Below are 144179 nucleotides of genomic sequence, written 5' to 3' on the forward strand. Positions count from 1 at the left end.
AAGCCACTCGCCCAAGGTTCTTATTATTCTATATGGAAAGATTTTATCTAGTTAAAGGGAGTATTCCAGAGCATTCCTTTACTATTTGAATAATGTTCTTGTAAAATAAAAAATTAAGGCCATGATGATTAAATTTGGAGTCACAATGATGGCTCCATGCACTCTTAATACAAATACTTATCTTTTCTTTGATTGTCCTTACTATCTTAAATTTGTAAGTAGCTCCACCTAAAAATGGGTGCTCCTTTAAATTTGAGTGTTTCTTTATTTAAATCTGTTCATCTTTTTGTGGAAAATTTGGGATACTCTCTCTCTCTCTCTCTCTCTCTCTCTTCTTTTCTAAGCAAGCTTTGTTTTCTAGCTCTTGCACAGAATCTCTAGAGGAAATGAAACGACTGCATTTTTAAAAAAGAAATCCCTCGTTAAGCTACCCTCGACTGATTTTAGGGGAAACGAGGTCTAGTATAATTTTTGTTTTTGGGCCTTCCATTGCGCATGGCACGCTTGGGCTTATATAGGCTACTTGGGATCTTCCAACCTCTTATTACCCAATCTATAGAGTTATCATTCCCCGTATAAATAGAGTTAGCTTTAGGAGGGGTGTTTGGAATCTCTCTTGCCTCGAAATAAATCTCACAAAAATTAAGTTTTTTATGCTTCTATCCATCATTTAGAATAATTTGGGGTGTTATCTCTGATGTTGACATTCAAGGACCCGGAGACAAATGCTTACGCTTGTACTCTTTTGGTTTTATCAGGTCTTGCATCATCTCTATCTGAGATTTCTCATTTGAGATCTGTTGGTGCCGTTTTCCGGTGGACCCTCGGCGGTGCTCCTTCCTGAACCTACACAAGTGAAGATGAGAAACAAAGGAGGCCCTAGCTAATGCAAGGACTCTCCGATATCTAAGTCAGGATCGAGGTCTTATGAGTGAAAGATACCTCATTTCAACACTGAGGTCTTGGTATCGATCCCTAGTGGGGTGGCTAACAGTGAAGTGTGAACTGACAGTGTGTACTAACAAGCTAACAAAAAAATAAAATAAAAAAGGATTGAGGTCTTATGAGCAGGGTAGGATCTCCAGAAAAGAGATACCAATCGAGTATTAGGGTTTTTGTGAACATACCTTGAAGGCGGAAGGTACCTCTATATTTATAGGAGGGAGAGAGTAATACCGTGTAAGGATTCTGTCCTGTTATCCCAGAGATCTGGTATGATATGGGATTTTATAGGTTTCCGAGATCGTCGGGATTAGATATTATCTCCCGAAGATCTTAGAGAAGATCTTCGGGCCGTTGGAGGAAGATTCCGTATTTATAGCTCGGCTTTAGGTTGGATCTCAAGGCGAGTGTTGGATTGAGAACGTTAAGTCGGATCTCAAGGCGAGTGTTGGGTTGAGAACGAAGTATAGTGACCTGATCGATAGAACAGCATTCACCATATTCATCCAAGCGTGATAGGTTCTCAATCTTATTAGGAGCATCGTTGATCTATGATCATGCTATGGTTGAGCTATGGTCAACCTATGGCCGAACTATGGTCGACCTATGACCGATCTATGGTCGACCTATGATCGAGCTTTGGTTGATTTGTAACTGACCTGTGGATGATTTGTAGATGATCAGTAACTGATCTATGACCGACCTATAAGTTAGGTTGATGCCCAGACATATAAGTGTCCTTACAGTTGCATCGACCTCCTTGGAGGTTGCTCTGTTTCTGGACATCAAGGCCTTAGTAGGCTTGGGTGTCGATGGGTCCGTGCTGGGCTAGTAGAGTTGGTCCATTCCATAAGCTGATTTAAGGACTTGTAGATTTTTCCCCAACAGTGAGCTCCCCTTGCCTTTTGAACCAACCTGCGGAGATTTGGAGAGTAAGCTGGTCATGCTTAGGTCGGGTTATGTGGACTGGGTCAAGCCGAGCTGTCATAAATGCCAGGCATGGTGGCTAGCGTGGGAGTCGATGAGTGTCGGCTTGCGATCATGACGTGTTGGCCTATGGCCCGAGTTCACATGGGGTAAGAGACCAATAATTGATATGGAGGTAGAATGGCGTATGGGATCGCACCACGTGTCGAGTTGGGGGAGTTGAAGGGGCGTCGTTTGGTGTCACATTGATGGAGCCTTTAATAGCTAGTACGTGGCTCGACTATATAAGGAAAACCTAACCCTCAGGTCTTTTTCTCCCGCAATCCCCCTTTTCGTCTGCTTGTGCGATTTTCGACACTTGTGCTTGCTGTAATCTGGCCGAATTTCTACCGTTTGTTGCTCTGGTGAGCCTCCTCTCCCCCTCCTCTTTTTGTTTTTTCCTTTAAAATCGCCATGTCTAGCTCCATGAGCTCGTGGGAGGGGGTTTCCAGCTGCAACAGTGGGGTGAGCAGTCGCCTCAGGGTGATGTCGAACCCACCTTCGCCATTGGTGATGCTGGCAGACGCCGCTTTCCGATCATCATCATCAAGGAGAACAATAGAGCGGTTTGTAGCAGAGAGGCCGGCGCCCGCTACTAGGGCATTGGATTTGTCCCTTGAACGCGGGTTGGTTGAGATTAGACCTGGGAGAACAGTTGTGTCTTCGACAAGGGGAGCAGGTTCCTGAGGTGCGCGATCCTCCTGACGAAGTCGACCCTAAGGCGCTTGAAGGTGAGGAGGGGCAGAGGGGACTAGTGCCTTCGACTTTGTCCGAGGAGGAGTTGGCTCGGATCAGGCTCGGATATCATGTTCCTGAGTCTGTGGTTCTCTGACTTCCTTCGGCGGATGAACTGCCAAACCGACCTCTAGAAGGAGCTGTGGCAATCTTTCATGTCACGCTTCAGTGCGGCTTGCGACTCCCCCTACAGGGGATAGCCAGGCGTCTGTTAGTTCGCCTTGGCTTAGCCCTTGGGCAAATGACCCCAAATGGGTGGAGGGATCTGTTCGGTTGTGCAGTCTTATGGGCCGAACTAGACCAACCTGAACTATCAGTGGATGAGTTTCTCCACTTATACAAGGTAAATCCGAACACCCTTCAGCCTAGCTGGTATTACTTTTCTGCATGGAGGTATACCGGTGGGGCTTTAATAACTGATCCTCCCCTCCCCCATCATCCAATAAAAATTGGAGGGATAAGTGGTTCTGGGCCTCTGGGTGCTGGGAGACAACCGAGTAAGGGTCGACTCAGCCACTTGTTCCCTAAGCTTTCTCCGAGCCAGGTTATTGTTGTGAAGGTCCTTTATCTTTAGTTGGTCGGCTTCCACTCTCATCAAATCTCGTTTACTTGTCTTCTTTTACAACTATTTCCAAGCATCTGCCGTTACTCAATAGCAGATCGATGGCTCAGATCAGGGATCTGCGGGCCCTTAATGACGGGAGAAGATCTTGGAGAGTACTTCTTCAACCTGAGTGATTCCTCTAGTCAGGCTTAGATAGAGCTCTGACAGGTACAACCTTGGGTAAGATCTTCAGTTGATCTTTTAAACTTTGAGGTTTTCTAGGAAATTCTTCTGACATATTGTTCTCATATATTGATGGAGAGATGCCTGAAGCTCAGCCCCTCATCCACAATCCTTCCAAGGTTCGCACCCCCCTTTGAGATGATTCGACGATGCCGAAGAAGAAGAAACAGAAGACCCTCTTGAAGACAAAAGGGAGGACCGCCCCTTCTTTTCCGATCATCATAGAGGTTGAGGGAGAAGGGATGGAGGTGGAGACCTCCTCTAGAGTGGCGGGAACGGTCATTTTGGAGAGCGTCGCCCCTGTTAAGGTCCGAGAGACTTCTAAGCTTCCCACCGAGGCTCAACCTTCGGGGAGGGGGAGATTGAGGAGAGGCAAAGGAGAAGTCTTCGTTGGACTATGGAGGAGATCCTCCCTTAGGTTGATTGTCACATGTCCGAGGTAGAATATGTCACTTTGTTTGACTCCCCCACGGAGACGACCCTCGCGCATTTGACGAACAGCCTTCTTGGGGTAGGTACCTCATCCAAAATTGGCTTGTTCTTTATTTTCTATTACTCGTCTTCACCCTTTTTTCCTTTTTCCTGTAGTTCGCCCCATGCGTGCTGAAGGCGCGTGCCGAATTTGCTCGGATGCGCGATTGGGCAGAGGAGGTCGAGCATGAAGCGACCCAATTGAGGGACCAGGTTACAGCTGCTGAGGCTGAGTTAGGTGTTGTGAAGAAGGTTCTTGAAGTATCTTCTGCTGAAAAAGGTGAGGTAGTCGCGCAGCTGGTGGAGATAAAGGGTTTGCACAATGAGAGCCAGGCTCGGTTCGTTGAGTTCGATGTGAAGCTAGAGAAGCTCAAGAAGGAGACCAAAGCTATGATTGCTCTAGCTCGGAAGGAGGCTGTCCATGAATTCGTGTCGTCTTAGGCATTTATGGACAAGAGAGATGACCTTTATTGCCAGGGTTACGTCGAGTGTGTGAAGGCGATGAAAGTGACCTTCCCAGAGCTTGACCTCTCTGCCTTTGATCGGGATTCGAGCTCCGATGGGCTAGGCAACGAAGCGATTCCCGAGGCCACTCCCTAGCAACCTTCTGCGGCTTAAGGCTCGGCTTCATTTTACGGAGCAGTGTTTCCTTCATCCTGCCCTTCCATTCCCTTTTTTAAGCTTCAAACACTTCAAGCACGGCTTGCCTTGGTTCTTCTTGTTCACGAATACTTAATCGTTAATAGATCAACGTGCATGTATTTTTTTATCATACTTTTGATGTAATCATGCCCTTTGGGCCTTATTAATGTAGAACAATTTTTTTTGAACTCTATATGTTTGATTGAAGAATCAGAATTCTTCTCTTAGTCTTTGCAAGAGTATGTCGGATTAAGCCCAAACCTTGGCTCGGGCATCAATCTGTTGTTGACCAGGATTTTGTCCAATTTGCCGTAGATGATAGATCGGAACTTGTTCAGATTTGGTCAGATATAGATCGGATCTCATTCAGATCTTGGTCAGATATAGATCAGATCTTGTTCAGACCTTGGCCAGATATAAACCGGAGAATAAACCATAGTTTTATTAATTTTGATGCATATCTGACTGATACAAAGTGAATGTCGTACCAACCGACCTATAAGTAATATATTTTTAAATGCTCTACATTCCATGGGTGCAGAAGTAGTTGGCCGGCGAGGTTTTCTAGTTGGTACGAGCTAGGACGGCTTGTTCATGATACTACGTAGGGTCCTTCCCAGTTCGGACCTAAAGTTCCCAACCCTGCTTCCTTTGTATTCTGGAACGTCTTTTGAAGAACTAAATCTCTAATTCAAAATCTTCTGACCTTAACTCGAGCATTATAGAAGCGGGATATCTACTGCTGGCGAACTGCGGTTCAGATCTGAGCTTGTTCCCTACATTCCTCGAGGAGGTCCAGATTGAGGGCCATTAGTTAGGTGTTGGTTTATCCATCGAACGAGTCTGTCTGGGCTGTAGGTAGTCTGATCTCTATGGGAGTGACCGCCTCTGCTCCATAAGCTAGAGAGAAAGGGGTCTCCTCGGTAGCTATTCGAGCCGTAGTTTGATATGCCCAAAGGACTTTGGGGAGTTCTTCGGCCCACACTCCTTTTGCACTCTCAATCTTAGTTCGAAGATGTTGTTTAATGATCTTGTTGACTGCCTCGACCTGCCCATTTTCTTGTGGATGTCGTGGTGACGAGTAAATGTTGCGAATTTTGAGGTTCTTGCATGTAAGACCCGTATCCTAGTCCGTACTGTTCCGTCGACTCCCGCGATCCTTCTCGGTGAATTCCGACAACCTGCGACGTATAATCAATGTTTACACATGACCCTAAGTCGTATCCTGTAGAATTAAGTCAGCTTAATTCAAGACTTGTATCATTGCGACCGCACTATCGCCGCGGTTCCAACGCTGCGACTCATGCGCCGATCCGATACCCTGATAGGAAGATGTGCGCTAGCGTTTATTTCGAAGAAACGCCGCGCGGTTGCAATCCCAAGAGAATATCTACATCATGTCTCATCAATCAATCACTCAAATTAATCAATCAATCAACCCATTCTTTCTTTTTCCATAAGTTAAGCAACCACCAAGTCAACTCTCACTCACCCTCTCTCTTACACACTCATACATGTCAAGTACAACATCACCTCACCCATCACTCACATCCATCACTCTCTCTCCTTACATCCCATCTCTCTCTCTCTTTTCTCAACACAACTCCCAAGCTAGCAAAAAAATGCACGTCCATGCATTCCAAGAGAGAAAAATGACTTTGTGCGGCCCACTTTTCCCATCTCCAAAAAAAAACCTTCATCCTAGCCATTCAACTCTCATCATCCACCATCAAAGTGGAGCACAAGGAGATCGGCTTTCCAAAGGACCAAGAAGATCGAACGGTGGGTGCTTCTATAGGCTAGTTTCATGTTTTTATGATGGGCCAAGTGAGGCCTACCGATTGATGGTATGGATCTCACTTTGGACCCTTGATGTGGCTGATGGCCCACCTTGATTCTTATTATCATTCCATGATGGGGCCATTCTCCATGGACCCCATCATGATGTTTATTTTCTAGTTTGAAAGGGGTTATTTAGACCTTCCATTTTGATGGAGAAGGGATCTCCACCATTGATTTTTGTTTTGGTGGGCCCACATGTAATGGGATCCACTTGATGTATGATTGAATGCATGAAAAGGGAGGGCTTATAGTGGCGGAACCCTCCATCATCACGTGTCTCTCTCACTCTCTCTCTCTCTCTCTCTCTTCCTCTCCTTCCTTTATTTTGTGGCCCACTTAATGAATAGATGTGATGTCCAGACCGTTCATCAAATGGACCCCACGGCCGTCCTCTACCCAAAAGTGGTGGGAAAACACAAATCTCAGATTGATCCAAACTGAGTGGACCACGTCCATGTGGGACCCACCTTGAAAACATGTTCACAGTGGACCCGTCAAGCGTGAATAGACAGTGGAATGCACTCCAGTGTCAGCGTCTGGACGTGCCTTGCAATATATATATATATATATATATATATATATATATATATATATATATATATATTATTAGCTTGGTTTGTGTTTGAGAGAGCCACTTGTGTAAGCCCCACCTTGATTTATGAACCCAATCCACACCGTCCATCCCTTTCCCCAGACCATTTGAGATGAAAAATGGGGCCAATCCAATTTTCTGGTGGGCCATACCTTAGCAAACAGTGATTTTCACCGTTTAAATTTACTTAAATTTTTCTACACACCGAAATATGCCCAATATTGGGCTTGATGGATTTGTTATGTACTGTAGAAATCAGTGGGCGGGGTGAATTCTTCCGATGCGGGCCCCACGCATGAAAAACCTAAGAAAAACCCAAAATTTTCAATATATATATATAAGAGGCAGCACCTGCTGCCGCTGACATTAGCAGCAGGCGCTGCTACGTTGTGGACGGGCGGGCAAGGACCACGGGTCCCAGCTGGGGCCCCACCATGATGTGTGGTAGCATCCATACCGTGCATTTGTTGGGTCCCCTTTGGGACAGTGGCCCCCCCCAAAACTCAGCCCTATCTGAAACTAAGGTGGCCCACATCACAGGAAAAAGTGGGGTTGAACCATCTGCCATTGAAACCCTTTTGGGTCAATGAAGTTTTGGATTAATATGAAATTTGTTTTTCCCTTTCATCCCGGTCCGTGTGACCCTATCAACGGTTGGATGTCAAACAAACGTTATGGTGGGCCCCACGTGGGACCCACTATGGTGTATGTGTTTTAACCACACCGTCCACACAAGTGGACGGTGGGACCTATTATGAGGCATGTGTTTTATGTATGCCGTCCAGCCATCTTGGCTGGGCTGCTGGACGGCAGGGGACCCCAATGATGTATGTTTTGTATCCATAGTCCATCCAACTGACGTGGGACCCACCTTGAGTTATGTGTTGTCCACACCTGTGACACGTGTGACTGTGAGATGGCCCACCACATGGAAATCCACCCTGATATTTTTGTTTTACCTAAGCCATCCACCTGTTTTGCCTAATGGGACCTATGTGATATATGTTTTGATCCACACCATTCAGTCCAACGTGGACAGTGGGCCCCATCATGATACATGCATTGTATATTCACGCCGTCTGTCTAACTGGGGCCCTGGTGTATGTGTTCTAGCCCCGCCGTCCATCTGTATGTGGGACCGGCCATGATGTAAGTGTTTCATCCACGCCGTCCCGTCCATGTGTTGAACGTGGACCCTATGCACGTGGTCCACCCTGACGTATGATTTAATCTACACCGTCCTTTAGGTTGGGACTGTGAGGACTCCACCATGATGCATGTTTTGCATTCAAACCATCCAACCACGTGGGAAGGCTCATTTAAGGCTTAAGTTCAAAAACAAGACAGATCTGTGATCACGTGGACCACACTATAGAAGCAGTGTTGGATTGAATGTCCACCATTAAAAACCTTTGAATTACAAGGTTGGACAAATATGATATTTGCTTTTTCTGTAAATCCAGGTCCTTGTGACCTTATGAATAGATTGGACAGGAAATAAATGCTATGGTGGGCCTTGGTAATTTTAATGGTGGGAGACATCATCACCATTTATATTTGGGTGTGGCCCATTTGATATGCATGGGGCCCAATTGGTGTGGCCCATTTGATATACATATGAGGCCCATTGTGATGTATTAGGGCCCGTGGGTTGAGGCCCATGGTGATATATTTGGGGCTCATGGGTTGAGACCCATTGTGATGTATTAAGGCCCATGGGTTGAGGCCCATTATGATGTATTAGGGCCCATGAGTTGAGGCCCATTTGATGTATTTGGGGCCCATGGGTTGAGGCCCATTGTGATGTATTTAAGGCTCGTGATTGAGGCCCATTATGATGTATTCAAGGCCCATGGGATATGACCCATTGCAATGTACATAAGGCCCATTGAATATGATTCCACCATGGTCTATGTAATGATATTTAGGGCGGGCCATGCCTTGGGAACAATGTTGGTTTGACGTCCACATTGTAAGAATAATGTTGGTTAAATGTCCGCATTATGACTCTCTCTAGGGCCCATTGATAGGCCCATACTTGTTATGTGTTGGCCGTCTAGGCCCATTTGCATTATAAGGATAGTTCATTACTTTACAACATGCTTAGTATAATTCCATGACTCATGCCATACGCACCATATGTATGCTTGATATGAGTAGTGACTGATCATTGCATACACCATTGGGCAAACTATTTACGGGACTCCTTATGAGACAAAGTGCCCACATTATCGCGCCGTACACGTAGGATTGCTGCATGACTGGATAGTATGACTCATGCATCTCGCATATATGTGACTTGATCATTGTACGCCCTAACATCATCAGGGTCGAGGCCTCCACAGATACATTGTGAATGGCTAAATGGGACACCAGAAATATTTGGTTCTAGCACTATGGGCACTTAGGATGTCCTTGGGTGAAAATTCTAAAACCTCCGAGGCTAGGAGTAGCCCCAATGTCTAGACCAAGGGGAACATGAGCGCCCGAGTACCGAATATCAGTAGGCCATGTCTCCCACTGTGTTGTGGTCGGTTGGGAGGGGGTGTGGCCTTATCCGCCCAAGTGAGGGTGCTATAAGCTAGGCTGAGTATGACCGGCTCGTAAATAGGTACCCTATCGACGAGCCGGGTAGGTATTGACAGACTACTAGTCAGGCGGATAGTGAGGTCTATTCCGCTCTCTGGGCTGTGCAGCTAGGGAAGAAGCAGTCGATGTCGAGTGTAATAGACCCCGATGATTTCTCCAGAGAGCAACCGCACTGATATATGGACTTATTGAGCAGGAATTGCATATTCATTCATTCACTTTCCAATCGGGCTGGTGGTGCGTAACTATTTGTCACGTGTACCTTCGCATAGCCAGGATTTCAGTTGGGCGCGGGTTAACCTAAGATCAGGAGTTCACCACATTGAGTCGGACTATCCAAATTTAGGTATGGGACTGGTTTGGATAGAAGTCCCTTGTGGTTGACCCCGTAGCCGGTGATACTACATACTATCATCCCGACTTCACATTCCAGCATGGTCATTTCATTCGCACCGTATATTACATTACATCTGCAGTACTTAGCATTTTTTGTTATTATGTTTTTACACTTATATAGCCTAGATAAGGTTGATAGTATTCATGGCTCGTCAGGATTTGCATATTGCATTGCATCCTCAGCATCTGTTATTGTCTTTTTATGTTTCACATCACATGGCCTTGGTATGGCCGATAGCATTCATGCCTTAAATCACATAGCTTTGGTACAGCTGATAGCATTCATGGACTTACCGCATATTTCCGTATTACTCTGATATTGTATGATTCATGATCTTGTCAGTATTTCCGCTTATTCCGATGGTTTATGACTTATGGGCTTTATTATATACTTGGCACTTATCTTACACACACTTTCACCACCCTCTAAGCTTTTTATAAGCTTATGCACGATAGATGCATGCAGGTGGCGTTAGGTTGCAGCAGCATTGAGCTTGGAGCGTGCAGCGGTCTTCTGGAGTTTTGATTTTTGACATATGTATTTCCCTTTCAGCATTGTATTCAAATATTTATATTAGTCGATATGTGATGATGATGTTGCCTTTGTGATTTAGGTAAACTTGTGGTTATGCTCTATACAAAAAAAATCATACTGAAAATTCTTCTTATAGGATCCCAGGATCGGAATCTGGCGTATGCACATTGGGAGCCAAGAATGGGATACTACGGAGGCTGTCAGCACCAGATTCTGCGATTGAAAATTTTATAAGCCCGATTTTCAAGTTTAGGGCGTGACATTGCACATCTCCTGGTATTACCTATTGTCGAATTATTTCCCATTGTCAGAGACGATAATCCTGGGTATCTCGAACTTGCATATGATATGCTTCCAAACAAAATCTGTAATCTTTTGCTCGGTTATCTTTGCCAATGGTTCTACCTCTACTTACTTGGTGAAGTAGTTTACGACTACTACGGCGAACTTGGTCTGACCTTTACCCAAAGGGAGCAGACCAATGATGTCGATCCCCCACTAAGTGAATGGCCAGGGGCCGGTAATAGGAGTGAGCTCTTTTGATGGTTGCCAGGGGACATTCGCAAATCTCTGACATTTATCACATCTCTGGACGAGATTCCATACGTTGTGCTCGATGGTTGGTCAGTAGTAACCTTGTCAGATGACTTTGTATGCCAGCAATCATCCCTTATAGTGATTTTTGCAAATTCCTTCGTGGATCTCTCTTAGGATGTATTTTGCTTCTTCTGGTCGACCTCAGGTTGGGAAGGTAGAATCCTTTCTTGTAGAGTATGCCATTGAGCATGGTATATCGGGCAGCTTTGATTTTCATACGTCGCACTTCCATTTAATCTTCAGGTAACTCGCCATTCTCGAGGTATTGAATGATCGGGTCCATTTAGGTCGGTTCTGAGCTAACCGGAACAATGGTCGCGAGGTTGGCTTCATTAATGCTTGGCTTAGCCAAGAATTCGATCGGGATGGATCTTGGGATTTCGTTCTCATCTGTTGTAGCGAGCTTCACTAACATGTCGGCTTTTGAATTTTCAGCTTGTGGAATTAGGGCTATGCTGCATTTCTGAAAACCGCCAATCAATTCTTTGGCCTTTTGGAGGTAAGTTTTCAGACGCTCTTTCTTGGTTTGATAGACATCGACTATTTGGTTGACGACCAATTGTGAGTTGTTGAAGACTTCGAGATGCCGAGCCCCCATATTTGTTGTCAGTTTAAGTTCGACGAGCAAAGCCTCGTATTCCACCATATTGTTGGAGGCTTAAAATCCAAATCTTAAGGCATACTGCATGCATGTGTAGTCAGGAGTCTCCAAGACTATCCCGGCCCCACTTGCCTTATAATTGGATGAGCCATCAACGTAAAGCATCCACTTGGGTGGGTCGAGAAGCACGTGATCGTCGGCCGAGGTATCGACGTGCTGGGCTGTGTAAGTGTCCAGGGTGGGTGCTAATACAGGTAAGTCGGGATTGAGTCAGAGATTGCTCGGATGTGAGCTCAACGATGAAATCAGCCACTGCCTGACCTTTGATTGTAGCTCGCGGATGGTATTTGATGTCGAACTCACTTAACTCGATCGCCCACTTAGTCAGTCGACCAAAGGCCTCGGGTTTTTGCAGGACTTGATATAGTGGTTGATTGGTTAGAACAGTGATTGAATGTGCTTGAAAATATAGCCGTAGGCGTCGGGAAGAAATGACTAGGGTTAGAGCTAATTTTTCCAAGGTCGGATATCTTGTTTCTGCAGGGATGAGGGCTTTACTGACATAGTAGACTGGAAATTGCTTTCCTTCATACACTCTAATAAGCGTCGAGCTAACTGTTGCCTGGGATACTGCCAGGTATATCAGCAGAGATTCTCCCAGTTCGGGTTTGGGGAGCAAGGGCGGTGATCCCGGGTATTACTTGAGCTATCAAAAAGCTATTTCATACTCTTCGGTCCAATCAACTATTTGTCTCCCTTTAACTGTTTGAAAAGGGGGACACATTTGTTCGTAGCCCGGGACATGAAGCGGTTAAGAGCAGCTATTCTTTCGGTGAGTCCTCTATATATCTTTGATCGTCTTTGGAGACTGCATGTCGAGGAGGGCCTTAATTTTCTCAGGATTTACCTCAATCTCTCGTTGACTAACCAGAAAATTGAGGAACTTTGCTGAGCTAACGCCAAAAGCGCATTTGCTCGGGTTTAGTTTCATTTGGTATTTACGAAGGACAAAGAACATCTCTTTAAGATTGGCCACATGGTCCGTGGCTTTGATGCTCTTGACGATCATGTCATCGATATAAACTTCTATTGTTTGCCCTATTTGGCCAGTGAACATTTTATTGGCTGACCTCTAATAGATTGCTCCCGCATTTTTCAAACCAATAGGCATCTCACGATAACAATAAAGACAATTGTCGGTGATAAATGTAGTTTTAGATTTATCTCCCGAGTGCATTACAATCTGATTATATCCCGAATTTACGTCCATAAAACTAAGAAGTTCGTGTCCCGCTATACTATCGACCAATTGATTGATCCTAGGAAGAGGGAAGCTATCTTTAGGGCAGGCTTTGTTCAGGTTTGTGTAGTCTATACAGACTCGCCACTTCCTATTAGCTTTCTTGACTAAGACGACGTTGGCCACCCAATCGGGGTAGTAAACTTCTTTGACGAACTTAGCATTGAGGAGCTTGCCGACCTCCTCTTCAATCATAACATATATTTTTGGTCTGAGGCCGTGTCACTTCTGCCGGACTGGCCGGTAAAACGGGTCGATGTTTAGTTGATGCGTAATGATGGCGGGGTCAATGCCCGGTATGTAACAACCTGAAAATCGGGGGTCAAACAAAGCTCAACTCCCAAGTTCCAACACATCACTTATACAACATAAATAATGATGATTAAATGTTGTCCGTATTAGTGCATTAAACATGAATGAGATTACACTAAAACAACATATCATACTCCAAAGATGATTAAATTTACCAAGTGGAAGACTGTGATAGATATATAAGGTATATGAGTGGTTACAAATATCCAGAGTATGATCATGTTACTAGGCTGAATATATACATGTTTGTTTCAAAATATACAAAATGACAAAGTGTAATGTCCCACTAATTCGTATCCCTGCAATCCCGTCGATCGGTACTGATCTACATAGACCCGCCTGATAGCTGCATATAGGAGAACTCCTCCTCATCGTCGTAGAAGTCAGGCTCCACTTTGTAAGCCTCGCCATCATCTTTAGCTAAAACAGAGTCTAGTTGATGTTTTAAAACACCGTCCCAGAGTGGGAGTGGGTGATCAACTCAGTGGTACTATATAAGGCAAAGGTTAACATGTTATCATTTCAGTTAAGCAGTAATGATAAAGTAATATAACAACCATGTTCTAAATACTCTTGTTAATGCAGGAATGATATGCTATAATGACGCATGCCCTCGCTTGCACTCCCTCAGCGACATCATCTCACGATCGCGCATGGTCAACTCCCTAAACGTGCGCTTCCTCGCCAAAGCACATGCAATGCAGTGCATGGTCGTATTAGCCAAGTAATTTATTTAGGCTTATTCATACAGCAGATTCAGGAAGCTAAAGTACCTCCATTGATATCATTTACCCAAACGATGATCCATCTAGGGTCGTCAATCCTAGTTAATCACATACGATAGGCAAGTTATAGGGCAACATCACCCCTGATTTAAAATCAGTGGATAGGTAAGTCCAGGTCGGTACGGGAGGCTCGTCACCTCGGTGTAGGCTTATTTTATACTCGAGGTCACTACGGAAAGGCTCATCACCTTAGTGTAGGCCGACAACTCGAATACAGTGTCTTATACCAACGTATTCAGCTCACGAGTTTGGGTTGCTCACTGGTCACTCTGGGGAGGCGTGTCATCCCAGCGTAGGCTGACAGCTCGACCACGGTGTCCCATACCACCATGCCCGGCTCATGAATCTTAGCAGATCGTGGTACCAAGGTTGAAACGGGTTTTACATTGATAAGTGGTACCTTAGATTCAAGTAGTAGAGTCCATACATGGTAAACACACAATAGGCCAATCGGGTTATTTGTCAAGTTCAGTTTGTACGAGTGCACGTTAAATTGATTGACATGAAGTGCATAAGCACTCCGCGTGGCCTAACCACTGTCGACAATCACCGTACGACTCGGATTCCTCGAACGTGTCTAACGTGGCAAAACTAGTTCGGCCACTCGATTAGGAGCCATTACTGATTGCCTGGATTAAGCGATAATCCCAAACATACTTAAATGCAATAGGGAATCACATATATTACTCATATCTGCATTTAAAAAATAATACAAACATGAATCTCATTTAAACATTTTATCAAACACATTTGACAAGTTAACATACACATGCATTTCATCCATAAATCATATTGTGACAATTTGCAACACATGAAGAAAAACGAATCATATGAGTAAGGAAACTAAGAATCCTGTCTCAATACATTTAATAAGTACAATCCATCAACGAAATGTCATTCAGACATTTTAACAAACACTTAGACTGCATAATACTACATACATGAACTAATCTAGTTATAACATATATTATGACAAATCCTTTCATAAAGGAGTTGTCACACATACGACGAACATGTATTCTAGGTTAATAGGCATGGCCAGCATAAATTATAATTTCACTTTCATTTAAACATTTCAACAAACACATAGAATGCATTTTTAAACTCACATATTTCACACATGTATAGTTTATCAAACAAAACGTCGAAGCTAATATCATATGACAACAATCAAGTCAAGCATAAATCATTGATGACATTGAAAGCCTTAAAAACCATAACCTAGTTAAACGTTTATAGTCTACACCTTTCGTCGGTACGCTCGTTACGAACTCGGTTCGCACACCACGTCTTTGTCTACAGCACAACGACTACCTAAATATTGAAATAGGTTAGCTATTTCATTGGTTTCTCTATTTGGATTTCTAAAATAAGATTAGGGTTAGAATTTCTTACCCAAATCGAAGCTAGAATCGACGATGTAACGACGGTGGGGTGGTGATTCAATACAAGGAGCAGTGAGAATGAATCCTAGTAACGATCTCCTGAACTCTCTCTCTTCTTCTCACTACTTTCTTCTCTTTTCTCTCTTCTCTCTCCTAGGGTTAGAAAAATTCATATGGAATGAGAGAGGGGTGGGTTAAGGTCCTTATATAGGCCCAAAAGTAATGTCAATGGCCCCAGGGCCATGATATACTTAGGGTATAGCCAAATGATAGCTTTTTCGGGCCAACGGAGCTCATCTAGAGGTCCATTGCTCGCATACGGTTTGGAGAAAGTTCTCTGACAATGGATCTATGCCAGGTTAAGATTTTGGTCCGATCGGATTAGTTGATCGATCATGGAGGACTCGTTTCAGTTTAACGGTCATCGTCACTCGATCAGGGCCACAAGTATACCAATGGGTGCAGAGAAATTTTTCTGATCCAAGGGTGTAGTTGGGTCAGAATCTGACGGTCTAAAAACTTAAATTTAGCCTGCAAGTGAACGGCCCAATTCACTTAAATTTGAGTTCATTTCCTGAAGATATTCGCGTTTCTCACACACTTTGCTCCAGGCTCAAGTTGTGCATTTCTTGATACTATTTGGACTTGATTCCAGTGATGGTTGTTAAGCCCAGTAAGGTGGTCATAACCTTATAGTTTCGTAGTTATCGAACTTTCGACGTGTGGTTCAGGCCCGATACGGAGTTTCAATGTGCTCCCGAGAGCAATTGGGTTTTGAGACTGATCCTTGGTTTCTGTGTAATGTTGGGTTAGTGATTTTAATGGTTATGGGTCTTGCAGTTCCTATAGAAAGTGGTTCGAATGAATTCTCCGATTTAGTTAGTTTAGTACTTAATAAATTTTCATCTAATTTCTAAAGGATTTGGTCCTTAGTGATTTCTGCTGAAGTGGTACTCGGGTCTTTGTATAAATTTTTTCGAGATGTTACAATCTACCCCCCTTAAAGAAATTTTTTCCCTCGAAATAGTACCTTTTTGTACTCCTTGAGAATATGAGGGTAGTTCTTATGGATCTCGGCTTTTGTTTCCCAAGTAGCCTCTTCCTCAGTGTGATGCGTCCACAGTACTTTCACAAGCGGGATAACTTTACTGCGCAACACCTGTTCCTTCCTGTTTAGGATACGTGTCGGTCGTAGTACATAAGTAGCATCACACTCAATTGTACCTGCTCCCATTTGATAATGTGGGAAGGATTAGGAACGTATTTCTTCAACATCGATACATAAAATACGTTGTGCACGCCTGCAAGTGGAGCGGGCAAAGCGAGGCGGTATGCTACCATACCCACTCTGTCTAGAATCTGGAACGGACTAATAAATCGTGGCGTGAGTTTCCTCTTCTTGCCAAATAGGACTCCCTTTGTTGGAAAAACCTTCAGGAATACATGGTCCCCAACCTCAAACTTTAGCTGTCGCCCCTCGCATCGGCGTAGCTCTTCTCTTTGCTCTGGGCTGTAAGAAGTTGATGCCTAATAATGTCGATCTTCTCTGAGGTCGCCTATACCATATCTAGGCCAACCAAACTCTTCTGCCCAGTAATGCGATGCTCGACATGGACGCCCATACAGTGCTTCGTAGGGAGCCATGCCAATGCTCGCTTGAAAGCTATTATTATGAGCGAACTCAGTATAGAGAAGACAGTCATCCCAACTGTCTTTGAAGTCAAGAACACATGCCCGCAACATGTCTTCTAATACCTGATTTACCTATTTCGTCTGCCCATCAGTTTGTGGGTGGAATGTGGTATTGAACTTCAATTTCACACCCATTGCTTCTTGGATACGAGTCCAGAAGATAAAAGTGAATCACGTGTCTCGATCCGACACGATCTCCATAGGAACTCCATGCAGACGTACTATCTCCTTGATGTACAGCTTAGCCAAATCATCTGCTGAGTGTGAGACTAATCGAGACGAAATGAGCCGATTTCGTCAATTGGTCCACAATCACCCAAATGGAGTCATGTCCCTTCCTCATCTTCGGCAACCCCAAAATGAAATCCATAGAGATGAAATCCCATTTCCATTCAGCTATGGGCATGAGCTAAAGTAAACCAGGGGGTCGGTGATACTAGGCCTTGACTTTAGAACACAAATCTGCTATGTGGGCTTTCATGTTGTCCCACCAGTACGAACGCTTCATGTCTCGGTACATCTTCGTATTGCCAGGATGCATTATCATTCTCGAATTGTGAACGATTTCTAGAACTTCCTTTCTGAAGTCATGAAGATTCAGGATGCAAAGGCAGCCACGATAACATAATCCCCCATCCGAACCAACTCTCCATTTGGACTCTTCGCTGTCGGTTGCTTGCTCTCTCATCTTCATCAGCCATTCATCTTCTCTCTGAGCTAAAATGATTTGGTTGTCAATAAGTGGCCACAAGCGAATGTGTGCGATGCTCTCAAACGACTCCTCTACTGTAACTTTCTGCTCAAAGTCTCACACAAATTTCATCATGTTCCATTCTTCCATCATTAGTGGAGCTGCAAATGCTATCATCTTCTTGCGGCTCAATGCGCCTGCCACAAGGTTGGCCTTGTCGGGATGTTAGGAGACCTCGAACTTGAAGTCCTTCAAGGTTTCCATCCATCTTCGTTGACTCATATTCAGGTCTCTCTGCGTGAATATATACCTGAGGCTCTTGTGGTCGCAAAAGAGCTCGAACTCCTCCCCGTAGAGGTAATGTCTCCAGAGCTTTAATGCAAAGATGACGGCCTCCAATTCCAGGTCATGCATAGGGTAGTTCTCCTTGTGTTTCCTCAACTGTCGCGAGTCATAAACAATCACTCTGTCCTTCTGCATAAGAACACAACCCAAACCAACACGAGAGGCGTCGGTGTATATGGTATATCTGACTCCCTTCTCTGGCAATACTAGTACGGGTGCGGATGTCAACTTGTCCTTCAGTTCCTAAAAGGCTGCTTCTACCTTCTCATTCCAAGCAAACTTGAGATCTTTCTAGGTGAGCTGAGACAACGGTCTGGCTATCTTGGAAAAGTCTCTAATGAATTGATGACAGTAACCTGTCAGGCCAAGGAAACTCCTCACTTCAGTAACCGAACCGGGCTGTTCTTAGTCCTGAACTGTAGTCACCTTAGCAAGGTCCACAGCTATTCCTTCCTTGGACACCACATGTCTCAGGAACTTGACTTCTTCTTTCCAGAAGTCGCATTTCTTGCACTGAGCAAACAATTGGTTCTCCCTGAGAGTATCAAAGACTACTCGCAGGTGCCCCTCGTGATCTTTCTGACTCTTGGATTATATCAGGATGTCATTTATAAATACGATGTTGAATTAGTACAGATACGGCCGAAACACTAGGTTCATAAGGTCCATGAACATGGTTGGCGCATTTGTGAGTCCAAATGACATCACAAGGAACTCGTAGTGCCCAAAGATGGTTCTGAACACTATTTTCTGCACGTCCTCATCCCTAACACGCAATTGGTGATACCTTGACTGTAAGTCAATCTTTGAAAAATACTATGCCCCTTTCAATTGGTCGAACAGACCATTTATACTGGGCAAAGGATACTTGTTCTTCACTATCACTTAGTTCAACTTGCGATAATCAATACACAATCATAGTGATCCATCTTTCTTCTTCACAAACAACATAGGTGCTCCCTAAGGGGATACACTCGGTCGTATGAAGCGTGATTTCAACAGACTGTCGATCTGTCTCCTCAATTCCTCCATTTCACATGGAGGCATCCGATACATTGGTAGTGAAATGGGTGTCGCACTAGGCACAAGGTCGATAGTAAAGTCGATCTCGCACCGAGGAGGTAGTCCAGGTATTATCCTGAACACGTCCGTGAAATCTCCGACTACAGGTGTGTTCCCAAGTGTCGGACCATCAACATTTTTAGTAAGGTAGCATAGCAACTGATACGGTAGTACCAACTAACCTGAACTGGAAAAGTAAAGGTCGTGCCCTCAGATCCATGGGCTGTCACCACTCTAGTATCGTAATCGATCTCTACCCTTATCTCGGTGAGCCAATCTATACCGAGGATGACATCGTAATGTTACAGCGGGGTGACAATCAGGTTAACGAGTACTGTTCTGCTCCCTAAGTCTATTAAGCAACCCTTACAAATCTTGGTAGTGTCTAAGAAGGTCCCTATGGTGGTAAGGAGTTTCACTCCAACCATAGGAGTAATTTTCATCACCAGTCGCTTGACTGATGCACATGATATTATTGAAATAGTGGACCCGGTGTCCACTAACAGAAATACGAGTGTACCTTGGATGTGGGCAGTGACTTAGAAGGCTAAAGGCATGGTAGCTACTGACTCAGACACTTCAGCTGCAGGTGTATGCACTTACACCTGTTGAGAACGGTTCGATTGCGAAGCCGCAGGTCGTTGAGGTGGCCTAAATCGAGGTGTAGGTAGCCGGTAAGATGGTTATGCAAGCGGTGCTGATCGTAGAGGTGGAGCTGAGATAGCTTGAGGTAACTGAGGGTTGATCTTCTGAGGAGGGGCGAAGACGTTGTCCCTCATCTTGGTAAAGCAGTAAGTGTCAGTATAGCCCGACCTCTTGCAGTAGGTGCACCACAGATCTGATCGCTTAGGTTGTGTCGGCGGAGCCATAAGCCTGGGAGGTGAATCTGCACGTGGCCTCTTACTGAGGAATGGTCTGCTCGGTAAATCAGGTCGAGGCCTAGGGCCCATGGGTACATGTGTACGGGACAGTCTGTCCCCATCCTGCTCAGCTCGCAGAGACATATTCACTAGCTTAGCATAGTTGGAAATGCTAGCGCAACACATCTTCGTGCGGATATCGGGTCTCAAACCATCTGAGAAAAACCGCATTCGCATCGACTCGTCTGCTAGTATCAAAAGAGCATATCTGGTTAGCTCTGTAAAGCGGTTCTCATACTCTGCTACGGTCATCCCTCCCTGTTGGAGGTGAAGAAATTTTCCTTCCTTCTATTACGGTACGTGAGGGGAAAGTACCTCTCATTGAAGCAGGCATCAAAAGCTTCCCACGTCCATATACCTAGCAGCCACTGTCTGTAAGATGCTGTCCCACTATAGACTAGCCTCCTTCTCGAACATATACGTAACCAACTCAACCTGCTCTGCCTCAATGCAGTGCAACGACTTCAGCATCTTAGAGATGCGGTTGAACCAGTACTCGGCCTCCCCGGGTCTATGAGTACTCGCAAAGGTGGGAGGTCGGAAGTGCTGGAATCGCTCAAATAAGACACTGGCATTCATGTTTCCATTAGGGTGCACAGGTGGCGTAGGCGAGGCCACCTTCATGTTCTGGGCAAGAGCCCCCGCAATTGTGATCCAAATCTGCTGCTGCAGCATAAGGCTCCAACCTATCAGGAGAAGGAGCCACCTGATGCATGTGTGGCATCGACGAGGACGCATGGTTCTGTTCTGAAACAAGTGGTCCCTAGGTGTTGGCCCATTTTTTAAGCTAGTGGCCGGTAGAGAATCCAGCATAATCTCATGATTCGGGCTCAAACTGGGGTCCGTGTGGCTATCATTTATGGGAGGTGCCCCGTCACTCGATTTGCCAAGTGTAAGACGTGTCGTATTCCGAGTGGCCTTAGGTGGCATTCCTTATATACAACATAGGATGCAACATGTGTAAGATTTAACATAACAACACTTAATTTCTCAAGCATTCTACACATTTCATAACAAAAGGAGCTTCATGCATTTCATTTAACCAAAATTGTCACAATACATGAGATGTAGTTTTACATGGATCATGATAGAAGATGCATGTGAGCCAATCTAACAAAGCTTTAAACACTAAAACACACCAACAACTCTACCCTACTACTAAGCCTATCTAGGCTATAACATGGAAAGCAAGAAAATAAGGAAAACCCAAAGACGACTACAACATAGGACTAGTCCGAATCTAGTGATGGTGGAGGAGCACCATTGTCCTGCATACAGCACAGGAGAGTCTTGAAGGTGCGAGACACCTTCTTAAACCTTTGTTCATGTAAGCTTAACTGTCGTCAAGCTTTCGCTTTACTTTAGCCCAGGTCTCTCTGATCTCCTGTCTCAGGGCGACTTGGCTCTCCTCAAACTGAGCCAAGCGGACTTCTAAAACAGCCCGATCATGGTGGTGATATTGCGTAGTAGGAGGAGAGCCCCCATCAGAGTCTTGGGCCTCCTCCTCTTCTTCTTCCTGCTCTTCCTCATCACCTCTCTCCTCATCACTTCCTTCCTCGCCTTCACTGCCTTCCTCCAATTCTTCGTCCTCCTCCTCTTCACTGCTTCCTTCCTCTTCCTTTATCTCGTCACCATACTCATCACGTCGGGCTTGATGCTGTCGCGGCCCAATGCCCATATTGTTGAGTGTGGTGTCATTGATGAAATGGATCGGTGCAAGCTCATCTGCGTTAAGTCTGTAGCCGAACTCATGAGTAATCTTGCATATAAGTTGGCCAAATAGGAGTGAAATATCTGTCCTAACAAATCATTGCGGTCTGGACTATCTGTAGCAGTACGTACATAGGTAGACACAACTTGTCTCCCTGCCCAGCTTTGTATAGAAAGTTCACCATCAAACGCGTGCATTCGCTGCGATTGCTCCACCTAGGATACACATTGTTTGTGAATATGTAGTGGAGTAGGTGGAAGTCAGGAGTCATCTCAAACACTTAGAGGCAATTGCCTCGCTTCCAATGGACCAGTCGACCGCAAAGAAACCTTGTACGGTGATCTCTTTCTTGTATACTCTTGAGATTCTTCTCGCTAGCATGTACTTCTCCACATGAAATCCCCATGATTCGGGATATCACACCAATATCGACAATGGCTTCCCGCCTTCCCACGGGGATAGTGAACTATAGAGGCTCCAGCAGTGGATCTCATATAAGGGCGTAGAAGCCTCGAACAGTGCTCACACACCCATGTGACTTGCCCTCAAATATGGGATCCCACCCGGCATCCAAGAGGAGGTCCATCACGAGATAAATCCTAAACAGTCTTTCGTCCATGTGTGCTTTAAAGATAACTCTACGGAGTTGAAACCTACCATGTGTGATGCTCACTGGCAGAGCTCTTTTGATAGGAAGTTGGGGATCGAGATCCCTCTTCGTCCTTCGCTCCCGCTCAACGCTAGTGCTAGCCTCGACGCCTTTCTACTTCCTTAGACGGGTAGGGCGGCTAGGCCTGGCTTCATCCGCGGGCGCCTTCTTCTTTCCCATGAGAGAAAGAAGCGTGGAGAGGGAGAAAATCGTGACAACTAGCTCGAAAAGAGACATGGAGTCTAGAGAGCTTGCAAGATGAGATGGGTTGGAGGAATTTGAGATTTTTGAGACACAAAAGTGGGCTTGTGTACTCAAATGAGAAGAAATAAAGGGGATAGGAGATGGGTTTTGATGAGGATGGTGGAGGTGGGTATGTAATGAAGAAGAAGAAGAAGATATGAGAATGGAGGGGGGATTTAAGGTCAAAAATTAGATTTTTTAGAGGGGTTGTAAGGGTTTAGAAGCTAGGTGGGGGTTGAAATGAAGCAAAAAGGGGCTTATAGAGGGTCCCACACAATTTTCGTGGGCCTACATGCTTGCAAAGGGTCGGCGGGCTACCTGACTCGCGAGCCTGACTCAGCCTGCTGGACCGGACCACGAGGCCTCGCGGTAGGCGCGATGCTATCGCGGTCCCCTAGACCTAGGGCGATGGCATTGCCCTAGGGGCGATGGCATCCCCCTCCCGAGGTGCCGAGAATGTACGAGGGACCCCTCGGGTCTCACCGTTTTGTGTCGTTTGCGCCCCCAAGTCCGTTTGAGGTGGTTTCGGTTTTCATCTCATGCATATTCACGCTTTCTATATTATTTGAGTGTGGAATACATTGAATTACTATCTAAACCCGTCGATTGATGGTTTAGAAGAGAACTAAGATCATCTCACATGATCACCGTTGCATACGGGTCATATTTCAATGGTCGGTTTCGCCCGTTGGGGAAACTTAGAATCCTATGATTATTTTTATGTTTTATCGCCCCCACCTAAGTCAAAGTACGTCAGTGTGCATCGTGTTACCATAAACCAGGTCCAGTTTAATCCAAATCATACTCTGATACCAACTTGTAATGCCCCAAAAATCGGGGGTCGAGCAAAGCTCAACTTTCAAGTTCCAACACATCACTTATGCAACATAAATAATGATGATTAAATGTTGTCCGTATTAGTGCATTAAACATGAATGAGATTACACTAAAACAACATATCATACTCCAGAGATGATTAAATTTAGCAAGCGAAAGACTGTGATAGATATATAAGGTATATGAGTGGTTACAAATCTCCAAAGTATAATCATGTCACCAAGCTGAATATATACATGTTTGTTCCAAAATATACAAAATGACAAAGTGTAATGTCCCACTAATTTGTATACTTGCAATCCTGTTGATCAGTACATGGTCTACATAGACCCGCTTGATAGCTACATATAGGAGAACTCATCATCGTCGTAGAAGTCAGGCTCTGCTTCGTAAGCCTCGTCATCATCTGCAGCTAAAACAGAGTCTGGTTAGTGTTTTAAAACACTATCCCAGAGTGGGAGTGAGTGATCAACTCATTGGTACTATAAGATAAAGGTTAACATGTTATCAATTTAGTCAAGCAGTAATGATAAAGGAGTACATCAATCATGTCCTAAGTACTCTTGTTAATGCAAGAATGATATGCTATAATGATGCATGCCCTCGCCTGCATTCCCTCAGCGACATCATTTCACAATCGCGTATGGCAAACTCCCTAAACGTGCGCTTCCTCGCCAAAGTACATGCAATGCGGTGCGTGGTCGTGTTAGCCAAGTAATTTATTTAGGCTTATTCATACAGCAGATTCGGGAAGCTAAGATACCTCCCTTTATATCATTTACCCAAACGATGATCCATCTAGGGTCGTCAATCCTAGTTAATCACATACGATAGGCAAGTTATAAGGTAACATCACTCATGATTTAAAAGTAGTGGATAGGCAAGTTCAGGTCACTACAGGAGGCTTATCACTTTGGCGTAGGCCTAATTTATACTCGAGGTCACTACGGGAAGGCTCGTCATCTTAGTGTAGGCCGACAGCTCGAATACAGTGTCTCATACCAACATATTCGGCTCACGAGTTTGGGTTGCTCAATGGTCACTACGGGGAGGCTTGTCACCCCAGCGTAGGCCGACAGCTCGACCACGGTGTTTCATACTACCATGCTAGGCTCGTGAGTCTTAGCGGATCGTGGTACTAAGGTTGAAACGGGCTTTACATTGGTAAGTGGTACCTTAGATTCAAGCAGCAGTGTCTATACATAGTAAAAACACAATAAGCTAATCGGGTTATTTATTAAGTTCGGTTTGTACGAGCGCATATTGAATTGATCGACATGAAGTGCGTAAGCACTCCGCGTGGCCTAACCATTGTCGACAATCACCATACGACTCGAATTCCTCAAACGTGTTTAACGTGATGAAACTAGTACGACCACTCGATTAGGAGCTATTACCTATTGCCTGGACTAAGTGGTAGTCCCAAACATACTTAAATGCAATAGGGAATCATATATGTTACTCATATCCGTATTTAACAAATAATACAAACATGAATCTCATTAGAGCATTTTATCAAACACATTTGACAAGTTAACATACACATGCATTTCATCCACAAATTATTTAGTGACAATTTGCAACACATGAAGAAAAACAAATCATATGATTAAAGAAACTAAGAATCCTGTCTCAATACATTTAATAAGTACAATCCATCAACAAAATGTCATTCACACATTTTAACAAACACTTATACTACATAATACTACATATATGAACTAATCTAGTTATAACATATATTATGACAAATCCTTTCATAAAGGAGTTGTCACACATACAACAAACATGTATTCTAGGTTAATAGGCATGGCCAGCATAAATTATAATTTCACTTTCATTCAAACATTTCAACAAACACAGAGAATGTATTTTTAAACTCACATATTTCACACATGTATAGTTTATCAAACAAAACGTCGTAGCTAATATCATATGGTAACAATTAAGTCAAGTATAAATCATTGCTGACATTGAAAGCGTTGAAAACCATAACTTAAACGTTTATAGTCTGCATCTTTCATCGGTACGCTCGTTACGAACTCGGTTCGTACACCATGTCTTTGTCTACGGCATAATGGCTACCTAAACATTCAAATAGGCTAGCTATTTCACTGGTTTCTCTATTTGGTTTTTTAAAACAAGATTAGGGTTAGAATTTCTTACCCAATCAAACTTAGAATTGACGGTGTAGCAACGGTGGGGTGGTGTTTTAATACGAGGAGCAGTGGGAATGAATCCTAGTAACAATCTACTAAACTCTCTCTCTCTTCTCCTCACTCCTTTCTTCTCTTTTCTCTCTTCTCTCTCCTAGGGTTAGGAAAATTCGTATGGAATGAGAGAGGGGTGGTTTAAGGTCCTTATATAGGCCCAGAAGTGATGTCAATGGTCCTAGGGCCATGGTATACTTAGGGTATAGCCAAAGGATGGCTATTTCGGGCCAACGGAGCTCATCTGGAGGTCATTGCTTGCATACGATCTGGAGAAAGTTCCTTGACAATGGATCTGCGTCAGGTTAAGATTTCGGTCCGATCAGATTAGTGGATCGATCGTGGAGGACCCGTTTCAGTTCAACGGTCATCGTTACTTAATCAGGGCCATAAGTATACTAATGGGTGTAGAAAATTTTTTCTCATCAAAGGGTGTAGTTGGGTCAGAATCTAACGGTCTGAAATATTAAATTTGGCCTGCAAGTGAACAACCCAATTCACTTAAGTTTAAGTTCATTTCTTGAAGATATTCGCGTTTCTCACACACTTCACTCCAGGCTCAAGTTGTGCATTTCTTGATACTATTTAGACTCGATTCCCGCGATGGTTGTTAAGCCCAATAAGGTGGTCATAACCTTATAGTTTTGTAGTCATCGGACTTTCAACACGCGGTTCAAGCCCGATACGGAGTTTCAATGTGCTACCGAGAGCAACTGGGTTTTGAGACTGATCATTGATTTCTGGTAATGTTGGGTTAGCGATTCTAATGGTTTTGGGTCTTACAGTTTGTATAGAAAGTGGTTCAAGTTAATTCTCTGATTTATTTAGTTTAGTACTTAATAATTTTTCATTTAATTTCTAAAGGATTCGACCCTTAGTGATTTCTGCCTGAGGTGGTACTCGGGTCTTTGTATGGATTTTTCTGAGACTTTACACGATATGTCCTTGTGAGACCATGTAAAAAAATCAGCAAAACGTCGAAGGATGGCTACTAACTTGTCCTATAATGGCGATGTTAAAGATGACCTGATCTGTACAGTCCTGGATGGATCAGACTCATCCAATGGGATCAGAACAAGGTCTTCCATGGGCCGTCCTTGTTCTTGGGATTCCTCACGAGGATCCAAAGATTCGATTGTCACCACTTTGTGCGGAGCTCTTAGCGCCATCGCGTAGCACTGTCAAACGTCGTGTTGGTTGCCCTTGATGATCCCACCCCATGCTCAGTTAGAAACTTCATGGTGAGATGGTAGGGTGACACTGCTGCTCGGAGGAGGCACAGTGAGGGTCGTCCAAGAATGGCATTGTGGACAGACGACTGGTCGACCACAAGGAAGTCGACCATCACCGTGCTCTGATTTTGCCCGTCTTTGGCCGAGAGAGGGAACTGAATAGCCCCTTCGAGCATAACCTTTCCTCTTGAAAACCCAATTAGGGGAGTTTTCACAGGCCAGAGTGAGGATCAACCAATACTCATCTTGTCAAAAACTTGAGCGAAAGGTACGTCTACTGACAATCCTGTGTCGACGAGAATTCAAAAAACCTTCTGATTGGCTATGGTCACAGAAATTACCAAGGAGTCGTCATGAAGATGGTGGACACCTTGGGCATCTTCTTTAGTGACGGTCACATTGTACTTTTCAGTTTTCTTTCTTACGTCAGTCGAGCGAGGACCATAATTTCTCCATCAGGACGACTAATGCTTCTTGCATGCATTTTTCAAGCATTGTTTGAATCACCTCCACCTTTGTGACCCCTAAGGATAATGTGGATTTCCCCAATTGGTTGGTTGTCAATCGGCTGTTCCTCGACAGCCATAATTCGATCTCATCCTTGATTCACATATTCTCCGAGATGGCCTTCTCGGATGAGCTTCTCGATTTCTTGCTTAAGGTTAAAGCGGTCGCTCGTATTATGCCCATGATCCCGATGAAAGTAGCAATACTTGTTCTTGCTCCTTTGATCGGGATTACTCCGCATCTTATTTGGCCAATGAACTAGACATTTGTCTTCTATCTCCAGCAGGACCTGCTCATGGGATTTATTGAGCGGGGTGTAAGTAGTGAACTTACTGTCAGGTCGTTTGCTCGACCTACGGTCATCCCAAGACCGATCATCCTTTCAATTTTTGTTCGCGTTGGTCGTATTGGGCTCTGGCTTCGTTTGTTCCTTGGCTGGAGGATTTTTGGTTTGGGCAATGTCCTGCAAGATTCGAGACTCCTCGGCATTAGTGTACTTCTATGATCGGTTCAGGAACTCGGCCATCGTCGAGGGAGGATTTTTAACCAGGGAGAAGAGGAACAGTTTGTCCCTTAACCCACTCAGGATAGAGTTCAGGGTGACCTTGTCTGAATGCTTCCAAACTTGCAGAGCTTCCAGATTGAAGCGCTTAATGTAATCTTTCAGGAGTTCGCCCTCTTTTTGGACTACGTTAAGAAGATGAGCAGGTGCCTTGAGTCTTTTCTTCCCTCTGATGAAGTTTGTGACGGAGGTCTCGCTGAGTTCAGAGAATGAATCGATGGATCTTGCCTTTAATTGTTTGAACTAGAGCCGAGTAATGTCGACTAAAGTCAGCGAGAAGGATCGACACATAACCGCGTCAGAGGCGTCATGGAGTTCCATGTAAGTTCGAAAAGACTCCATGTGCTCCGTCGGGTCAGTATTCCCTATGTAGGGCGTGATTTAGGGCAGCCGAAACCTACGGCAGCTGTGACTATATTATATTGACCGTAAACAGGGATTCAGTTTCTTTTACCATGGTCGTATTGGTTTGGTAGGTTTGCTTCACATCTGCGATTTGCTTTTACAGACTCTGGAGTTCAATCCTCCATGGTTCTTCCCTATCAGTGATGGCTTCGGCCGGGGGTCGGCTGCGGCTCCTCCGGTCTATTTCATGACATAGATCGGAAGTAGGCAATGGGACAACCCAAGAGACATGGGATGGAACTGGTTCGGCATGAGCGTGTTGTTGGCTCGTTTGCGGGGCGGCCTGTGCAGTGGAGGGCCAATGAGGGTTAGTGTATGGTCGGACATCACTCGACTGTCCTTCCCTCTAATTGGACCTTTGCACTCACTGAGGCTACATCTGCTCTAGTATCTATTTCATGTAGCCCTGGTCAGCCCTGATATCTCTGACCTCCCTTTCAAGGGCATTCCGTTGGCCATTCCTTCCATGATTTTACTGATTGTGCTTGCTTGAACCTGAAGTGGCCTGATGCTGAAAGGAGCCTTGACAGCTCTCCTATTGTTCGGATCGTTCCACGGATCGTAGGGCGTGCTCCGGCGCAGGCAGAGTTGTGATCGAAATCACCACTGAAGGGGATTGGCTTTCTTCTTTCCCTTGGCCATCACTGAACTTGAGATGTTCACTGGTAGAACTGGAACGGCTTAAAGTCGTCGTTCCCACAGACGGCGCCAAACTGTTGGTGTAGTTTTCCGGCAGACCCTCCGCGGTGCTCCTTCTTGAACCTACACAAGTGAAGATGAGAAACAAAGGAGGCCCTGACTAATGCAGGGGACTCTTCGATGCCTAAGTCAGGATCGAGGTCTTATGAGCAGGGTGGGATCTCCAGAAAAGAGATACCAGTCGAGTATTAGGGTTTTTATGAACATACCTTGAAGGCGGAAGGTACCTCTATATTTATAGGAGGGAGAGAGTAATACCGTATAAGGATTCTGTCCTGATATCCCGGAGATCTGTTGTGATATGGGATTTTATAGGTTTCCGAGATCGTTGGGATTAGATATTATATCCTGAAGATCTTGGAGGAGATCTTCGGGCCGTTGGAGGAAGATTCTGTATTTATAGCTCGGCTTTAGGTTGGATCTCAAGGCGAGTGTTGGGTTGAGAATGAAGCATAGTGACCTGATCTATAGATCAACATTCGCCATTTTGGATCAGGCGTGATAAGTTCTCGATCTTATTAGGAGCATCATTGATCTATGATCATGCTATGGTCGAGCTATGGCCGAACTATGGTCGACATATGACCAAGCTATGGTCGACCTATGATCGAGCTTTGGTCGATCCGTAACCGACCTATGCCTGATTTGTAGATGATCAGAAACCGATCTATGGCCGACTTATAAGTTTGGTTGATACCCAGCCATATAAGTGTCCTTACAGTTGCATCGACCTCCTTGGAGGTTGCTCTGTTTCTGGACGTTGAGGCCTTAACAGACTTGGGAGTCGATGGGTCCATGCTAGTTCAATAGAGTTGGTCCATTCCATAAGCCGATTTAAGGACTTGTAGATTTTTCCCCAACAAGATCCATAATAAGGAGTCGTTTATTTCAATATCTTACCTTGAGGAGTCATCCTAGCCTATGCGGCTTTATGCGTTGAGGCATCTTTCTTTGAACCGTTATGGTTACAAGATTTGCATCACCCTCAAGAGAAAGCATGCTCTTATCTCTAAGTTGTTTGGCATTTCTTCGAGTTGACATTCCTATATTGTTTAGGTTGGATTAGGGTTTTTTTTTTTGACTTGGTGCATGGTTTTTCTTTCTTGTCCCTTGTCCTGGGTGTTAGTTTTTATTTATTATTTATTATTTATTAATATTATTATTATTTACTTTCCTTATCCATGGTGTGGGCTTCCTCTCACTTCCCCCTTTAATTCTTAGGTTATTGGTCTTCTATAAATATTTAAATTTTACTTCATAAAAAAGTATACATAGATAATTTTGGTCCTATCATATTCATGTATATGCATGATTGTGTTAGATCCAACAACTTAAGATGATGTCATGTGACAGTAAGATCTTTGTAAGAGACAAATTAAACATTTCTTCGACTATTTTGATGGTTGAGAGAAATCAGAATTTAAAAAGTCATGAGTAGTCCTAAAAAGGTAAGCCCAGCTGGCTACAATGAGGATACATGTGTCGCGTATCTAGTACATGTGGAAATCAGTTATCCACTGTAAAGGTCTCACACCCAAGGTTGGGTTTTGACCAAAACACGGTCATAACCAGTGATATGTTCAGTCGATCCACCACAGTGGGTTGTGTGGTTTTTACAGCTGAAGATGTCTAGGGCACAAAATAGTGATTGCACTAACATGGCCTAATATTGCACTACATTATTCATGATCATGCAAAGAAGTAGATGCTTACTACCACATGTGGCAACTCCAGAGATACTCTTGTCCATGTAGTGCTGATACGACGTGCACATAACCGAGCTTTCCTCAGAACAATGTCCTAAATCAAATTAGAAAAAACAAGATATGTCTCGTGTGCCTTATTTGAATGTTGTTGACAGTTTAATGTATGTCATGGTCTATATCAAACTGGATATTTTATAAGTAGTTGGTGTTGTCACTACGTGAAAAAGGGGAAAATAAGATGAATTTTGAGATGGTTGTGGACCACCGTATGCAAAATCCCTTGGTTTAAAGACAACTATGAACCGTCTCTAAAATTTCAGATGGCTGTAAACCGTTTTTAATATGAAGCAAAATCTTCTTGTAAATGTTAAACATCCACAAATCATTTAAGACGGTCAAAATTCGTCGGTAACTACGGAGAAAAGACAGTTATCGACCGTCTGGAATAAAAGACAGTCCTTAGCTGTCTTATAGGCGCTCATCTAAGACAGTCAAAGACCGTCTGCATCAGAGATGGTCCTTAGCCGTCTTATAGTGGTAATCTGAGATGGTCAGAGACCGTTTGCATTAGAGACAGTCTTTAGCTATCTTATAGTGGTCATTTGAGACGGTCAGAGACCGTATGCATTAGAGACGGTCCTTGGCTGTCTTATAGGCCCAAAACTGCCTTACCCTTCCATTGCCATAACTCCCTCACACAAGGTGGATCATGCCTTGACGTGGGATTACTGTGGGGGCCACCTCGATGTATGTATTACGTATCTAGGTTGTCGATTAGTTTCTCACTCTACATCCTTCTTATTTTATTATAAATCGAGATTTTAGGAAATGGAGTTCAAAAAAGATTGAGATTAAAAAAAAAAATCGAGATTTTGATGTATAATTGACATTTTGAAAAAGAAAATTGAGAAGTTAAAAAAAATTATGAATTTGAAAAAAATTAGTAGAGAAGTTTAGAAAAACAATTAACAAAGTTTGAGAAAAATTGAGATTTTGAAAAAAAATTTGTGATTTAATAAAAATCTAGATTTTGAAAAAAAATTAAGAACGAATGAAGTTGATAATTTGTGTGTGTGTGTGTGTGTGTATCCAAAAAAAATGATATTTTGAAAAAGAAAATTGAAAAGATTAAAAAAATTGTGAAAATTTTGATAGCTTTGGAAAAAAAAAAATATTTTGAAAAAGAAATTGAGATTTTGTATTTTGAAAAATAAAATAAAATTTGAAGAGGTCGATAACAAAAAGTGAGATTTTGATGATGTGTTGTATATCCATGCCGTCCATATATTTCTCTGGTCCATTTTTGGGTGGGGTATAAAAAAAAGTGTAGATTTAAATCTTAAGTGGACCACACCACTGGAAAGGGTGGTAATATAGTGCCTCGCCATTAAAAATTATAAAGCGTCCGTCGTAAGGTTTTAATAGTGTTTATTTGCAATCCAACATGTTGATAATGTAAAGAAGATCTAGATGAAGGGAAACTACAAAGATCACATTGATCCAGAACTTTTGTGGCCTTCAAAAGGTTTTTAATGGTTATTTATCATTGTTTTGATTGGTATGGTCCACTTGAGATTACCAAGTTCTTATAATTTAGAATTACATCTTAAAATATGATGGAAAAATTTATAGACGGTATCGATAGGCACAAAATATATTAAGAGAGGCTTTATATGGTTAAGATAACACTCGCAAAGGAGTTACCTAAATAGTGAAATGGTATTATAAGGTCGACCTTATGGGAACTTCCCGTGAAGTCAATTTGTGTGGGTTGACCATGATGTGCGTGGAACATCAACACTGTACATTTGATGTGTCCCCTTTAGGTTATGGGATATCCCAAAATTTCGTCGTATACGAAACTTGGGTGGACCCACTACTAAAAAAATGAGCAAAGGCTACCGTCTCCTAAGACCCTCCATGGGGCCCACCAAAATGTATGTATTTTATCTAAGCCATCCATCCATTTTTATGACTAATTTCAGTGCATGCGCCCAAAAAATGAGGCAGATCGAAGGCTCAAGTGGACCACACCATAGGAAACAGTGGATATCAAGTCCGTATTGTTTATATTTGGTGTGGTCCACTTGATCCTTCAATCTTCCTCATTTTTTGAATCATTACTTATTATTGGAGTTTAAAATTAATGGACGGATTAGATAGACCACATACATCACGGTGGACCCCACGAGCTCATGACAGGACCGTCCGTACGGTTCCCCCGAATACGAGCGGAGGAACGTTTCAGTTTCATTGTCATTCTCCCTCCCCCTCCCCCTCCCCCTCCATGTCCCTCTCTCGCTCTCCAAGGTCGCTGCCCTCCATCGCCCTCTGTCTCCCTCGCCCTCCATCGCCCTCTCTCTCTCTCTCTCTCTCTCTCAACCTCGCTGCCACTCTCCGAAGGATTTCTTCCCCAAATCCGACGACGCATCTTTCCGGCGAGCATCATCTTTCCAGCGAGCATCTCCTAAGCCAACCTCTCGACATTGTTGGTATCTCTCTTTCAAACAATGAATGTCCGAGCCATAATATAAAGATTTCCATATTTGTTTTTTATATTTCCTCCTTTGTAGATCTGAATATGATTTTTTTTTTTCATATATTTTGGATTTTTACTGTTTGGGATTGGTTTATAGGTGAATGCCCTATATCTTTCAGGTGAATGGTATGATATGCCAAATCCATTTTTTAATCCTTGGTTTCTGTTGTTATATCTGTTTAAATGTTCTTTGTTTGATTGGTAAGGCAATGGAAAATACATTGTGGACATGCACACCGCCTGTTTGATAGTTGGTGTAGGAGAGAGAAATGTAAGGACTAAGAAGGAGAGAGGGAAATCACCCATCTAAGCGGGTCTATCTAAGGGTTTATGGGTGTAATTGTATAATCATACAGCCCCAAGGATGTATAAATGGTAAGTGATAAATGATCAAAATTCTAAAAGCAAAATCAGATAATTTATGTCGTCTAACCATATAAATTTTCAGTTATGCCCTCATGAAGAATGAGTCAGCAATTTGGATGATCTGGATTTTTGTGCCATGAGTACTGTTGAAGAGTCAACACTATTTTTTCAATGGTGGGAAACTATTATAAGTGTCTAAACCTTTGTCCGCATCTAAGATGGAGACCCTCTTAAGCCGATGTTACCCTTATTCAATGAACCACGCTAGCCTGTTACCCGACTTGTTCTGATACTCTGCCTTGCATTATACTCAAAACCCAAAAATCATTATTATAAAAAAACTCATATAAAAACACCACAAGAAATAGTTAAGGCTATTTGGTAGAAAGAAAAGTTGGAGGTTCGTCTATCTTATTCTGGCCTATAGCTATTAGGTGAGCAATCCATTGTTTGTTGAGAGATATTCCCAACATGAACCCAAAAAGATCAAGAAGATTGGACAGATCCCTCTTTCTAATAGTTATTTGGGTCCTCCTTGTCTAGGTTCTTCTCTCCTCCCTTTCCTCCCTCTACATGATGCATGACATGCAGCTCCTGAAATCAGACGTGCTGAATTAACAGAATGTTTGATTTGTGGACACTTGTTTGCTGAAATAGGACAATTAGATATCTTACTATTGATGTGTTTGGTTTATGATGCATCTAAACTCGGGCCTATAGTTTTCTAGTTCAAATTGAATTTACTCTCATTCCACATGTACAGTTTCTTGATGCCTGAGTCTTAGTGCTCTGCTAAAGCCTTTCTTCACTTTTTCCATTCTTTATATGTTTCCTTGACGTAGATGTGGGTGTAGGAGATGAATTGCTACAACACTTAAGGGCCCACCATGATAGCTACAAGCTGAAATCACTGAATGTTTTTTACATCCTTTATCTGAGTAGAAATATTTCCATTCCCGTTGTTCAATCATGTTTGAATAAGTGAAGACCTACTATTTTTTTGGTCTTTCTAGATATTCTATAAGCTTGAAGAGTAAATTTGGAGAGATGCACTCTTAGAGTTAGAAGGTGATATGATTTTGTTATCTGAACCTGAAAGCCATGCATTTTTATTTTTTTATTTTCATTTCAAATCTTTCTTTCATACATATATAAATATTTGTAACCTGCATATTCATACCTTCGAACATACTTTCACTACAACCTTCTTTGTAAAAAAATGTACATGGAATTCATCTGATGTTGTGATATTTGCAAGTGCGTATTGCTCGCATTTTCAATACATATGGGCCTTGTATGTGTATAGATGATGGGCGTGTTGTCAGTAACTTTGTTGCTCAGGTTTGCTTCCTCTTTAGTTAAATTTCACAACAATGGTTTGTGGCTTTCATAACGCAATCAAGTTGGAATGGACCAGAGTTACAAAAATGTCAGTGTTCTAATCATGCTGAGATATGTGTTACAGGCCCTTCGTAAACAGCTTTTGACAGTTTATGGTGATGGAAAACAAAGACAAAGCTTTCAATTTGTTTCTGATCTGGTACTTTACTCTTTCTTTTAAGACTTTATGATTGAAAATGTGTTGTGGGCTCACCGTCTTTCCAGAAAATGGCATACCCTTTTCAGTTCCATGCATATCATATCATGGATTGTGATTCATGCTCTTTGGTTCTTGAATTCTTATAAACCACATGGTCCGAATTATTTCAGCAATCATATGGAAATACCTATCCCAAAGATACCTTCAATTCGTCACCATTCAAACTTCAAAGACTACATCCCATGGCGGAAATGTCTTTCTATTAGGGAAATAACACCGTATTCTCAAGGTGCTTCCATTATCGTTAAACAACATTGAATGTGTGTCCTTGCAAGATTCCACCTCTGCCATTTGGTTACGTCAATTTCTATTAGGGACTATTTGTAAGCCTTCATTTCCTGGGCTGTGTGTTTGTTTTCTAATTTCTTTTCAACAGAATTTTGAAGTTAACCATAAAAAAAATGTAAACACTCCTAAATCATGATCATCGCCAAAAAAAAAAAAACAGACTGATAACATGTGTCGTAATTCTGTTTTCCTTGAAATTCCTGTGCAGCAGCAAAAAGAATTTACAGGTTATGTATCTTTAAAATAAGAAAAAGAAAAGAATTTACAGTTTATGTTGTTTCTTGTTTTTACCTTCCATCAGTGGTTTACCGAATTTGTTATGTTGAATTTCTGCAAGATTTAGATTACTTGACCTTGTTTGCAGGAGGTAGCAGCTTTGGCTGTCATGAAAACTCTAGTGCTATGGGGACCTTTTTTTTATTCAGTCCCTCGAAGTCTTACTGTTAGCAATCACAACATGTCAACGTAGACGGACACACTTCTTTTGGAGTTTCCTAATCAGCCACTTTGGACAAATGTTAATATAAAAAATCATGCTAAAGTTGTAGTCCCTTTGCTCGGGAGTCGTGTACAGGTCAGCAAAAAGCTAACCCTCTGGACTGATTAGAAACAGTTAGAATTCCATTTGTGGAGTGTTTAGGCAAAAGTGTTTCTTGATTTTGTGAGGAGCAAATCCCTGGGGTTGTAACACATGGCGGCCGTTTGCTGTTATTTAGTTGCATCTCAATCATTTCCTTTTTGTTTTTGCTCTCTCTCTCTCTCTCTCTCTCTCTCTCTCTCTCTCTCTCTTATTTTTTTTAATTCTTTCTTTCTTTCATTTCCAACTGCCTCAAATTTTCACAGGTATCACAAAGCATTGCTTGCTGAAGAGAAAGGAAAGGCGTTGGTCATGTGCATGAGGTGTATGTGTGAAGTGCAGTTTTTTGTGTAGGCAGTTTGTACTACAAAGCCTGTTCCTGAGGTTGCTTTTTTTATTATGATTTGAGCATGCTATGATTCATTTTTGAAACCATCTAACTTAATATGGTTGGATTAATTTAAACAAGTGTTGGGTGGTCTTGTTTTCCTTACATGAGCATTGCTTGGTCAGGGAACCCTAGGTTTTGGTTACCAAAGGCTGATTCCACTTAAAAATGAGTTCATCTCATTTCATTTTATAGAGATCTCATTTTATTTAATAGATATCATGATTGCTAGCTATTGAAATTATAGAAACATACATGATCTCTAATACATAGTTATGGTTAATAAAAATGAGATGAACTCATTTACAAGTGACACCCTAACAAGCCTTAAGATTTACCAACAGAACACACAATATGCCAACAAACCGGCACATTTCTTTCCGTTTCAGATACAGGATTCAAACAGAGAAGCAGGTTTTGTGGGAAAAATAAAAAATAAAACACAAGCCCATTCGATCCACTATGCACATGGTGGAAGCAGTTTTTTTGAATTCATCATCTTAATGCTTTGAAAAGTGGAAACAAATTAGACTTGATTCAATCTTCTTCCCACTCTAAACCATCCCACCATTGCAAAACTACTAGCAAATCCTTAATTCATCAAATGAATTTTTCTCATTAGGTGAAACATACTTTTCTAGTTCTCCATGAACACAATAATTTTTGCCTCAAGATGGCTGTACTTTTCGTTTGCTCATTGATGGTTCCATGTGGATTGATCTAGCAAGATAATGGTAGGTTTACAAAGGATTTTCGTTTTGTTGATGAGCACAAGTATGATATGCCTACACCTTTTGATTGGGGCCTCGGAAGCATAGAAAGAGCAGATGTTAGTCGAGCTGATATAGCTCTTCTTGTCCATAATTGGTCCCACCAAATGAACAATTGATCACTAAAAGGTGGGCTCTTTGCTTTGTTGCTTGGCTGGGCAAAATAATAAAGACGTTTGGTTCGGTTGGACATTGTATAATTACTCAGATTTGCATCGGTTATTTTGCAGACTACCTTGCTGTTTCTGCCTGTGAGTGAGTTGGATTCAATTTTGGACATTGATCTTTTATATGTTTCGTCTACCCAGATTGGAAGGAAGGCTGAGGGCATTATCAAACACAATGCAAATGAAAATCCTTATGAGCCACCTCCTGAGGCAAATCATTCCTGATCTTCTTTCATCAATGAATAGCATTAGTACCCAACTTTACTCATTTCACTATTAAATTAGCAATTTCTTATGTCATGTATGGGTAAAGTTGATTTCCTAGTAATTAGAGTATGACAGAAGCTATTGTCTTTGTTTCTACAAGAAACTTCTAATATCCAAATGACCTCTATATATGAGAATATGAGATTGTTCAACAAACTGTTGTGCATCTGCCTAGGACGTATATCATTTTCTTTTTGCAGCTCCCAGCAAAAAAAAAATAAAAAATCATAAATTCCATGGCAGTCAATGAAGATGGTGTGGTGGCATCGGGAGGTAAGCAGAGTCTCTTTTATGCTGTTGAGTTGGAATCAACAGAAGTGGTTTGATCAACTGGGTTATGATATCATGCCTCACTGAATCTTAAGTCTAATGACTGGATTATGCATTTGGAACTCAATTTCAGATCTAGAATACAAAGATTTTCATTTTACAGGTTCTTTCATGTACTTCTGGCTTTTCCTGTGTCAACTTGGATTCTTTGCAGGATGATATGAGACTTGAAAGGCCCTAACATTAGACAATTTTATTCTCTGAAATGACATGAAGAGAACCCAGCTTGACATGCATTTACATCCATTGAATCAAATGACACAGGTTCCTATGTATTTAAATTCTGCATGTGTTCAGGAAACAAGCAGATTTTATGAAGCAGCAAAAGTAAATGAATCTCAAGATGAGACCTATAACTGAAAGTAATGTAAATATTTCGCAAAAATAAATGAATCTCAAGATGAGATAAATTCAGAGATTATCACTTCCTCGTAGGGAAACATTTTATGATGTGTACATTGCTTATGAGCTCATGGACACTGATCTTCACCAAATTATTTTTTCCAATCAAGCTTTACTAGAGGAGCAATGTCAGGTTATATTTAAGATTTAATCAAGGAAGTATCCCCTTAACACATGCCCCTTTTTTACAGAGCTTTAATTTTTGTTATTGTTTCTAGTAACTTGAATTAGAATACCATTCTGTATTATTTCCCTGTCCACTTCTATTATTTCCTTGTCTACTTTAATGAAGTTTCTATTTAAACTTAACAATTCTTCTTAATTCTGAATTATAACCGTGTTTGGTTGGTTGAATATTTTTTTTATTAGATGAAAGAAACACAAAATTGTTGCTGCTTTTTTTTTTAAATTATTATTTTTAATGCAAGAAAATTTCCGACGGCTTTTGGTCGTCTATATAGTTTTTAAAATATTGAAATTATAGATGGTCAATAACCATCTCTAAATGTTTTGGTGAGGCATTAAATGCATACTAACGACAGTCACGGATAACTGTCTAAAATCAAAGACAGTCCATAACCGTCCTTTTTTGAAGACGGTCCATAACTGTCATTATTTAAAGACAGTCCATAACTGTCCATTAACTAATACGATGCAGCAAAATATGATGGCCCATGCTACGGTTCAAAACCTTCTTTAATTGAGATTTGAGACGGTTTTCAGCTGTCCTTTTTTCACTGTTTTGGTATAGTGTGACCGTCCTTGCCGCTCCGGAGGTTTCCACCTCCCTCCCTCCCTTGTCCTCGATGACAACCGGGCAAGAGGGACCGACCAATGTTGTTAAATAGCATATGCAATCCTGTGCGATTGCATATGCGTGTGCGCATATGCGATCGCACAATCGCACATGCGGTTGCATATTTTTTTTTTTCGCATTTTTGAAAAAAATTTTAAAAAAATAATCAGAAAAATCAGAAAAAATTAAAAAAAATTCAGAAAAATCAAAATAAATTATTATATGTCATTAGGACATGAAATACATTTAATTTAAGTAAAAAAATAAAGCCAACCAATTACATACATATGAATGTATGATAAATTGATAATGATACATCATATATTTACAATTTACAAATTACAATATAGTTAACTTCTTAAATCTTAACAATTAACATTTTAGTTACATTTAACAAATAACAATAACAAATATGAAATATCAAATATCAAATATCCATATTCAACATTCAACACTACATGTACATGATACAAATCCAAATCATACAATACATAATATATGAAGTTATTAATATCAAGTTATCAACAATCAACAACATCAACATCAACACACTTTGGACTTATGAGACAAGCATTAAACAAAATTAATAAGTTATGTATTTATTATTTATTTAATCAATAATCAATAATCATATACATTGATCTAGCATCCATTGTGGCACATCACCACCAGGTCCACTACCACCACCACCACCACCACCATCATTATCATTCAAGTTATCTCCTTCTTCCACATACACTTCTTCTTCTTCCGTTTTTTTGTCATCTGTACGTACTAATACTTCATCAACATCCAATGGTGGATGATCTTCAATTTGATCATCATTATCACCTTCTCCTTCTTCAATCTCCTCAATCTCATTAACGGGTTGACGACTACTAATTGCCCCTCGGCTCCCCCCGTCCTTCGCCTTTAAGTGGTACTACTACCTTCACCAGGTGTCGATCCATATGCGGCATTTTCAACTTATGCCCATGTCAGATTTTCTCCAGCAAATACTGGGTCCTCCATCTCTACGAGCCACTCGTTATCTGTATCCAACTCATCTAGGTAGATAGGGTCAAAGAAGCCGGGCTTTTCTTTCCTACTTTGGAATCGTCCTTGCAATTTTTGATTGTATTGAACGAAAACCAAGTCGTTAAGCTTTTTTTGCTCAAGGCGATTCCTTTTCTTGGTATGAATCTGGAAGAAAGAAAGCGAATTTGACATTAGCTATTTAGGTAATTAATTTAGCTTAGGCTACTAAAAAATTAAAGTTTACAAAAAAACAAAACAATTACTAAACAGTCTAAACCACCTCAAACGTGCTCCAATTGTGCTCGCAACCACTGGCAGAACACGTGAGTCCAAGAATCTTCATAGTCAACTTCTTTAGAGCTGAATTCTTACTGTTCGGGTCCACTCCATAGGCAACCCACCAGTCAGCTGAGAAAAACAATTTAAGTATAGGTTAGACCGTTAGAGTCTTAGTCTCTTAGAGACACTTTGTAGAAAAACTATTCGTAAGAGTTCAGTACATAGTTGATAGTACACTAACATTCATTTATAGAAGTACTTACTGGGTAATTTCATTGTCCGATGTCTTATTACGATATCCTTTAAGAATATCCCTTCACTTTTTATGTAGAAGTCCAGCAAAGTTGAGATTTTGTCCTGTTCTCCTCTATCTAGAATCATTCTTTTCAAGACATCAATAAATCCAACCATATGCATAGTTATTGCTTTTGCTGGATTAGCAGAAGAGAATAAATAGGCTGGGTTAAGGATGTAAGCAGCCGAATACAATGGGGATGACATTTGGCTGCCCTATCTTCTATCTATAATATCTAAAATTGGCATGTAATCATAGTCTCTATATTTAAAATGGTCCACGATCTTATTTTTCGCTCTCTCCATCACATCATATATGTAGTCCATTGCGGGCTTCTTGTCCCCATCTACCAATCGCAACATAGTGGTTAAGGGCTCGGATGATTTTAACGCCTTTACCACTTGAGTCCAAAAACTTTGAGAAAGAATTGTTTGTTGAACTCGTTTCCCTTCAGCCTTCTTTGACCAAGGCCCACTTGTAAAATCGGCCGACACTACAAAACTTTTAAGTTCTGATTTCTTTGCATGTAGCCTTTGTAGTGTTAAAAAGGCTGTACTGAAATGGGTGACTGCTGGACGTAGCAAGTTACCCCCAATGTGTTTTCTCATTCGATTGAGAAGAAGGACGTGTTTGTACATAAAGACCGTGATTCTTCTAGCCCTTGCAATCACATTTATAAATAATCTACCTATATCTTCTAACATAAGATCAATACGATGGGCCGTATAGGGGGTCCAAAATAAACGTCGCCTCTTCTCCATAAGAAGATGACCGACCATTATATAAGAGGCTGCGTTATCTGTAATTACTTGTACAACGTTTTCCTCACCTATTTCTTTAACTACACTATCTAGTTAGTTAAACAAATATTCTCCTGTGTGAATGGCCCGACGCATCCACTGACTTCAAGAACATTGTCCCAACTGGACAATTTACCAAAAAGTTAATGAGAGACCGACCGGATTTATCGGTCCATCCATCGGCCATTAGTGGTCAACTATATATTTTCTATGATTTCCTATATTCGGATATGAAATATTGTGTATATTCAACTTCAGTTTTTAGGCATGTCTCTCTCATTTCATGATATGAAGGAGGTTTAAGCCCAGGTCTAAATTGACCTATAGCCTTACTTTGAAGCTTTTCGATTTAACGGCATTAAAAGCAACGCCGGTTTGGTAAAACCACTTAGCAATATATTAAATTGTAGTTTTTCTATCTTTTTGTTTATACCGGTTTTCTAAAGTTGTTTGAGCCGGCCCTTTCCCTCTACCCCTTTGGTCGACCACATCTTTGGGGTGTGGTCTACACCATCTATCTATGGGCCCATGCCCTCGGGCTCTTTTCGATGGTTATACTTGTGGTCTAGACCGTCCTGTCGAAGTAAGGGGAGTGGGACTAGCTTCATCTACATTTACTACATTTATATCTTCATATGCATCTTGTTTCATATATTTCTTCTGACGTAGGGCATTATCGCATTTCTTTCTTGATTATTTTTCCATGTACTCCACGATCTCCCTTCAGATTTCTGTAGTAATTTTGTCACATGCTTTTGCATTTGACCCTGGTAAATGTGCAAGGTGTTGCTTGTGCCTTGCAATGCCACCGGAACTCACAAACTCACATAACTCATATACTATGTGAGTCTTTTCGGTAGCACTTGGTAGTGCCCATACTTCCAACTCGGGTCATTCGACTTGAGCTTCAAAAAGAAAGATTGAGAAGAAGACATTATGATGGTGGATGGTGGTGTGTGTATCAACACTAGTTAGTAACTAACTAGCTACTAACTAGAAACTAGAAAGTAAACTACAAATAAAAAGAAAACTAAAGTAAGAGACTAAGAAGTAAGAAAGAATAATATCTAAGAGAGTAAGTAAGAGTAAAGAGTAAAGAGCCTGAAGAGATGTGACTTGGGGGGGGGGGGGGGGGGGGGGAGAGAGAGAGAGAGAGAGAGTGTGTGTGTGTGTGTGTGTGTAAGGCCCGTATCCTAGACCGTACCGTTTCGTATACTCATACGGTTCTTCTAGTCAAATTTCGGCAACCCGCGACCTGTAACCAATGTTTGCGCGCGATCCCAAGCCGAGTCCTTCATATCTGAGTCGACTCGACCCGAGACTTGTACCAGTATGACCGCACCATCGCCGCGGTTTTGATGTCAAGTCTCATGCGCTGAGGTGATACCTTGGCCAGGAGATGTGGGCCTGCGTTCAGTTCGAGGAAAATGCCGCACGTTGCAAACCCCAAGAAAATATGTCCCATCAAATATCAAGTACACACCCCATCAGCCCCATCACTCACCCCCATCCCCAAGTACAACTACCCTCCCTAAAGTCAACTCTCCCCATCACCCATCACTCTCTTACCCATCCCTCTCTCTCTCTCTCTCTCTCTCTCTCTCTCTCTTTACATCACATCTCCCATCTCTCTCATCTCTCTTACCTCTCATTTCTCCCAAGCAACTCACGTCCTAACCTCCATGAGAGAGTTTGGTGTGGCCCACCTTCCTATCTCTCATCCCCACCATCCAAAGCCCATCTCAATCGTTAAAAACGCCCCCTTGGAAGCTCTAGAGGCTATAGGCGGAAGAAGGAAGAGGAGATCTTGAGGTGGCTGCTTCTCTCTCTCTTTCTCATTTTTGTGTGATGTGTGGCCCACTCGGATGGACCCCACCTTGATGTATGTCTTATCCAAACCATCCAAGTCATGTGGACCCTACCTTACGGTGGCGGAAAAATACAAGTATCTAATGGATTCAAATCAGGTGAGCCACGTTGATGTGGGACCTACCTTGATGAAATGTGGGCCACGTCCATGTGGCACCCACTATGATGTCCGTGTACATCCATGCCGTCCAGCGTCCCTGGACGCTGGACGTGCAGCAGGGAGCGGCTACCACGGAGTGCGTGTACTGATAGGGGTGGGTACTAATAGCTAATAAAAAAAAATCTTTTAAAGTTTGGGGTGGGCCACTCATGCAGGCTCCACCCTAATGTATGTAGACAATCCACGCCGTCCATTCCGTTTCTTAGCTCATTTTAGGCGTTGAGCCGAAAAATGAGCTCAATCCGATAATTAAGTGGGCCATACCAAAGGAAATATTGGTATTATTGTTAAAATCCACATTGATCCTTCTATTCGTCAAAAATACATCGCATATTGGTCTCATTTTGTTGATCAGGGGCTGTAGAATCAAATGGACGGGTCGGATTTCCTTGATACTGGCCCCACCTGTGAAAAACCACAGAAATATTGATTTAAAAAAAAAAAACTTGCATTAGGCAGCAGGCGCTGCCAGCCCTGACGTGAGGACACACGACGTCCTACTGCCGTGGACGGTGAAGGCAGGGACCCACGGTCCCAGCCGTGGGCCCCACTATGATGTGTGTTATATATCCACACCGTCCATTTTGTAGGCCCCCTCCGGTCAGTGGGCCACCCCAAGAATCATCCATATACAAAGCTCATGTGGCCCACATCATACGAAACATTAGATTGAACATCTGCCATTGAAACCCTTCTGGGTATCACAGAAGTTTTGGATCGTTAAGAAATTTGTTTTTTTCCTGTTCATCTAGGTCCGTGTGACCTTATTAAGGGGTTGGATTGCAGGTAAACAAAATGGTGGGCCCCATGTGGGACCCAATGATGCATGTATTTCATTCCCACCATCCACAGCAGTGGACGGTGGAACCCACCACCATGTATGTGTTCTCCCCGCACCGTCCACACCCCTGGACGGTGGGACCCACTGTTATGTACGTGTTCTATCCACTCCATCCAACCATTGATCAGGTGGCTACGTCACAGGAAACAGTGTTGATGACCCGTCCGGCTTGGGTCAATATGAAAATTTGTTTTTCCTTTCATCCAGTTTCATGTGACCTTATCAACAGGTTGGGCGGAAAATAAACATTTGGGTGGGCCCAGGTCCGTGTGACCTTATTAACAGTTTATATGTCAGATAAACATTCTGGTGGGCCCCATGTACCCACAATGGGATATGTGTTTTATTCACACCGTCCACAACAGTGGACGGTGGGGATCCAATAATGATGTATGTGTTTTTCGCACCATCCACAGTAGTGGACGGTGGAACCCACCATGATTTATGTGTTTTATCCACACCGTCCACACCTGGACGGTGGGACCCACCATGATGCATGTGTCGCATCCAAACCGTCCAACCATTTGGCCAGCTTGTCTTAGAGGCTTGAGTCAAAAAAATAAATAAATAAATAAAAATGAGGCAGATCTATCAGGATCAAGTGGACCATATAGCAAAAAAATAAAATAAAATAGTGGGGATTTAATGTCTGCCATTGAAACCATTTGTTTCACAGAAGCTTTAGATCATTAGAAAAATTTGTTTCCTCTTAATCCAGGTATGTGTGACCTTATGGCCAGAGTGGATAGAAAATAAATGATACAGTAGGCCTTGAGCATTTTAATGGTGGAAATCATTGTTACCACTATTATTTAAAGTGCGGTCCAGTTGATCTTTTGAGATGATTTATATATATATATATATATATATATATATATATATATATATATATATATATATATTATATTGATGTACTTGTGGCCCGTTGTTGAGGCCTACTTTGATTTATATGAGGCCCATTAGTGCGGCCCATTGATGTAACCCACTCGATGTGATCGAGGCCCAGGTACGTGGCCCATTTGATGTGTATGAGATCCATGTATAGGGCCCACATGTTGTGTATTTGAGGCCTATGTGTAGGGCCCACCTGTTATATATATGAGGCCCATGAGTGATGTCTATTATGATGTATTTGAGACCCAGGGGCAAGGCTTGACATGATGTGATTATGGCCCATATGATGTATATTCGTACCATCCATCCCAAATAAATGTGACCCACCATAGTGTATATATTCTATATCCACCGTTCGTCTAGTTTGTCGGACGGTGGACTCCACGTTGATGTATGTGTCTTATACTATCCATCCAACTACCCAAGAACGGTGGTAACCCACCTCATGTATAATCCTGCCGCCCATCTGTTTTTTGGGGTGGCATCCAACTTAATGTATGTATTGTATTCCAGCATCGTCTATCTGGACGTGCCGTGGGGCCAACTACGATGTATATGTTGACCTGCACCATCGAACTTGCTGGACGATAAGCCCACCTATTGCATATTCGCAGGGCCCATTATGTTGTATGCATTTCATCTATGCCATCCATTTATACGGCTCACCTCGATATGTGTATAGCAGGCACACTGTCCATCTGTTGGGACCCATTTGATATGTGTAAGGCCCACCATGACGTGTTGGATACAAGGCCCGTTGGCACGACCCACTTGGTAAGACCCAATGAGATGTATTTTCTGGCCTATGTATTGTGGCCTAACAGACATACAGTTGACACCACATATTGCGACCCATTGTGATGTATTTCCAACCCGTTTGGTAAGGCCCATTGTGATGTATCTAAGGCCCATGGTTGAGGCCCAATGCGATGTATGTATGGCCCGTTAAGTTGTGTATGAATCCCTTGTATGGGCTACTCCTTGGGAGCAATGTTGGTTAAATGTCCACGTTGATGGGCAATAATGGTTAAATATCCACATTGTGACCTTCCCTTAGGCCTTGTTAGGCCGATTATCATGATCAATTGCCGATTTCGGTTGTTGTGACTGATTTGCTGATTCTGATTATTAATCGATCTCGATTGTCATGACCGATTGCTGATTCCGATTTGTCGAGGCTGATTTTGATTGGCAAGACCGAGTATCGAGGCCGATTGTCGAGGCCCAATGTGATGTGTGTGAGGCCTATATGAAGAGGCCCATTGTGATGCATGTTAAGCCCATGAGAAAGGCCCATTATGATGTATGTTAGGCCCATGAGAAAGGCCCATTATGATGTATGTTAGGCCCATGAGAAAGGTCCATTGTGATGTATTCATGGCCCATGATGCATGACCCATTTGATGTATTCGAGCCCCATGTGTAGGGTCCACATGTCGTGTATTTGAAGCCCATGAGCAGGAACCGCCTGTTGTGTATATGTGGCCCTTGAATAAGGCCCACTGTGTTGTATATCAGGCCTTTGTGTGAGGCCGTGGGCCCATTATATGTTTGGCTCTATGTGGACTATTCCTTGGGGGCAATGTTGGTTAAATGTCCACATTGTCGAGGTTGATTGTCGATGCCAGTTGTTGATACCGATTATGAGTATGTGGCAGCATAGCATCATGATACATGCCCATACGCAACATCTACATGTTTGTTATGAGATGTGGTTGATCATTGCATATGTCATTGAGCATGTTGTTATGAGACTACCTGATAGGCGGAGGTTATCTCACATGAGCACGCGGTATGCGCAGAATTGATGCATGACTGGATTGTATGACTCATGCATCTCGCATTATGATTACTGTACGCCCTAGCGACATCAGGGCTGTAGCCTCTACAGGCATACCGTGGATGGCCAAATAGGACATCAAAAATATTTGGTTCTAGCATACGGGTGCCATAGATGTCCCTGGGTGAAATCCCTAAACTTCCGTGGCCAAGAGACGCCCCGACGTCGAGATCGAGTGGATACATGAGGGCCCGAGTGCCGAATACCAGGAGGCCGCATCTCCCACTGTGTCGTGGTCAGTTGGGAGGGGGTGTGGCCTTACCCGCTCGAGGGTAGGGGGCAATACTAGGCTAAGTTTGACCAGCTCGTGAATGGGTCCGCTATCGATGTGCCGGATAGGTATTGACAGACTATTGGCCAGGCGGATAGTGAGGTTTCTTACGCTCACTTGGACTGTGCGGCTGGGAGAGCGACAGTGCTATTTGGAGTGTACTAAATCCCGGTGATGATCCCAAAGATGAACTATACTGATATGTGGATTTAGTGAACAAGAGTTGCATACTCATTCATGCATTCATTCATTCACTATCCACTCGGGTTAGTGGTGCACAAGTAGTTGTTACGTGTGCCTTCGCAATGACCAGGATTTCAGTTGGGGCGCACGACTAACCTGAGATCAGGAGTTTACCACATTGAGTTGACTATCCAAATTTAAGTATGTGACTGGTTTGGATAGAAGTCCCTTGTGATGGACCCCATGGCCTGCGATACTATATAATATCATCCCGACTTCACACTCCAGTATGGTCATTCCATTCGCACCGCATATAGCATGAAATCCGCGGCATATGACATCTTGGGTTATTATGTCTCTGCATTTATTTGGTCTAGGTACGGTTGACGCTATTTGTGTTACTCATCAGGAATGTATATTCCATTGCATCCTCTGCATTTGATATATGGCTCTCTTGGACTCCTCATTTGCATAGTTGATTTGTATTTCGTATTCTAATGTTTGAATGACTCATGGACTTGTCAGTATTTCTGCTTACTCTGATAATTCATGATCTTGTCAGTATTTATGTTTACTCTGATAATTCATGATCTTGTTAGTATTTCTGTTTATTCCAGCATTGTACGATTAATGGATTACCAGTATTTCTGGTATTGTATGACCATGACATTGAATTGAGTACTTGGCACTTACTTTGTACACACACTTACACTATCCTCTAAGCTTTCTATAAGCTTATGCACGATAGATGCGTGCAGATGATGATAGGTTGCAGCAGTGTTGAGCTTGGAGCGTGCAGCGGCCTTCTGGAGCTTGATTTTCGATTTATGTATTTTCCTTTCACGCATTGTACTTAAAAGTTTTTGATCATAGTGGATTTTGTGATGGTGTTCTTGTGGTTATTGTTCGTGGGTTATGCTTGTGGTTATGCTCGTTATGAATTAAATTGATATTAGAAATCCTCCTTGTAGGATCCCAGGATCGGAACTTGGTAAATGGGTGCTGGGAGCCAAAAATGGGGTTCTACGGAGGCTGTCGGCGCTGGATTCGGCGATCGGGAATTTTGTGAGCCCGGTTTCTGAGTTCGGGGCGTGAGAGAGAGAGAGAGAGAGGGAGAGAGTTACACTTACACACTTACACACTTACACTTGTAGAAACTGGAAAGAGAGAAGAAGAGGGAGAAAGAGAGTTGAGTTACACACTTACACTTGTAGAAAGGGAGAAGAAGAGGGAAAAGAAAATGAGAAAAAGAGAGAGAGTTGAGTTACATACTTACACTTGTAGAAAGGGTCTAAAAGGAGAAGAAGAGGGAAAAGAAAATGAGAAAAAGAGAGATTGTTGAGTTACACACTTGTAGAGAGAGAGAGAAAGAGAGAGAGAGAGAGAGAGAGAGAGAGAGAGAGAGAGAGAGAGATTTACACAAATAAAAGTAAAATTACAATTTACAAATGTAACAAATCTAAAAGAGGTTCCCAACTTCCAACTTTCAACTTCCAAATTCGACTCTAAGTTGTCTATTTGTAACTTGTCTCCTCTTCACCTTTGCCCCTTCACTTGAGTATTGATCTTGAAATCTTGTTGTAACTTGTAAGATGTAACTTGTAAGTTGTAACTTGTCACTTGTAAGTTGTAAGTTGTAACTTCAAACTTGTAACTTGTATTGTAAGTTGTAACAACTAACAATTAACAAAGTAACAAACCAATTAACAAACAAAATATATAAAAAAAATGATAGAAAGAAGTTGTTAGAAACTTAGAATTAGAAACTTAGAACTTAGAAGTTAGAACTTAGAAAACTTAGTAGATGGAGATTGGAGAGGACTAGAGGAGTGAGGAGGAGTCTCTTGACTCTTGAATCTTGATTCTTGAATATGGATGGTAATGGTATGATGTATGATGTATGATGTATCTTGGATTCTTGATTCTTGATTCTTGTACGCTTTCTTGATTCTTGATTCTTGAAAGTTGAAGGAAAAGAAAAGAAATATGGATATGGAATGTGGATGGAGAGGAGTGGAATGTAGATTGTAGAATGTAGATTGTAAAGTGCTTAGAAGTTAGAATTAGAAATATGTAATGTAAGAAAGGATGTAGTAAGAGAGAGAGAGGGAGAGAGAGAGAGAGAGAGTTTTTTGCAAGTAGGAATACTTATAATGCATATTTATAGAGTAAAAATTCGGATTATAAAAAAAAGGTAAAGTGGAGGAACTCATCCACTGATAGCTCGGGTTGCTCTAGCTCAACTCATAAGATTGCATAGCCGAACAAGTCCCTCCACCCGTTCGGAGTCAGTTGTCCCGGGACCAAGCTGAGGTAGGACAGAAGACGCAGAACAATTCCCTGAAGTGGAAATCACAGGCTGCATTACAAGGTGACCTGAAAAATTGCTACTACCTCTTCAGGAGGTCGGTTCGGGAGTTCGTCCACCAAAGGGAGCCTAAGAATCACAGACTCGGGGATGTGATACCCGAGCTTGATCTAGACTAACTCTTCCTCAGATAAGGTCGAAGGCACTGGCCCCCTCGAATCCACCTCGCCCTCGGGTTCCCCTGCTCCATTCCCATTAGGTGAGTCACGCGCTTCAGCGACTTGCTTAGTTGCTGAGGGCGTGTTCACTTCCCGTGCTTTGGGCGACGTCTCACGCCTGAGAGATAGATTCAACGCCCTAGTAGCGGGCGTCGGTCTTTGCGCTGGGGATTGCTCCAGTGCTCTCCTCGATGATGAATACCGAAAAGCGGCATCCGTCATCACCACCAATGGCTAAGGTGGGTTCGACATTACCTTAAGGCGACTATTCGCCCCACTTTCGCCATCGGAAACCCCCTCCTGCGAGCTCATGGAACCAGACATGATGATCGAATAGAAACATGAAAGGAGGAGGGGGAAGGGAGGCTTACCAGAGTTGAGATTGATGGAATTTCAACTGGATTGTGACAAGGACAGTTGCTGGAATGCACATAAAAGAACAGGGAAGCAGAAAGAGGGAGAAGACGAGATGCGTGAGAAAGGAACCCTAAGTGTTAGGGCTTTCCTTAAATAGTCGGGCCACGTGACAGCCATTTAAGGTGCCCATCAATACCGCGCCGTACGACGCCCTATCAACTGCCCCTCCTCGACACGTGGCGTGACCCGACGCGCTACTCGATCCTAATATCGAGTACGATGCCACGTGTCGCGACCTCATTGGTTTATCATCGAAACGATGACTTGACGCCTCATGTGACCTCGAGCCACGAGACAACACGTCATGATTACAGATTGACAATGCTTCGACTACTGTGCTGTCCGCCATACCTGACATTAATGACAATGTGACTCGACCTAGTCCATGCATAACTCGACCTAGCTATGGTCGAGCTTACTTTCCGAACTTCATTCAAAAAGCAAGGGAGCTCACTATTGGGGAAAATCTACAAGTCCACAAGTCAGCTTATGGAATGGACCGACTCTATTGGACCAACATGGGCCCATGGAAACCCGAGCTTGATAAGGCCTCTATGTCCAGAAACAGAGCAATCTCCGAGGAGAGTGATGTAATTGTAAGGACACACAAAGAGCTTACAAGCTCACATACGTGGTTGAAATACCAACCTAATTTATACGTCGGCTAAAGGATGGTTATGGATTGCTTATAAATTAGCAACGTGTTGATTACAGATCGACCATAGCTCGGTCACGGATCAATCACAGATCGGTCACAGACCAGCCATAGCTTAGTCATAGATTGGTCATGGATCGATCACAGATCAACCACAGATCGGTCACAGACCGGCCATAGCTCGGTCATAGATTGGCCATAGATCGACAAAACCCCTGGCGAGGTCAAAAGCTCTCAACACCCAGATGAAGGGAACATCGTCTTACGGTCGAAAATGGTGAATGCCGATCTGTCGATCAAGACGGTATCATTCATTTCCAACTCAGCGCCCGCATTGGGATCTGACTTAAAGGTGAACTACAGATTCAAAGAATCCTCGTGAGACTCGAAGATCTCTCCCAAGATCTTCAGGAGATAAGAACAAATCCCGATAATCGCGGGAACCTTGTAACGCCCCAGTTTTCAGTACCCGAGTATACGACTCGTTTCTGAAAACCCGGGTGTTAACTGATAATAAAAAAGATAATCAAACCAAATCAAAGTGCGATTAATGAAACTAAGCATAGTATAAATGTAACCCAACTAAAAGCGATATGCTGGGCCACTCAGCTGGGGCCCATATATAAAACCTCAAATCTCAAAATGTATTGAAATGGATATAAGTAAATAGTCTATTGATTTAATCCAAAATAAGCAGCCGCCTCCTGTTGCGGCTCCTCATCATAGAGCTCTTCCTCAACTATAGCTGCCTTCGGGTCCTCTGCGTATCCATCGGCCCCTGTACCTGCATCCTTTGTACGATTGAACATTGATGAATGAGTGGCCAGCTCGGTGTGATTTTCTCTTAAGATTACACACCGCCGCCCTAGACATGAAATAACATAAAACATCCAGGCAACCCAAAACATAGTAAATACAGCCTTATTATATGCATGGATGCGTGAATGCAATCATCGTCATGAGGATGCTCATCCATGCGGAGATTGGGCTCGTCACCCATGCAATCATCGACTTGGGAATGCTCATCCAGTCGGACAGAGGCTGACAGTTAGTGAAGCACATCACATGTGTACATCACGTACCGCATAATGACTGTCAATTGTACATCACGTACGTTAGCGATAGATGCTGGTCTGTGTCATGTATGCATGATTAGCTAAACCATTATTAGTCCAGTTACAATCAGCCAGTTTAAATAAACTCAATGTCACTATGGGGGCTCGTCACTAGCGTAGGCTGACGGCTCGGGCATAGTGTCCCATGACCACCATCCTCGACCCATGAGTCTACCGCCTTAAGGTGTGTATAGAGCCCATCAACACGTGGCCAATCTATTCTCCATATGAGGGAACTACTACCGTATGTTGATTAGGAATGAAGTGTTGAAATCATTAAATGCAGCGACTAAAATGAGACGGTATGCATGGTCCAAATACGAGTAAACAGCAGTAGTGATAAAGGTTTGCAAGGTTCATTCCATAGTCAGGTAAGTGAAATCACTCTATAGATGGTAAGTCCCATGAATCAACTTGCCACTAATCATAACCTTCATGTCGAGGGTCTAATTTTTATCAAAATCAATCCCGTTACACCCTAAGTACAGACTCTCTTCAATGGAAGTTTCCTAAGAGAGATTTTGAGTCACATGTGTCTTAAAATCAATACAATACTCAGAGAAGAAGTTATGGAAATTTGGTAGCATGGTTAAGAAAATCTCATATATAATTGAAGAGGCCCTTAAGTTGTCAAGTCCTAGCTTTCATATAATCATAACTTATCAGTTCTAAGGCATGTGTCCAAGCAAGTCAATCAAGTGATTTAATCCCTTCTAAAACGTGTTCAAGTAATCTAGCATTTGGTTTAAAAAGTTCTAAGACATGTGATTAAGTAACTAATCGAGTGGTTTAACAAGTTATAAGACATGTGATTAAGTAGGCTACTTAAGTGATTTAGTAAATCTTTAAGACATGTTTTAGTAAACTAATCAAATGTCAAATGAACTTAATGGATTCTAAGGCATATGTATATACGTAAACTACTCAAGCACTCTACCCAATCTCAAGGCATTGTTTAAGTAGGCCAAGCAAGTTTTCAAACCAATTCTTAAGGCATTTGTCTAAGTAAACAATTCAAATATTCTTAGTCGATCTACTTAAGTAAACTACTCGAATGCTAACATCATTTATAAAGCATGTATTCAAATAACTACCCGAATGATTTGCCATTTCTGGGTCATCATTTGTAGTTATAGCAAAGACTACTCCTAGCCTAGTTTAGAAATGGAAAGCTCAAGGGGATGAAAATCATCACCTGAAGAGTTTTCTAACCGTCCTTGGTTTGCGTCCCCGTGTACACCTTGTGGCCTAAATCATGCAAGCGGTTTCTTAGAGGACCAATTTGCGTTAGATAAAAGTTCCTAATATTTTCATCTACTAGCATATTGAAGGTTTTGTGGAATTCAAAAGGGCTCATAAGTTAGGTTATTTGGGCCTGCCTTAAGGTGACTAGGCGTACAAACTTTATTCATAACACGTGGCCCAACTTTTGGGCCCAAGCATATTACTAAGGGCTGACTGGGCCTACTTTGGGGCCCAGGTGAGGCCCACAACACATTTATGGTGAGGCTCACTGTGCGGCCCACTGTGTTTTGAATATGGTGCGGCCCACCTGTTTTGAACATGGTGTAGCCCACTGTGTTTTGAACATGGTGTGGCCCACTGTTTTACAGGGTGCTCACCTCATGGCCCAGCGCGATGGCTGAGGCCCATCCAAGACTGGGGCTGATAACGGCCCAGTTTTGGGCTGGTCTCAGCCCAGTTTGGGTGGCTATTTTCAGCCCTGTCTTGGTAGCTACTTTCAGCCCAGATCTTGGCCCAGTCTATGGCCCGAACGGTGGCAGCTCCTTAGTCCAACCCATGCATCAAATCAGGGTTGCATCGGCCCGTGTTCAAGCCCTCTTCAATCCAACTGAAGGCCATCTTCAGGTTAGATGGAAGGCCCGTTTGAGGTCTGCTCTTAGCTAGATTTAAGGCCCAGCTGGGGCTTATCTTCAGTTCAAGTCAAGGCCGGATGGAGGCACCTTTAGCCTCCTTTGTTGGACTTATTCCAGCCCAGGACGTAGGTTGGTGTTAGCCCACAAACTAAGGATGGTGTGGCCCACTGAGTTCGAAACTCAGGTGCAGCCCGCCGTAATTCTGGTTTTGGACTGAGATCAAAGGCCTAATTGGAGCCTGTTTCCATTCCCCATTTGTGGCCCACTAAGGGCACGTTTTCAGTTAGAATTAGGACCCATCTGCTAGGACTTCTACACCCAAAATGGTCCTAATGAAAGCTTGTTTTTCGGCCCATTTAGGGGCCTGCTATGACCCAGATTGTGGCCAGACTGGAGGCCTTGTTTTGGCCCAAAACTCGTCCATTGCTTGGCCTATTAAGGCTTGATTTTTGGTCCGCTAACGTAGCCGGAAAGGCTGGTTTTTAGCCCGTATACACAACCATGGTGAAGGCTGGAACTGGGCCTTGATTGCTCTGACCACAACTCTAACAACTAGGTGCTGTTGGAAGGAAGAAATGAGATGAGGTTGTTAGAAATTATACAGATTAATGTATTTCTGTATAATGTGGAAACCAAAAATTACAAAATAATCAGAAATTAAGACAGGCTGAAGCACGTCTGAAACGCTGTCCTTAAAGCGTTATTTGCCCCTACTCAAGTGAATTGAGTATGCTGATAGGTTACAGGCAAACAACTTCTAGGATACGACGAGCCTGGTGTGGGTCTGCGTTCAGCAAATACGAAGGCCCACCAAATGGAACTCAATTACACACTTTCTGGCAGTATTATAGTATAAAAGAAAAAATCCCAAAAGAAGAAGAAAAGAAGAGAAAAAATAGTTTCGACTTTTACACAAATCAGTTCAAATCTTCAGCCACTGGTTCAGTTGAACCGTCCTAGACCACACCACTGGTCTGTTCTTCAAGCTAAGGTTTAAGCCTTGCTTCGTTACTAGAAACACTAGAATATATGAGTGGAGGGGGCTGGCTGTCTCAGTTCGTATGGGTTTGCTGGAGTGAGTTGAGATGGTTTGGAAACCCATCCAAGTCCTTTTATAAGCTATGGTGGCTAGGGGGTTATGGTCCAGAGACTTAAATTCCATTAAGCCATTTCTGGCTGTTGGAAAACTAGCCGTTTTATGGTCATTTTTTGACTGTTGTACATGGGCCATTAAACTTCTGCATGCTGACTGTTGTAAGATAACAGCTAGCCGTTTTCTAGCTGTTGGGCTAGCCATGTAGTAGTTACAGTTGGACCTTACACTAATGGCTCAGCTGTTACAGTTTCTGCTACAATAACTCTTTTCAGTCCCTCTATTTATACTGAGAGATTTCTCTCCCAGTCCTTTAGTCTCTCCGCTAACCAGCCACCCGCCGTAGCCACTTAGTCGCATCGCGACTCGCACACGTCTCGCTCCGGTTCACTCAAGGTTGCGAAGGAGTGACCCTTTGCGACACGATGTGAATGTGCAAAGTGCAAAGTGCACCACTAGTGCCTTTATAGCCACACTGCCTCACATGCCCATGCCCTCGCACTGAGCCCGAGCCCGAGACCGAAACCGAGTCCGAGTCCGAGTCCAGACCGAGACCGAGCCCGAAACCGTGCCCGAGCACGAGCACGAGCGCGAGTGTGCTATGCACTAGAACACGCAAGGTCCATAGTCCACGGACTAGGTAGGTAAATATTATAATACTCCACATCCTTCATATAAACCACAAATTTTTCTATTTCCTTTTCCATGTGGGACTATTCCCAAAAACCCATAGAAAAATATTTTTTCAAAACAACTTTAATATATTTTATATATTATTGAAATATATTTTATTAAAATCAATATATATATATATATATATATTTTTGCAACAATCCCCCACTTGATTTTATAAAATATTTTCTCAGTTAAACAATACTGCCAAAATAATCAGCTTATATGCATAAAGAAAAATATCTTTCGACTTTAATCTTTCCTTAGTGTAAGTATCTCAAAACTCTATCGAAATGACTGGTAGTCGCAGCTTTAAACCAGTTATTCCAAGATAATAGAATTGAAAATATCACATACATATTCGCTATGTGTTTGTTAGAGTTCCACAATCTTGCTTAGCACAATTAATGGCCATGTGCTTATCCTAATTCATGAACGATCCCGAGAGAAAATTCCTAACTCTCATGAGAGACGGCACGATTTCTACATTCATATAGGTGAAATCCTTCTAGTGTTTCCGTTACTATAAGATACTTGTCCTTATAGACTGGATTTCATTAAGAGTTCTAAGACTCAATCCTCTATCGTAACGCTCAACACATATCTTTTATGGATGAGATTTTATAATTTTGTGCTGAAGACTTTTCACATATCAGTGACTTGTTCTTATCCATTAAACTCAAAATTAGAGATTTTCTAACTTTAGGTTGGGTTACCATCACTGGTGGAACTTTGGTTGAAGAGTTTCAACCCCATCTCTCTAGATGTAGCCTTTACTACCTCTCTCGGTAGAGGTTTAGTGAAAAGATCTGCCAGGTTATTGCATGATTTCATATAAGAAATAGAAATGATTCCATCTCGAATCAATTGTCTGACATAATCATGTTGAAGACTAATATGTCTGGACTTACCATTATAAGTGCCGCTATAGGCTCTACCTAATGTGGCTTCACTATTACAATGTAGTGATACAGCCGATATAAGCTTTACATAGAAAGGAATTTCTAATAGAAGATCCCTTAGCTACTCAGCCTCTTTGCCTGTTGCAGCCAGGGCTATAAATTCAGACTCCATAGTCGAATGCGTTATGCAAGTTTGTTTCTTGGATCCCTAAGATACAGCTGCACCTCTTAGGGTGAATACCCACCCTGTAGTAGACTTGTTGTCCCTTGCACTCGATATCCAGCTCGCATCGGTATATCCTTCCAATACGGCAGGAAACTCTGAATAAAATAGTCCTAAGTCTTTGGTTTCTTTTAAGTAACCAAGGACTCTACTTATTACATTACAGTGTTCAGTACTGGGATTACTAGTAAACCTACTAAATTTACTCACAGCATACGCGATATCAGGTCTAGTGCATTGCATAGCATACATAAGACTCCCTATAGCACTCGTATATTCTAATTGTGTAATTATTCTTCTAGTATTTTCTTTTAGCTTGATACTTGGATCAAATGAGATTTTTGCTTCCTTTATATTTAGATGGTTAAACTTGTTCAGTATCTTCTCAATATAATGAGATTGACACAAAGCATAACCCTTACAATGTTTTTTTAACTTTGATACCAAGAATGGTATCAACTTGTTCAAGATCCTTCATTTTAAATACGGAAGATAGAAACCTCTTTGTTTCAGTCACACCTTCCATTTTATTACTTATTATTAATATGTCATCAACATACAAACAAATAATAACGATGTAACTACCATCTACTTTAGAATATATGCATTTGTCAGTTACATTATGCATGAAACTATGAGATAGTATTTTGGAATCAAACTTCTCATGCCACTGTTTTGGTGCTTGTTTTAATCCATACAAAGATTTGACTAATCTACATATATTTTTTTTCATTTTCTAGTAGAACGAAACCTTCAGGTTGTTCCATGTATACTTCCTTATTGAGGTCACCATTCAGGAATGCGGTCTTTACATCCATTTGGTGGATGTGAAGATGATGTATAGAAGCTAGCGCAAATAATATCTTAATGGATGTTATCCTAACTATAGGTGAGTATGTGTCAAAGTAATTTATCCATTCTTTTTGTCTAAAACCCTTAGTTACTTGTCGAGCTTTAAAGGTTTGGATAGTCCCATCAGTGTGATATTTCTTCCTAAATACCCACTTACAACCTATGGGTCTAGAACCTGGAGGTAAGTTTACTAGTTCCCATGTTTGGTTTGATAGTATGGATTCCATTTCATCATTTATAGCTTCTTTCCAGAAAGCTGAGTCTCTAGAGGATACAGCCTCTTTATATGTTTTAGGATCATCTTCTATAGTTTTCACTATAGGTATTTTTCTTATAACATTTTCTCTATCTCCTTCTACAAGATGGAAAATGACACGTTGTGAGTTTATGTAGTCATTTCCTAGACTATTCTCTATTTTTGTCCTTTGACTCCTACGAGGTTCAACAGGAGCTTCCACTATTTGTGGAGCTGTGCTATATGATTCTCTATTAGGAGTTTGGATTTCATTATTCTTTGATTCCAAGGATAGTGAGTTCTCAAAGAACTCAACATCTCTAGATTCTATTATTGTATTAGATTCTATGTCTAGAAGTTTATAAGCTTTACTATTTTATGCATACCCTACGAAGGCACACTTAATAGCTCTTGGTCCTAACTTAGTTCTTTTTGGATCAGGGGTTCTGCAATATGCAAAACATCCCCACACTTTTAGATATCCTAGGTTAGGTTTTCTACCTCTCCATGTTTTATATGGAGATATTTTATATTTTTTAGACGGAATTCTGTTTATTATATGGGATGTTGCAAGCAGTGCCTCTCCCCATAGACTTAGTGGCAACTTTGCTCTTATCAGCATTGAGTTGACCATTTCTACTAATGTTCTATTTTTTCTTTCAGCTATTCCGTTTTGTTGAGGTGTGTATGGCGCTGTACATTGATGTATCAGTCCATGTTCTTCACAGAAGTTATCGAATTCATTGGAGAAGTATTCTCCTCCTTTATCGCTACGGAGAATTTTTATCTTCTTATTTAGTTGATTCTCTACTTCTGCTTTATATATTTTAAACATGTTTAATGCGTCATCTTTGCTTTTTAATAGGTACACATATACATACCTAGAGCAATCATCTATAAAGGTTATGAAGTACTATTTACCTCCACGAGTAAGAATGCCGTTTAACTCACAGATATCACTATACACAAGATCCAATACTTGAGACGATCTTTCAACACTTGGAAAATGTTTCTTCGTCATTTTGGATCTTATGCACACTTCACATTTTCCGGTTTCATTATCTATGTATGAGATTAAACCATTCTTAGCCATGAACTTCAAGGTACTATACCCTATATGGGCTAGCCTATCATGCTACAGTCCAACAGATTCAACCATATACGCAGAAGTGCTACTTTCATTTAGAGAAAACTTAACCATTCCGTTAAAAGCATATCCCTTTCCGACAAAATTCTCATTTTTGGACAGAATCAGTTTACCTGGCTCATACACCACCCGTATGCCTGATTTTCCCAGAAGATCCCCAGAAACTAAGTTTCGCCTCATGTCTGGGACGTGTAGTACATTAGTTAGAATCACTTTCTTTCAAGAGGTGAATATTAGTTCGACAGTTCCTTTGCCAACGACCTTCAATCGGACTTCATTACCCATTTGGACTTCTTGACCATCGGTCAATTCCTCATAGGTTTTGAAGGCTGACTTCTCGTAGCACACATGTACTGTAGCGGCAGTATCATACCACCAACTTAGAACTTTGCCTTAGATGGTATTCACCTTAGTGATCATAGCCACGATATCGCCTTCTTCTACTGCACTTGCCTCTTTTTTAGATTTGCGATAGCGGCATACTCGAACATAGTGCCCTGTTTTTTCACAGACATGACATGGGCCCTTGAACTTTTCGTTCTTCTTTTGGGTGTTCTTCTTAAATTTCTCTTTATTAGGTTTCAGGGAATCGTCCTTCTCGGGATGTTTGTTATTAGTGTTTTCTACAACATGTACCTTGGACGAGGTATTCCCGTTAGCATTCTTTCTATCGTAGTTACGGGATTCTTCCTCAATCCTGAGGTGTTTCTGGATTTGTTCCAGTGTGTAGTCCTCGATTTTATACAGCAACTTCTTTCTATAGTCTTTCCACATCAGTGGCAATTTGGCGATTATAGCCCCGTCTTGGAATAATTCAGGAAGATCGATTTTTATCGCTTTGATTTTGTTTACTATTAGCTGCAGTTCTTGGATTTGGGGCAGTAACGGTTTATTATCTACCATGCTGAAGTCAAAATACCTGGCGATGAGAAACTTGTTGGTACCTTCTTCTTCAGTCTTTTATTTGAATTCCAGAGCGACCCAGATCTCCTTTGCTGATGACGTTTGTTGGTACAGATCGTATAGGCGGTCGGAGAGAGTGTTCAGAATGTGTCCTTGATACAAGAGTTTGTCTTCGGCTCTTTTGGTGCCGGCAGCTACTTGTTCAGGTGTGTCTTTGTCAGATGCTTTAGATAGTATTTGCAAATTTGGATATAATATGTAATAGATCTCCAGCGCCGTCAGGAGAAATTTTAGCTTGTCTTGCCATCTTGTAAAATTGGTTCCATCGAACCGATCAAGACGTATCAAGTCCTGATTCATCAATTTGATAGATGAAACACTGTCGGCTTCCATCAGAAAAATAACACTTTAAGATTGTTAGAAATTATACAAATTAATGTATTTCTGTATAATGTGGAAACCGAAAATTGCAAAATAATCAGAAATCAGGACAGGCTGAAGCACGTCTGAAACGCTGTCCTTAAAGCGTTATTTGCCCCTACTCAAGTGAATTGAGTATGTTGATAGGTTACAGGCAAACAACTTCTAGGATACGACGAGCCTGGTGTGGGTCTGCGTTCAACAAATACGAAGGCCCACCAAATGGAACTCAATTACACACTTTCTGGCAGTATTACAGTATAAAAGAAAAAATTTCAAAAGAAGAAGAAAAGAAGAGAAAAAATAGTTTTGACTTCTGCACAAATCAGTTCAAATCTTCAGCCACTGGTTCAGTTGAACCGTCCTAGACCACACTGCTGGTCTGTTCTTCAAGCTAAGGTTTAAGCCTTACTACGTTACTGGAAACACTAGAATATATGAGTGGAGAGGGGCTAGTTGTCTCAGTTCGTATGGATTTGCTGGAGTGAGTTAAGATGGTTTGAAAACCCATCCAGGTCCTCCTTTTATCGGCTATAGTAGCTAGGGGGTTACGGTCAAGAGACTTAAATTCCATTAAGCCATTTCTGGCTGTTGAAAAACTAGCCATTTTATGGTCGTTTTCTGACTATTGTGCATGGGCCATTAAGCTGCTGCATGCTGACTGTTGTGAGATAACAGCTAGCCGTTTTCTAGTTGTTGGGCTAGCCATGCAGTAGTTACAGGTGGACCTTGCACTAATGGCTCAGCTGTTACAGTTTCTACTGTAACAGCTCTTTTCAGTCCCTCTATTTATACTGAGAGATTTCTCTCCCAGTCTTTTAGTCTCTCTGCTAACCAGCCACCCGCTGTAGCCACTTAGTCGCACCGCGACTCGCACACGTCTCGCTTAAGGTCGCAAAGGAGTGCGAAGTGCAAAGTGCGCCACTAGCGACTCTATAGCCACACTGCCTCACATGCCCATGCCCTCGCACCGAGCCCGAGCCCGAGCCTGAGCCTGAGACCGAGTCCGAGACCAAGACCGAGACCGAGCCCGAGTGCCCTTGCCCAAGCACGAGCGCGCGGGCGGGTGTTCCAGTGCTACGCATTAGAACACGCAAGGTCCATAGTCCACGGACTAGGTAGGTAAATATTATAATACTCCACATCCTTCATATAAACCACAGATTTTTCTCTTCCCTTTTCCATGTGGGACTATTCCTAAAAACCCACAGAAAAGTATTTTTTCAAAACAACTTTATTATATATTATATATTATTGAAATATATTTTATTAAAATCAATATTTTTTTTTTTTTGCAACAGAGGTAAGCTATTACCTAGCTTGCTCTGATGCAGGTTGGGTCGACTCAACACACCCACAACTACAGTGATGGATGCCAGCAGAAAATCAACTCCTTTTAGCAAGATTTTGAGGCTATAAGGAACTAACTGAGGTGACCAGGGGCTTACCTGATGGGCTTCTGGTCTCGGACTCCGTGAGATAGCAACTCTACTTGACCGAGTCAAGCTAGAGATGGGCCAAGTTGAGCTAGGTAGCTCAGACTCGCACTCTCTCTCTCTCTCTCTCTCTCTCTCTCTCCCCTTTCCCTCTCTCTTTTCTCTTTTCTTCCTCTGGTGCGAATTTTGAGGGCAACAATGCCCTATTTATAGGCAAGGGAGAGAGACCGTCGACGGTTAGAAAAGATTTCCCCTACCAACGACTGTGATCGAAAAATGGCCATGCATGGGGCCCATCCATATCTGGGGATGGATTGTTGATGCCCTGACCCACCAAAAAAGTAAATTTTTAGGTCTGGTGGGGCCCATCTCGCGATCAAGTTTGGATGGGTTAACGGGGAAGATGACCTGACCATTAATGGCAGATCACTACCTCAAGCATTCTGACATGATCCGGTTCGTTTGAGCAGACTGGATGAGACCTTTGATCAATGTAGGGCCCACTTTTCAGGCCTCAAACGCCAGTTTCAGTTCATCTCACGAGATGAGATGTTTCTCTTCACCATCTCGTACTATCTCTCATGGGAGGGCTAGGATTTCCCCACGTGGCCCAGGGGATGGCCGGAGATGTGCCAGCAATCCATTTCCCAGAAAGGAAACTCCTCCTTTTGCTTTTCTTATGCGGGCCCTTGCTTGGCCGTTTCTGGAAATAGGAGAGTGTGACTCTGCTTGGACATTGGATGGCTGGGATGGCATGATCAGGCCAATCGTGGACCACCCATGTAGCTACAGATCTGTCCCATGCCTCAAATCCTAGCCGCGTGTGTGTCTTTGAATGGTTCTACCCCAAAATCTTCATTCCTTTGCATGGGCTTAAAAGCCTATACGGTTATGATTAGATAGGTCCCACGATCTAAATGAACGGTTTGGATCGTTCGGAAAGTGCCCAGGGTGGGCCACTTTGGAGGTCGAAGGTCATCAGATTCAAACCGCACGTTGGCGGGAAGAATCTGATTTTTTTTTTGTGTGTGTTTTGGCTCGGTCAATGGTCGTTAGATCGACTATCTTTGTCTAGTGCACGTTGTGCACGTGCTCACTGGGTGCACTCGCACCGTGTATGAGGTCCACAGTGATGTTCGTGATAAATCCACTCCGTCCATCCGCCTAGGGAATCCCATCTAGGGGGCCCCGCCCAGTTTGGGGCGGAGGCGAGGCCCAAGTGGGCCATATCACACATCCCAATCCTTCGTTGGTCAATGCACCCTGATCCAAGGGCTGGATTGACTTGAAATCGGGTTTCAACGGTTAGTTGGGGGTTTAGGTCACGATGAGGGTTCGGTTGGCCACTAACTAATCCTCAAGTGTCGACTATAAGTGCGTCGTACCAATACTTTTCGATCAGGTGATTTATAATAGCTTTAACTTGAAGTGTTCAGATAAGCTTTACCCTCCTGACTGATGTAGGGTTCATTTCAGCTCCTAAGGCCTCGGATAGACTGCTTCAATGATGATTGGGAGTCCTGTCCTGCATTTGTTCGAGTTTAAGCTCTCCGTTAGTCGAATTTCTGGAGATTCTATCATTACAGGTTTAAATGGTAACACCCGCGTATCAGAAGTGCGGGGTGTTACAAACTTACAATCTCGGGAAGATCCTGGATCATATCAGATCAGATCTCTAAGATATTAGGAAATGATTCCCATAGCGAGGACTACTCTCTCTCCTATAAATGTGTGAGCATCTCCCACCATTCGAGGTACATTCACAAAAACCCTAATACTCGACTGGTCTCTCTTCTGAAGACCCTACCCTACTTCAAAGACCTCAAGCCTGACTTAGGCATCGGAGAGTCCCCCTATACAAGTCAGGGCCTCCTTTGTCTTTCACCTTTGCCTGTGCAGGTCCAAGAAGGTTTCCTGTGGAGGGTCTGCCGGAAAACTGCATCAATATATGTGTTTTATCAACATCATCTTTCTATTTTTCCATATCATTTTACAGCTTGATCCCACAAATGAGGTAAATCTAAATCTCAAGTGGACTAGGAAACAGTAGTAATTGAACGTCCACTATTAAAAACCTCTTGGACTCCACTGTAATGTTTATTTGACATCCAACCTATTATTTAGGTCATAAAGATCCCGAGGAAGGGAAAATTCAAATATCACCTTGATCCAAAACTTTTGTGGTTCCCAAGAAATTTTCAATGGTGGGCGTTCAATCAACACCGTATCTTATGATATGGTCCACCTGATATTTAGATTTATCTCATTTTTGAGCTCATACTATAAAATGAATTGAAAAAATGGATGGACAACATAGATGAAACACATACATTATGGTGGGATTCACATAGCACCGACCACTAACCAATGGTAGGGTCACTAGCCAATCGGCATTTGCCCAAAGGTGATCAATTCTCCATAAATAATTGGGTTGGGACCACCTAATGAATGGTTGTACATGAGAGCAAATGTCTTAGTTGACGAAGAGATAACATCATCTCTAGGTGTCCCATGTTGGCACGTGTGGAGTGTGCGCAGGGTTAGCAAGCCTCTTATATTGTGGGACACTTATATTTAGTTTAACACGTGTGTACTCGTGGGCAAATAACATTTTTCTGTCCTAATTCCTGCCCATCTCAATTTATGATTTCAACGACCGAATGTGGATGTCAGATCAGATGGTTTGAAATTTCTTTTTGAGACATATTTGGTACTCAATCGACTACACTTTATACTCACTCACTTGAAAATGGTACACGTGTCATGTGTTAACCTCTGGTTTATGGACATGTGTCCTGAAATAAGGTATAATATTTTTCATTTTCATTGGTCTAATAATTATCCATTAATCTGATAGTTAGAAAATCAAATAAGAGTAATTTAAGTTCATAATATGATTAATCTAATATACATAATTTGGATAATTTAATTCGAATTATAATATGCTATGTATACAATATTCAAGTAATTTCTAAATGATTGAGTACCGTCCACTGTAATCTACCAAGAGCATCAATGTTGTTTTCTCCGGTCATTTCCTACTTAAAAATTTTAAAAGTATTATGACAATTTTGCCCTCCCTACGGACCCTGCCTAAACCACAGTTGTGAAGACTCACCGCGATTAATGATCTGCCATCAGGTGCAGATGGATCCAACTAGGTGGCAGTAGCCCTCACTGTGGGACTAATCGTGATGTATGTGTTGTATATCAGTTTTGCCCACTTATTTTAAGGCATGACCTAAAACTGAGGCAAATACGGGTCTTAGGTGGACCACACCGAATCTACCTTATGAGCTCATTGTGCCGGCAATGCATTATATGTTGCACGTTTTGGCTGCACTTGGACGTCAGCTCTTTTGTAACGAACACCGACACTTTTCCCACGGTGATTAAACAAATGCCTGGCCTAAGTGCTATTTGCAGCCGTACATCCCTATATGCCTCCATGATCCCACTAATGTCGATGTAACATACATGTGGAACATCTGAGACCTTCATATCTCAGGATCCTTCTTGATGAATATGGGTTCCACTCATCATGCCAAATGGACATATGAACTGAATGTTATGAACTCTTGTCTCATACATGTGTGGACCACTTGATAATTGAATGTGATTTTTATTTTTATTTTTTAAAAGAAACATTTGCAATGGGGGTTGTCTGATGAATGGCCTAGATATTATCCACGTGATATATCAGTACATGTGAGACACTGGTGTTTAGCTTAAATACATGTTGACTCATGGGCAAACAGCGTTTTTTTGTCCCGCCTGCTGGCTGCGGGTGTCAAGGGTGAGGTCACATGTTCAAAATTTTATTTGGAGAGTTATTTGGTACTCTCACTAACCACCGCATTTTATACTCATACACTTGGAAGTTATAGATTGTGAAAGCTAAGGTCGGCTAAGTTACAGCCAAAAATCACATTGGTTGAAGAATCCTGGCCATTAACCCACGAACACTTATTTCTCGAAATAAGATGGGATATTTTTCATTTTTAAGCGTCCAATATCTGTCCACCAATCTAATGGTCAGGTGATCAAATGAGATTACTTTTTTTTTTTTTTTTTTGGTAAATGATAGCACTAAACTGGTACACAAGATTTGGATACTTTAATTTGAGTTAGAGTATGGTGTTTATACAATCCTCAGTAATTTCTAAATGCGTGTGTATCATGCATGCATGTTGCCTGCGAAGAGTATCGGAGTTTCTCTTCCTTTTTCTTGCTGAGGACTTTTACAAGCCGTTGAAAATTTGAAGAGAAATTTACGACTGTGGACCCTACCTTTTATCCAGTGGTTTTTTGGAAGCAATACAAACTTACAATACGCACTTGGACCTCCTCGTACGGAGTCGGAATTTCAGGACGAAAATACCCCCACCTTCCTTTCGAAGACGAGCGCTGACGCTCCTCCAACCGAGAGTTGTACGAACGGCTCAAAAGAGATCAAAGTTACATGGCCCCACAGCTATGTACAACGTTCATCCATATTTCGAGATCATTTTGGAGCATTATCCCAAAAAAGAAAAAAAATCATATCCAAAGATCAACTGGACCGCACCGCAAAGAGCAGCGGGAAAATTGATTTTCACCGTTAAGAATTTTGTACGGCCCACCATGACATTTATTTTCCATCCAATCTATTCATAAGGTCACAAAGGTCTTTATGAAGAGGAAAAACAAATTTCATAATGATCCAAAATTCTGTAATCCCTAAAAGGGTTTCAATGGTAGACGTTCAATTCCCCACTGCCTTTTACAGTGTGGTCCACTTGATAGTTAGATCTATCTTATTTTTCGTTTCAAGCTTTAATATGAGCTCGCCAAATAGATGAACGGTTTGGATATAACACAGACCTCATGATGGGACCTACAAAAATAACATAGCTAAAAAATAAATAAATATTCACAGAAGGCCGCGGCACTACCGCCGGTTTGACGGCAAGTTCGGTGGCAGTGCCGCGGAAGTCCGACTTTTTTTTTTTTTACATGGAGAACTTTTTCTCCCTTACAATTTTCTCTAATACATAATTAAGTAAATACGTATACATAAGTATATAAAAATATTTTTTTATCTTTCAATTCATTTCTTTGTCTATTTATTTAACAAGCATATCTCCTAAACTAGAATGATTTACTTAACGTACCACATATGATTTTAGGGTAGGAGAAGCTAATTAAGCCAACCAATCTAGTTATTTTCTAAGATTCCATCGGGTCGATGGTCGAAAATCCATTTCATTCAGTTCGTGGTCAATTTCAATCACTTTGCGGTCAAACTGGAAATTCAGCGGGGCAAACATGAAATTGAGCGAAGAAAACATAAAATTGAGTGGGGAAAACTAGAAATTTAGCAGGTAAAATATGAAATTGAGCAGGGCAAACATGAAATTAGGGCTGAAAGTCGGGCCGGTTGGTTCGGGTTGGTGCTCAACCCTAACCCAACCTAAGGTTCCTATACCTAAACCTTGACCTAACCCAACCCAATCTTGGGTTGAGAATTCTCAACCCAAGCCCAACCCAAGAGGGCTCGACGGGTCGATTAGGTTGGTTGAGTGTATATATGTCTATTTGGGAGAGAGAAATCCGACATATCTTGTTAGCTTAAGTCCTTGGAAATGACATGGACAAATGAGACCCGACATCACTAGTGTACCTTCTACACATACAATCCACACTCAATTATAATTTATAAGTAACTAATATATTGATTGGGTTCGGGTTGGGTCAGGTAACCTGAGACCTCAACCCAAACCCAACCTAAGTTTTATCGGGTTGGTGTTTGTATAGCCCAAGCTTGAGATCGGACCTGATATATCCTGCCCAAGCCTAACCCAATGTCGGGTCGGTCACAGGTCGGTTGGGTTGAACCCGCCCAACTTTCAGTCGTACATGAAATTGATGGGGGTAAACTAGAAATTCAGAGGGGCAAACATGAAATTGAGCGGAGGAAACTATAAAATCAGCAGGGCAAACTAGAAAATTAGCGAGGCAAATTAGAAAATCAGCGGGGCAAACTAAAAAATCAGCGGGGCAAACTAGAAAATCAGTAAGGCAAACATGAAAATCAGCGGGGCAAATTAGAAAATCAGCGGGGCAAACTAGAAAATCAGCGAGGCAAACTACAAAATCAGCGAGGCAAACTAGGAAATCAGTGGGGCAAACATGAAATTGAGCAGGGCAAGCATGAAATTCAATGGGGCAAACTAGACAATCAGCGGGGCGAACTTAACAGATATTTTCATGGCTTGAGCCGATAAATCTAAACTTATCCAATGTTCAAATGGACCACACCAAATGAAATTTTGAATTGAACTTCTATTGTTGATCATTTCGTAGGGGCTACAAAAGTTTTGGATCAAGCTTATAATTGTTTTTCTATTAATCCATGTCTGTATGATCTTATGAATAGGTTTGATAACAAACAAACATCACTGTTGGGCCCATTATGGTTTCAACGGTGGAAATCATTATGCCCATTGTTTCCCGTGGTGTGATCCACTTGATCTTTTGATATGCTTTAATTTGGGGCTAAACCGCTAAAATTAGATAGAAAAACGGATGGACAGCGTGGATATACTACATACATTCAATGTGATTTTCATGTTTCCTCTGCTGATTTCCTAGTTTGCCCCGCTGATTTTCTAGTTTGCCCCGCTGATTTTTCTAGTTTGCCTTGCTGATTTTCTAGTTTCCCCTGCTCAATTTCATGATTCTCTGCTTCAGTCTATCTTCTCTACTTCTTCTAGTGGATGCTGCCTATGTCTTGTTGTGGTGGGCCTTCCCTTGGAGGTGTTGTCGCTAAGGTTGGTTTAGGGTCTTGGATATGAGATCATAGCAACAGACTATGGTCTATGGTCAGAAGTTGGGAGGGCTAGATGGGAAGGTGTGGCAGCTGGTTGGTTTGTATAAGTGCAATATTGTATGTAGGGAGAGTGGTCGCTTTGGCCCGTGAGATTTTAAGAAGGTCGAAGAGTGGAGGAGTCAGATTTGCCTCCATGTTGTTGGTGAGTGAGGTGGTGTCTTCCTGATAGTGTTTATGCCCATTGAGGGGCAGCTTGGCACATTTTTTCTCGTTTCTCTTTCTATAAATAGCAGATATGATAGGTGAGGCCCGATGTTTTTTGTGGAGCCCACCTGAAAATGTTCCTTATACATCGTCTGTTCATTTATCAAAAGTTTTAGGGGCATCGCCCTCCTTTTAGAAAAAAAAGCGTAGGAAATATGAAAATGAGCGGAGGAAATTAGAAAATCAGCGGGGGAAACATAAAAATGAGCGATGCAAACTAGAAAATCAGGGGGGGAAACATGAAAATGAGCGGGGCAAGCATGAAAAATGAGCGGGGCAAATAAGAAAAGCAGTGGGACAAACCGAAATATGAGCGGGGTAAACTATTTGATTTTGCTGATGAATTTGGAACTTTGAATATCTTTTCTTTGAGAGTAATGATCTCCTATACCCGGCTGAAAATGAGAGAAAATTCATCAACTGAAAATCGAAGATAGTGAAGAAAAATCCCTCAATTTCGAGAGAAAATGAAAACAAATCAAAGCTCGTGTAAAGAAAATACCTGGAAAACGCCAACAGAGAGAGAGAAGAGGGTTTGGGGCTTCGGGGTTTTGAAGCGCAACAAGAGGGAGAACAAGAGTTGAGGGTTTGGGGCGAGAGAACGGTTTGAGATTTAAAGTCGAGCATGGATTATGAGAGACCTTTGGAGGAAGTTAGGATGTTAGGTGGGGCCCACTATGATGTTTGTGAGGAATCCACATCGTCTATCCATGATTTGGACTGGTCTGTTCAGTCTCATTCCGGAAAGAGTAGTATAAAAAATTTCAATAGGATAATCTTAATGTTCTAATTAGTAGCATAAAACTATGTAATAGTCAACGTTCAACTAAAGAAGTGTCTAAGGTTTGAGGGTAGCAACTTTAAAATCTATGTGAGTTTGGGGTGCTGTCACAGTTAGATCCATCAAACTTATATAGTTGGGCATGGACCTTATGATTCCTTTTGGAAAAATTGGTAAATCCTCAAGTGGGCTCAGTTAAAAGAGTCCATATTTGCAGCTTGGATTGATGTTCTACAACGAGATTTCTATGCTAGCATTCCAAGATATAGGGATCATGGTTTTGTGAACTTGTTGACAGGTAACTTGTTGTAATTGAGTTTGTGTATCATGGATTTGTTATATTGACGAGGGAAGAAAAAGACTAAAGCAAGTATGTCATGAAAAATGAGGTTTCTTTCCAATAGTTGCATATAGGTGTTTGTAAAATCTTAAAAGAGAGATAAGGGCCTCCTAGTATGACTCTTGGTATACAGATAATTTTGTCACTACACCAAAATTGTGAATTTAGAACGGTTCTATCTTTGATTTAGGAATGGTTTTAAGCTGTTCCAAATTTGAAACTTTTATAAACCATTCTAAATATAGAAAAAAGGACGGTGTGGATTTCTCATCTCTTGTGTAGCCCACTTTGAGTTTTGGATCCACCTCATGTTTGGTCTCATGTCCTAAAATGATCTCTCAAAATGAATGGAACTGTTATAAACCATTCTAAATATAGAAAAAGGGACGCTGATTTTCTGGTTTGCCCTGCTGCTTTTCATGTTTTTTCCGTTGATTTTCATGTTTCCCCCGCTGATTTTCTAGTTTGCCCCGTTCATATTTCAGTTTGCCTCGCTGTTTTTCTAGTTTGCCCCGCTACTTTTCATGTTTTTTTCGCTGATTTTCTAGTTTGCCCCGCTGATTTTCATGTTTCCCCCACTGATTTTCTAGTTTGCCCCACTCATATTTCAGTTTGCCCCGCTATTTTTCTAGTTTTCCCCGCTGCTTTTTATGTTTTCCCCGCTGATTTTCTAGTTTGCCCCGCTGCTTTTCATGTTTCCCCCGCTGATTTTCTAGTTTGCCCCGCTGTTTTTCTAGTTTGCCCCACTGCTTTTCATGTTTCCCCTGCTGATTTTCTAGTTTACCCCGCTCTTTTTCATGTTTGCCCCGCTCTTTTTCATGCTTGCCTCGCTCATTTTCATGTTTGGCCCGCTCATTTTCATGTTTGCCCCGCTAATTTTCATGCTTGCCCTCTCATTTTCATGTTTGCCCCGTTGAATTTCATGTTTGCCCCGCTCATTTTCATGTTTGCATGAAAATCATATATGGTACGTTAAGCAAATCATTCTAGTTTGGATCCTTACTCTTGCTCGGGTGGTAGACTCTTAGGAGTTTCAACACCCGATCAAGCGTTCGAGTATCCATAGGTGGTGAAATTCCACTAGTGTGAGTGTGTGGGGGTGTGTGTGCGTGTGTAAAAAAAAACAAATCATTCTAATTTAGGAGATATGCTTGTTGAATACATGGACAAAGAAATGAATTAAAAGATAAAAAAATATTTTTATATACTTATATATACATATTTATATAATTATGTATTAGAGAAAAATGTAAGGGAGAAAAAGTTCTCCCAGAAATATTTTTCTATCTTTTAATTCATTTCTTTGTCTATTTATTTTACAAGCATATCTCCTAAACTAGAATGATATACTTAAAGTACCACAAATGATTTTGGGGTAGGAGAAGCTAATTTAGCCAACCAACCTCGTTATTTTCCAAGATTCCATTGGGTTGATGGTCGAAAATCCATTTCATTCAGTTCGTAGTCAATTTCAATCAGTTCACGGTCAAATTGGAAATTCAGCGGGGCAAACATGAAATTGAGCGAGGCAAACATGAAGTTGAGTGAGGCAAACATAGGTCTACGTTTAAAAGGACATGTATCTGCAATCCCATGGATCTTAAAACAATCTACTAACATCACCATTATTACCTTAAAATTGATCTCATCCCTTGGTTGGACGGATTGGAAGGTAAAATCCCGGGATATGCCGGGCGTGCCAAATAGACCCAGTGAACTTGTCCCGAGATATAGCAATCTCATGGATCTTTTTCCAATCCACTAACACCACCATCATTACCTTAAAATCCATCCCATCCCTCTTAATCCCATGGGATTCTCCCGGCCAAATAGGCCCTCACTGGAACGGAGTGAAGAAAGGGGGTGAAAACGACAACAGTGAAAGCAACGCAATGGAAAGAGATGAAAGAAACGGGACTGAAATTAGCGGGGCAAACATGGAATTGAGCGGGGCAAACTAGAAAATCAGCGGGGCAAACTAGGAAATCAGCGTGGTAAACATGAAATTGAGCAAGGGAGTTAGTTAGTACGCTCTCATTGTACTAAGTAAACTCAGTTGGGCTCACATTGAATATATGTAGTATATCCACGCCGTCTATCCGTTTTTCCATCTAATTTTAGCGGTTTAGCCCCAAATTGAAGCATATCAAAAGATCAAGTGGATCATACCATGGGAAACAGTGGGGATAATGATTTCCACCATTGAAACCATAGTGGGCCCAATAATGATGTTTGTTTGTTATCAAACCTATTCATAAGATCATACAGACATGGATTAATAGAAAACTCAATTATAAGCTTGATCCAAAACTTCTATGGCCTCTAAGAAATGATCAACATTAGAAGTTCAATTCAAAATTTCATTTGGTGTGGTCCATTTGAACATTGGATACATTTAGATTTATCGGCTCAAGCCATGAAATTATCTATTAAGTTTGCCCAGCTGATTGTCTAGTTTGCCCCACTCAATTTCATGTTTACCCCGCTGATTTCCTAGTTTGCCCCGCTGATTTTCTAGTTTTCACCACTCAATTTCATGTTTGCCCCGCTGATTTTTTAGTTTCCCCTGCTCAATTTCATGTTTGCCCTGTTGATTTCCTAGTTTGCCTCACTGATTTTCTAGTTTCCCCCACTCAATTTCATGTTTGCCTCGCTGATTTCCTAGTTTGCCCCGTTGATTTTCTAGTTTGCCCCGTTGATTTTTTAGTTTTCCCTGCTCAATTTCATGTTTACCCCACTGATTTCCTAGTTTACCTCGCTGATTTTCTAATTTCCCCCGCTGATTTTCTAGTTTCCCCCGCTCAATTTCATGTTTGCCTAGTTGATTTCCTAGTTTGCCTCGCTGATTTTCTAGTTTGCCCCGCTGATTTTCTAGTTTTTCCCTCTCAATTTCATGTTTGCCCCACTGATTTTCTAGTTTCCCTCTCTTAATTTCATGTTTGCCCCGCTGATTACCTAATTTGCCCTGCTGATTTTCTAGTTTGCCCCGCTGATTTTCTAGTTTCCCCCACTCAATTTCATGTTCGCCCCGCTGATTTTCTAGTTTGCCCCGCTGATTTTCTAGTTTCCCTCACTCATTTTCATGTTTCCACTGCTGATTTTCTAGTTTCCCCTACTCATTTTCATGTTTCCCCCGTTGATTTTCTAGTTTCTCCTACTCAATTCATGTTTCCCCCGCTGATTTTCTAGTTTCCCCCACTCAATTCATGTTTCCCTCGCTGTTTTTCTAGTTTGCCCCAATCATATTTCAGTTTACCCCGCTGTTTTTCTAGTTTGCCTCGCTCATATTTCAGTTTGCCCCACTGATTTTCATGCTTGCCCCGCTCATTTTCATGCTTGCCCCACTCATTTACATGCTTGCTCCACTAATTTTCAGGCTTCCCCCGCTAGTTTAGGATTCTTACTCTTACTCGGGTGGTAGACTCTTAGGAGTTTCAATACCCGGTCAAGTGTTCGAGTATCCATACGTGGTGAAATTCCACTAGTGTGAGTGCATGGGGGTGTGTGTGCATGTGTAAAAAAAAGAGAAAAAAGCATTCTAATTTAAGAGATATGCTTGTTTAATAAATAGACAAAGAAATGAATTAAAAGATAGAAAAATATTTTTATATACTTATATATACATATTTACATAATTATGTATTAGAGAAAAATGTAGGAGAGAAAAAGTTCTCTCTATTAAAAAAAAACTACCAGACAGCCGCGGCACTGCCGCCGAACCGGCAGTAGTGCCGCGGCTGTCTGTGCCTTTTTTTTTTTTGCTAGGTTGCTTTCGTGGGTCCCATTATGATGTCTGTGTTATATCCAAACCATTCATCTATTTGGTGAGCTCATATTAAGGCTTGAGGGAAAAAAAAAAGAAGATAGATCTAACTATCAAGTGGACCACACTGTAAAAGGCAGTGGGGAATTGAACATCTATCATTGAAACCCTTTCAGGGGTTAATGAAGTTTTGGATCATTATGAAATTTGTTTTTCCTCTTCATCTAGGTCTTTGTGACCCTATGAATGAACTTAGATGGGGAGGATTTCTCACAAACATCACAGTTGGCCCCAACTTAGACGGGGGAGGATTTTTAATGGTTGACGCTCATTCAACACTGTTTCCTGTAATGTGGTACACTTAAGATTTGGATATACCTCATTTTTTGTCTCATACCATAAAATGATCCGAAAAAATATATGGACGGCATGGATGAAAAGCATAAATCATGGTGGGGCCCACAGACCACGACAATCCGCCATTGGCAGTTGGCAGGTAGAGTAGCCAATCCGTTTCTGTGAAAAGGAGGGGTATTTTCGTCCTGGATTTTTTCATCCGTATGAGGAGGTCTAAGTGAGTATGTCAAGTTTGTATTGTTTCAAGAATATCCAATGGATAAAAGGTGGGGTCCACAGTCGTAAATTTCTCAAATTTGAATCTAGAAAGTGATGTCGCAGGAGTAAAACAAAAATTGCCTTTCTTTTTTCCCTAAGAGATTGATAAAATTGATAATTGTGAATACCGAATTAACAAATACGACGCTTAGTCTCTCCCAATAGATGATCTTACCATAAAGATTGGATGAATAAAGGGACCACACCATAAATAAATAAAAAACTGAAAGGGGCGAGCTCTCAGTCCTAAAGGGGAGGTGAATACGACTATGCCAATTTAAAAATTAAAGAACTAAAAGATTAAATAAATTAGAATTAATCAGAAATCTCAATTGTAATAGTATTGAGAAATTATTTCAAACCTTGTTCAAGGGACAACCTTATACTAAAAACAAATGTTTTAGGTAGGACAACCTGATTTCTTGAACTTAGTAAGGATCAAGATCACAAAACTAAACAAGAGAAAAATGAAAGAAAGCTATCTCTTACAAGCATTCACCACATGTACATAAAAATATTACAACTATTCAACACATATACATCACATCCATCATTCACCACAAAACACCAGGAGTTATAGTGGTTTGGTGTGTACACCAACTATTCTCAAACAACCACACCTACTCCACTCCCAATAATCACAACCTACGTGATATTGACGTTTACTAATAATCAAAGTTTTCTCAGGTTGACATTAAAACCTATACAGTTGTGTTTTCAAATGGGCTATCACAATCAAAATCCTACGTCGAGATTTTCTGAATATCTCAGTCAAAACCAATACAGAGGTTTTCTGGATATCTCAAGAAACCAAAAATAAATAAAGAATAATACTTATCTTCTTCTGAAGATGCTCTTTGATGTAGCCCATAGAACCGCTTTTCTTGATGTAGAAATGTTCAATGTCCAACAACTCAATCAAGGGTTTTAGGTTCTAATTTGAGTTTAGATTAATTCAAAGCTTAGGCTACTTGTTTGAATTCCTTAGATCTCACAAAGAAGAGTATAAACTCCCCTTATAACATAAGATTCATAAAAGAGATCTAGAAATTACAAAACAAAAAGCTATATTTAAAAGATTTAAAATACCGTACAATAGCTTGACGAAGATGGAGACTTTTCTCTCTCAAAGTGAAGGCTTTTTGTGACTTGAATGAATATTTTCGGAGTAAGAAAAGACCTTTATTTATAGGCTGAAAAGTTATTGCTTCGATTGGTCTAAGAATCAACCAAATTTCAAATTTTGGGCGCGATCGGATAAAACTGTTCTTCGACTGGTTGAAGGGCCTGCTCGATTGGTCAAGTATAGCCTTCGACTGGTCGAGGGTGCAAAAAAATGGTTGCTGGACTTCGAGTTGAGTACCCTTCAACTGGTCGAGGGTGTGCCTTCGACTAGTCGAGGAACAAACAAAAAAAAAATCCATTTTTAAGTACAAATCTTGGACTGGTCGAAACTTTTCCTAGACTGGTCGAACCAAAGCCTGGACTAGTTGAACTAAGGCTTAGATTAGTCGAACTAAAGCCTAATCAAAGTATAAGAACCCATATATGTTTAGTATATAAAAGAACCTAAGTCTAAGGTCTCTCTAGGGTCAATTATACCTGAAATTATTGGACATTGAAGTATATACCTTGAAACTTCTACTTGAATCTTTAGTAGTGTTCAGTGGATCTTCTACTTGAAGTAATCTTATAGTTGTAGCTTGATCTTGAACTGAAGTGAAGTAGAGCTTGCAAACATTGAACTTGAAGTAATCATCTTCACGTCTTATTCTTAAACTTGCACTTTCCAATCATGTGTTGATCTTGAAAGTGAACTTTCCATCTTGATTCACTTGAAGGTGAACTTTCCATCACATGAGTGAACCACATTATAAGGTGTTTTGTTCCATCGAAATTTGACAAATAAGGGTGCTTTATACAGTACAGCACTTACAATCTCCCCCTTTGTCAAATTCGTGACAAAACATCCTTAGAACAAAATACAAATCAAATACAAGAACTTCACACTCTCTCTCATTAAGGGCACAAAAAAATAAAATAAAAAAATCTACTCCAATCTACTTCCCCTCAATCTGAGCTTGGACTTGTGTAGAATATACCTATATTAACAATCATTTCCAAACTTACAATCCACACAATCCATTCTTCATTCAATCATAACCATAAATCTCTCCCCCATTTTTGTCACAACTTGACAAAGGAAGATAGAATGACAATCATAAATAGATAATTGAATGATAATATAAACAATATGATTAAGAGCAAATCAAGAATAAGGATAAGATTAAGAAAGCATAAAGAAAGTAACATCCAAGAGTATGAATTAAGTAATATAATCCCAAGCATAAGTTAAAGTTTAAACAATCCAAAACAAAGCAAATTAAGCTAATCTGAATCAGAGGAAGAAGGATGTGGGATAGATGGGTCAATCTGATGAAGTCCTTTAGTAATGCGATGAAAATATTTCTGCATGTACTTTATTGAATACTAGTGACTTTCAATCAGATTGTCCTATGAAACTTTCAATTCAACCACCTTCTCCTCTAAAGATCGAAGGCGATCATCAAATTGAGACGGTTGAAAGTCAGGATCTGCCTCATCATCTATTTTTAACTCATCAAATATGTCATCCATAGTTGTATCTACAGGCAATGACGCTTCCTCTTCTTTAACATCATCCTTGTCTCATTGATCGGGAAGGTAGTCCAGACTCATCTTATGAATGTTAGCGTTGTCAAATGGGAGGGCTACCTCAGGAGCCTTAGTGGAAGGAATGACAACATTACAATGAATGGTTAGTGTCGTCATAAGATATGCAAATGGAATGTAACCATGACCCGGATGAATGCAAAATTGGATGATTAAGTAGCAAATCAAAGAAGGGAGGCAAATAGGGATGTCGGATACAACGACATGAAGAATATGAGCCATAAACGAAGTCAGCTTGGACTTGTTCCCAAACTGCGGATATTCATTTGACGTAAATATGCGATGAAGAACACGGAAATGAGGAATCATCTGAGTGGCACGTAGAGCATTACCGCTACTCCATTCGGCATCAAATTGACATAATTTTCAGGTAATCTGTTGACGCTCAGACTTAAACGTTCTATCCTTAAGTGGATGAATTGGTATGCCATCATCATTAACATTTACATCAAGCAAACTTAAAATCAAGTGCCTGTCTATAGAAACTGTTCCTTCTCTAAAGTTGATAGAAAATGTGAGATTTTCAAGGGACATCTCTCCAATTAATGCATACATGCCTTAAGCAATGGAGCGATAAGCCATTCCGCCTCAACCCAGAATATTTTCCCAATTAATGGCAGATAGCTATTGTGCGGAAATTCCTTACATGCTCCGAATTTTTTTCGGGAGCTCTCGGGGTTCTCATCCTAATTGGAGTCGACCTAAAGGATGAGCCACGAGTTACTTTCCTCTTAGTTCGTTGTTCCATTTAGTGATTGCACTAGAGAGAATAAAAAATAGAAGATGGGTTTGACAAGAATTAGATTTTTGCCCAAAAACCCTCTATGAAAAGAGTGAAAATCTCAAAATGAAAATAAAATGAAGCTTAAGATGCATACAAGAACCCAAATCTAAAAAGAAATTGAAAATGAGTCACTTATAATGACTATATGAAAATGGGTTCGACGGGTCGAGCAAGAGTTAGATGAGGAAGATGAAGAAAAAGTGGTTTTTCCCTCTTTTAGAGAAGTCCACCCGCACTCCTCGACTGGTCGAGTACATGCTCGTCTAGTCGTGCAACGCTGAAAATTTCAAATAATTTAAAAATTTTTAAAAATTTTTGCATAAAATTATGTGTGTGTGTGTGCATGCGCGCAAAAATAACATGATTTAATTAATTTGAAATACACATACCAATATCATGTTTTAATTTAGAATATCTATTTTTGTCAAGCAGTTTAGCCATAATGTCGGCAATCTGATTTTCCGTCTAGATATATTATAAAGAGATGCTTTTATCTTCCACCATTTCTTGAATATAATGATAATGAATGTTTATATGCTTCGTATGAGAATGTTGGATGGGATTTTTTAAAATATTAATTGTGTTAGAGTTATCACAATACAAGATCATTGTATCTTGTGCAATTCCATAATCGGTTAGTATTCGTTTCATCCAAACCAGCTGGGTACATGCATTACCAGCTGCAATGTATTCAACCTTAGCTGTAGATAAAGATACCGAACTCTGTTTCTTACTATGCCATAAAATTAAACAATTTCTAATATAGAAACATCCACCACTAGTAGACTTTCTATCATCAATGTTCCCTGCCTAGTCAGCATCTATATATTCAGCTAGTTGCACATTCGTATCGTGCGGATACCAAAGGCCGAAGTTAGCAGTACTTGCGACATATCTAATTATGCGCTTAACAGTAATAAGATGTGATTTTTTCGGATCAGACTGATATCTAGCACACATTCCTACACTGAAAGCAATATCTAATCTACTAGCAGTTAAGTATAAGAGATTATATGAGTATATATATGTCAAACATTGACAAGTAACATTGGAAAGTGGTGAAATCTCTACTTTGATATATTCGCGGTGCAAAAGATTACATCTTAACATTTGAGAAGATAGGGGCCAAGTTAGTCTGGTATGTGGAAAGTAGTTAATCTTGTGAGTAGATATATGTCAAACCCCAACAAGCAACATTGGGAAGCAGTGAAATGTCTACTTTGATATATTCGAGGTACAAAAGATTACGTCTTAACTTTTGAGAAGACATAGGCCAAGTTAGTCGGGTGTGTGGATTCAGATTACACAGACAGTATGGATTCCAGAAAGTCGACTTTAGGTTACTCGTTTGTACTAGCGAGTGGAGAAATCGATTAGATGTCAAAGTTTCAGTCTTTGGTGCCCCTTTCTATAATCGAAGTAGAGTATATAGCGGTGATAGAGGCTTTCAAAGAAGGTGTTCAGTTGAGAGGCATGATAAATTAGTTGGAGCTTCAGTTAGAGACCGTGCATGTTAATTGTGATAGCGAGAGCGCTATCGATTTGGCTAAAAACTCAAATTATCATTCACGTACAAAACACATTGATGTTTGTCACCATTTTTATCTGACATGTGCTTGAAGGAGGTGTGACTCTGGAGAAGATTCACACCAGCGTGAATTCGACAGACATGCTCACCAAGGTGGTTCCTGTAGAGAAGTTCAAGTTTTGTGTAACTTATCTGGGCTTGGTGAATGGGTAAAAGAAGGACGGAGTGTGCACGAGAAGCGATGATGGAGCTATGATGCAAGGTAGGATTAGAAAAGGAAAAAGGAAGCTATGAATGATGGTGATTGAAGACATGGTGGAGATTATTGATAGATGTCTTAAATATATAATTCAACAGTCTGTTGATGACAGATTCAATGTGATCAAGCAGAATTTAATGCGATTGAAGTTGGCTCGATGCCATCGAGATTCTCTAGATATCTTTCAGTTGGTTGTTGGACATATTGGGTGTTTTTTCGATGACATCGAAGAGGGTTCGATGACATCGAAGATGGTTTGATGTAATTGAGAAAATCCGTTTTTTATGTTTGGTCGTTGGAACATTTTGGTATTAGTTCAGTGCCATTGAAGTGGCTTTGATGTTATTGAAGGTTAAGTTTCAATGTCATCGAAGTGTGTTCGATATCGTCGAACAGTTTCACGTAGATTTTCACAGATTTGTAAATTTGCGAAATTTGTTTCCAAATCCGATTGGGATTCTTCCAGAAGCTATATATTTGGGTGTAATCGGGATTGAAAGGTAATCTAAGGCTTTCTGATTCATTTCTAGGGTTTTAAGGGCTTGTACATGAGATTCAAGGCTTGTTCAAATCGGGTATACTCTCTATCTCTTACAATTTTTTGCTTTCATAATGTTTTCTATCGCTTTATGCCGTGGTTTTTTTCATGTTAAATTCCAAGTGTTTGCATTGTGCTTGCTTGGTGCTATTGGATTACTCCACTTGATTAATCTCTATTTGCTTCCGTAGTCCCCCAACAGTACATTGTTTTATTTGGTGTGGCTATCTGATAATTGTATGGTCATGATTTTTAGGACATTAAATTTTCATGGTAAGACAATAGATTAGATAGCATATCTACACACCCACTGGACCCCACACACAACAGCCATACATTCTTTTTCCGGGCATGAAATTCTACCCTCTGTATCATGGAGTCCGATAATATAGACACGCAGCCCTTGTGTGCAATCGTCAAGACCGTTGATTTTTGGTAGACCACTTGCATTGATCACATTCCAAAACTCTCAAGAAGATGGACTATGGTAGCTATCTCATCGGGGCCTACAAAAAAAGGGCACGCCTCCCTCCAAGCTGAGTAATGGTTCTCCACATTTTGAGAGGAAAGGCTCTACATTTCAGTAGTAGGTGTTCAATACCCTTTTTCATTTTGTGTGGCCCACTTAAGTTTTTGGGCTCTTGTCGTAATGTCATATGGTGAAATGGATGGATGAGTGTATTTCTCATAAAAATTGAGTTTTTCTCTGCTTCCTAGCACACATGGCACATTGTGATTGGTGGAGAGGGATGTGGGACCCACTTGCTGGGATGTGGTAATAATACTTCTACAGTAAACTTCCTTTTTCATAAATTCCATCCATAACAAGCTATATTAAAGAAGCCTCTCGTACAGGTGGGAGTTTTGATAAATAGTAATTTTTTTTATTTTTTATTTTCTAATATATAAAATACATACATCAGAGTGGGCTCTATGGCAAGGGCCCGGCCGCACCTAATCCACTCTCATCATCATCGTGTAGAGAAATGCTCCAGTGCTTTCACAGCACTATAAGTTATAGTGCTCCTAGTTGAATGCTATGCATACAGACAGTTCAATCGATTTATCTGAACTGTTCATTAAATTAAGATACATTCACAGGGATTTTGTGCAAAACTCAGCACTTATCAGATGAGCCAGTCCATTTTTTATTTGGTTTTATTTTCTACAGCCATCAGTATTCCAAGTCATGGATGGGATGGCTACAATTGCCTAACAAAAGTGATGTTTTAGAATCATAAGCAATCCATTATGGCCTTAACATAAAGATGGATCAAATTGTTGATTACACCTAGTTTTAGTAGTTGATGTTAACCGTCCATATTAAATACCATTCACCAAACAGTTCATATTTGTTAGAGAAATAATTGTGGCTTCAGACGCTGCCTTTTACCCGTGTGATTTGCCGATGTCCCAAAACCTTAAGCAGGATGAAATTGCCCTTTCTTTTATTTTTTTTATTTTTTTGCAAAAGTAATTTTGTTTTTACAAAAGTGAGTAGAAAGTTGTTAAAAGCAAGGGTATTTTTGTATTTTTTGATTAGTTCTGTGCCGAGAGAGGTCTACTTTAATGCATTAAGGTTTGATGGGTCTAGTAAAAAGGTGGGTAGTACGTTGGGTCTATATAACACAAAAGTCAGTTGTTAGATTGGTGTGATGTTTGAATGATATAGCTCGTGAAAGATATGCTGAACCGAACGAACAGTCTAGATCAATGAACTGAAAGTCCAGGTTTTCCAATGCAACTAGAAGCACTGTAACTTGGTCTGAGCACACTACCTAATGGCCCATCACTTGGACGGCACAGATCGACTTATACTGGGCCTAAGCTCCTGTGTACCTTGTTTAGGGTATAGATGTGTTAAGATCTTTTGTATCTTGCTTATAAAGAAAAAGGTGCATCTTATCCATGCATGGCGTATATAATAGGCGCTTCTTACATCCTATAAAGACAAAGGTTTATATTCCGTACACGACGTGTATACACGGATACAATGGCCACGACAGGACCGACTTATCTACGCGTACGCCTACCAATGTCGTGTGTATGTGTGTGTATATATATATATATATATATATATATATATATATATATATATATATATATATATGAGCCCGATAAAAGAATTCTGAAGGGCTTCACCATTTGGAAAATGTAAAATGGCTCCTGTAACCTTTCACGTAGTGTGGCCCGCCTAAGTTTCGAATCATGCATAATTTCTTAAATTCACTTCATCCTGGTGATTTACACCTGATGAACGAATTTGATGAAAGATAGATATCGGGTTGGCCCCACGGGCAAACCTATGATTGGCATCCCGTTCCCATTATTCCCTGTGGTGTCGCCCACCAATATTTTGGGTCCGGGTAATTATTTTCCCCAGTGCCTAGAATCAAGGACAGAAGCTGATGGACGAAGTGGATTTCACATGTTCAGCATGGTGCGCCCCACAGAGCATGTCTTATTACAACAAGATAGAGCTCGTACGTGCCAGCTGACATTAATAGAAGATTAATAGAAGATAGAAAAAATCTTGAAGCGGCAACTACACAATCTTCGTAAATTGACCTACGTGGAGCTTGTTTTTCAAGTATAAATACCATGGCTCGATAGCACTTCTCTCACTCAATATCTATTCCCATATAGAGATATTAAGGAATTTGGACGGCTGTATCGAGCTTCTCTGTTTCTCCGCTTTTCTTCTTTCTCTGCTTAGGCTATTTTGCGCCGGGGTGTCTAACACAAGACCCAGCATGTGTATCTCCTCCACCATTAAATGGGACTCCGATATTCCCTGATGATGTGGACAAAATACAATTGGCTCTCAATTTGGAGTACTTGGAGGCTGAGTTTTTCCTGAATGGAGCGCTAGGGTACGGTCTAGATGGGGTTGCTCCCGAAATAGCCCAGGGTGGCCCACCTCCTATCGGAGGTAAGAAAGCCAACCTCGACCGCCTTACACATCAGATCATCGAAGAATTTGGTTATGAGGAAGTTGGCCATTTGAGGTCTCTCTCTCTCTCTCTCTCTCTCTCTCTAATTCTCTCATATCCTATTGTGTTTTGAGAGACATCCAACCATCAAAGGTTCACCCCAAGGACCACCTTATTCTAAAACCAGCTTGACTGGCCCATTAATCGGACCACACATAAATTTTCTTATCATACTAGCCTTGCTGTCGGTGAGTCAAGTTGTTTCGGAATGCAGCCACCAATAGATAGTAAATTCTGTCTATTGGCGTCGAGGGAAAAGGGTGAAAAGAACTTTGAAAATATAGTAAAAAAATACTTAAATTATGGGGAAGAGAGAATTCCTGTTACCCTAATGGTTTGGGGTCCAAAGCTGTTTTTTATTATTTTTATTTTTTTAATAAATAGTGATGTGGACCAATGAGAACTAGGATACCAGGAATTCTCTGTTGACCTGATAACAGAGGATCCGGACTCAATAAAAATACTTAAATTATGGGGAAGGAAGTAGAAGGGTACTCGTGACGGACGCGGATTGCGTCCTACCCCCGCCCGGACGGTAATCCGTCCGGACAGGGCTCTGTGGGGCCACAGTGATGTAAGTGTTTTATCCACGCTGCCAATCGTTTTTCTCAGATCAGTTTAAGGTATGATTCAAAAAATTAAGTAGGTTCACAGCTCCAATGGACCACACCAAAGGAAGCTGTAGTGATAATGACACTCACCGTTGAAACCTTTCTAAGGGCCACCGTGACTTTTTTTTACCATAAAAACTATTCATAAGGTCATGTAGGCGTGGATGAAGCGAAAAAAACAAATATCAGCTTCATCCGAAACTTCTCTAGCTCCCAAGAAGTTTTTAATGGTGGAAGTTCAATCCCCAATTTGTGGTCCACTTGGGCTTGTTCCTGCCTCGTTTTTTTGGCTCATTCCTTAAAATGATATGAGAAAAACGATGAACTGAGTGGATAAAACAATTACATCACTGTAACCCCCACAGAGCCTTGCCCGGATGGAATACCATCCGGGCGGGGGTAGGACGCAATCCGCGTCCGACTCGTGACGTGCCAGCTGCTGTGACATTTGCATTTCTTGCTCTTTTCTCTCCACGTGCACGCGCATGTGTATCACATATAAGCAAGCAGATGTACAAACATTCGATAACTCATAGATGCAGCAAATACCTTTTTTTTTTTTTTTTTGCCTTTTTTCTTTTCCTGAAAGGTTGTTTGAGTTGTGTATTTTTTTTCAGGGCCATTAAATCAACTGTTGGCGGATTTCCAAGGCCCCTGATCGACATAAGCTCTAAGAATTTTGCTACTATATTTGATAATGCATTTGAAAAGCCACTCAGCCCACCGTTTGATCCTTACATCAGCAGCGTTAATTACCTTCTGGCTTCTTATGTCATTCCATACGTGGGACTTGTGGCCTATGTGGGCACTAACCCAAATATCAACGGCTACGTTTCAAAAAGAGTAAGTTTACTGTCCATTTCTTTCTTTTTGTGCTACTCTCTTGTGTGGTACAGTACATGAGGGCGATGGTGCAACCCTTTTGATCTAACCACTAGATGTGGTCCATTTGTGTGAAATCCTAGCCACTCATCTCTATATTGATTTTGATCGACGTGACCCTTTACCTAATGTCACGCCCCAAACTCGGAAACCGGGCTCACAAAATTCCCGATCGCCGAATCCGACGCCGACAGCCTTCGTAAAACTCCATTCTCGGCTCCCAGCGCCCATTCGCTAGGTTCCGATCCTGGGATGCTACGAGGAGGATTTTCAACATCAGTTTGATTCGTAATAAGCATAACCAAAGGCATAACCTACAAACAACAACCAAAAACTCCATCACATTTCCACTATGATCAAAAACTTTAAAAATACAATGAGCATAAAGGGAAATACAATGATAATAAACAAAAAGCTCCAAGATGGTCTACAAAGCGCTCCTGCCTCAGCGCTGCTGTGCTCTAACGTCACCTGCATGCAACGGTCGTGCATAAGCTTATGAAAAGCTTAGAGGGTAGTGTAAGTGTGTGTGTAAGGTAGTAGTTATGCAGTATCAGAGTAATGCGGAATATGCTGATAAATCCATGAATACCATGAGCCGTACCAAGGCTATGCAATGTGAGGCATGGATGATGTCGGCCATACCAAGGCCATGCGGTGCAAGACATGAATGATGTCGGCCATACCAAGGCCATGCGGTGCGAAATGCAACTCAAGCATGCGAATCCTCATCTAAGTCCACATATCAATACAGCTCAACTCTGGAATATCACCGGGGTCTAGTACACTTCAACTAGATTGCCGCCCCATCGCACACAATAAGGTGAGTGGAAGAGACCTTACTATCCGCCTGCCAATATCGGGCTCGGCTCGTCGATAGCGGACCCATTCCTCGAGCTGGTCAGACTCAGCCTAGCTTTGCCCCCTCCTCTCGGGCGGGTAATGCCGCACCCTCTTCCAACCGACCACGACACAGTGGAAAGCGCAACCGTCTGGTAATCGGCACTCGGCGCTCATGCACCCACTCGGTCTAGATATTGGAACAACCTCCTGGTACCAAAAGGGTTTAGGGACTTTCACCTAGGGATATCTATAACACTCTATGTAGAACAAGATTTCAGGTATCCAATCCTGCCAACCACGATACGCCTGTGGAGGTTACGGCCCTGATGTCGCTAGGGCGTACAGTACCATATCACACCATGCGAATGCATAAATCACACTATCCAATCATGCGGCAATCCTGCGTGTATCGTGCGCTCATATAGGGCAACACCGCCTAATCGGGAGCCCTTAAACAATCTGCCCGAAGGCATATGCTATGATCAGTCACTTCTCATATCAAGCATACATATGATGCGTATGATCATGAATTATGGAACTATACTAAACATGTCATATGGTGATAGACGCTGTTTGTAATGAAGATGGGCCTAGACGGCCTACACATTACATGTACGGGCCTATTAATGGGCCCTAGGGAGAGTCATAATGCGGACATTTAACCAACACTATACTTGCAATGTGGACGTCAAACCAACATTTCTCTCAAGGCATAGCCCATCGTAAACATCATTACATAAACCATGTTGGGATCACATATTGCAATGGACCTTAGGTACATCCCATTGGGCCTTCATTATATCAAATGGGCCGTATCACATGGGCCTTACATTCGTTAAATGAGTTGCATTAATGGGCCTCACCAATAGGCCTTATGTACATTGCAATGGGCCATAACCCATGGGCCTTAGAATACATCAAAATGGACCTCGTAATATGGGCCTTGTATATACATATCAAGGTGGGCCTCAATGGACGGCCCACAAATACACTAAGATGGGCCTCAACACATGGCCTTAAATTAATTTCCAAAATGATTGGACGGTTTAGATGAAACACATGCATCATGGTGGGTCCCAAAAAAGCCCACCATCATATATATGTATATATATATTTAATATAATATATAATATATATAATATAATATATACTATATATATAATATAATATAAACCACATCCAGGCCTTAGACGGCCTGGATAGTGATATATACCATATATAATATATATAATATATACTATATATAAATAAAATATAATAAAATTATCATCGTCCAGGCCCTGGATGGCTTGGACAGCGCATATATCAGGTGTAGGCCCACGTGGGGCCCACTGAAATGTTAAATTTTCATCCAATCCACTGAGAGGGAGGACCTAGAAGAGTTTCAATGGCAGCCACTCAATCCCACTATTTCTTATCATGTGGGCCACCTGAGATTCGGATGTGGCTGATATTTGGAGGAGACCTACTTCTGGGGGTGGCCCACCTAATGAACGGGTTGGATATCAAATATACATCATGGTGGGGCCCACGGCAGGGGCCGTGGGTTGCTACTGTCCGCCCCTCCGCTGTGCGCAGGCAACGCCTGCTGTCTTCTGACACAACAGCAACGCCTGCTGCGGCTGATGTTTAATTTTTTTTTAAAATCGCGTTTTCTTACGGTTTTTTGGGTATGCGGCCCGCATCATGTAAATCCACCCTAGCCATTGGTCTTTACTACTCAAGGCAGACACAACGAGTCCAATATTCAATATATTTTTGGCACATCAAAACTTCAGGGTAGATTTTAATGGTAGACACACTGTTTGCTATGCTATGGTCTGCCAGCACCTCGGAGTGGCTCCATTTTTCGGCTCAACGCCTAAAATGGTCTGGGGAAAAGGTTGGACGGCTTGGATTAACGACATTCATCAAGGTGGGGCCTGAACAAGTGGTCCACCCAAAAAGCTTGTGAATCAAGCTAATATTTTTGTTTCCCTTACACGTCCAGCGTCTCTGGACGCTGGACAGTGTGGCATAGCACGTCCTTTAAGGTGGGCCTTGTTCAGGTGGGCCACCAAATGATGGATGGTGTGGTCACAATATATATGTAAAGTGGGCCCCACCTACAAATGACTTAGATCAAATACATGCTTCATGGTGGGGTCCATTCAAGTGGGCCACACAACCATATCATGATCTCATAAAAGAAAATGAAATAGAGAGAGAGAGAGAGGGATAGAGAGTGGGACACGCGTGATGGAGGGACCCCGACACTATGGGCCCTCCCTTGCACTAAATCATACAGCAAGTGGGTCCCATTACACATGGGCCTAATAAATCAAAATCCAACGGTGGAGATCCCTTCTCCACTAAAATAGATGGTCTAGATGTCCCTAGGTATACAAGAAAAATAAACATCATAATGGGGTCCATGGAGAATGGCCCCATCATGGAATGATCATGATGATCAAAGTGGGCCATCGGCCACATCTTAGGGTCCCAAGTGAGATCCAAACCATTGGTCGGTTGGCCTCACTTGGCCCATCTTTAAAAATGTTAAAACTACTCTATCAAAGCACCCACCGCTTGATCTTCTTGATCCCTTGGCTTCCTTAGCTCCTTAGCTTTGATTCCAAAGGAGGAGATGAGGTTTGGATGGTTGAGATGGGAGATGAAGGGGTAGGAAAGGTAAGCCACACTTATTGCTTGGGAATGCTTGGAAAGGCTTGGACGTATGGTGTTTTCTCTCTTGCTTGGGAATGAGTTTGAAAATGAGAGAGAGAGACTTGTAAAGGGAGAGAGAGTGATGGGTGATGGAGTGATGGATGTGGTGAGTGATGGGTGTGTAAGAGATTTTGACTTTTGGAATTTTTGGTGTAAGAAAGGTATGGGCTTGTAAGAACTTTTTGACTTTTGTGGTTACTTGGGAATGGGTGAAAGGTGATGTGTACTTGATATGATGGGATTAATGGGTTGATTGATTGATGTGACATCTCGTAGAGATTCTCTCGTAATTCGCACATGCGGCGTTTTTCTCGCACCAAACGTTGGCCCTCATCTCCTGTCCAGAGTATCGGATCAGGGCGCGAGTCGCGGCATCGGAACCGCGGCGACGACGCAGTCGCTACGGTACACATCTTGGGTTGAGTCGGCTAGGGTTAATGGCATGCATCTCAGGGTTGCGCGCAAACATCGGATAAGGGTCGAAGGTTGCCGAAATTCGACCGGGTAAACCGTGGAAGTCTATGGAACGGTACAATCTAGGATACAGGGCTTATAGTTCTCCCCTCCTAATAAAAATTTCGTCCTCGAAATTTACATAATCTTCGCAACTAGTCATAACTCATGAGGGAGAATAAACATAACCTCACTATATAAAATTAGAGATAACATACAACATACAACACAAACAATCATAAAAAAGATGGGGATAACGCTCTCGAATCTCAGCCTCACGCTCCCAAGAAGCTTCCTCAATAGAATGGTGACCCCACTGAACCTTCACCAACGGAATGATCTTAGTCCGGAGGACCTGCTCCTTCCGATCAAGGATATGGACTGGCTGCTCAATATAGGAAGCGTCCTCACGAACCTCTAACGGCTGCCAGTCAATAACAGGAACGATGTCTGACCCACACTTCCTCAACATGGAGACATGGAAAATGTTGTGGACGCCAGACAACTGAGATAGCAAGGCAAGACGATAGCATACAGCGCCAACGAGCCCAGTGATCTCAAAAGGTCCTATGAATCTCGGGGCAAGCTTGCCCTTTGCTCCAAATAGAACTACGCCCTTCATGGGCGAGACCTTGAGATACACATGGTCCCCTACATCAAACTCCAAGGGACGACGCTGACGATCAGCAAAACTCTTCTGCCGGCTCTAAACTGTGCGCATCCTTTACTTGATGATATCAATAGCTTCTGACGTCTCCTACATAAGCTCGGGACCCAGGAGACGATGCTCTCTAACCTCGGTCCAACAACTCGGTGATCTACATGGTCTACCATATAGTGCCTCAAAAGGAGCCATGCTGATGGTCGCCTGATAGCTGTTATTGTATGTGAACTCAGCCAATCGCAGATGCTCATCCCAGTTATCCTTGAAATCAATCGTGCAGGCCCGAAGCATATCCTCAAGGATCTGGTTGACCCTCTCAGTCTGGTCATCGGTCTGCGGATGGTACGCAATGCTGAGCTGCAAATCAGTCCCCATCGCTCTCTGAAAGCTCCCCCAAAACTGAGACATGAACCTCGGGTCTCGGTCAGAAACGATCGAGACTGGAATGCCATGTAGTCTCACAATATCCTCGATGAATAATCTCGCAAGCCGGTCCAAAGGCCAAGTCGCACAAATTGCAATAAAGTGTGCCGACTTCGTAAGACTATCCATAACAACCCAGATAGCGTCATAACTGCGCTGAGTCCTCGGCAAGCCCATAATGAAATCTCTCGACACGTGCTCCCACTTCCACATCGGGATACTAATGGCTGTAATAGACCAGGGGGTCTCTGATGATCGGCCTTGACACGCTGGCATGTGTCACACTCGGCCACAAAACTGGCGATCTGGCGCTTCATCCTCGCCCCAAAATACTGTCGCCTCATATCGTGTACATCTTCGTCGAGCCAGGGTGGATAGAAAACCGCGATCGATGTGCCTTCGTCATTAGATCTCTGCGTAGCTCAGGAATATCCGGGACACATAATCGGCCTCTGAAGCGAAGTCCATCATCTGTACCAATCTGCCAATTAGCCTGACTATCAGATGCTGCCTTTGCTCGGTAATCGTGTAACGACTCGTCTGCCTGCTGAGCATCGATCACCCTTGCGACAAGAGAGGGTTGAATCGATAGGCTCGATAACTGCACAATAGAAGACTGCAAGCCAAACTCAAAGTCGTACTCTACTATATCCTCGAGCATCCGCCACTCCTGAATCATCATATGTGCCATCAGGCCTCGTGGCTGACGGCTGAGGGCATTCGCCACCACGTTCGCCTTACCCGGGTGATATTGGAAATCAAAATCATAGTCCTTCAAGAGCTCCATTCAGCGCCTCTGCCTTATGTTTAACTCAGACTGCGAGAAGGGGTACTCCAAGCTCTTGCGGTCAGAAAAGAGCTTGAACCTAACCGCGTAGAGATAATGTCTCCACACCTTCAGTGCAAAGACAACTGCAGCTAACTCTAAATCATGCGTGAGGTAGTTCAGCTCATGGACCTTGAGTTGACGAGACGCGAAGGCTACTGGTCTCCCGTGCTGCATCAGGACAGCACCCAAACCAATATGCGAGGCATCGGTAAATACAATAAAACCATCACTCCTAGAGGGAAGAGTGAGGACAGGAGTGGACATGAGGTGGTCCTTCAACTCCATAAATGCTCGCTCGTAGGCGTCGCTCCGAATAAACTCCTCGCCCTTCCGAGTCAACCTAGTCAGCGGGGCTGCAATACAAGAGAAGCCCTCAATAAAATGCCGGTAGTAGCCCGCCAAACCAAGGAAACTGCGGATCTCGGATGCAGTCGTGGGCTGGCCCCATTGACAAACTGCATCAACCTTCGAGGAGTCCACTGCGACACCCTCCCTCGTCACCACATGACCGAAGAACTTCACCTCCTCTTGCCAAAACTCGCACTGCTCTAGCTTTGCATACAACTGGTGTGTGCGGAGGGTCTGTTACATAACCTCCAGATGCTGCTCGTGCTCCTCACGGGTCCTTGAATAGATCAGAATGTCGTCGATGAAGATTACAACAAACTGATCGAGATACGGATGGAAGATCTCGTTCATTAATTGCATGAAGACTGTTGGTGCATTGGTCAGTCCGAAGGACATGACCTGGAACTCAAAATGGCCGTAACGCGTCCTGAATGCTGTCTTCGGAATGTCTTCCTCTCGGACCCGAATCTGATGATAACCGGAACGCAAGTCGATCTTCGAAAAGAACTGTGCATCCTGCAGCTGATCAAACAAATCATTAATCCTCGAGAGCGGGTACTTGTTCTTGATTGTGACCTTGTTGAGCTCACGGTAATCTACGTAGAGCCTCAACGAGTCATCTTTCTTCTTCACGAAGAGTACCGGCGCTCCTCACGGTGAACTGCTCAGACGGATAAAGCCCAACTCGCGCAACTCGTCCAACTGCTTCTGTAGTTCCCGCAACTCCAATGGTGCCATATGATATGGGGCCTTCGAAATAGGCAAGGTACCGGGCACGAGATCAATCTGAAACTCGGTGAGTCGGTAAGGCGGTAATCCCAGAATCTCCTGGAATACATAGGAAAAATCACAAACCACAGGCAACTGGTCGATGCTCACCGCTATAGGCTCATCTATGGCACATGACATCAAACAAGACAATGGCTCTCCTCTGGGCTCAGCAATGAACTGGAACTGTGGCAAGTCAGGTATACAAAACGTGACTGTCCTCGTGGAACAATCCAATATGGCGTGGTACTCAACAAGCCAATCCATGCCCAAGATGACATCGAACTCGGACATCAGCAATGCAAACAGATCAGTAGGCAAAGAGATATCCCCCACCAGAACGGGACAAGACGAGCAGAATTGGCCCAACACTGCAGTCTTTTCCAAGGGAGTCGATACTGACAAACCCTCACGAGCAGACTCTAATGACAAACCAGTCGATCGGCAAAAACTCTCCGCCATAAAAGAATGTGATGCACTAGAATCAAACAACACACGTGCAATGCATGCAGATACTAAGAGTATACCCTCGACGACTCCTCCGGATGACTGTGGGTCCTGCTGAGCCACATAAAACCTAGCCTGAGCCGGCTGGGGAGGCGTCTGTCCCCTCTGAGCGTGCTGCTGTTGCTGAGGCGGTCGAAACTGCTGCCTCTGTTGCTGCGGTCTCGGAGGCTGGTGCTGATGCTGCTGCTCAGGTGGCCTCGGTGGTGGGGGCTGCTGTCGCTGCTGCTGTCGGGGTCTCTGCTGCTGCTGCGGGGGTCTCTGCCGCTGCTGCGGTGGAGACGGCTGTGGACCTCTCTGCTGCTGCTGCTGCTGCTGGGGGCGAGGACACTCCCACATTCGATGCCCTGTCGCACCACACCTAAAACAAGAGCCGGCAAACTGCCTCAGATGTGGTGCTGGAGGTGCTGCTGGCACTCGGAAGGCTGGGCGACCTGTGCGCCTCTGCTGTGGTCGACCCTACTGGGAATCATTTGAAGGAGCCTGCCTCTTCTGGTCTCTCCTCTGACTGCGATCAGAGTGAGAACCGGCCCACTCAGCTCTGATACCAACTTTTGTCACACCCCAAACTCAGAAACCGGGCTCACAAAATTTTTGATCGTCAAATTCGGCGCCGACAGTCTCAAAAATCTAGGCCTTCCATACCACTCCCTCGAAAGTCGGGAGCTCATGCCCAATAAAATGGCCTCGAAGACCATAACGCAAAGCTGCCCTCAAATTGGCAGGCTCTCCGCTCCTCATCATCCACCAAGTATGGTGCAAATCTGGACAGTGCTACAAAATGAGCAGCATACTGAGCCACCGTCATATCACCCTGTACCAAGGCCTCGAACTCTAACGCCCGCTGTCGTCAGATGTGATCAGAAAAATACTGTCGGTCAAGCCAATCTACAAAATCCTCCCAAGTCCATACAAAATCAGCGCCCGAGACTGACGTCCACCAGTGCTCAGCCTCACCATGGAGGAGACATACGGCTAATCGGACTCGCCGCTCAGTCGTGCATCCCATCGTCTCAAATATCTTCTTCACATCGGCGTGCCATCTCTCAGCTATCGTCGAGTCTGGCTCACCCTGGAAACGCGAGGGTTCGAGCCGTCGGAACTCTCGAAGGAGGGCACTCGCGCGCTCTTGCTCTGCCTGGGTTGGGGAAACAATGGGGTGTCTGCTCTACCCCTGAAGTGTGGCCATCACAGCCTGCAATATCTGCTATAACTGGGAAGCACTCACGAATACGGTCAGGTCCGTACCGGTCTCTGGTAAAGGAGCTGCATCCATAGGATGGGCATTGGGAATCTCCGGTGGTGGAGCGGGAATAGTAGGTGGTAGTGTGGGGGTCTCAGGTGGTGGTGCGGGAGTCTCGGGTGGTGGTGCGGGAGTCGATCGAGTCACTCTCCTGGGCATCTTGTCCTATAGGAAAGAGCGAAGTCACCTATCAACTTTGAAAACTCTCGAAGGCACGCTCGTTAAGGGTTGGTAATAAAAGATCGCTAGGCTATCCGAACTTAGGACTTAATCATTCATAGCAGACATGTAATGTTGTTCTTCGTTATTCCCGAGTTATGCTCTGATACCAACTTCTGTCACGCCCCAAACTCAGAAATCGTGCTCACAAAATTTTCGATCGCTGAATCCGGCGCCAACAGCCTCCGTAGAACCCCATTCTCGACTCCCAGCGCCCATTCGCCAGGTTCCGATCATGGGATGCTACGAGGAGGATTTTCAATATCAGTTTGATTCGTAATAAGCATAACCAAAGGCATAACCCACAAACAACAACCAAAAACTCCATCACATTTCTACTATGATCAAAAACTTTAAAAGCACAATAAGCATAAAGGAAAATACAATGATAATAAACAAAAAGCTCTAAGATGATCTATAATGTGCTCCTGCCTCAGCGCTGCTGTGCTCCAACGTCACCTGCACGCAACGGTCGTGCATAAGCTTATGGAAAGCTTAGAGGGTGGTGTAAGTGTGTGCGCAAGGTAGTAGTTATGTAGTATCAGAGTAATGCGGAATATGCTGATGAATCCATGAATACCATGAGCCGTACCAAGGCTATGCAATGCGAGGCATGGATGTTGTCGGCCATACTAAGGCCATGCAGTGCAAGACATGAATGAAGTCGGCCATACCAAGGCCATGCGGTGCGAAATGTAACTCAAGCATACGAATTCTCATCTAAGTCCACATATCAATACAGCTCAACTCTAGAATATCACCAGGGTCTAGTACACTCCAACCAGATTGCCGCCCCATCGTGCACAATAAGGTGAATGGAAGAGACCTTACTATCCGCCTGCCAATATCGGGCTCGACTTGTCGATAGCGGACCCATTCCTCGAGCTGGTCAGACTCAGCCTAGCTTTGCCCCCTCCTCTCAGGCGGGTAAGGCCGCACCCCCTTCCAATCGACCACGACACAGTGGAAAACACAACCATCTGGTAATCGGCACTCGGCGCTCATGCACCCACTCGGTCTAGACGTTGGAGCAACCTCCTGGTACCATAAGGGTTTAGGGACTTTCACCCATGGATATCTATAGCACCCCATGTAAAACAAGATTTCTGGTATCCAATCCTGCCAACCACGATACGCCTGTGGAGGCTACGACCCTGATGTCGCTAGGGCGTACAGTACCATATCACACCATGCGAATGCATGAATCACACTATCCAGTTATGCGACAATCCTGCATGTATCGTGCGCTCATGTAGGGCAACACCGCCTAATTGGGAGCCCTTAAATAATCTGCCCGAAGGCATATGCTATGATCAATCACTTCTCATATCAAGCATACATATGATGCGTATGATCATGAATTATGGAACTATACTAAACATGTGATATGGTGATGGACGTTGTTCATAATGAAGATGGGCCTAGACGACCTACGCATTACATGTACGGGCCTATCAATGGGCCCTAGGGAGAGTCATAATGCGGACATTTAACCAACATTATACTTGCTATGCGGACGTCAAACCAACATTTCTCCCAAGGCATAGCCCGTCGTAAACATCATTACATAAACCATGTTGGGATCACATATTGCAATGGACCTTAGGTACATCCCATTGGGCCTTCATTATATCAAATGGGCCGTATCACATGGGCCTTACATTCGTCAAATGGGCCGCATTAATGGGCCTCACCAACGGGCCTTATGTACATTGCAATGGGCCATAACCCATGGGCCTTAGAATACATCAAAATGGGCCTCGTATATACATATCAAGGTGGGCCTCAATGGACGACCCACAAATACACTAAGATGGGCCTCAACACATGACCTTAAATTAATTTTCAAAATGATTGGACGGTTTAGATGAAACACATGCATCATGGTGGGTCCCATAAAAGCCCACCATCATATATATGTGTATATATATATATATTTAATATAATACATAATATATGTAATATAATATATGCTATATATATAATATAATATAAACCACATCCAGGCCCTGGACGACCTGGACAGTGATATATACCATATATAATATATATAATATAATATATACCATATATATATATAAATAAAATATAATAAAATTATCATCGTCCAGGCCCTGGATGGCCTGGACAGCACATATATCGGTGTAGTCCCACATGGGGCCCACCGAAATGTTAAATTTTCATCTAATCCATTGAGAGGGAGGACCTAGAAGAGTTTCAATGGCAGCCACTCAATCCCACTGTTTCTTATCATGTGGGCCACCTGAGATTCGGATGTGGCTGATATTTGGAGGAGACCTACTTCTGGGGGTGGCCCACCTAATGAACGGGTTGGATATCAAATATACATCATGGTGGGGCCCACGACAGGGGCCGTGGGTTGCTGCCGTCCGCCCGTTCGCTCGTCCACTGTGCGTAGGCAGCGTGTCACGCCCCAAACCTGGGGACGGACAGCTTCCGTGATGCCCCGAATTCGCACTCGACTTCCATACACCAAGTCCCGAGTTCGGCGCACCACAAGGAAGATTTTTGACCGAATTTTTTTTTTTTTTTTTTTTAATACATAGTAATACCTGAGCATGAAGACCCATGATCAAACTACCAAGCAACTCTCTTCATCATAAGTCCCAATGGTTATAAGTATAATGCTTTACAAAATATACGCAACGTCAACATTGCCAAATCGAAGAATAAATGCAATGCATCGAGAAAGCTAAGTCTTCCAAGCTACTCCAACCTTGAAAAAAAATGGGAAATAGGAGGCTTAGGCCAAAAAGCCTAGTGAGTACACACGTGTGTGCAGTGTGTCCTACAAGCAGGCAAGATAAATGTACTACAAGGAAATCATACCATAGCCATAACCATATTACATGCATCCGTAATCACGTCATCATCATCATATTGTCATGCCATAATTATACAATATCGAAAATACTGACAAGTCCATGAGTCATACAATATCAGAGTACGCAATATAAATCAGCATGTAAATGAGGAGTTATAAAGAGTCAAATATCGGATGTCGAGGATGCAACACAATATGTGGTGCGAATGAAATGACTATGCTGGAGTGAAGTCGGGATGGTGGTACGTAGTATCGCAGACTATGGGGTCTGTCACAAGGGACTTCTATCCAAAATAGTCCCATACCTAATTTGGATAGTCAGACTCAATGTGGTAAACTCCTGATCTCAGGTTAGTCGCGCGCCCCAACCGAAATCTTGGCCATTGCGAAGGTACACACAACAGATAGTTGCGCACCACCAGCCGGAGTGAATAGTAAATGAATGAATGAATGAGTATGCAACTCCTGCTCAATAAGTCCACATATCAGTACAGTTCATCTCTGGGATCATCACCGGGGTTTAGTATACTCCAAATGACACTGTCTCTCTCCTAGCAGCACAGTCCAAGTGAGCGTAAGAAACCTCACTATCTGCCTGGCCAATAGTCTGACAATACCTATTCAGCACGTCGATAGTAGACCCATTCACGAGCTGATCAAACTTAGCCTAGCAATGCCCCCTACGCTCGGGTGGGTAAGGCCACACTTCCTCCCAACCGACCACGACATAGTGGGAGACGCGGCCTCCTGGTATTCGGCACTCGGGCGCTCATGTATCCACTCGGTCTCGACGTTGGGGCGTCTCCTGGCCCAGAGGTTTAGGGATTTTCACCCAGGGACATCTATGGCGCCCATATGCTAGAACCAAATATTTTTGGTGTCCCATCTGGCCATCCACGATATGCCTGTGGAGGCTATGGCTCTGATATTGCTAAGGCGTACAATAGTCACAACACATAATGAAAGATGCATAAGTCATACAATCTAGTCATGCATCAATCATGTGCATACCGTGCGCTCATGTGAGATAACTTCCGCCTATCAGGGAGTCTCATAACAACCTGCCCAATGACATGCAAATGTCAACCACAACTTATAACAAACATGCAGATGATGCGTATGGGCATGTATCATAATGCTATGCTGTCACATACTCATAATCGGTACTAATAATCGACTTCGACAATGTGGACATTTAACCAACATTGTCCCCAAGGAATGACCCACATAAATATCAATACATACATCATGGTGAAATCACACCACATCGATCCTCAGATACACGTCGGGTCTCACACAAGGGCCGCACATTCATCGCATTGGGCCTCACTCATGGGCCATGAATACACCACATCAGGCTGTACGACCCATGGGCTTCAAATACTCAAGAGGTGAGCCCTACACATGGGCCTCAAATACATCACAATGAGCCACAACCCATGGGCCTAAAATATATCTCAATTAGCCATGCCCATGAGTCTCAATTACATCACATTGGGCTTCGCTCATGGGCCTCGAATACATTGCAAGTGGCCTCAAATCTATTTCACAGGTAGACCACATACCTGGGCCTAATACACATCACTATGGGCCGCATCACATGGGCCGAAAATACATCACAATGAGCTTCATCATATGGACCGAAAATATATCTCAATGGGCCTTACCCATAGGCCACGAATACATGGCTACACCAATTATGATAAGTCCTATACTACAACCACTTCGCACGTCACATAGATAATGATTCATATTCGGTGTCACCTGGTTAAGGGCCGAGAGCCACATTTCATCATACCATTTATAGTTTAAAGATCACATTGTATAAAAATTCAGGATCTTGATAGCATTAGCTTGGGTAATATAACCCTAAATCATATTCGGTTTAGTGTACAACTTGGTCATGTGTGATTCAAGTGGTGGTATCTATGTCGATAAGTACAAATCTACATTGTTGAATGGTCATCAATGCCACTTGATTTCATACGGTTAGGTGGCCTTGTACTTATTTCACATTCATACAATTAGATGACTACGTATACTACATGTACTCCACCATTGCCTATGATTAGGTGGCTATACATACATCAAATACCCACATGATCAATGGGCCAAACAGGTAATATCACACCCTCACACCACTAGAGTTTATATATTTGTTATAATTAAACATGTTTTTAAGAGTTTAAACACAAGTATCATGATCTTATTACTTGGGGCCGCACTCTAATAAAAGTGCCAAGTGATCAAGGGATGTCCACAATCAGCCCATTTAAAGGATTAATCATCATTACTTCAAAAATTACCATACCAGTTCATCATACATTCCACACATGAAAATTACAAACTCTTATCGAAGAGGCCCAATGGTTAGCCCAAACAAGGCTATCACTGATGGGTCCACATGGCGTTCACTCAAAATGGGCCTTAACATTCTTGGGCTCACATATCAATGAAATTCATAATGGGTCCTATGCAGTAGAGTCCATGGGGATTTCCCATGAAGTTGAGTTGTGTGTGACCCACCTACGACTTAGGTCTGCTTTGATTATTTTAGTCCAAGTCCTAAAATGATATGAGGAAGTGGATGGTCTGCATGGATTAAATAGATACACCATAGTGGCCTTAGGTTGGATTCAATAGTTAAGTCCTTATTCTCACAGCCTTGTATTGTATGGTCCAATTCAGGTTGGATTGACTGTTCTGTGGGATAATGGCTTAAAGGAAACCCGGTATATGGGTCGATATCTAATACATCGTCAGGATGGCTCATAATGAATTTTCAATGATGAGAGTTTAATTTGCATTATTTCAGAACGTACGACTATCTAATCATTGGATGGGCCTAAGTCTTGGTAACATATCTTCAAAAGAGTTGATAAAATAGATAAACGATGAGGATCTTAAACATAAATCATGCCATAACCATGGTGGATTAAGTGGCATAACACCTACATCAAAGTGGGTCATACCACACACAAGTTGAGAGGGTTACCCTCCATTAAATATTCATAATTATTTGTTGGGCCCACAGAGATGTGGTTCATAAATCCAGCCCATCCATTATGTGTGTCCCACTTGGTTGAGGGGTCAGACCAAGTTTCAGATACATCCAAATTTCAGGTGGACCTAACACATGATTTTACATGCTCGAGCTTCGAGTTGTACGAATGGTTCAAGGAGATCAAAGTTACATGTGTGCTACAGGGAGGTATTTATTACATATACACAGTTCATCTATTTTTTTTATTTTTTTGAGATCATTTTATAGCCCATCCAAAAATGAATCATATCCGAATATTATCTGGACCTCACCACAAACAGTAGTGGAGAGAATGATTTCACCATTAAACAATTTACAGGGCCCACCATACCGCTTATTTTCCATCCAATCTGTTCATAAGGTTACAAAGACCTGAATTAAGGGGAAAAATAAATTTCATACTGCTCCAAAATTTCTGACCCAAAAAGGGTTCCAATGGTTTACGTTCAATCCCTACCACTTTTGTAGTGTGGCCCACTTGATTGTTAGATCTATCTTATTTTTTTCTTCTCAAGCCTTAAGACAAACTTGCCAAATGGATGGACGGTTTGGATATAACACATACCTCATGATCAGATTGATCCAAATCTCTTTTTTTTGTAAGTATTATTATATATATATATATATATATATATATATTTATGGTGTGGGCCCTTTGAGGTTAGGATGCGACTGATTTTTGGGGTGACCCATTTTTAAATGGGACCCATCAAATGCGCGTGTCGATGTTCGACATACATCAAGGTGGGGCCTATGGTGGGGCTCACTTCTTTCCAGCGTCAACTGAGACGCTGCTTGCTGCAGCAACGCTGGCAGCAACAGCGTCATTGCTGTTGCAATTTTTTTTTATTTTTTTTTTATTTTTTTTTTAATTTCATATTTAGGGCCCATAACAAGAGATCTAGCCCGTCTATTACGTGTGTCCCACTAAGTTAAGGGGTCATTCCAAGTTTCGAATACATCAAAATTTCAGGTGGGGCCCAGCAAGTGCTTTTATATGCTTTAGCCATGTCTACACATTAGTTTAGATGGTGTGGGCCACCTAAGATTTGGATTGTCTTCATTTTTCAGCTCCATGGCTAAAATGAGCTGAGAAATTAAATGGACAACGTGGATTAAATACATACATCACGTGTGGGGCCCGTTGGGGACCCACAACCCCTGCCCCTTTAAATCAAATGGCTGGAAGTGTCTCTCTCTTCTTTTTTTTTTATACGTGTAAGTGTGTGTGAGTTTGGCCAGCCCAATGGGCCAATGGATGGGTGATTTGAATGCCATACAAACATTTTGGTGGGGCTCACTATCAATGGGTCCCACATGAACTCTATAATAAATTAATTTTATATGTTTTCTCCTATACATCCCCACCATTAATAGCATCATCATCATTATTGCAATTATCTTCACCATCAATCATACTATCTTCATCATCCACACCATTAATCACATCATCATTAACATCATCTCTACCATATATAAACACAACAAAATAAAATAAGAATGAGTAGGGTGGGTGTACTCACCTTGATGAATTAGATGGATGGTTGAGATGAAATTAATGGTTGAGATGGATGGAAGGGATGTGATTGATGGCCCACCAAGATCAATCCTCTCTCTCTCTCTCTAATTGTAGAAAAATGGTGAAAGGCTAAAGGGTGGAAGTGTATTTATAGAGAAATGGATAAACTTTTGGTTAAGTTAGGCTAATGTGATTAATATTAGCTTAGGCTATAATTTTGATAATTAACTCATGATTTGTAATTAATGGTGGATTAAAGAAGCATGGGATGGCATGGTTTGATGATGTCATACATGAGGTGTGGCATGGAGAGATGTTGACTTTGGGGAGCATATGAGAGATGGGAGGTATGGGTATGTGACATCACACACATGGGTAGAGATTCTCTCACCCATGTGTGGCATGTACATGTGTGCTTGACATGTGTTGTGCACATGTGTGGAATGAAATACATGGTGCCATGCGCACATGATACAGTTATTATTCTTCAGGGCGTATCTCACTAACGGAGTATCATACCGACGCACGGGTGGTACCTCCACGATCGCGGCGATTGGGCGGTCGATATGAGATAGGTTTCAAGGTCTTGGGGTTCTGGTCAGTTAGGTGTGTACTTATGAATGATCAATCCATGTCTAGCTTAAGGGCTTCAATCATCATAAGCATGGAAAATAGTACCGAATAGACCAGGTGTTACACAGCGCCTGCTGCCTTCTAACACAGCAGCAACGCCTGCTGCTGCTGATGTTTATTTATTTATTTATTATTTTTTTAAAATCGCATTTTCTTGTTATTTTTCGGGTGTGCAGCCCGCATCATGTAAATCTACCCTAGCCATTAGTCTTTACTGCTCAAGACAGACCTAACGATCCAACATTCAATATATTTTTAGCACATTAAAACTTCAGGGTATATTTTAATGGTAGACACACTGTTTGCTATGCTATGGTCTGCCAGTACCTCGGAGTGGCTCCATTTTTCGGCTCAACGCCTAAAATGGTCTGGGGAAAAGGTTGGACGGCTTGGATTAACGACATTTATCAAGGTGGGGCCTGAACAAGTGTTCCACCCAAAAAGCTTGTGAATCAAGCTAGTATTTTTGTTTCACTTACAAGTCCAGCATCCCTGGACGTTGGACAGTGTGGCATAGCACATCCTTTAAGGTGGGCCCTGTTCAGGTGGGCCACCAAATGATGGATGGTGTGGTCACAATATATATGTAAAGTGGGCCCCACCTACAAATGGCTTGGATCAAATACATGCTTCATGGTGGGGTCCATTTAAGTGGGCCACACAACCATATCATGATCTCATAAAAGAAAATGAAATAGAGAGGGAGAGAGAGGGATAGAGAGTGGTACACGCGTAATGGAGGGACCCCGACACTATGGGCCCTCCCTTGCACTAAATCATACATCAAGTGGGTCCCATTACACATAGGCCCATTAAATCAAAATCCAACGGTGGAGATCCCTTCTCCACTAAAATAGATGGTCTAGATGTCCCTAGGTATACAAGAAAAATAAACATCATAATGGGGTCCATGGAGAATGGCCCCATCATGGAATGATCATGATGATCAAAGTGGGCCATCGGCCACATCTTAGGGTCCCAAGTGAGATCCAAACCATTGGTCGGTTGGCCTCACTTGGTCCATCTTTAAAAATATTAAAGCTACTTTATCAAAGCACCCACCGCTTGATCTTCTTGATCCCTTGGCTTCCTTAGCTCCTTAACTTCGATTCCAACGGAGAAGATGAAGTTTGGATGGTTGAGATGGGAGATGAAGGGGTAGGAAAGGTGGGCCACACTTGTTGCTTGAGAATGCTTGGAAAGGCTTAGACGTATGGTGTTTTCTCTCTTGCTTGGGAATGAGTTTGAAAATGAGAGAGAGAGAGACTTGTAAAGGGAGAGAGAGTGATAGGTGATGGAGTGATGGATGTGGTGAGTGATGGGTGTGTAAGAGATTTTGACTTTTGGAGTTTTTGGTGTAGGAAAGGTATGGGCTTGTAAGAACTTTTTGACTTTTGTGGTTGCTTGGGAATGGGTGAAAGGTGATGTGTACTTGACATGTACTTGACATGATGGGATTGATGGGTTGATTAATTGATATGACATCTCGTAGAGATTCTCTCATAATTCGCACGTGCGGCGTTTTCCTTGCACCGAACGCTGGCCCGCATCTCCTGGCCAGAGTATCGGATCATCGCGCGAGTCGCGGTATCGGAACCGCGGCGACGGCACGGTTGCTAGGGTACACATCTTGGGTTGAGTCAGCTCGGGTTAACGGCATGCATCTCAGGGTCGTGCACAAACATCGGATAAGGGTCAAAGGTTGCTGGAATTCGACCGGGAAGACCGTAGAAGTCTATGGAATGGTACGGTCTAGGATACGGGGTTTACACATAAGGCCTATCCATAATAAAGATATATTACATGAACGATCACAAGAATCATTTAGGTCCATTTTCACGTGGGCCAAATTTGAGGAAGCAAATTTATAACCTGAAAAGGTTTGGCCAAAGGTCATGTGCATAGAGTTCATAAACTTCCATCTGATCAGTGTTAATTTAATAAAACAGTTTTTTTTTTTTTTCAAATCATACCTATCCCATCTATTCAACGGACTAGATTGATAATCAAGTGCACCAATCTGGTTTATACATTGAATTTGGGTTGTATAGCTGACATTGGTGCACCATTTTTATGCAGTTGTTGGCTGGGCTTTTAGGAGTGGAAGCGGGTCAAGATGCAGTAATTCGAGCTTTACTCTACAAGCGAGCTGACGAGCTCGTGCTTCCTTACAAACGCACGGTGGCTGAATTCACAGCCCGTGTATCGGACCTGCGAAACAGACTGGCAAACTGTGGCATCAAAGACAAAGGCCTTTTCGTCCCACTACAGCTCGGTGCGGAGAATAAGACCACTAGTAACATCTTATCCTCGAATGCAGATTCTTTATCCTATGCACGGACGCCTGCCGAGATTCTGAGGACGGTCTACGGGACTGGCGATGAAAGCAAGCTTGGCGGTTTCTTTCCAGAAGGTGGTAGTGGGAGCATTGCTAGAGGATTTCTGAAAACGCCATGAATGTGTTCTGGATCTTTGATTTGGATCATGTTTGATGAAACTTTGAATAATTGTAGTTTTCTAGAGTTATGATCCCACTAGTAACTCATAGAAATTCACGAGTAGAATAAGTGAATTGAGTAGAATAAGTTGTTTAATAGCACTTGAATAGGCAGGTCCGGCCCATGTTGGAAAGCCTACTAGGCCCAACATGGACCACATGGGTTAGACCCGTTATCATTGTATGTTTAATAAGATCTAGGGTTAGGAGAGCTAGAGATATCTCCTCCATACCTTTTCTTCTCCTGAGTTGATATACCTGTCTACCTCTCCTTCTCCTTCTTTCATTGCAATACCTCATGGTTTCAGAGCATTGTTTGCTTAGCAAACCTTGCAATTTGGTCCATTCATATCCACAGCAGTCCTACAAGTATCATAATCTCCGCTACTGACTGCTGGTAATATCTACCCTTTCTCTTGATCTCTTCGTTTTTAGATCAGAACCAGTTGAGTTTTAATGATATAAAAGATGTCGTGCATCATCTGTTAATGCTGAATCAATTGAATCCAAGCAGTCCGGTACTCGAGAATCAACGTATGTTGTTAAGCCAATAATCGTTGGACATTTGGGCCTTGATCAGTGATCGGCAATCAGTTTTCGGCCATTGGGTTTTGCAGTCATATACCTTCAGCGTTGGGATTGTTCTTTAATCAATCCAGAAAGCAGATCTGCCATTTTTTAAAAATCTGTTTTGATTAAAGATCAACTTCGTTGCTGCTCTTTTGCATGGCCTAGATTCATGTTTGGATCAAGTGCAGCTCCTGCTTTGGTGGTTGCTTCCATCGATTACTACTAAATTGTAGTTCATCGAGAGGTTGCATCCTACTTTTTGTAAAATTAATGCACTTTATGGGAATACATATATGTGTTTCAATTCATGAACTTCATGAAATATATGTATTTATTCCAATACATGTACTTTGGAATACATGTATTTGTTCCAATACATACATGAGGTTACGGATTTATTTATTTATTTTTAAGGTGTAATATATTCATACCAAAAGGAGAATACAACAGCTACACAGCCTAAGCTTCCGGGCAGGCCCGAACTGGTTGGGCTCACCTATAGTAAGAAGAAAAAGAATCTGGGAAACTGAGACAAATTCAGCTCACCTGCAGGCTTCCCAATTCAATTTTGTCAAGGAATAAAGAACCTCGAATAGTTGGGGGGAGATCACCTAACATTCTGTACCGATGGTCCACTTGCCCGTCACTCCCCAATTGTGCCAGGCAATCCAGGGCAGTGTTCGCCTCCCTAGGGGTATGGGCGAAGTGCACCTCCAAAATGCTCCTTAGGGACTCGATCCTAATCCTACAATACCACGTGGACCAGGAGGATAGAACAAGATTAGAGATGGCATATACCACTGATTTAGAATCACTTGCCACCTCCACTCTAGTGAAGCCGAGCTCCCTGCACTGGGTGAGACCATTTGGGATTGCCCTGATCTCAGCCCAAGTATTGGAGTTGTATCCGTAAACAACAGCGAAAGTGATGAGAAAACCACCCGACCTATCTCTACCGAGGCCCCCTCCCCCTGAAGGGCCCGAGTCACCATGCACCGAACCGTCAACGTTGATCTTGATCCAACTAGAGCTGTATACGAATCGAGTTAGGTTAGCTAGCTAGCTCGACTCGACTCGAAAAGCTCTATTTGACTCGATTCAAAACTGAATTCGAGCCGAGTCGAGCTAATTTTTTGAGCGTTCAAGCTTACCCGAGCTTGACTCAACTCAGATTGAACCCCAACTTGAATCGAACTCGGATCGAAGTAGTTTGGTGACTTGGTTATTTTGATATTGATGTTGCTCACCAAGTGTTTGATGAAATGACTCAACGAAGTGTCAGCTGGTGGCGAGGAAGGTATGGATATGGAAAAACTACCCTTGTATCTTTATTTTTATGTTGCCTACTGAACGTTTGATGACATACCTGTTAATTGTTGCTGCTGTTTTACATACCTTGTGAAATTGAAGGTGCACTCCATGTATTTGAGAAAATGCTATAAAGGCTCAATCTTAGCTCGAACTGGCCCGAGCTGCTGACCAAACCGAGCCGAGTTGGCCAGTCAGGCTCGAGGACCGAGCCGAGCTGAGTTTGAGCTAGAGTTAGCTAGTGGCCAAGCCAAGTCAAGTTGTGCCAAGCTCGACTCGGTCCAACTCCTGTACAGCTCTAGATCTAACCTTGCTGGGGTCTGATCCATTTGACCACCTGGACCTTAGATGGCTTTGGTGGTGGAATAGGGGTTCCCAAGATTCTGCAAGATAGTTCCAAGGACATATTAGGGGACTTGGGCAGTGGCAGAAGAGGCCTGATCATGCTAAGCCAGTGATGGATGTTTACAATTACCCCGGAAGCACAAATCTCGCGGCCATCGAAACGAGCAGCGTTTCTAGCCTTCTAGAGATCCCATAAATAAAGATCGGAATGAGGCCTGTAAGGGAAAATTTCTTACCGGCACATATGGCAGAGGCCCAACAAAAACTGGCTCTTCCAATGGCTGTTGTTGGGGCAGGATGGCACATGCTGAAAAGGGACCCAGAGTTTCTCCAAACTTGTGAAGCCCTTTCACCCACGACAAAGACGTGGTTAGCCATTTCAATATGGGGTGTAGACGTTTAAGTGCAGCAGTTTCATTTCAATATGATGGGAATACCTTTGCTTTGGATATTGGCATCAATGGAGACTGCGTTGTGGATGATCTTCTGGGCTAACAGAGAGAGCTAGCTTAGGAGGGAGCTTAGCATGCCATGCCCACTTCGACACGACTTCTTATCACGATCTAATTTGTTCCCAGGCTAACCTAGCTGAAAATTCGCCTGAGATGGAGTCGATCTAGATGCACCTATCGTTGGAGTCGGAGGTGCATATCCCTTCTTCTGAAATGTGGTCAATGACCTCCCGGAGAGGAGGTGCTACACAGGGGACTGCGAGATCCAATCATTAGACCCAATCAGGTTGCATACCTTGGCCGCTTGTATGGAGCTGAAGGAGGCTAAAGTCTCCAATTAGAAAGAGGCCCTAGCCCCATCCAATCAACATTCTAGAAACTACATTCCCCATGACCAATCAGCCAACAAGCATGGTCAGCAAGAGTGTGGGACATCTTGTTGATTTGTTTTCAAAGAGGGGAAGAAAAGGAGACAAGGCTCGTATCACCCCTGACTTGTATATCTGTTGCATATTTCACGTTCATAAATCTGCTCCAACAAATCTTATCTTACTTGTATCTAACATTCCAGGCCATCTTAAGGCGGGGCGCTTTCATGATTAACTTGAGGTTTTTAGGTCCCAGACCACCCTTAGATTTAGGAAGCGAGAGTTTCTTCCAGTTGGTTTAGTGGCAGTGCCTTATATTCCCATCTGATCCCCATAAGAAATTAGTGAAGGCCTTTTAGAGATCGCCCGAGAGACTAACAGGGACATCAGTGCCAGAAGGGTGTGGATCAGCACGCTTGCAAGAACGTTCTTGATCAGCACTAACCTGCTTGCCTAAGAAAGAATCCTACCTTTCCATCCTGAGATTCTTTTATGGATTTTTTCAATCAAAGCATGAAAATGAGCCCTCCTAGCTCTCCCTTAGAAGATAGGGATCCTTAGGTAGCTGAAAGGAGCGGTCCCTCTGTTGAAACCCGGGATGTTTTTAGTCGATCTTGCTCGAGCTTTAGGAGCATCTGCTGAGAGGATGAAGAGGCTCTTTTGCGAGTAAATTTTTTGGCCTGAGATACTTGCATAATTATTGAGGAATTTTGTAATCCTCCTAAGGGAATTACTACTGCCATTAGAAAATATTATCGTGTCATCGGCGAACAGGAGATGTGAGATCATCGAGCAGCTCCTATGAGTCATGAATGATCGACAGAGTCCACTCCCCACCAGTTTGCTAAAGCCTCTACTTAGCACTTCCCCTGCTAGGATGAAGAGCCCTGGAGAGATTGGGTCAATTGACGAAGGCCAGGTGACGATTTGAACAAGCCACATGCTTCTCAGTTGATGGGACCGAGAATCAGGGGCTGGACCAGCACTTTTCCAACAACACGACCCACTTCTTATTAAATCCAAATTTGGACATGACTCCTTTCAGGAAATCCCAGTGGAGTCTATCATAGGCTTTTTCCATTTCTAACTTGAGTAGAATATTTTCACCCCTGACTTTTCTGTCAATGTCCCTGAAGATCTTCTGAGTAAGAGCGCAGTTTTCAGCTATGGAATGGCCCTGCATGAATGCCCATTGTTCAGTAGATATAATTCTAAGCAGGATCTTCCCCAATCTGTCTGCCATAACTTTAGAAAAAAATCTTGTAAACACAGTTGCACGAGCTAACGGGCCTGTAGTCCGAAAATTTTACTGGGGAGGAGGACTTAGGAATAAGACAGATGAGGGTCAAATCGAAGGCTGTTGGGAGCTCACCACCATTGAAGAAGGCATGGACTGCCAAAAGTAAGTCTTGACCAACTATATCCCAGTAAGCTTAGAAGAACGCACCCGAGAAACCATCAGGACCAGGGGCTCCATCAGGAGGAAGAACCTTGATAGCAGCGTGGACCTCTTCGATAGACAGATCCACAAGAAGGGCTCGATTATCACTGGATGAAATGGTATGAGGAATCACATCGAGCATTTCCCCGAGATGGGATACAGGTTTAGCACATAGCAGGTTATAATAGAACTCAATAGTCGCACTTTTAATAGCTTCACTTTCAGTTAACATCAAGCCCCCTTCCTACTTGATTTCAAGGATTCTAGTTCTCCTCGTTCTCGTACTGGCAACGACATGAAAATATTTTGTGTCCCGATCACCTTCGAAAAGCCATTGGACCCTTGATTTTTGCTTCTAAAAAACCTCCTCGCATAGCTCGAGATGGGACAGGATGTCCCTGGCTTACTGGAGGTCCTGCTGAAACTCAAGATTCGAGGAAGCTTGGGCTGCATTCTCGGCCATGTTGAGCTTAGTTTCAACAGTCCTCAGATTGATGAAAATGCTCCCTAAGATGTCTTTGCTCCAAACCTTTAACGCTCTTGAGTTTTTGAGGTGGGTCAGCATTGGGTCTCCTACAATATTTGAGACCCGAGCCCTTCTCACTAGATCTTGGAAAGAATCATTCATAGTCCACAAACATTGGAATCTGAAGGGCTTTGGAGCGGATTGTTGAGGAGGAGGAAACATAAAAAGTAGAGGGCATGATCTAAGTTTAGCCTAGCTTGGAAGATGCTTCACTTGGAAGCTCGGGAAGGCTTGAGTCGATAATGAGTTGCAACAAACTCTGTCCAATCTAGCCCAAATACGAGCTGGCCTTACTTGGTTATTGCACCATGTGAACTTGCTACTAGAGTAGTGAGTGTCAAATAGGCCAGCAGTATTAAGGGCCTTAGCAAATTCGGCGAAGTTGAGAGCATCGAAAGAGGAGGCACTACAAGAAATCTCACTTTTAGTGACGAACATTTTCGTAGCTAAAAGTAAAATTTTCATAGCTAAAAAGTTTTAGCAATGAAAGTTTTCATTGCTAAATTCATCGCTAAAAGACCGATGTCGAAGCGTTTTATCAACGAAGAAATCGAATCGTCGCTAAATGCAAGCTTTTTAGCGACGAAAATTTTCGTCGCTAAAAAAACTGTACAAGACTTTTAGCAGCGATTCGCTGCTAAAAATAAATTACAAAACTTTTAGCGACGAAAATTGTCGTTGCTAAAAAAACTGTACAAGACTTTTAGCAGCGAAAATTTTCGCTACTAAAAAAATCGTTCCATTTTTAGCGACGAAAATTTTCGTCACGAAAAAACTGTACAAGACTTTTAGCAGCGAAAATTTTCGCTACTAAAAATATTGTTCTACTTTTAGCGACGAAAATGTTCGTCGCTAAAAAATTGTACAAGACTTTTAGCAGCGAAAATTTTCACAGCTAAAAAATAAATTACAAAACTTTTAGCTACGAAAATTTTCGTCGATAAAAGTCTCTTTTTAAAAAATTAATTTAGTTCAAAATTCCGCACAAAATTCCTGATATACACCTGTTAACAATATATTTCATCATATTCATCCTGATATACACCTGTTATATAATATATTTCATCATATTCACATTCACATCCATCTAAACCCAAACAAGAAAATCCATCCAAACATAAAAGTACATTCATCCAAACACAAACAATCTTATCCGCATCACACTCATTCACGCATAAATACATATAAGTTTAACATAATAAACAAATATACAAAAAATCATCGTCTTCTTCCTATTTCGACAAGTTCCATAGCCATGTACACTTGTTTCCTTGTCCTTGCATCTTAACATCATCGCCATCTTTCTCTTTTATCTACACCACCCAACATTTGGAAGGATTATACATGTATTCACTGAAGAAGATATGCTCAAAGATTGCAGGGTGATCTAGAGATGGAAGATCATGCTTCTCTCTAGCTTCACACTTCCCTTCTATCATCTCCACTGGCACACTGAGTGTTTCTGCACTGTAATACACCTGCCAATTGAACTGAAAATCATGTGACATCATTTCTACTAGTCACTGGAAACAGGCATATGATTTGTGACTTCATAACATGTCTGTGGGTTCTCTATGAACTCTAATCACAGAGTGATGCCCAAAAACCTGACACACTTGGTGGTCAAACTACAACTCAATGCCAACATGGACTGGCACATCAGCCACTTTTGTTGTAACAGGAATTGTTTGATAACCATGATGAAGAAGAATACTTTCCAACAAAGAGCTACCAGTTAACAGCCAAGAAACTCACCTCCATCGTGACGTGGCAAGCCAAAAGTTGATAAGGCATGTACTTATAGCCACTGCAAAAAGAAAAAATGAAAAACTGAGTTGTGGCTTTTGGGTTTTCTCAATGACATCATATCTTTTATTCAAGTCACAATACAAAATAAAATTCAAATCTTTCAAGGCCTGATTGAGTTTCATCGACTTAATGCAAAGATAATCTACAATCTCAAAACAGAGCTAATCATAGGTTCACCAGGCTAGAAATAATCCATTGATCTAAATGCATCTTTTACGCTGCATTTTAAAACACGCCTGAGTTGGATTGCAATTGTTCAGTTCAATTAGGTGGCAATGATTGAACTGTATCGACGGTTAGTGTTATTCATAATGGAGTACAAATTGCAATTACATTCCTTTCTAGTTGAACTTGGAGTAATGATCACACAATACAAATACTATGATAGTTTTAAATTGGTCATTTCAGCTTCACTGAAATGATTATTGCATTTCTAAATGATAGCATGTCCACACACAACCATAGCCTTGCATATACTCTCACCTTGAGCTGTCCTCAAACTATCCATACATATTAACTTTGGAATTCACTTTTAGTCGAAGAAATTGAATGTTAATCTATATGCAAATAGAGATCATCATAGTTCCAACACTTATGTTCCTTGAATGAAAAGAAAAAACCATTGAATATCATTCAAAATATAGAACATGAAAGCAATGAAACACAAGTTCTTCTACAATATTTGGTGGTAATGTCAGTTGTATTAACAACATGCCTGCACTGCAAAAGTTCAATACAAACATTCTACAACAGAAATAACTTTTGTTTTTAAGTTGAGACTATGAGAAACTCTGATATGACTGTGGTACTATCAACATGATCAAGAGATATGGGAGCCAATGGAATTTAAAAGATATACCGTAGTTACTAGAAACCATATCATTAATGAAGTATATAACATAAGTGCTTTTTTTTCACAACAGCAAAACTTCATAAGGTTGTTAACATTACTGAGAACAGAAGTTCTTAAAAGTTTAGGAGAGCTCCAATAAAGAAAACCTCGAAGACATGACAAATTCAATCTTCCTTCAGTGAGCAGATAAGCAACAATTGCGATTCCTTTATCTTAGCGATAGATTGCACCACCGAACTACGAAGAATTATGATAAGATCTACATGTAAGAATTTTTCTTTCTTCCTCTTTCTACAAGAGTGTTTCATAGTGACCATAAGTTTTGGATTAAAACTATATCATTAATGAAGTATATAAACCACCAAGTTTCAACAGGCTTTAAGCCAGGATTGACTTTACTTCATTGGATATTGCATCTTTACTTCCAAATAAATGAATTCATTGTAATGTAAATCAATTGGGCACAAATCAAACCCTGTAGTGATCAAGAATTCCATTGGGTGGCTAGTAGAATTCCACTGGGCACAAATCAAACCCTATAGTCCTTTCCTATCAATTGGGCACAAATCAAACCCTATAAATCAATTCCTCTCCTAGATTACCACCATTACAATTTGTGAGGCAGCAAACTGTCCAAACTTCATCATTGATTATCCTTCAATTTTTGCGATTGTTCCTTTTAATAGAACAATTTATGGAAAACATTAAGGCCCTTCCAATCTAAACCTCACATCATTTGCATAGAATAAAAGCAATAGATTTCAACCTAAGGAATCTTGCGAGAGTTGCGTAAGTTTGCTGTTTCTGTAAGGTATGTAGGTATTTTTCTGAGCCAAGGCTACAATCACATCTCCCAAACAGGAAAGGGACCGATTGATATGCTGTGCTTATTTTAGCCTATCTCCTGTTACTTTCTGATTTATCCACCCTCTCACTTCCTGCATTTTTTAACCATTTAGTGTCACCATGCTGATAAAGTTCTTCACTAAACAGTAAATTTCACAACAATCATCATCAGGATAGGAACAAAACAAATTCATAGAGAAGTTACTTATTGAAATTACCAACCTTCATAGAGAAGAAGTATGGGAACAATCGTTGCAATAACAAATTCATAGAGAAGTTACTTCCGAAGCTCACAATTGTTGCATCAACAAATGCAGATTTCAATATATATAATACAAAGCCTGCACCAAGAATATAAAAAATGAAAATGTTTCTTACTTTTCAAGAATTTGGTTGCATTAGGAAATGCTTTCAACACCTGGAAAAGAGACCAAATAAAGAAAAAGAAAAAAAGGTAAAAAATAAAAAATAAAAAATCAGCATATAGTGCAATATAATCTGCAAAGTTTACAAAATTAAAAATGATAATGGATGACACTTCAAGCAAATAAACATATGTCAAAATATTTATGGAGAGAAATTTAAAATAATAATTAAAAAAAAAACATAAACATGTCAAGCATTTATGATGCAAAATCCTGCACCAATTGAACTTCATTTATGATTACTGAAAATCAGTCCATGCACAAGTGAATCCAGTGAGAAGTTGTGATATGCATACCAAGGGTATCATATAATGGAGCATAATAAATCCCATGAGCATTGCAGGCCTGCAGAAGTTATGCAACATCAATAAGAAACACAAAAATCTAAAAAAGAGGCTCACATATAGAGTTTAGAGGTGTGTTAAGCATACACATGTATAACCTAGCCCATCTAAATGCCACCACATGTGCCATTCAGGCACAAAGGTGTGAAATCCTATATATGTGAACATAGGTTCATTCCCAGTTGATCTCATTATAGCAAAGATAATGACAAGAGCTCCTGAATTCATACATAAAAACAAAAGAAGAGGAAAGGAGTTCCTACCGAGTGAATTTAGAGATTTTTCCCTTTTATCAATTGGTATTCCTTAATACGTAAATACATACATACATATATATATATATATATATATATATATATATATATATATATATATATATATATATATATACATGCATAGAGAGACATGTACACACGCTCTCTTTCCCCCACCCCATGCATGTGTGGGCACACACACACAAGAAATGTCCACGAGTGAGTTTCAGCTCACAGGGGGAAATGCTTGCTTGTCTCAAAATACACATTTGTTGCTGGACTCAATAAAAGCACAAAGACTTTCGCAAGAGAAAGAAACACCCGAGGGAAATGCTAGATGGTTCTTTGCAAAAACTTGGAATCTGTGGTAATATAGACAGAAGAAGATGGAAACTATCTTGACTATGCGACAGGGTACAACTGACCTTAGAAATTCGAATATAAAACTTGCATCTAGAAACCTTAAATAAAAAATAAGTATAGGTTTAGGTTATAAGTATAGGTTTAGGTTGGGTTATAAGTTAAGGTTTAGGTTTAGGTTATAAGTATAGGTTTTGGGATTTGAGAATAGGTTTAGGTTATAAATATAGGTTTAGGTTAGGTTATAGGTTAAGGTTTAGGTTTAAGTTATAAGTATAGGTTTTTGGATTTGAGAATAGGTTTAGGTTATAAGTATAGGTTTAGCTTGGGTTATAGGTTAAGGTTTAGGGATTTGAGTCTAGGTTAAGGTTTAGGTTTAGGTTATAAGTATAGGTTTTGGGATTTGAGAATAGGTTTAGGTAATAAGTATAGGTTTAGGTTGGGTTATAAGTTAAGGTTTAGGGATTTGAGTTTAGGTTAAGGTTTAGGTTTAGGTTATAAGTATAGGTTTTGGGATTTGAGAATAGGTTTAGGTTATAAGTATAGGTTTAGGTTGGGTTATAGGTTAGGGTTTAGGGATTTGAGTTTAGATTTAGGTTATAAGTATAGGTTTTGGGATTTGAGAATAGGTTTAGGTTGGGTTATAGGTTAAGGTTTAGGGATTTGAGTTTAGGTTTAAGTTATAGGTTTAGGTTTAAGTTAAGGTTTAGGGATTTGAGTTTAGGTTTAAGTTATAGGTTTAGGTTTAAGTTAAGGTTTAGGGATTCGGGTTCGGGTTCAAATTTAGGTTATAGGTTTTGGTTAAGGTTTAGGTTTAGGTTATGGGTTTTGGGATTTGAGAACAGGTTTAGGTTATAAGTATAGGTTTAGGTTGGGTTATAGGTTAAGGTTTAGGGATTTGAGTTTAGGTTTAGGTTTGGGTTTACGTTATAAGTATAGGTTTAGGTTGGGTTATAAGTTAAGGTTTAGGGATTTGAGTTTAGGTTAAGGTTTATGTTTAGGTTATAAGTATAGGTTTTGGGATTTGAGAATAGGTTTAAGTTATAAGTATAGGTTTAGGTTGAGTTATAGGTTGGAATGGAAAAAAAGTTATTTTAGACTACTAAAGCTAAGATGGACAATCCTGCAAGTGAACCTGTTAGAATTCCTGCTCCATCTTCGTGTCCTATATAATAAAATACATAAATGCGGAGAGGCTCCCAATCAGCTCTTCAACTCTCCAGGAAAAATGGTCTTTGTGAAAGCTCAAGAGCATTGGACTACACATGGCATGCTTGTATGGCAATCCAGACCATCCAAATCTATGGATGGAGCACAAGTGCATAATAAAAAATCTTCACTGAGAAGATAACATTAGCCATTAGATTTGTCCTTCCAAATTTGGACCATTTACTTTTATTTTTAACCATCTATCCATATGATATCCTTTAATTGGATGGTTAGGATTGCTTGATCAGTGTGATTTAGAAATGTCTGATTTTAGAAATGCTCCATCAACAATGAGATCCACAATCTGGATGGTGTGAATAGCTGTAAATCAATCTGATATGTAAGGTGGATGAGTCACTGCCAATTTTTAAATGGTGCCCAAAAAAAAAAAAAAACAAATAGATGCAATAGCTCTATTGAATTTACCATTTTATCCTAGAAAGTGAATTGTCTATCAGTGGAAGGAGAGTAATAAATATGAATTACCTTTCTATTTTCAAATCAGGTGGAGAAGGAAAATGAAAAAAAAAAAAAAAAGTTGGGAGAGAAAAGTATAGAAAGAGAAGAGGGGAGTCTAACAACATAGAAAATTTGCTACACAAGAAAGAAATGCATCCACAACAGTCCTTAAAAATTCTGATTCAAGCTAAATTGTTGGATGTAGCTCGATGAGGCTTTACCTGGCTCTGGTTTCTGAACTCCTCTGTTTCTCATTGCCTCTCTCGCTCTTGTCACTTTGTTCCATTGGCTAGCACTTGCAAACATGTTCGCTAGAAGAACATAATCCCCACTTTGAAAGAAGCGAATCCAACCGTCTGCAAATCAAACTATGTATGAAAAAGTTGGACAAAGTAAAAACTTTCGAGGAAAGAAATCAGAAAAGAAAACAAATAGAACAGAACTGATGTAGTGTACAAACCTCGACTGTTTGAGAGCTAATGTTGACTTTTCACATCTATATAAAGGGTGGGAAAATTTTCAAGGAAATTGTCGATGATGGTGCTTAGAAATTTCTCATGTAGGTGTTCTATTAGGCGTTAATTGTTTGACTTCTTTGGTTAGTCAGAAAGAACCTAGGCAGGTTCATTGCAACTCTCCACCATACAGTCGATTGCAACCTGTAAGATGATATAAGTTCATATCCACCTCAATACAACAAAAATGGCCTTGTGGCTAGAAATGAACAATCAACCAAACCATATACAAGAATTCCAGGACATAACAGTGCATTCATATATATTTACAGATTTTAATGCATGGATTGTGACATCTTTGGAAGAATAATAGATAATAAAGCTATTAAAGCTGAGGTCTTTGCATGGAGAAAGCACAATGATAGATAATGAACCTGTAACAGAAATGTTTTTTTGTGGCACATTTTGCAGATGAGCATTAGAACATCCAACTATTAATATTTTTCTAGATGCACCAAACAGCTCAAATCCAGTGAATGTGCACCAGCTGATGCATACTCAATTTCATTCTCATTCTGGAATACATCTAAACATGCGTTAAAATACAATACATAAATGCAGGGGAGAGTAATGGGATATTAACATACAATACACAAATGCAAGTGAGTAATGGTCCATTTTACTAGATTACAAGCAAAATGTCAAAATCTGCTTATATTACTTATAGCTAGTTCAGATCCAAAATCTTCTTTTGTGGAAACAAATTCTATCCATGATACAAGACCACAACAATTTGCAGATGATTTCAGCAAAGATTGAAATTCCTCTAGAATAAACAGATATCATGGAACCATGATAAAATCTCAACAGCAAAAAAAAGAGGGGCAGTTTCAGTACTAACAATGACCTTTGTTCTGTCAACATTGGATCCCATGCCGCTTTGACCACACACAGGGACACGTAAGCTCATGTATATTATTTCTTTTGATCAATAGTAAGCTCACATAAATCAATTCAACCAAATTGGCTAAGAAGGAAACAACAGTAAGCCTTCTAATGCACAAAATTACCCAACGCCAAATGGCATGAAAATACTCCTGGAGAGTAGAAAAATATTTTTTTTTTCATTTTCAGCAACATTAAGCCTTCCAAAAAACCACTCAATACTAAATGGCAAGTAACCATCAAACATCCAAATCCAAATCAGACAAAGGCATCCAATACAAGGCATCACCAAAAAAACCACAGAGAGAGAAATAGAGATTTAAGAACACAAAAGATCCTTGACAGAAAAAATACAACACACTTGGTGGAATGTATTTCTACTCTATGATATTTACAACCAGAAAATAAGTGATGAAGCAAATATAGTATAAGAATATTGTATTGGTATAAGAAACAATAGGTGGTTTTCCAAAGGCACACCTTTGCATTTTCCATTTGTTTTATAATTCCAACAGCATCAGTTTTCAGGACCATGCCACGAACAATTGAACAGTTATGCAGACCTCCTCCAAGAAGCTTTACGACACGAACATTATCTACATTAAAGTTCACTGGGTTCTTGGGGCAGACTTGGATGCATGCCTGTAATATAAAAGAAGTCCAGCTTTTGAAGTTTTCTCATAACCAAGGGACCAAAAATAATATTAATAAATAAACACCAACATCCATGTACACACATCCGCAAGAAGAGAGCACAAAATATCTTCTTGTACAAACTGCTTGCTGGCCACAACAGCTTTCATTCGGTAAACAACTTCATCCTTGTTCTGCACATCCATTGTTTTTGAGCCCTTTTCAACCAACTCATCTAAAATATCAACCGTCTAGGCAACAATAGAGCAGAAATCAGCATATGCACAATGCCTAATGAGCAAAAGGTTCGGAATACAGTTTGACAGGTCGTTCAGCAAAGAAATGAAGGACCTTATTGATCGCTTTTGTGTAGCCACTAATAATTTCACTTGGATGCAATCCCATCCTAATAAGCTCCTCCGCATTTTGGAGAAGCTCCCCAGCAAAAGATATCGTGAGATTAACTCCATCACCAATTTCTTCCTGTTGAGCTTTGAGGAAAAATTGAGGAAATGTTGTTGTTTTTTTTTTTTTTTTGTAAAATGTTGTTTTTACTGCATGTACTTTCCAAGTATTTGTCACCTGCAACTAATTTGTTACTATTATGAAATCTCATGCTCAACAACTTAATTGCTTGAGAAGATGTCCTTGTATTCTTTCTATTAAGACTCGTTAATGTTATATTAATGACTCAAATTGCATAAAATGACAACTTGTATTGTTTCCTAGGATGTTCTTATGGAATCTCTAAGAGTCAAGGACCCTTTCTGCCTAGAGCTATCAGTTTCAAACTTCCAATAAAGCCTTGTTAGTAAAATGGTGGATGATAATAGGTCCTTTCATGTTTATAGGTGGAGGATAGTTGATACTTGCCCCTGTTTTGGATACATTTGAGTGGTAGTTTTATCTGTATATGTATAGCAATCATATCCCTGATCCAGACTGCTTTTTCTTCCAATTCATGTTGATTGAGACTGACGTTGACATTGAAAAAAAAAGTAGTTTGCTGTCTTAAAAACTGGACCAAACAACAAACATGGGATGTAAGTGATCACAACCAATTCAAACTGCTTTTGACCGTCGCAATCTTTGTAATCTTACATATAATTCAATTTATAAACTGCCAGTTAAAACTGGTCAAACAGCTAGTTAATAACTGTTTAGCCAACTGTTAATAACGTTACTGGTAAAAACTGGTTTGAATGGGTTTATGTCTTGCTATTTTTGACATATTCTGTATGATTAGGAACCTTCAAGTGTCATCTTGATTTATTGGTTTGCAACAGGTAAAGATTTGGGAAGACAGGAAGGCATTGCCACATGTGCACTAGGACCCTCTAATTCCTGCTTTTTCTTTGGCCCATCTGGGACTTAATTCACCTTTCTTAGTACATCTTTGTTACATATTTTGACTTAGAAGTTATTGTATAAAATGACAAAACTTCTATTACAAATTTACAATTATATGCCACATGTGCAATTTGTAAGTAATTTCTAAGCTTTTATACCAACTTCGACTGAATTAACAGAATTTTCATTCGAGGCCAATAGTCTGTACAGATGGGGATATTTTGCATTAATGATGATGATATAGATCATTCATCTGGTGGATCCCAATGTTAATGTTCAACAGATCAGAAATCTACTCTGTTGAACAATCACAGCTATCTGATCGATGGACTTCCTCGAGTTGCATATGTATATCTCTAGTTGCTGCATCATTTCATCTACAATTTGATCTTTACAAATGTTTCTACATCATAAATACTGGGAATGTAATTACAATTTGATCATTGCCGGTCTACAATTTGATCTTTCATCATTTAAATTCAGAAGCATTGATTAACTTAATTGATGGAGGTTGAAGATTTTAAAAATAAAGTTAATATATGGTTGGAAGTTAATATTTCTAAGGTTGATTATAATCTTTATATGCCATTCTACCCATTCATAAGTGACTCCAACATCCATGATGTAATTATAGTTATCTATAATAATAATAATAATTCGTTCATTATAGTGCATTCACAATAGTTATCATTGTGGTTACAGTTATTCATTATGTGACAGGTTTTCAGGTGAGATGAACGAGTTTCAAAACAAAACAGTCCGCGGTTTTGAGAAGCGATTCCCAAGATGTATGTGTGTTTCAATGGCCATCTGCACCTTGAAAGCATACAATGGAAGGTAAGGAAAGCCTAAACCATTGGAGTGGCCTGGCCATTTGGACAGGCCGTGTTTATGTATTTGCTCAAAATTAATGGAGCAGACCCAGATGTGCGTCGGAGCTATCCGGATGAGCGGGGGTCCCTGGAAGGTGGGAACCGTTGTTATGACCATGATGAAGCTGTCCATTTCCTATGGACAGCATTGGAGGGGCCTGGCCATTTGGACAAGCCATGTTTATGTATTTGATCGAAATTAATGGAGCAGACCCGAATGTGCATCGGAGCTATTCGGAAGAGCGGGGTTCCCTAGAAAGAGGGAACCACTATTATGACCATGATGAAGCTGTCCATTTTTTATGGACAGCATTGGAAGGGCCTGCCCATTTACGCCGGATGGCCGTGTTTATATCTGTATTTGCAGGGACCATACCCTTAACCTAAACCAAAACCTATGACCTAAAACCTTAACCTATAACCTAAACCTCAACCTTAACCTAAACCTAAACCTAAACCTTAACCTAAAACTTAAAACCTAAACCTAAACCTAAAACCTAAATGTATTCTCAAATCCCTAAACCTAAACCTGCACCTAATCCAAATCTTAACTCCCTAACCTAAACCTATACCTAAACTTGAAAACCCAAACATAAACCTGATTCCGAACCCGAACCCGATTTCCTAAACCTAAACCTTAACCTATTCTCAATTCCCTAAACCTATATCTTATAACCTAAACCTAAACCTTATCCTATACCTATAACCTTAACCTAAACCAAAACCTATGACCTAAAACCTTAACCTATAACCTGAACCTCAACCTTAACTTAAACCTAAACCTTAACCTAAACATATAACCTTAACCTAAAACCTAAAACCTAAACCTAAACCTAAAACCTAAATGTATTCTCAAATCCCAAAACCTATACCTATAACCTAAATCTATACCTATAGCCTAAACCTAAACCTTAACCTATAACCTAAACCTAGACTCATAACCTTAACCTAAACCTATTCTCAAATCCCAAAACCTATACCTATAGCCTAAACCTATAACCTTAACCTAAATTCATAACCTTAACCTAAACCTATTCTCAAATCCCAATACCTATACCTATAATCCAAACGTAAACCCGATCCCGAACCCTAACCCGATTTCCTAAACCTAAACCCTAACCTATAACCTAAACCTATAGCTATAACCTAAACCTAAACCTAAACCTTAACCTTTAACCTAAACTTAGACTTATAACCTTAACCTAAACCTATTCTCAAATCTCAAAACCTATACTTATAGCCGAAACATAAACCTTAACCTTAACCTATGAGCTATACTTACAACCTTAAGCTAAACCTATTCTCAAATCCCAAAACCTATACCTATAACCCAAACCTAAACCTAATCCTGAAACCGAACCCGATTTCCTAAACTTAAACCTTAACCTATAACCTAAACCTATACCTATAGCCTAAACCTAAACCTTAACCTATAACCTAAACCTAGACTCATAATCTTAACCTAAACCTATTCTCAAATCCTAAAACCTATACTTATAGCCGAAACCTAAACCTTAAGCTTAACCTATATCCTATACTAACAACCTTAACCTAAACCTATTCTTAAATCCCAAAACCCATACATATAACCCAAACCTAAACCCGATCCCGAACCCGAACCCGATTTCCTAAACCTAAACCTTAACCTATAACCTAAACCTATACCTATAGCCTAAACCTAAACCTTAACATATAACCTAAACCTAGACTCATAACCTTAACCTAAACCTATTCTCAAATCCCAAAACTTATACCTATAACCCAAACCTAAACCTGATCCCGAACCCTAACCCGATTTTCAAAACCTAAACCTTAACGTATAACCTAAACCTAAACCTTAACCTATAACCTAAACCTAGACTTATAACCTTAACCTAAACCTAAACCTAAACCTATTCTCAAATCCCTAAACCTATACATATAGTCGAAACCTGAACCTAAACCTTAACCTATAACCTATAACCTATACTTACAACCGTAACCTAAACCTATTCTCAAATCCCAAAACCCACACCTATAACCCAAACTTAAACTCGATCCCGAACCTGAACCCAGTTTCCTAAACTTAAACCTATACCTATAGCCTAAACCTATACCTATAGCCTAAACCTAAACCTTAACCTATAACCTAAACTAAGACTCATAACCTTAACCTAAACCTATTCTCAAATACCAGAACCTATACCTATAACCCAAACCTAAAGCCGATTCCGAACCCGAACCCGATTTCCTAAACCTAAACCTTAACGTATAACCTAAACCTATACCTATAACTTATACCTAAACCTTAACCTATAATTTAAATCTAGACTCATAACCTTAACCTAAACCTATTCTCAAATCCCAAAACCTATACTTATAGCCGAAACCTAATCCTTAACATTAACCTATAACTTATACTTACAACCTTAACCTAAACCTATTCTCAAATCCCAAAACCTATGCCTATAACCCAAACCTAAACCCGATCCCGAACCCGAACCCGATTTCCTAAACCTAAACCTTAACCTATAACCTATACCTATACTTATAGCCTAAACCTAAACCTTAACCTATAACTTAAACCTAGACTCGTAACCTTAACCTAAACCTATTCTCAAATCCCAAAACTTATACCTATAACCCAAACCTAAACCCGATCCCGAACCCGAACCCGATTTCCTAAACCTAAACCTTAACTTATAACCTAAACCTAGACTTATAATCTTAACTTAAACCTATTCTTAAATCCCAAAACTTATACTTATAGCTGAAACCTAAGCCTAAACCTTAACCTATAACTTATGCTTACAACCTTAACCTAAACCTATTCTCAAATCCCAAAACCGATACATATAACCCAAACCTAAACCCGATCCCGAACCCGAACCCGATTTTCTAAACCTAAACCTTAACCTATAACTTAAAATCTAGACTCATAAACTTAACCTAAACCTATTCTCAAATCCTAAAACCTATACTTATAGCCGAAACCTAAATCTTAACCTTTACCTATAGCCTATACTTACAACCTTAACCTAAACCTATTCTCAAATCCCAAAACCTATACCTATAACCCAAACCTAAACCCGATCGCGAACTCGAACCCGATTTTCAAAACCTAAACCTTAACCTATAACCTAAACCTATACCTATAGCCTAAACCTAAACCTTAACCTATTACCTAAACCTAGACTCATAACTATAACCTAAACCTATTCTCAAATCCCAATACCTATACCTATAACCCAAACCTAAACTCCATCCCGAATCCGAACCCAATTTCCTAAACCTAAACCTTAACCTATAACCTAAACCTATACCTATAACTTAAACCTTAACCTTAACCTATAACCTAAACCTACACTTATAACCTTAACCTTAACCTATTCTCAATTCTCTAAAGCTATAACCTAAAACCTAAATGTATTCTCAAGTCCCTAACCTAAACCTAAACCTAAACTTGAAAACCCAAACCTAAACCCGATCCCGAAGCCGAACCCGAACCCGATTTCCCAAACCTAAATCTATAACCTTAATCTAAACCAAAACCTATGAGCTAAACCTTAACCTAAACTTATATCCTATAACCTAAACCTAAAACCCAAATGTGTTCTGAAATTCCTAAACTTAAATCTACACCTAATCCTAATCTCAATTCCCTAGCCTAAACCTAAACCTAAACTTGAAAACCCAAACCTAAACCCGATCCCGAACCTGAACCCGATTTCCTAAACCTAAACCTTAACCTATTCTCAATTCCCTAAAGCTATGACCTATAACCTAAACGTATAACCTAAACCTATAACCTAAACCTTAACCTATAACATATAACCTATAACCTAAACCTATAACCTAACCTTAACCTAAACCTAAACCTATAAACTAAACCTATAAACTAAAACCTAAACCTAAAACCTAAATCTATTCTCAAATCCCTAAACCTAAACCTACACCTCATCCTAATCTCAACTCCTTAGCCTAAACATAAACTTGAAAACTCAAACCTAAACTCGAACCCGATTTCCTAAACCAAAACCTTAACCTATTCTCAATTCCCTAAACCTTAACATATAACCTAACTTAAACCTAAACCTATAACCTACACTTATAACCTAAAACCTAAATGTATTCTCAATTCCCTAAACCTTAACCTATAACCTAACTTAAACCTAAACCTATAACCTACACTTATAACCTAAAACCTAAACCTACACCTAATCCTAATCTCAACTACTTAACCTACACTTAAACTTGAAAACCCAAACCTAAACCCGATCCCGAACCCGAACCTAATTTCCTAAACCTAAACCTTAACCTATTCTCAATTCCTTAAAGCTATATAGCCTATAACAATAACCTATAACCTAAACCTAAACCTAACGAAAACCTATAACCTAAATCTATAACCTTAACCTTAACCTAAACCTAAAACCTAAACCTAAACCAAAACCAAAACCTATAACCTTAACCTAAACCAAAACCTATAACGCATAACCTATAACCCATAACCTAAACCTAAAACCAAAACCTAAACCTATAACCTAAACTTATAAACTAAAACCTAAACCTAAACTTAAACATAAAACCTAAATGTATTCTCAAATCCCTAAACCTAAACCTACACCTAATCCTAATCTCAACTCCCTAACCTAAACCTAAACCTAAACTTGAAAACTCAAACCTAGATCTGATCCTGAACCCGAACCCAATTTCCTAAACCTAAACCTAAACCTTAACCTATTCTCAATTCCCTAAAGCTATAACCTATAGCCTATAATCTAAACATAAACCTTAACCAAAACCTATAACCTAAACGTTAACTTATAACCTAAACCTTAACCTATAACCTATAACCTAAACTTATAATCTCAAACCTAAACCTAAACCTAAAGCCTAAAACCTAAACCTAAACCTAAACCTTAACCTAAACCTAAAACATAAAACCTAAACCTAAACCTAAACCTAAACCTAAACATATAGCCTAAACCTATAAACTAAAACCTAAAACCTAAATGTATTCTCAAATCCCTAAACTTAAACCTACATCTAATCCTAATCTCAACTCCCTAATCTAAACCTAAACTTGAAAACCCAAACCTAAACCCGAACCTGATTTCCTAAACCTAAACCTTGACCTATTCTCAATTCCCTAAAGCTATAACCTATAACCTAAACCTAAACCTAAACCTAACCTAAACCTATAACCTTAACTTAAACTTAAAACCTAAACCTAAACCTAAAGCAAAACCTATAACCTTAACCTAAACCAATACCTATAACCTAAACCTTAACCTATAACCTATAACCTGTAACCTAAACTTATAACCTCAAACCTAACCTTAACCTAAACCTAAAACCTAAACCTAAACCTATAAACTAAAACCTAAACCAAAACCTAAAGCCTAAATGTATTCTCAAATCCCTAAACGTAAACCTACACCTAATCCTAATCTCAACTCCCTAACCTAAACCTAAACCTAAACTTGAAAACCCAAACCTAAACCCAATCCCGAACCCCAACCCGATGTCCTAAACCTAAACCTTAACCTATTCTCAATTCCTTAAAGCTACAACCTATAACCTAAACCTAACCTAAACCTACAACCTAAACCAATAACCTAAACCAAAACCTATAACCTTAACCTAAACCAAAACCTATAACCTAAACCAAAACCTATAACTTAAACCTATAACCTTAACCTAAACCTATAACCTTAACTTAAACCTAAACCAAAACCTATAACCTTAAACTAAACCAAAACGTATAACCTATAACCTAAACTTAAACCTAAACTTAAACTTAAACTAAAACCTATAACCTAAACCTTAACCTATTCTCAATTCCCTAAAGCTATAACCTATAACCTATAACCTATACCTAAACCTAAGCCTAAAACCTAAACCTAAACCTAAAACCTAAATGTATTCTCAAATCCCTAAACCTAAACCTTAACCTATCTCAATTCCCTAAACCTTAACCTATAACCTAACTTAAACCTAAACCTATAACCTACACTTACAACCTAAAACCTAAATGTATTCTCAAATCCCTAAATCTAAATGTATTCTCAAATCCCTAAAGCTATAACCTATAACTTATAACCAAAACCTATAACCTAAACCTAAACCTATAACCTAAACTTATAACCTATAACTTAACCTTAACCTTAACCTAAACCTAAAACCTACACCTAAACCTAAACCTATAAACTAAAACCTAAACCTAAACCTAAAACCTAAATGTATTCTCAAATCGTTAAACCTAAACCTATACCCAATCCTAATCTCAACTCCTTAGCCTAAATATAAACTTCAAAATCCAAACCTAAACCCGAACCCGAACCCAATTTCCTAAACTTAAACCTTAACCTATTCTCAATTCCCTAAACCTACAACCTATAACTTATAACCTAAATCTAAACTTAACCTAAACCTAAAACCTAAAACTAAACCTAAACCTAAACCAAAACATATAACCTTAACCTAAACCTTAACCTATTACCTAAACCTTAACCTATAACCTATAACTCAATAACCTAAACTTATAACCTAAACCTATAACCTAAACCAAAACCTAAACTTAAAACCTAAATGTATTCTCAAATCCCTAAACCTAAACCTACACCTAATCCTAATCTCAACTCCCTAACCTAAACATAAATCTAGACTTGAAAACCCAATCCCGAACCCGATTTCCTAAAACTAAACCTAAACCTTAACCTATTCTCAATTCCCTAAAGCTATAACCTATAACCTATAACCTAAACCTAACCTAAACCTATAACCTTAACCTAAACTTAAAACCTAAAACCTAAACCTAAACCTAAACCTAAACCTAAAACCTAAATGCATTCTTAAATCCCCAAACCTAAACCTATACCTAATCCTAATCTCAACTCCCTAACCTAAACCTGAAAACCCAAACCTAAACCCGATCCTGAACCCGAACCCGATTTCCTAAACTTAGACCTTAACCTATTCTCAAATCCCTAAAGCAATAACCTATAACCGACACTTATAACCTAATCCTATAACCAACACTTATAACCTAAACCTAAACATATAACCTAAATGTATTCTCAAATTCCTAAACCTACACCTACACCTAATCCTAATCTCAACTCCTTAACCTTAACCTAAACCTAAACTTGAAACTCGAACCTAAACCCGAACCCGAACCCGAACCCGAACCCGATTTCTTAAACCTAAACCTTAACCTATTCTCAATTCCCTAAACTTTAACCTATAACCTAACTTAAACCTAAACCTTAACCTATTCTCAATTCCCTAAACCTTAACCTATAACCTAACTTAAACCTAAACTTATAACCTATACTTATAACCTAAACCTAAATATATAACCTAAACTTAAAACCTAAATGTAATCTCAAATCCGTAAATCTAAACCTACACCTAATCCTAATCTCAACTCCCTAACCTAAACTTAAACCTAAACTTAAAAACCCAAACCTAAACCCGATACCGAACCCGAACTAGAACCTGATTTCTTAAACCTAGACCTTAACCTATTCTCAATTCCCTAAAGCTATAACCTATAACGTATAACCTAAACCTGATTTCTTTTCATTTGTCTGGATCACCTCTCATATGTTCTCTCTCTTTTCATTTGTTTTTTTTCCATAAGATTGTTTGCGTTTGGATGGATGCAGTTTATGTTTGGATGAATGTAGTTTATGTTTGGATGAATTTACATAGTTTGAGTGTAGATGGATGTGAATGTGAATATGATGAAATATATTATATAACATGTGTATATCAGGAAGAATATGATGAATTATATTCTAACAGGTGTATATATATATATATATATATATATATATATAAAGAGACTTTTACCTACGAAATATTTCGTAGGTAAAAGTCTTTAGCGACGAATATTTTCTTCGCTAAAAGTCTTATCCACGTTTTTAAAATTGTTGCAGCCTTTAGCAACGAAAAATTTCGTCGTTAAAAGTCACATCCAGGTTTTTTAGCTATGAAACTTTTCGTAGCTAAACGTAATCTTAAATCCTTCTTACAGCTTTTAGCGACGAAAGTTTTCGTCGCTAAAAGTCTATTCCATGATTTTAAATACGAATAGTTGCGTAGCTAAAAGTAATCCATTCAATTTTTTGAAAAATTGTTTCTAGCCTTTGGCAACGAAAATTTTCGTCGCTAAAAATCTCATTCACAAATTTTAGCTACGAAAAGTTTCGTAGCAAAAAGTAATCCATGAGATATTATTTGTAGCCTTTGGCGACGAAAATTTTCGTCGCTAAAAATCTCATCTACGATATTTAGCTACGAAAAGTTTCGTAGCTAAAAGTAAATCGTTTGCACCCTTTCGCGGCGAAAATTTTCGTCGCTAAAAGTCTCATCCAGGATTTGTAGCTACGAAAATTTTCGTAGCTAAAAGTAATCCATTCGATTTTTTGGAAAAGTTGTTTGCAGCCTTTAGCGACGAAAATTTTCGTCGCTAAAAGTCTCATCCATGATTTTTAGCTGCGAAAATTTTCGTCGCTAAAAGTCTCGTCGCTAAAAGTACACTTTTGGCGATGAAAAATTATTTCGTCGCTAAAAGTGACTTTTGGCGACGAAAATGTGTTTCGTCGCTAAAAACCCTCTTTCTTGTAGTGAGGACTCTCTCCTCTCCACAGGGGCTAAGACAACATTAAAATCTCCACACACAACCCAGAGGATCGTGCAGTCAGCTCCTAAACCAGCCAATTCCTCCCATAGTTGTCTTCTCAGCGTCCGCGAACACTTGGCATAAACAATCGATGCCAAAACCTTATCTACTCTATCTTGGAGCTCCACCATGATAGATAACATCTGACTAGATGTAGAGAGAATGTCAAATGAAAGAGAGTAGTAGAAAATCCATACCTTCCCTCCCTAGGCCGCATTCGAGAGTGAGGAATGGAATCCCAGTTTGAACCCCAAATTGACATGCTTTTGGTCATGGAGCATTGGCTCAAGAATAGCTAAAATGCATGGCTGAAAATTTCTGATGAGTCTTTTAAGAGTTTTGATTGTGGAAGCGTTCCCCACCCCACGTGCATTCCAAATAAGGATGTTATACATGAATAAGTTGTCTTGATATCTCATCTCGTAGATTTAATTTTCTAAGTCTCCCATTCCAATTCTCTTCTATCTCCCTGAACATCACAACCCTGTCCCATTGGCTCTGCACCAGATTAGGTAGCGAGGCTTTGTACAATTTCCTCCTGGTATACATATGATGCTTGGTTCCATTTTCATTTTTAGCCACTCCACCAGCACCCTTAGCTTTCTGAAACTGAGACAATGGGTCCTCTTTCTGGATCTGGTACATTAACGGTGAGGTACCGTTGTCACAATAGGTGCGAGAAGGGGATTCACTACGTGAAAAATGGAAAAAAAAGACGAATTTGGAGACGGTTCTGGACCGTCTCTAAAATTGCTTGGTTTAAAGACGCTTTAGAGACGGCCACAAATCGTCTCTAAACTTTTAGACGGCTCCTGACCGTCCTTAATATTGTCTTAAAAATTTGAAAGTCCACAAATCGTTTAGGATGGTCATTGACCGTCTTATATGCGTTCATTTGAGACGGTCATTGGCCGTCCATATTAGAGACGGTCTTTGACCGTCTTATATACGATCATCTGAGACGGTCGTTGGCTGTCTGAATTAGAGACGGTCATTGGCCGTCCTGTACTTGTAATCTGAGACTGTCAAAGACCGTCTCTATTAGAGACGGTCCTTAGCCGTCTCATAGCCCTGCCAAAGACCATCTTTATTAGAGACTGTCTATGACTGTCTCTATTGGAGACGGTTTACGACCGTCTCTATTACAAACTGTCAATGACCGTCTCTATTGGAGACTGTCGAAGACTGTCTCTATTAGAGACGGCCCTAAATCGTCTTATATCCCTGCCACGGACAATGCTAATGTCAAAAATTAAGAAACTCTAAAAATTTAAGAATTATGAAAAAAAAAATAGTTGAGAAGCTTAGAAAAAGAATTAACAATGTTTATGAAAAATTTAAATTTGGAAAAAAAAAACTGTAATTTTATAAAAATCTAGATTTTGGAAAAATAAAATTAGAACTTTGAATAATGTTGATAATTTTGAAAAAAAAATTCGATAAAAAATGATATTTTGAAAAAGAAAATTTTAAAAATTAAACAAAATTGCGAAAAAATTGACAAATTGTAAAAAAATATATTTTTAAAAAAAGAAAACTAGATTTTATTTTTTGACAAGAAAAATTAAAAAGTTCTATAACAAAAGTGAGATTTAAAAAATGATATTTTGAAAAAGAAAATTTAAAAAATTAAAGAAAATTGTGAAAAAAATTGACAAATTATAAAAATATATATTTTTTAAAAAAGAAAACTAGATTTTGTATTTTGACAAGAAAAATTAAAAAGTTATATAACAAAAGTGAGATTAAAAAATGATATTTTGAAAAAAAAATATTTAAAAATTAAACAAAATTGTGAAAAAATTGACAAATTGTAAAAAATATATATTTTTTAAAAAAGAGAACTAAATTTTGTAAAAAAAAATGTTAAATTTATTTATAATAAAAATGATATTTAGTTAAAAGAGTAAAAAAAGTATACATTTTGAAAAAAAAAATGTTAAATTTATTTGTGAAAAATAAAATTACTAAATTATTAGGCACATCCACTAATTGAACCTTTAATTATTTTTGGACAATTTAATCAATTCAGATTGAAGAGTAAATAACTTCAGATGTTTAAATCAAATTTCACTGAAATTGTTGATCAATCTTGTATGCTCAATATCTTTCTCATATGTAGCTTGATTGAGGCGAGTAACTAGTCAAATTGAGAGTATTGATCAGTAAAATAGAGTGAATGGACCAGACATGTAAAATGGGTCAAATATTCTGGTCAAAATTGTGATCCAACTTACTGACCTCGTGAGAACCTAAGAATTGATGTTAGTAAGTTTTGTGGGCCCCATCATGATGTGTGTCGAACATCAACACTGTGGATTTGATGTGTACCCTTTAGGTTATGAGATATCTCAAAAATCATCTGTATGCGAAACTCAAGTGGGCCAACTATCTAAAACTATGTGAAGACATCCTAAAAATATAGAAGCACTTGGTGGGGCCCACATGAGTTTTGGATGCGGTTGAAACTTGGTCTGACCCCTCATCCAAGTGGGACACACATAATGAGTGGGTTGGATTTGTGAATCACATTTAGGTAGGCCCAATATGTGATTATGAATGTTTTAAGGAAACCCTTCTCTACTACATTTAGGTGAGTTACTTGTTACCCTTGCCAAAGTCAACTCTGTGGGGTCCACTGTTATTTGTTTATTTTATCCACTCCATTCATCCATGTTAACAGATAATTTGAGGTCTAAAGAATAAAAAGGAAGCATATCCAAAGCTCAAGTGGACCACACCACAGGAAATAGTGTGATTGAACCTCTACCATTTCAAATTTCTTGGAGGCCATAGAAGTTTTGGATCAAGCTGATGTTTGTGCTTTCTATTCATTCATATATTTTTGATATTATGAACAACATTTAACTGTTTTTGGACAATCTAATCAGTTCAAATTGAAGAGTAAATAACTTCAGATGTTTAAATCAAATTTCACAGAAATTGTTGATCAAATCTTGGTATACCTAATATCTTTTCTCATATGTAGTCTGATTGAGGCGAGTAACTAGTCAAATTCAGAGTATTGACTAGTAAAATAGAGTGAATGGACCAGATATATAAAATGGGCCAAATATTCTGGTCAGAATTGTGACCCAACTTACTGACCTCGTGAGAACCTAAGAATTGATGTTAGTAAGTTTTGTGGGCCCCATCATGATGTGTGTCGAACATCAACACCGTGGATTTGATGTGTCCCCTTTAGATTATGAGATATGTCAAAAATCATCAGTACACAAAACTCAAGTGGGCCATACCATCTAAAACTATGTGAAGACATTAAATGATTTGTATGCGGCCCACCTGAGTTTTGGATGCAGCTGAAACTTGGCCCGACCCCTCATCCAAGTGGGACACACATAATGAGTGGGTTGGATATATGAATCACATTTAGGCTGACCCAATATATGATTATGAATGTTTTAAGGAAACCCCTCTCCATTATATTATGTGGTGTGGCCCACCCAAGTCATGGATTGACTTTATTTTTAAGCTCTTGGCCCACTTAAGTCATGGATTGACTTTCTCCATACCGTTCAACACTTTTCTCGGATCATTTTAAGATATTAACCAAAAAATAGGGCAGGTCCAAAGCTTAAGTGGACTACAAAGTAGGGACTAAACATCCACCATTAAAAATAACATTAATAGAAGTTTTGGATCAAGTTGATGTTTATGTTTTCTCTTCATTTATGTCCTTTTGTTTTGGGATTTGATGGTTTTTTGTCCATCTGGATTTGGGTGTTTCAGTATCACATTCCTTTTTTTTTTCCCAGCTTTGATGTTAAAATCTCTTTTATAATTCGGATTTCTCCCTTTGTTTGTGAAATTCTAAGGAATCCTATTCCTATAAAAAAAATAAAAAAATAAAAAAAAATAAAAATAGAAATATTTACTCATTCTTCATGGTTATGAAGTATCTGCCCTTATTGTAGCAGTAGTTGAACTTGTTAAACATTGTCTTTTGAAGAAGAATTATAGTCTCCATGTAAAAAAAAAAAAGAAGTACAGTTAGCCTTACGACAATTTTAATGATGGATAACCAATCACTATTGTTTTCATGTGGTGTGGTCCACCTAATATTTGAATATGATTCATTTTTGGGCTCATATCCTATAATGAGTTGGCAAAACAAATGGATCATATGGATATACAATATATAAATCAAAGTGGGCCCACATCTACCCCATCAGTCAGATGCACCATTCCATGGTGGGCCTAGGGTTTAAAAATCAAGTCAATCCGTGACTTTTTTGGGCCACACCACATACAAAAGTTGAGAGGGGTTACCCTCCATTAAAATATTCATAATCATTTGTTAGGCCCACCGAGATGTGGTTCACAAATCTAGCCTATCCATTATGTGTGTCCCACTTGGATGAGGAGTTAGACCAAGTTTCAAATGCATAAAAATTTCAGGTGGGGCCCACCAAGTGCTTTTATATGTTTTAGGCATTTCTTCACATGATTTTAAATGGTATGGCCCACCTAAGTTCTGTATACGGCCGATTTTTGGCATATCCCATAATTTAAAGGGGACCCATCAAATGCACGGTGTTGATGTTTGATACATGTCATGGTGGGGCCCACACAGCTTGACCTTTGTGTTTAATCCATGTCGTCTCCATGAGGTCAATCTGTGTGGGCCCCACCATGATATGTGTCAAACATCAAAACCGTGCATTTGATGGGTCCCCTTTAAATTATGGGATATCCCAAAAATCAGCTGTATACGGAACTCCGATGGGCCATACCATCTAAAATCATGTGAAGACATGCCTAAAACATATAAAAGCACTTGGTGGGCCCCACATGAAATTTGGATGCGTCTGAAACTTGGTATGACCCCTCATCCAAGTGGCGCACACATAATGGATGGGCTGGATTTATGGTCCACATCTCGGTGGGCCCAAAAAATAATTATGAATGTTTTAATGGAGGGTAACCCCTCTCAACATTTGTATGTGGTGTGGCTCACAAAAGTCATAAATTGATTTTATTTTTAATCCCTGGGCCCACTATGGGATGGTGCATCTGACTGATGGGTTAGATGTTTGACACGCATCATGGTGGGGCCCACAGAGCCATACCAGACCCAGCCTAAATTTGGGCGCGTGCTCAAAAACAAAGCCGCGCCCAAAAAACCCCAATTCACAAATCTCTCTTTCTCTCTCGCTCTCGCTCTCGCTCTCTCCCTCCGTTCCCTAACCCAGATCTGGTCCGTCTTCTCCTCCTCTCAGCAGCTGTTAGAATCCATGGCAGCTTCAGTAGTTGGTTCTTCGTGCAATGATGAAGGCACTCATTCTCTCTCTCGCGAGGCTTTCAAGAGAGAAGCTCAGATCCGAAAAATCGTAAGAAATTCTTCCTCCTTTCAATTTCTCGATGCAAAAGAGCTTCGAGATCGAATCATTTTGCGGTATTTTCACACAAATCCGTTGAAAATTACGTTAATCCATGTTCTTTCTTTGACTGAGTTGATTTCAGATTGAGAGGTTGATGTTAGGGTTTTGTTTTGTAGTGAGATTGATTGCTTGTTTGTATTGGAGACTGTAAATCTTTGATTTAATCTCTTGCATTTTGGTTTTATTAAGAGAAAACGAAAATGTTTTTGTTTTTGTTTTTTATTTTTTAATTTTAAAGAAATTGAGGATATTTTTTGGCATATTAGTGAAATTTTCGACGTTCGAAACTGTAGATCCTTGAATAATCCATCTTTCTTTCTTTTTTTTTTTTTGAAAAAGAGGCTTTGTGAAGGTAATTTTAAAAAACTGGAGGATATTAGTGAATTTCAGTGGGTTTTTATGTTTGGAACTGTAAATCTATGGGATTCCAGTGGATTTTGATGCTTGAAACTGTAACCCTTTTTTAAGTGGATGGTGAAAGAGGACGTTGGAAGATTTATTTTTTTTAAATTTTTTTTATTGGCATTTTATCACACACACACACACACACACACATATATTTATTTCAAATTAGAGGAATTAAGTAAATTGTAATTTTTGGGATGTTTAATTTACAACAAATTCCTCTTCCTTTTTTTTTTAGTTGTCACTGATCAAATAGAAAGATATGGAATTTGTTTTTCCTATTTTTTTTTCCCATGTCTTCTTGTCTGTCTGTCTCTATTTTTTTTTTCTTTTTTTTTTGTGTGTGTGTGTGTGTGCGTGTGTAATTGAGCAAGTAAGAGGCGCTAATGCAATTTCTGCATGGGCAAATTGAAGAAGCAAGCAATTCCTGGCACATGCCAACCTGGCACTGTTGGAGATCACTGCCATTCATCAGATGGGGCCTAGCATTGTAATGTTCTGGCCTGAAAATCAGGCCAGTATTGCCCACCTACCTGTCCACATATGGTTGAGTAAAAAGGGTGCTTAGAAAAAAAAGATCGACATTTAATGTAATATGTGCATGTGTTGCCTTCCTGATTAGTGGATCAACCTGATTTTTATGCTAGGGCATGTTCACAATGGGACCCACCTGGTAAAAGATCAGGGAATGTTCACGTATTTACCAGTAGACACGTGGACTGCAAATTGTTTCGACGGTCTTGCCTTGTGTGCATTGCCATAGCATTCCTCTCAGCATATTATAGGGCTTCAATGAATTTAGCAGATTATCTGAAGTAGTAGTGCCGATACATTGTTGATGCAATTTTTTTTCTTCTTCATGTTTTGTTTTGAAGAAGCTTACTCCTTTTTCTTTTTCTTTTTTGGTCTCCGATATGTTTCTATACTTGTTTGTTGGATGGATGGTCAACTGAAGTGGAATATCCAAATTTGGGTTGGTCACATGTGTTATTGGTTAAGTCACTAATGAATAAAATCTTTGGATCTAGGAGATATGGAGAAAACAATGGGTCTGGAGTGGGGTTAGACTTGAATTTTAGTTGAACCTTCAATGCTTTGGAAAGATAAAAACACCGACAAGCCCAAAAATTGGATTTTAGGTTCTGCTCAAGTTTCAAAGGAAGTTGCTCAAACCCAGGCAAGTGAAAACTTGATTAGATATGGGAAAACGTGCTGAGCTTCTCTAGTAATCAATCAATTTGTTTTTCGAAGCTTTTAAACAGGTGAGTTACACCCATACTCAACCCAAACCTCGAACAGACCTATTCAATGCAATATCTAAATTATTTCAAATCTCTATGACTTGGTTAATTAAGAACGAGGGTATTGGTATCTTATCATTGCAGAAAGACTAAAAGCAGAGCATCAGAATTGAAATGCTTCCTTTTTTACTAAATTGCTAAAAACTGAAGTACATCATCTTTTTTTTAATAGATAACACAATAAACAGAAAACACAACCTGATTTTATTTATTTATTTATTTTATTTTAAATTTTTAAATCAACCCTTTTCAGTCAACTACAATGTCATGGAGTGTGTCATATATTCAGTTGTACATGACAGACACATTATTATAATATTTATCAATTGTATCTGTTAGTGTAGACTCTTTCTTAACAAAATTTCTGAACCAGTTATGACGATGAGGCAATGTGGATGAGAAATTAATCAGTTGCCCTCAAAGTTGTTAACAAGTACTTTATATGGTATGCATTTTAGAACCAACATTCTTGCAATTGAAGTAATAGGGATGGGAATTGCACATGCTTCAAGGTGTCTGGATAGGGGTGCGGTTGGGAATTCATGATATTTTATAGGGCTATGTATGATTTAGTGGTGTGATTGAGGATGAGATAACACATGACTTAGTTAATATTAGTATTTTAATTACATGCCATGATATAGATGAGTTTAAAAAAGTCAAGGTCTGTTTGGTTTCCAGTAATGAATGAGTTGATTTCACTTCAAATATTTCATATATTTCCATTTTTTTTCTCATTTTGGCTATTATTCGCTTCAAATCATAAGCGAGTTAAGTCTTCTTGTTGGTTCATCCACACTTATATGTTTTCGCTAGTATTTCATATTATTTTCTAATAATAAGTTTCGTTCATGTTGTATAATGTTAGGTAAGGGAGGGAATGCCAATAGATTGCCCAGAAGCAAGGCGGCTTTTTGTGTTGGTATGCTCAGTAGAACTGCAGCAATGATACAGGACAGAATCTTGATTAAGGTAATATATGAGAATCTTGAGAATGTCTTATGTATTTGTTCGAAATTAATGGAGCATTCCCGGATGTGCATCGGAGCTATCCGGATGAGCGGGGGTCCCTGGAAGGTGGGAACTGCTGTTATGACTATGATGAAGCTGTCCATTTTCTATGGACAACATTGGAGGGGCCTGGCCATTTGGACAAGCCCTGTTTATGTATTTGCTCAAAATTAATGGAGCAGACCCGGATGTGCGTCAGAGCTATTCGGATGAGCGGGGGACCCTAGAAGGTGGGTACCACTATTATGACCATGATGAAGCTGTCTATTTCCTATGGACAACATTGGAGGGGCCTGGCCATTTAAATAGGCCGTGTTTATGTATTTGCTCGAAATTAATGGAGCAGACCCGGATGTGCGTCGGAGCTATCTGGATGAGCGGGGGTCCCTGAAAGATGGGAACCGCTGTTATGACCATGATGAAGCTATCTATTTTCTATGGACAACATTGGAAGGGCCTGGCCAATTAAAGCAGGCCGTGTTTATATCTGTATTTGCAGGGACCACACCCTTAACCTAAACCACACCCTTAACCTAAACCACACCATAAACCTATAACCTAAACCTATTCTCAAATCCCAAAACCTATACTTACAGCCGAAACCTAAACCTATAACCTAAACCTATTCTCAAATCCCAAAAGCTATACCTTTAACCTAAACCTTAACCTTAACCTATAACCTAAACCTATACTTATAACCTTAACCTAAACTTATAACCTTAACCTAAACCTATTCTCAAATCCCAAAACCTATATTTATAACCTAAACCTATACTTATAACCTTAACCTAAACTTATAACCTTAACCTAAACCTATTCTCAAATCCCAAAAGCTATACTTATAACCTAAACCTAAACCTTAACCTATAACCTAAACCTATACTTATAACCTTAACCTAAACCTATTGTCAAATACCAAAACGTAGCTATATAACCTAAACCTATACTTATAACCTTAACCTAAACCTATTGTCAAATACTAAAACCTATATAACCTAAACCTAAACCTTAACCTATAACCTTAACCTAAACTTATAACCTTAACCTAAAATTATAAACTTAACCTAAACCTATTCTCAAATACCAAAACCTATACTTATAATCTATAACTTAAACCTATACTTATAACCTTAACCTAAACCTATTCTCAAATCCCAAAACCTATACTTATAACCTAAACCTAAACCTTAACCTATAACCTAAACCTATACTTATAACCTTAACCTAAACTTATAACCTTAACCTAAACCTATTCTCAAATCCCAAAAGATATACTTATAATCTAAACCTAAACCTATAACCTATACTTACAACCTTAACCTAAACTTATAACCTTAACCTAAACCTATTCTCAAATCCCAAAAGCTATACTTATAACCTAAACCTTAACCTTAACCTATAACCTAAACCTATACTTATAACCTTAACCTAAACCTATTCTCAAATCCCAAAACCTATACTTATGACCTAAACCTAAACCTAAACCTATTCTCAAATCCCAAAAGCTATACTTATAACCTTAACCTAAACCTATTCTCAAATCCCAAAAGCTATACTTATAACCTAAACCTAAACCTAAACCTAAACCTTAACCTATAACCTAAACCTATACTTATAACCTTAACCTAAACCTATAACCTTAACCTAAACCTATTCTCAAATCCCAAAAGCTATACTTATAACCTAAACCTAAACCTTAACCTAAACCTATAACCTATACTTACAACCTTAACCTAAACTTATAATCTTAACCTAAACTTATTCTCAAATCCCAAAACCTATACTAATAACCTAAACTCAAACCTAAACCTAAACCTATAACCTTAACCTAAACGAAAACCTATGACTTAACTTATAACCTATAACCTAAACTTATAACCTATAACCTAAACCTATAACCTAAAACCTAAACCTAAAACTAAAACCTAAATGTATTCTCAAATCCCTAAACCTAAACCTACACCTAATCCTAATCTCAACTCCCTAACCGAAACCTAAACCTAAACTTGAAAACCCAAACCTAAACCCGATCCCGAACCCGAACCCGATTTCCTAAACCTAAACCTTAACCTATTCTCAATTCCCTAAACCTGTAGCTTATAACCTAAACCTATACCTATACCTAAACCTAAACCTATAACCTATAACCTAAACCTAAACCTAAAACCTAAATGTATTCTCAAATCCCTAAACCTAAACCTATACCTAAACCTAATCTCAACTCCCTAACCTAAACCTAAACCTAAACTTGAAAACCCAAACTTAAACCCGATCCTGAACCCGAACCTGATTTCCTAAACCTAAACCTTAACCTATTCTCAATTCCCTAAACCTATAGCTTATAACCTAAACCTAAACCTTAACCTAAACCTAAACCTAAACCCATAACCTATAACCTAAACCTAAACCTAAAACCTAAATGTACTTTCAAATCCCTAAACCTAAACCTATACCTAATCCTTATATCAACTCCCTAACCTAAACCTAAACCTAAACCTAAACTTGAAAACTCAAACCTAAACTTGATCTCAAACCTGAACCCGATTTCCTAAACCTAAACCTTAACCTGTTCTCAATTCCCTAGACCTATAGTTTATAACCTAAACCTAAACCTAAACCTAAACCTATAACCTATAGCCTAAACCTAAACCTAAAACCTAAATGTATTCTTAAATCCCTAAACCTAAACCTACACCTAATCCTAATCTCAACTCCCTAACCTAAACCTAAACCTAAACTTAAAACCCAAACCTAAACCCGATCCTGAACTCGAACTCGATTTCCTAAACCTAAACCTTAACCTATAACCTAACCTAAACCTATACTTATAACCTAAACCTATTCTCAAATCCCAAAACCTATAACTATAACCTAAACCTTAACCAAAAACCTATAACCTAACCTAAACCTAAACCTATAACCTTAACCTAAACCCAAACCTATAACCTTAACCTAAACCTAAACCTAAACCTAAACCTAAACCTATTCTCAAATCCCTAAACCTAAACCTAAACCTAAACCTATAACCTAAACCTATTCTCAAATCCATAAACCTAAACCTAAACCTTAATGTATTCTCAAATCCCTAAACCTAAACCTACACCTAATCCTAATCTCAACTCCCTAACCTAAACCTAAACCCAAACTTGAAAAACAAAACCTAAACCCGATCCCGAACCCAAACCCGAATTCCTAAACCTAATCCTTAACCTATTCTCAATTCCCTAAACCTATAGCTTATAACCTAAACCGAAACCTAAACCTATACCTATACCTAAACCTAAACCTATAACCTATAACCTATAACCTAAACCTAAACCTAAAACTTAAATATATTCTCAAATCCCTAAACCTAAACCTACACCTAATCCTAATCTCAACTCCCTAACCTAAACCTAAACCTAAACTTGAAAGCCTAAACCTAAACCCAATCTTGAACCCGAACCTGATTTCCTAAACGTAAACCTTAACCTATAACCTAACCTAAACTTATACTTATAACCTAAACCTATTTTCAAATCCCAAAACCTATAACTATAACCTAAACCTTAACCAAAAACCTATAACCTAACCTAAACCTAAACCTATAACCTTAACCTTAACATATAACCTAAACCTATTCTCAAATCCCTAAACCTAAACCTAAATCTATAACCTAAACCTATTCTCAAATCCCTAAACCTAAACCTAAATCTATAACTTAAACCTATTCTCAAATCCCTAAACCTAAACCTAAACCTTAATGTATACTCAAATCCCTAAACCTAAACCTACACCTAATCCTAATCTTAACTCCCTAACCTAAACCTAAACCCAAACTTGAAAACCCAAACCTAACCCGATCCCGAACCCGAACCCGATTTCCTAAACCTAAACCTTAACCTATTGTCAATTCCCTAAACCTATAGCTTATAACCTAAACTGAAACCTAAACCTATACCTTAACCTAAACCTAAACCCTAAACCTATAACCTATAACTTAAACCTAAACCCTAAACCTATAACCTATAACCTAAACCTAAACCTAAAACCTAAATGTATTCTCAAATCCCTAAACCTAAACCTACACCTAATCCTAATCTCAACTCCCTAACCTAAACCTAAACCTAAACTTGAAAACCCAAACCTAAACCCGATCCTGAACCCGAGCCCGATTTCCTAAACTTAAACCTTAACTTATTCTCAATTCCCTAAACCTTAACATATAACCTAAACATAAACCTAAAACCTAAATGTATTCTTAAATCCCTAAACCTAAACCTACACATAATCCTAATCTCAACTCCCTAACCTAAACCAAAACCTAAACCCGATCCTGAACCCGAACCCGATTTCCTAAACCTAAACCTTAACCTATAACCTAACCTAAACCTATACTTATAACCTAAACCTATTCTCAAATCCCAAAACCTATAACTATAACCTAAACCTTAACCAAAAACCTATAACCTAACCTAAACCTAAACCTATAACCTTAACCTAAACCCAAACCTATAACCTTAACCTTAACATATAACCTTAACCTAAACCTAAACCTAAACCTAAACCTAAACCTATTCTCAAATCCCTAAACCTAAACCTAAACCTATAACCTAAACCTATTCTCAAATCCCTAAACCTAAACCTAAACCTTAATGTATTCTCAAATCCTGAAACCTAAACCTACACCTAATCCTAATCTCAACTCCCTAACCTAAACCTAAACCCAAACTTGAAAACCAAAACCTAAACCCGATCCCGAACTCGAACTCGATTTCCTAAACCTAAACCTTAACCTATTCTCAATTCCCTAAACCTATAGCTCAGAACCTAAACCGAAACCTAAACCTAAACCTATAACCTATAACATAAACCTAAACCTAAAACCTAAATGTTTTCTCAAATCCCTAAACCTAAACCTACACCTAATCCTAATCTCAACTCCCTAACCTAAACCTAAACCCAAACTTAAAAACCAAAACCTAAACCCGATCCCGAACCCGAACCCGATTTCCTAAACCTAAACCTTAACCTATTCTCAATTCCCTAAACCTATAGCTTATAACCTAAACTGAAACCTAAACCTATACCTTAACCTAAACCTAAATCTAAACCTATAACCTATAACCTAAACCTAAACCTAAAACCTAATGTATTCTCAAATCCCTAAACCTAAACCTACACCTAATCCTAATCTCAACTCCCTAACCTAAACCTAAACCTAAACTTGAAAACCCAAACCTAAACCCGATCCCGAACCCGATTTCCTAAACCTAAACCTTAATGTATTCTCAATTCCCTAAACCTATAGCTTATAACCTAAACCTTAACCTAAACCTATAACTTATAACCTAAACCTAAACCTAAAACCTAATGTATTCTCAAATCCCTAAACCTAAATCTACACCTAATCCTAATCTTAACTCCCTAACCTAAACCTAAACCCAAACTTGAAAACCCTAACCTAAACCCGATCTCGAACCCGATTTTCTAAACCTAAACCTTAACCTATTCTTAATTCCCTAAACCTATAGCTTATAACCTAAACCGAAACCTAAACCTATACCTTAACCTAAACCTAAACCTAAACCTATAACCTATAACCTAAACCTAAACATAAAACCTAAATGTATTCTCAAATCCCTAAACCTAAACCTACACCTAATTCTAATCTCAACTCCCTAACCTAAACCTAAACTTGAAAACCCAAACCTAAACCCGATCTCAAACTCGAACCCGATTTCCTAAACTCAAACTTTAACCTATAACTTATAACCTCAACCTATAACACATAACCTAAACCTAAACCTAAAACCTAATGTTTAGGTTTAGCTTATAACCTAAACCCAAACCTAAACCCAATCCCGAACTCGAACCCGATTTCCTAAACCTAAACCTTAACCTATTCTCAATTCCCTAAACGTATAGCTTATAACCTAAACCTAAACCTAAACCTAAACCTAAACCTTAACCTAAAACCTATAACCTATAACCTATAACCTAAACCTAAATCTAAAACTTAAATGTATTCTCAAATCCCTCAACCTAAACCTACACCTAATCCTAATCTCAACTCCCTAACCTAAACTTAAACCTAAACTTGAAAACCCAAACCTAAACCCGATCCCGAACCCGAAGCCGATTTCCTAAACCTAAACATTAACCTATTCTCAATTCCCTAAACCTATAGCTTATAACCTAAACCTAAACCTAAACCTAAACCTATAACCTATAACCTAAACCTAAACCTAAAACCTAAATGTATTCTCAAATCCCTAAACCTAAATCTAAACCGAAACTTGAAAACCCAAACCTAAACCCGATCCTGAAGTCGAACCCGATTTCCTAAACCTAAACCTTAACCTATTCTCAATTCCCTAAACCTATTACCTGCACTTATAACCTAAACTTATAACCTAAACCTAAGCCTAAAACCTAAACCTAAACCTAAACCTAAAACCGAAATGTATTCTCAAATCCTTAAACCTAAACCTACACCTAATCCTATTCTCAACTACCTAACCTAAACTTAAACCTAAACTCGAAAACCCAAACCTAAACCCGATCCCGAACCCGGACCTGATTTCCTTAACCTAAACCTTAACCTTTTCTCAATTCCCTAAAGCTATAACCTATATACTATAACCTATAACTAAAACTTAAACCTTAACCTAAACCAAAAACCTAAACCTAAACCTAAACCTTAACCTAAACTTAAACCAAAAGCTATAACCTAAACCTTAACCTATAACCTATAACCTAAACTTATAACCTATAACCTAAAACCTAAACCTAAACCTATAACCTA

General features: G+C 40.6%; 2 protein-coding genes and 1 long non-coding RNA gene across 4 annotated transcripts; 2 read left to right on the forward strand and 1 right to left on the reverse strand.

Annotated features, from left to right (window-relative positions):
* The first annotated feature begins 33315 nt into the window (after window positions 1-33315).
* LOC131225837 (uncharacterized) lies at window positions 33316-38340 on the forward strand. 2 transcript variants are annotated; one of them, XR_009161583.1, is made up of 3 exons: window positions 33316-33440; window positions 33694-35194; window positions 36585-38340. It is a non-coding gene; the product is annotated as an uncharacterized LOC131225837 (long non-coding RNA). The 2 variants fall into 2 exon arrangements; XR_009161584.1 differs by having other exon boundaries at window positions 33319-33440; window positions 34696-35194.
* A 1651-nt stretch (window positions 38341-39991) lies between these two features.
* LOC131225690 (uncharacterized) lies at window positions 39992-41222 on the reverse strand. Its single transcript, XM_058221266.1, has 3 exons — window positions 40998-41222; window positions 40733-40863; window positions 39992-40620 (listed from the first exon to the last, which is right to left on the reverse strand). The coding sequence occupies exons 1-3, from the start codon at window positions 41149-41151 to the stop codon at window positions 40405-40407; spliced, it is 501 nt and encodes a 166-aa protein (XP_058077249.1). The 5' UTR covers window positions 41152-41222; the 3' UTR covers window positions 39992-40404.
* A 13016-nt stretch (window positions 41223-54238) lies between these two features.
* On the forward strand, window positions 54239-105024 carry LOC131224904 (ferritin-like catalase Nec2). The gene is made up of 5 exons (XM_058220347.1): window positions 54239-54469; window positions 70403-70514; window positions 83412-83763; window positions 84977-85202; window positions 104361-105024. Exons 1-5 carry the CDS (start codon window positions 54239-54241, stop codon window positions 104736-104738), a joined length of 1299 nt encoding a protein of 432 aa, XP_058076330.1. The 3' UTR covers window positions 104739-105024.
* Window positions 105025-144179: the final 39155 nt, after the last annotated feature.

The sequence above is a fragment of the Magnolia sinica genome, chromosome 14, assembly GCF_029962835.1.
Source record: "Magnolia sinica isolate HGM2019 chromosome 14, MsV1, whole genome shotgun sequence".
Lineage (NCBI taxonomy): Eukaryota > Viridiplantae > Streptophyta > Magnoliopsida > Magnoliales > Magnoliaceae > Magnolia > Magnolia sinica.

Excerpts from the sequence above, each read along its gene's own strand:
- LOC131225690 (XM_058221266.1), bottom strand. The coding sequence starts at position 41,151 with ATGCATATGGTTGGATTTATTGATGTCTTGAAAAGAATGATTCTAGAT. Across the intron at positions 40,864-40,997 it reads TCGGACAATGAAATTACCCA|CTGACTGGTGGGTTGCCTAT; the intron begins GTAAGTACTTCT and ends TGTTTTTCTCAG. Across the intron at positions 40,621-40,732 it reads ATTGGAGCACGTTTGAGGTG|ATTCATACCAAGAAAAGGAA; the intron begins GTTTAGACTGTT and ends TCTTTCTTCCAG.
- LOC131224904 (XM_058220347.1), top strand. The coding sequence starts at position 54,239 with ATGGCTGAGGCCCATCCAAGACTGGGGCTGATAACGGCCCAGTTTTGG. Across the intron at positions 54,470-70,402 it reads CAACTGAAGGCCATCTTCAG|TGGGCTCAGTTAAAAGAGTC; the intron begins GTTAGATGGAAG and ends TAAATCCTCAAG. Across the intron at positions 85,203-104,360 it reads ACGGCTACGTTTCAAAAAGA|TTGTTGGCTGGGCTTTTAGG; the intron begins GTAAGTTTACTG and ends ATTTTTATGCAG.